We start from the raw sequence: 111,969 nt of genomic DNA on the forward strand, positions 1-111,969 counted from the left end.
GGATAATAATAATAATATTATTATATTAAATTCAGAGACATAAAGTTCATTGAATGTAGTTCACCACGGGCGTGTGGGAAATGGCGTGTGGGAAATGGCCAAAAGATCGCTACATTTGCAGATAGATGGATTCCGGGCGGGAGGGTATAACAAAACACCACACAAAACAATCTTATAGTCCCTACGGTGAGTACTCTTATCAGACACGGGAAATGGAACGAAACAAATGGTGAAGGAACAATTCTCTCCCCATGTTGTGGCAGATATCTTATCAATCCCTCTCAATGGCTTGGCAGGAGAAGATATAAGGTACTGGTTTTTTGATCCAAAAGGACACTACTCTGTAAGGGATGGCTATAAAATGGCTATTGGGCTTTATGACTCTCCTGCTACTTGTTCGAAAATTCGATTAAAGGATTGATGGAAATTTTTGTGGTCGCTATCAGTCCCACCGAAAGTCCGCATATTCTGGTGGCGGGCCTTACATCATATTCTTCCTACTACAAAGAATCTGCAGGTCCACCATGTTCCTACAATCGAGGTATGTGCACTTTGTGGAGCCTCGAGTGAGTCGACAAGCCATGCTCTATTCTCATGCCAGGCGGTTAGACATTGCTGGAAAGGAACTAATGTTCTGGACTCTGCTATAAGGAGTTTGTATGTTGGATATTTTTGATATTGCTCTTTGTCTGAGGGATAATTTCAAGCGAGAGGAGTTTGAACTCTTTACCATACGAACTTATGCTATTTGGATGGATAGAAATCGAATTATTCATAGTTCCGATGCAAGGACAAGCTTGATTAATGTTGATTGGTGTGATGGCTTGCTATGTGCATATCATGCAGCTAGAGCTTCGAAGACATCATATGCCAATATGCCTACACAACAACAATCACCAAAGGTATGAAAGGCACCTCCAGTTGATCACCTGCGCCTGGATGTGGACGCGGCTTACAACCTTAATTCGAATAGTTTTGCGATCGGGGGGATTGTGCGGAATCATGAAGGTCAGCCGGTGTTAGCATTTGGAAAGCAGATACTCAAACCACCATCTGTCACATCTGCAGAACTCCTTGCCATTGAAGAAGGAATCCAAATGACACAAAATCATCACTTAAGGATACATCAGCTTACTTCAGATTCTTTACTGGGAGTGCAAGCAGTCACTTGCCCAAAAGAGGATCTCGGTTATAATGGAACCATTGTCACAAACATCAGACACTTATTGAAATGTCAGTCTCAGGTTCAATTGGAGCATATTATGCGAACGGCTAATATTGTGGCACACTCTTTAGCTTCTTTTGCTTGTTCCTCCTCTTCATCTTTTGTGTGGAAAATTGGGGAGTTTCCTAGTTGGCTAGTTAAACTTGTAATTACAGACCTCATTACTTCATGAATAAAATTACAAGTTTTGAGTCAAAAAAAAAAAATTAAAGTTCACAGGTCGACTCGTCGTCTTTATTTGATTGATTGATTGATCCATACATTATGGAAGCGATCTGTACATAATTAGTATATAATTTTAAATTTTGAAGAAAAAAAAAGTGAAGACTTTCTTTCAGGGTAAATGAAATGGATTTTATATTTTATTATTTTTATATTGATATAACAAAAATTATTATTATTGTTTAATTAATTATAGTATAAAATGGATAAAAATATTACGACAAAAACTTGTGTGAGATGATTTCACGAATCGTATTTTATAAGACAAATTTCTTATTTGAGTCATCCATGAAAAAATATTACTTTTTATTGTGAATATCGGTAAGGTTGATCCGTCTCGTAGATAAAAATTTGTGAGATCGTTTCACAAAGAGACATGCTTACCTACAAATTGGTTTGGGTATCGGATTCGGTGCCACCCGACAACCCGGCTCCATCACCGACTTCTCACTTTGGTACGGCTGTTATATAGTATATATATTAATATCAGTGGCCCTTTGAGTCGATAGCTGCCATGCGCGTCGCCGCGTCGGTATGTATTTCTGTGTGATCTCAATTCTTCTTCTTCTTCTTCTTTTTCAATCTGGAGGTTGATACTTTATTATATATATAATTATATTTGAGGTGAATTTACTTACCTTGTCTTTGAATTTTTGTATTTAGGATTCTGGGATATTAATTGTTTGTGGTTTTCCTCGTGTCTTTCATCTTCATTTCGGGGCAATGAGGTGATGTTCTTAGATTTCGTATTTTTCGGGTGATATCTTCCGTTAGATCATATGTCTATGAGAAACCGCAGTAAAGTATCGGCTTTTAGTCTCCTGCTTCTGGCATTTGTAATTTCTGCCGTTGATTATGCGCCGTCGGAGAAGATTTTCTTGAACTGTGGAGGTGCCTCCTGACTCTACCGATTTAGATGGCAGAAAATGGACATCCGATATTGGCTCAAAGTTTGTCTTGTCCACCAGTAACTCTTTAACTGCCTATGCTGCCACCCAAAAACCCTCTGTACCCCAAGTACCTTACATGTCAGCTCGAATTTTCCCTCCGATTTCACCTACAGTTTCCCGGTTGCATCTGGGCGTAAGTTCATTCGTTTGTATTTCTATCCAGCTTCTTATAATGGATTAGATGCTTCCCATGGAGTTTTCTCTGTCACTTCTGGGCCGTATACTCTTTTGAACAACTTCAATGCTTCTCAAACAACCGAGGCTCTTAATTATGATTATATGATGAAGGAATTCTCTCTTAATGCTCCTTCTGAATGGTTGAATATAACATTCACACCATCCCAGAACGCTTCCAACTCATATGCATTCGTGAATGGCGTTGAGATTGTTTCGCATCCAGATATGTATAGTACAGATGGGACCGAAACTGTTGTCGGGCAATCCACTGGGTTTAATATTGGCAACAGCACAGCACTTGAGAATCTTTATCGGCTGAATGTGGGTGGAAACGACATTTCACCTTCTCATGATACTGGTCTCCAGAGGTCATGGCATGATGATTCTAATTACATATTCAGCGCGGCTCGTGGAGTTACAGAGGTACCTGATCCAAATGTAACGGTTAGCTATCCTTCAGGATCGCCTAGCTATATTGCCCCGCTTGATTTATACACCACTTTGAGGTCGATGGGTCCAAATGCATCTGTTAATAAGAATTACAATCTGACATGGACTTTCAGCATTGACTCTGGCTTCTCTTATCTGGTTAGACTCCACTTCTGCGAGGTATCAGAACTTGTTAACAAAGTAAACCAGAGAGTTTTCAGTATCTTTATGAATAATCAGACTGCAGAGAAGGAGGCAGATGTGATTGGTTGGGCAGGAAGCAATGGCGTCCCTGTTCACAGGGACTATGTGGTGTTTGTCCCCACTGGGCCACCTCAACAGTATCTCTGGCTTGATCTACACCCTTACACTCCCTCAAAGCCCCAACGATATGATGCTATATTGAATGGACTAGAAATTTTCAAAATAAATGGTTCCAATGGGAATCTTGCTGGTCCTAATCCAGCTCCCCTTCCACAGCCTCTAATTGACACCAGCCAATCATCGGGCTCTGCTCAATTGAAAAATCTCAAAGCCGTTATTGGGGGAGCAGTTGGAGGTGGACTTGTTGCACTTCTTGCTGCTGGTTTGATCGTTTACATTGTTTCCTACCGACGTCAGATGAGCAAAAAGGATCCCAGCACTGGTGATGGCTGGCTTCCTTTGTCTTTGTATGGAAATTCACATTCCTCTGGTTCTGCCAAAACAACTACCACGGGAAGCTGTTCATCCTCATACCCTTCGAACCTTTGTCGCCATTTTTCATTTGCCGAGATCAAAGCTGCCACTAATGACTTTGATGAGGCTCTTCTCCTCGGTGTTGGAGGCTTTGGCAAAGTTTATCGCGGTGAGATTGACAGCGGAGCAAAAGTTGCAATTAAGCGCGGGAACCCACTTTCTGGACAGGGAATGCATGAATTCCAAACTGAGATTGAAACGCTCTCAAAACTTCGCCATCTCCACCTTGTATCTCTGATAGGGTATTGCGAAGAGAATTGTGAAATGGTACTTGTATATGATTACATGGTTTATGGAACTCTGCGGGAGCATCTTTACAGAACTCAGAATCCCCCATTGCCGTGGAAGCAGAGGCTCGAGATTTGTATTGGTGCTGCACGTGGTTTGCATTATCTTCACACTGGTGCGAAGCACACCATTATCCACCGCGATGTCAAGACAACAAACATCCTCTTGGACGAGAAGTGGGTTGCCAAGGTTTCGGATTTTGGCCTGTCAAAAACAGGCCCATCTCTGGATCATACCCACGTCAGCACAGTGGTGAAGGGTAGTTTTGGTTATCTGGATCCAGAATATTTCAGACGGCAACAACTGACTGACAAATCCGATGTGTACTCATTTGGAGTTGTACTTTTTGAAATCTTATGTGCTAGGCCGGCGTTAAACCCAACACTGTCAAAAGAACAAGTTAGCTTGGCCGAGTGGGCGCTGCATTGCCATAAGACGGGCGTGCTTGACGAAATCATTGATACGTATCTCAAGGGGAAGATTGCACCAGAATGCCTTAAAAAAGTAGCAGAGACAGCAGTTAAGTGTGTGTCTGATGTTGGAAGTGATAGGCCTTCGATGGGTGATGTGCTGTGGAACCTTGAGTTTGCTCTGCAACTTCAGGAGAGTGCAGAGGAAAGTGGCAGTGGTTTTGGTCTCGGAGACACACAATTTTTTGAAGTTAAGAAAGATCCAGATTTGCCTCCTCTGGGTTTTGATGATTCAAATGGCAGTAGCGGCGGACGAGGATTGTCAACAAGCATTGGCGGCCACAGCCTCGCCAGCCAGGACTCAGATGGGTTGACTCCAAGTGCCGTCTTTTCACAGATAATGAATCCAGAAGGGCGGTAACACGGATACTTATTAGGCTCACACATTATATATGAATCCTTTCTAGCTAGTAATGGCCAATGGTGCATTGATATGTTATTTCTACGAACCAACGGAAATAATACTTCTTATGTATCTTATATTTCTTCTCAAACCGTCGACCTTCTATCATATAAGTTTGTAACCATTCCTGGCTAGTTTCAAAGATGAAAATCAGTAATTTCATTTATTTTGATCTGTTTTTCTTGGTGTATAGTATTCCTACGAGTCTCTGCACACTCTCTGTTTCATCTAATATATAAGAAAATTATCTTGAAAATATGGTCCTGCTACTGTTTGCGCCAAACACCTCTTTCCGGAGCATTCATTCATTATTGCTGAATAACGAGCTCTCAAATTATTTTAAGCTTGGCCATGAATTTAGCTTCAAATATATTATTACGCGAAGTTGCCGGTAGTTTCCATTCTAGCGGGTTCCCAAGATTTGCCTTCCGTTCTATTCTATTATATGTTTTTGCATTTTTCTTGTTCCTCCATCGATTAATTTTTTTAGTATTATTGATATATTAACAAGGATGACAATGAGACGAAACATGTTTGTCATCCTTGTCTTTGAATTATGGCAAAAACTTATGTGAGACGGTCTCACGGGTTGTATTTTGTGAGACGGATCTTTATTTGGATAATCAATGAAAATGTATTACCTTTTATACTAAGAGTATTACTTTTTAATGTGAATATGGGTCGGGTTGATCCGTCTCACAGATTGTGATCAGTGAGACGGTCTCACATGAGACTTACTCTTGAATTTTATCTCCGTCCTATGACCGATTCTATCGAGAATCCATTTTGATACCGCGGGATTAAAATCTTAATCTGTTCTTTAAATATTCGTTGAGTTACTCCTGAATGTCTTCAACTTTAATTAAACAATATTGATACATAAAACAATGACATATTATATATAAATAATAATATTACGTAAACAATAAACATATAACAACATTAATAATTCATAATTTAATAAAAAAATCAAACATCATCCTATCAAAAATTTTCACGGTTAATATCATAAGTTGGATTTAGAAGTATATTAGTTGTTAAAGATCGGGCCACTGCTCAAAAGATCTTTGATCTCGACGTATCTTATATAAACATTAATAGAATGTAACGTGACTGATTTTTCATAAGAGCATTACCGATATTAAATTTTGAGAAAGTAGCCGTCAAGATCGGGCAACGACTTAATGGTTTTGAGCGATGTTTGCAACATAGAGAGTAGTTTAGACTATACTCTTTATGAATTGTTTATGAATTTTTCCAATCAATTTTTCATAACAAGGCTTCAATGAGATGGTTAGCAAGAAATAAGAGACGTCGTACTGTTTTTCCTTCACTGAGATTTGTCACATTAGGTTTTTCGTGGTAATGTTTTAATGAGACGCGTCCATCGGCAAAAGAAAATACAAAGAGAAATATATATTGTTGCTCTTTTTCCTTCGCTCGAGTTTTTCCCACTAAGTTTTATTATCAATGTTTTAACGAAACAACACCTGACTCTCCGTGAAGTTTCATGCAACAATCTTTACAAATTAAATATTCAACGAAATAGTTGTTGCGTAGATAATCATCTAAGGTAGACTATTATGATATGATTTTAAATGTAGATAGATTTTCTATTAAAATTGATATTTCAATCTTTCTATCTACTGATTTGTAATCTACTATTGTATCTTATAAATAAAATTCTCAGTTATGAATAAAATAGTTCAAAGTTTATTCTTTGAACTCACATTCTCTCGTCTACTTCGTTTCTTATTAAATTTATAACACATATAAATATAATATATAAATATACTAATAAGAATTTGTAGGGTTTAAATGACGATGAACCCCAATTAGTTGAAGTGATTATCTACATTTAGATAAATAGGTCTCTTGTGATACGGTTTCACGGATATATATCTGTAACATAAGTCAACTCAATCCAATTTAAAGTAAAAAGTAATATTTTTGATACAAAAATAATATTTTTTCCTGAATCGTATAGAGTAAAAGATCTATCTCACAAAATTGGCTTGTAACACAGTCTCATGATAGCTTCTTACAAATACAATACACTAAAGTTTACCCTGATGGACATCAGTTGGTTCATTTAAAATGTCATCCAAATCTAGAATCCAATAAATTCCTAGTATCAAGATCTGTGCCTGAAACAATTTTTCAATATTTCAATAAAAAATGAAAAAGAGAAGCTGATGCCTCGAGACCACATATCTTGAGTGTTCTTCGATCACAGCAACTGAAGAGACTGCTATAATTTCGTCTCTGGTGATCTACATGTTGGAGGTGCATGTGAAACAGATCATTTCTAGAACTAGCATAGCTCTCCCACTGTTTCTTTCCCTTTCAGACGCGAGGATCATTCTTCTCAGTACCTCACGAAAGGGAAATTCGTTCACCTTGCCTTGTGGATTATTCACATCACCTAAACTTTTTAAAGCAAATCACTCTATGACTTCTATTGATTCACGTTACAGTCATTCAAGAATGAATCTTGTTGGTTTAGGAACTTTTTCCAAAATCTTTTGTATTTGGGAATGCCAAGTTCAAGCCACGGTTTCATGTTTCCATCAAAATGCAACATTGTTGCAGAATTGACAGCCTCCAAATCGATGCCATGGTTGCGTCCTAGACCAGATAACATCCCACTATCATCAAGAGCATAAACTAAACCTTGGAAGGTGAGCAGGCTAGCACTTAATGCAGCAGTTTCGGATGTTCCCTCTTCTCTGCTCATCTGCACTTTTCAACATCAAAAAGAAAGGATCAATCAGAAATTGGATGTGGGCTAGTAAAACTGTTTCCATGTTTGCCAAGTGATCCCGTTTTTTTCTTTTTAAGTGATCAATCTATGACATGACAAATCGTAGATAAGTGGATCAACAAAAAAATTACTCGATAATCCTAATCAACAACACAAATGTCAAAAGATTTGTTTTTATTCTTGCATAGCATTATACAAAACAGCAATCACATTTTGGAAGTGTATGCACCACCCAAAAACACCTTATAGGGTCTACACTAGGTAAACATTCCCGTTAATGGATCAAATTTGATTTGATTGTTAATATTCCTACTATGATACGGCTGACTGTTAGCATAACCAAATTGGCAATGGATGCCTAAGTACAAAACTGCCAGGGTAGGGGGAGCAGAATACATAGTGTATGAGACAAGTGACGTTATGTGAACAGAAGCAGTAAAAGTTGCATCCGATGGAATGCGGATAAAAACAAATAGGCAAGTGGTAAAAGTTAAATGAAGAAGTTGGATTATCTTGTCACTTTACACATTCATGATTTACGCGCTTCAACTTCTCTAGGATTAAAAATGAAGAAATCTTCACTTTTAATTGAACAACACCTCACAATTTCCTGTGAACATTACTAGTATAGTAACATAATTGTTCGAACTCGGAGAGTATTCTAAAATGTTAAACTAAAGTTAACAGTCATCCATTTGTCCTCATGACGATGCCTGAAATAAGACTGCAATGCTTGATACACACTATTCATTTGACACGATCATATGACAAACGGACCTGTGAGAGACTAGGATATCCCATCTTTCACCTTTCTACAGTTGTATCCATACACGTACACAATTTGATGAAAAGTTGAGAAAAGAATAATATCTAAAGAAAAATTCAAACAAAAGAGTTGTCACGCACCTCTTGCACCAACCTCTGAAATGTTTCTGAAATATTATGTGCCCTCCACCTAGATAAATCAATTACATTTACCCCAGATGTCCAAGCACAAGAGTTTTCATAAATAGTGTTCCTGGAGAAATAATTTTTCAGCTGAGCCAACTTCACTGCACAGAATTGCACAGCACCATTCACTTTTTCCCCCATGTTAATGTTCCAGAGGGCTGACAAGTCACTCTGAACAACTATGTCATCTTCCAAAACCACAACTTTCTCCAGAGTACGAAATATTTTAGGAAGGAGATAGTGAGAATGTGAAAACATGGATATGTATTCTGTTCTAGATAGTGAGAAAGACAGTTCATCAACCCTACGAAATGAAACTCGAAATTCTTCAGGCAATGACAGATGCAATGGTGCCACCTTATGGTCAAACAACGCAATGTCTTCAATGTTCAGCACCTGAACTGAGGCTTCTTTATACTTGTTTCCGAAATACCAAAACTTCATAGCAAAGTAATTTTCCCTGTCAGTGAGCAGATGAAAAATCTGTTTCTCACTTTCCTGCAAAGACAAAATCCTCATGAATAACAAAACCTGTTTAGACGAAGAAAAAAGTTTGGAGTTAAAACAGAGATGATGAAGTAAATGAAGAAACATAAACAGGCCATACTTTCGCATGCATCACGGTTGAGTTGATAACAACTGATGATGCAAGTATATTCGTGGAGAACACAATGTAGTGGTATAAATCCGGATTTAGAAATTTCTCAACCAGCGCAGGCTCAGTATCAAATGAAGATCTAAAACTCTCAACAGTTAATCGCATTGACAGACAATGGAGACTCTTCGGCATGGTTTGAGTCGCAAGTTGGTAGAGGAAGGCACTCTGCTTCGTGTGAAAATCAGATTCATCCTCTGTCATATCAACTAGCTGTCTAAATTTCTTATCAACATTGTTACAATCAACAGGACACGATTTTGCTTTTGCAATCACAGACTTCATTTTGGAAATCTTCTTCCCATTCCTGATGAAATAATCAAAGTTGTGTGTTAGTCTTCCAAGTTCTTCATGAGTGGTAGAATATTAAGGCAAATAAGGAGGAAGAATACATTTGTGTATGTCATATTCATTATTTATACACACGTATATATAATATATACAGACTTTTAGTCCTATGTTAGGAAAGTAAACTAATCAAATCCCTGCCATCAAGGTAAATCATATCTACATATTTATTATTTCTATATACAATCTATAACACTCTCCCTCAAGTTGGGCCATAGATATTGATTACGCCCAGCTTGTTACAAATATAATTGACCCGAACTCCATTTAGAGCTTTTGTGAAGGTAACTCCCAACTGTTCTCCAGTATTCACGTTTCCAGTAGTGATCACATCTACTGAATATTTTCACAAACGAAATAACAATCAATTTCAACATGCTTAGTTCGCTCATGAAATAAAGTATTGGAAACGAGATGTAGAGCTACTTGGTTAGCACACCACAATTTGGTTGATATTGAAGTTTTAAGACCTACTTCAGTCAGAAGCTGATATATCAACATTATCTCACACACAAGTTGCCATAACTCTATATTTTGATTATGCACTCGATCGTGAGATCACATTTTGCTTCTTACTTTTCCATGAAACTAGATTCCTCCCAACAAAGACACAATAACCAGATATGGATTTTCGATCATCCTTGGGTTCCGCCCAGTCAAAATCTGAAAAACACTCAACCTTAGTATGACCATGATTATATAAGATACCTCGTCCAGGAGCTCGTTTCAAATAGCACAAAATTTGTTCAATAGCTGCCCGATGATTAATTGTCGGAGAAGCCATATATTGACTCACAATCCTGATTGAATATGTGATATGGACGAGTCACAATGAGATAAATTAACTTTCCAACTAATCTTCTATAACTCTAAGGATTCTCAAATAATTCACAATCTTTGGTGAGTTCTAGATCAGGAATCATTGGAGTACTACATGGTTTAGCCTCCAATTTTCCCTTTGTCGGACAATAAATCAAGTACATTTTTTTTACATTCTTAATTCTTGTTATCACAACACCCAATAAGTATTTTAAAATCCCTATATTCTTTGTATGAAACTGACTGTGAAGAAAGGATTTACGACATGAAATACCTGTAATATCATTTATAGTAATGACAATATCGTCCACATATACAACCAACAAAATGATGCCCACTGCAGATTGTTTGTAGAACACAAAATAATAAGCCTTAGTTTTCTTCATTCCAAAATGCTCAATTGCCTCGCTAAATTTGCCAAACCAGGCCCGAGGGCTTTCCGAACCATATAAAGATTTTCGAAGGTGACACACTTTCCCACACACATTCCAAACAACACGATGCAAGATAAACTAATGAGCACAATCCCATAGATCTAAGAAACAATACGAACTTCGGGTAAAGCATAACAACTACAGAATGTAGCCCACGATGATAAGCTAGGTAGAGAAAATGTCAACTCACACCATAGCTTGTCTTCATTGGACATGATACCACAATACTTCAATTTTCAAACACTTGAAATAAATGTCATAAATGGCACATTTTCACCCATAAATCAAGAGACAATTGCAACAACACCCTCAACAACAAGCTTTTACCAGATAAAAGAAAAGATCTTCAATCTTGATTCAAAGCTCAAAAGGCATAAATTTGAGCTCCTGCTTGGCTTGAATTACAATTCAAGGTCGGGCACGACTTGATACAATCTAGCCCAAATCGAGCTTCTTCGAGCTCTATCTTTCCATTCAAAACCATGACCGTAGTAACTCACTGGGAGTTCAAAGGCTAGTTGAACTAACAAATTACTGTAATTACACCAAAACATAGAGGAAAAGACATCGGTATAAAGCTGTTGAGTCCGCTCCACCATGATGATTCATTTCCTCATTGCAGCTCCAGAAAACCAGGAATAATACATATCAAACTCCACAAAACATAGAAAACGAAAAAAATTCTCAGGCCACAAAGATAGAACGCATAACCTTCATCCCTATTTTCTTTTGATTTTTGACCTTATTTAACTTTTTCTTTGCAAAGTAACCTTCACTTTAAAATTTCCCCGTCATTTAGTCAAAATTACTTTTATTCAATGGCCTCCTATTTTTCTCCGCCACCTTGGTCCAATAATCCATGGCTGCTAACTCACACCCCCAAAGTCCAATACTAGCTCTGCTACATCGCACCACCCTCCATCGCTGACTCTACGGCTGAGAAATCGGAACCGTTGGTCTAAGAATCCACGACTTCACACACACATAAAGCCACTACCATCCTCAAGCCTACCACGTTGCACTACCCTCAACCGCAACGGGTCCCCTAACTCCTTGTTCCCTGCTCTCCACCACTCGGTTCTCCACAACTACATCGACAACTTCCCACCAAAAACTACCACTCAAATTCTTTTGTGCCTTCTCTTACGTTTCCATTGGATACCCCCACTGCACAACCATCGAGCCATTGACATGCAGGCCACTCAACAGTGACTGCTGCCGAGGGCAATGATCCAGTTCAAGAACACAGTGAAAACTGAAACGGGCTCTCTTCTTCTTCCCGTTCTTTCATTTTCAGTTTTTGCACTTCTTCGCGGAACTGGGAGCAATGGTTCTTTTCCACCGCTACTCCCCTATTACATTGCTTTCTCATTTAGATTGTGCAAAATGGCAAAGAAAAGTTCTTTCCGTAGCTAAAGTGTCACTGCAATTTGTTCGAAGGGAAAAATGTTGACCGGGAGAATATGAATATTTTTATAAAACTAAGAATAGAAATGTCTATTAGTCTACCTAATAAGAGTAAAAAAGTATATTAAATCATTTAGATATGTGAAGGTTAAATATCCCTTTTGTTTTAATTGAAAGATTAATTTCCTGAATTTTCCCATTAAATTTTAAGATATTATAATAAAATACAAATACGCTAAGGATCTCAAGAGGTGGAATAAAAGAAATTAGGCCCAAGTTTGACTTTGAACCGAATTTCACTCGAGCTGGTTGGAAAATTCTCACGAGCCACCGAGATATGTTTGCACCTTTAGTCCAGCCCTTCTTATTATGCAATAATATTAGGTGAAATAAACTAAGTCTATGGAGGTAAGAACTTCCCTCAAGTCCTTTCAGATGCAAACAGATGTTATTATGAAAATTTCTAGTAGTGATCAAACTTGTCCAGAACCCTTCAGAATTTCACATATAGTCCTTGATCTTCACAATAGAAAAGACGCGGAAAAAAAGATAGGTGAAGATTATGTCAGAAAAAAAGATTGATCGATCAATAAATTTAAAGCTAAAGTTATGAACAAATGATATATGAAGACGGTAATGAGAAGGCCACAACAACGAAAATACCTGAAACATTTACTTAATTTTGTTTAAAATCAATCCGTAAAATTTGAACATACCCAGGGGGAAGATCTTTATCTGTCGTAGTTTCGCTAAGCACACGCTCGAAATCCTGAATATTTTGCTTCATTTCATGAGACAATTTTTCAAATGCTGGAAGTTTTGCAATACTTGGATAGTAAGCACGGGCAACAAAAAGTAGGTCTTTCATCCTCTTCACCACAGTATCTTCCATTTTTTCCTTATGTTCTCGACGCCATAAACAATAACTCCCAAATGTAAATTCACATATCAGATCGCTTTCATCAGCACTTCTTCTATGCTCCCCGGTATAGTTTTTAACAACAGGTCCAATATTCTACAGCACATTACAAACATTTGTGTCTGACAATCAACACAAATTTTGAATTCCAAAACAAAAATTAGGAAGTTTTAACAATGTATCATACAATTACTGGCTGTGCTTGTATTGGTGAATCGGCTGTCATGGAAAAACCTGTGTAGATTTTCAAGAAAGAAAGATGAAAAAATGAAACCTAAACCATGCGAGAGAGAGAGAGAGAGAGAGAGAGAGAGAGAGAGATTCTTTTGAAATTATTTACCATTTTCATCCCCACCTCTCTTGGAGATGTTCCCCAATTCCTGAAAAAAGGAGGGTAAGAAACAAAGATGTTTGAAATAAGTGCAACAAGGTGCCTTCACCAGCCTATCTTTTTTTTTTAATGTAGAGATTTTTCAGTCGAGATTGGATACAAAACAAAGATAGGTGAATTGGACGGGGTCAATGCCGTTCTCAGATGGAAAATGAAATAAGCAGAATGTAACATTCAAGTAGTTGTCTTAACCATCAAAGCATATCCAACAGACCTTGGGTAAATTATGGGTCAATCTTTCATAAACGTCCTCTACATGTTTAGATAGGGGGACCTACAAACAGAAACAAAAACAAATAAGAGGGACTAACTTAAGATGTGTCCCAGAACGGATCATAGATTGGGGCAGGTGAATGAAAAAAAGTAGAATAGATTTTAGCCCACTCTGTAGAGCCACGGCATGAAGAAAATACAATTCTTCAACAAACATGCACACAAGTGTGTGCCAAGTTAGGAAGGTTGACAACATTCTTATATACCTCTGATTTTTCTCTTTCACTGGCATCATTGCGTTGATCAATAAATCTCAATGGATTCTAATTGCATCCGAAGATTGAATAAAAAACAAAGAAAGAAAAGTAGAGTATCAATCGACAATCATCGATCTCCATTTATTCGGATTGAAAGCAACCATAAACGCAAAAGAGACCTCTAAAACTATCATTGATATAAAAATTCTTACAGGTTGTGAATTCCGCTGTTGAGTGGCGTCTCCTGAAAAATGGTCGTGAGAAATCAGTAGATGAACTCTAGAACAACAGTAAATGCACGTCCACTCATGAGCGGACACACGCAAACAGAATCTCATATGCATTCAAAACAGATCTAATCCATACAGTATCCGGAAAATCAAAAAAAAAAAACAGCACACCAATGGAGTGCGAACCGTTGTGGAGGCCGAGCAAAAAGACAAGCGGGACGAGCATTGACAGTACGACGAGTCCAACCACCGGAATCACCAGATTTTTCCATCTTCTCTTCGCCGAACCTCCGACCACGCCCTTCATCTCTCAAACTCCTCGCCCTCCACCTTTTTCGCCTCTTCAAATGCACAATCTCAGCAAGGAATTCCCATTCAATGCCAACAATCACTTCGTCTTCGAAACAATTATACCGAAAATTCACAAACTTCCACCAATCCCACTCCTGTTTGGAGATGCGATCTCTTTTTAATTTTTTGGATGCACAAATGTACACAGGCTAGTTCATTTTTCGCCCCTTTTCCTTCATATTATTGGTCCGAGTTTTTTTTTAAAAAAAAACGCCGTGATCGTATTTAGTATTTAAATTTGCTATTTTAAATAATTTATTTCGTATTAGAAGTTATCGTAAGATGAGAAATGAACATTAATTTAATCTCATCATAAAGAGTATGTTTCTTGTGAGACGGTTTCACAAATTTTTATGTATGAGACGGGTCAACTTTACCGATATTCACAATAAAAAGTAATACTCTTAGCATAAAAAGTATTATTTTTTATGGACGATCCAAATAAGAGATCTGTCTCACACAAGTTTTTGTTTGACATAAAATAGCTAACGTTACAGTAACGGGTATTTATGGACACACGATGCATGCATATTTGTACATTAAATTTTACTATAAAACTCAATGTTACCTGTACTAAAATTTATAAAAGAGTAATTATATTCATGCAGTTTTTTAAATAAATTTGATATATATTTGAAATGATAAAACAATCATCCGGGATAAAATAAAAAATCATTGATCTTGAAGGAAAAAAAAAAACTCTTTTTGGTGACCATGAATAGGCATGCTTATCGGTTACTCGGGCTAGTTCCGACCGATGCCTGTACCGGTAGATTCCAGATCTGTTTATGGTGTAAAAAAAGAAATGCAAAAACTTGTGTGAGACGGTCTCACGGGTCGTATTTGTGAGACGTATATCTTATTTGGGTCACCCATAAAAATATTATTTTTTATGTTAAGAGTATTACTTTTTATTGTGAATATGGATAAGATTGACTCGTCTTATAGATTATGATTCGTGAGACGGTCTCACATTAAACTCACTCATAAAGAAAAGCCACAAAATGGATGGTAATATGTCTAGAAGTGGAGCAACTGGGATCTCATGATTCATGAACTAATACAAGACACGAGCCAATTTGAGTGCTTCCAAAATCTTGAGGCGCATAGGCAGGGGCGGAGCCAGGGTTCATACGTACCTGGGGCTAACTTCGTCCTGTATTAGACACTAATAGGTTCGGTTAAAATCGAACCGAAGTTTCTAAAATCGAATTAACCGAACTTTTTTTCGACAAACCAACCCGACCGAACTTTACTACGAAAATCTAACAAACCAAATCGAAAAAATCGATTATTTCGGTTAGTAACACGATTAATCGAAATTTTAGATTTTTTTTTTTAAAATAATCATGTTTTAAATAAAAAAAGTACAATATAAAAATTAGATTAATTAAATTTTTTTAAAAATAATCATGTTTTAAATAAAAAAGTACAATATAAGATTTTTAGGATAAAAATTCAAACTCCAAAATTCATATACATCATAAGATAATATTATTGCAACTCGAATAATCACAACTAAATATTCAATATAATTTTTGAGTTGTCGAATTTTTATCTCAAAGTTGAATAATTTTATAACATACGACAATAAACCTACCAATTACACTAATGAATTATGATTTGTGGTCATTGTTTTATTTTTAATTTTTAAACGTGAGACTTAAAAAATAATTAAAAAAAGAATACGAATAAAAAATTTGTTTTATTTTTAATATTGACAAAAAAAATTAAAAATTTTAAATACTAATTTTTTTGTTTAAAAATGTTGGTGGAGCTGGAGCTCACCCTAGCCCAAGGGTGGCTCCGCCCCTGCGCATAGGTCATAACTGCAAATGTTTGTGGAGACAAATTTTCATTGCCAGCTCATCTGTGCACCCCCAGTGTATCCATATAAAAAAAATGACATCCTAAATCTTAATGAATATTTATCTTTACTATAAAAAAAAAAATTAAAACTGCACAAATTAACAAGAATAAAGGGTCTATGCAAAACATGCAGTATTCCAAAAACAAATGTACGTACAAACAATTTTCATTATCGGTGTTTTCTAATGTTTCTGAAAAACGGATGCATTAATCAACACTGTTTGATCAAACAGATTATAGAACTTCAATTGAATACTCGATTTTCTTCGTAGATGAACGTTACTATTGTCATTCGAGTTGATTACTTGGGATGAAGAAACTTTATGTGTCAAGCAATCGAGGAGCTTCATGAGTTCTCTAAAAGTAATTTCAGTAAAGTTGCCGATACAACTATACATTATCTTTGTGAAGATTCAGAAAAAGATAAAATAATATTAGTGTTGTACATAAAATCAGGATTTCTAGCTTGAAAATTTTCCGACTCTTCGGTGTAGATTTAAAGATATCTTGACGACGCATAACAACTGCAGCAGGTTCAACATATTCGACTATAAATTATAGATGAAGCTGTGTGCAACATATGATTGTGACGGCTTGTCCTAAATTTATAGGCTTGATAAAAATCAATATAAATAAAATGTAATGAAGCATTTAAGTACTGATTGGCATCCAATAAGTGGCATTCAGGCGCTTGCAATGTTGATTGGCATTGAGATACGAGTTTTCATGGATCAATTTATTTCAAATAGTGTATTTTGACATTATTCATGAGAATTTTCGATCACATGTCTATGCAAATTGATAACATTATATAGAGGATTGTAGGTCAATCTAAAAACATTTAATTATAAAATTTCTGAATACACATTTAGCATTCATGAGAGTTTATATCATTTGTTTTTTTTATAAAACTTGTGATTTTCTCTGATCAATACAAGAAAATTTGTATCTTGAAAGAAGATGAACAATTATCGAAACACCATAGCAGGACATATTCTTCTTAAGGACATAATATTTGATGACGACCAGGTCAATCGGCTAAGAGCTTAGTGGACGATTGCACCGGGTCGGGTTTATGAACTGGATATGGTTGCCCCTTCGGGGTTCTTACGTGTGTAATGTCACATCAACACTCTCAATAAAAAAATAACTATTAAAAAAAAATCAAAAGATGCAAAATTAAACTTGAAATTTGATATATATCTCTAAAATCGCAAAGTGACGGAGATCAGGCACTTGGTCCAATGGTCTCACCTGGAATTCCGAGTGTATATACTCGAGTTCGAGTTTTCTCCACCTCTAGATTAAGATTAAAAAAATCGTAAAATAACAAATGTAGAAGATCAAAAATTATTTCAGTATTGTGTAAATTCAACTATATTATTTTGGTTTTGTAAACAAATTAATTAATACATTTCTATATAAATTTTAGCATTCCAAATCAAATAATAAAAAATATATAATTATTATATTGATTGAAAACGGCATACATTATGTTGTGTATATTTGGATTTTCACCATGTTTTTAAAAAACGTGCTCTTTGACATTCGAACATGTCAATTTCGTAAGGGGCAACTTTATCTGATGTGGGTTGTACCCTATCGTTAATATATATATATATATATATATATATATATATATATATATATATATATATATAACAATGATATCCTGCACACCTCTTCCCTGCACACCTATGGGCGTCTGCCTACGTGGCACACCCACAACCACACAAAATTTTTTGTTTTGTTTTTTTAAAAAAAAGGCTGACCAATCATGTACCGTCACGTAGGCGGTGCTCATGATACCCTGCACACCTGGTGTGCTGGGTAACAAATTCCTATATATATATACATATATATATATATATATATATATATATATATATATATATATATATATATACACAGTTTTGATATATATATATATATATATATATACACAGTTTTGATATCCTGCACACCTACCGTGCATACCTTTGTGAGCACCGATGAGGTGTCACTCACTCATTGGATGTGATGAGATATAGAAAAATTGCGCATCCAATGGGTGAGTGACACCTCATCGGTGCTCACAAAGGTGTGCACGATAGGTGTGCAGGATATCAAAACTATATATATATATATATATCCTAATAGACTCGAACTTGAGTCGTTACTTTAGAAATATATATATCCTAATAGACTCGAACTTGAGTCGTTACTTTAGAAATATATATATCCTAATAGACTCGAACTTGAGTCGTTACTTTAGAAATTCCGATGAGACCATTAGCCCAAACCCTCGGTCTCTACCGTTAAAACTTTACTATCCATGTACTATTGATTTTATCATTCACTTTATATGTCAATGTCAGGTAAAATTTATATAATATTTGTGTATTAAATAATTATATATATCTTTCCGTAAAATTAAAACTTTATTTAATCAATTTTTATGTGGTGCTATTTCCATAATATTTCTTTTATCATTTCAATTTCAATATTACGAGTATATATCTTGTAACACGATTTCATTGATATTTTTTTTTTTATAAAAGAGACAATCATGCTCATATTTACAATAAAAATAATATTTTTGATATTAAAATAAATTTTTTTATAGATTATTCAAATAAGAGACTATGACACGTGAGACGGTTGGAAGTTATGTGTGTGTATATTATAGATGTTATATAAATTTAACGGTGTGTTTTATGCAGGCCAAAGTAGAAGTTGTAATCGTGACCACAAAGAAAGGAATCTTCAAGGTGGCCCATTAGAAATCGATTTGGGCCTTCAGTTCGTATGGATGGGGCCCTGAACTATCACACGAAGCCTCCCCTGCCACTGATAAGCCAGGCTATCTGAGGCACAGGCTTCGTTCGATTTCGGATTCTTCCACCATCCAAACTGAAAATATGTTTGTGATTGTTGTTTTTTTGGTGGAGAAATCTCATCCATAATAAGTGTTGCTGATTATTGTGAATTTTTCTGTGTTATATTATAAGCCAGGAGCATTTGGGTATTGTGGTTGGCGAACTGGTGAGTGTTCTTCTGGGTCAGAATTTGAATGTGTATGGTAGTTGATTGTTGAGATTGAGATTTACTAAGCCGAGCTGAATTGGAGGATGGAATCGTCGTGTATATTATGTGGCGGAGTCTCGACTGTACTTTACAAGTCTCCTGGTAACGGCTGGCGTCCCGAAGAATCATTTTCTCTGTACAATCGAGTATTGATAGGCTCTCGAATTCCACATCGTATACGGGCTACTGCAAGTACGAAGAGGAGAAGCGGTGGGAAGAAAGGAGAAGAGAAAGTTGGAATTATTCCTAAAAAGAAGCTGGGGCAACCGCGGCAACCTGGTGATCAGAGAAGCTTGCTTACCGTGCATCAAAATGGAGACCCTGTTGGAAGGAAAGATGTGGGGGAAGGCGTGATGAAATGGATACGCCAGGGGATGAAGTCCATGGCTTTAGATATTGCGAAGGCGGAGATGCAGGGGGATTTATCCGAGTTCAAGCAGAGAATGGGTCCGGGACTGACTTTTGTGATCGAGGCTCAGCCTTACCTGAACTCCGTTCCGATGCCTCCTGGCCTTGAAGCCAACTGCCTCAAGACTTGCACTCATTATCCAACTCTCTTCGACCATTTCCAGAGGGAGCTCAGAGATGTTCTCCAAGACCTCCAGACCCAATCGCTTATCGTTGACTGGCGTGAAACCGAGTCCTGGAAGCTGCTAAAGGAACTCGCTAATTCAGGTTCTCTCTCTCTCCCGAGTTGGCCAATTGGCAATCCTGCTCCTCTTGATTTTCAGAGTTTATTTTGCAGCTCAGCATAGAGCCATAGCGAGGAAGACTCCACTGTCCCTCCACGGTGTTCTCGGAATGGACCTCAACAAGGTCAAAGCCATTCAGCGCAGAATCGACGAATTAACCAAACATATGTCTGAACTACTACGTGTGGAAAGGGACTCCGAATTGGAGTTTACTCAGGAGGAACTGAATGCCGTTCCTACACCTGATGAGAGCAGCAGTTCACCAAAACCAACCGAATTTTTGGTCAGCCATGCCCAGGTCGAGCAAGAAATGTGTGATACGATATGCAACTTGAATGCAGTCAGCACAGCTACAGGTCAAATGACTTCTTTGCTGGCCTTATGCGTCAGCGTTCTCTTTACTTAAATTAACTGTGTCTACTCGTGTTTACAGGATTGGGAGGAATGCATTTGGTTTTGTTCAAAGCTGACGGAAGCCACAGATTGCCACCCACTAATCTTTCTCCTGGAGACATGGTTTGCGTGAGAATATGTGATAGTAGGGGAGCTGGTGCAACTTCTTGCCTTCAAGGCTTTGTAAATAATCTGGGAGAGGATGGATGCAGCATCAGTGTGGCTCTTGAATCCCGTCATGGGGATCCCACCTTTTCCAAGCTTTTTGGCAAGAATATTAGGATAGATCGCATACAAGGATTAGCTGATACACTCACATATGAGGTACTGTATGACCTCCCTCCCCCAAAACCAATGAAAGTATAAATAAATTGTGATCCATCATGGCCATAGAGATATACAAATCTACACCATTGTTCTGTGGCTTTCCCCTTTTCTTTCTTGCGTTTACTAAATGAAGTAGCTAGAGATGAGGCCGCATCATAGCCACATTTCAAAAATTATTTACTAATCATGTCAAGATCAAAACAATGTTTACCTGGATAATGTCGTAGATGATCCGGATCTGTGCAAATGAAATGAATATCCGATCAAAGTGGTATCAGCCCTGGATATGAAAATTTAGATCGACTTTCACTTTATATTTTCTGTGAGTTTTCATAAGTTTTTATGTGTTTATCCCTTCATCTCTTTCTATTGGCACAATATATATTTTTTCTTCTTATTTCTATGTTTTATGTGCAGCGTAATTGTGAAGCTTTGATGATGCTTCAGAAAAAAGGTTTACATAAAAAAAATCCATCAATAACTGTTGCAGCTACAGTTTTTGGTGATAAAGAAGATGCTGCGTGGCTTGAAGATAATAAATTGGTGGATTGGGCTGAAATAGAATTGGGAGAATTATTAGACATTGAGCGTTATGATGCGTCACAGCAAAGAGCAATTGCATTGGGTTTAAACAAGAAGCGTCCTATGTTGATAATTCAAGGGCCTCCGGGAACTGGAAAGACTGTCGTGCTTAAGGAACTAATTTCACTTGTTGTTGAACAGGGGGAAAGAGTGCTTGTTACGGCAACTACAAATGCAGCAGTGGACAACATGGTAGAGAAACTGTCTGATATTGGAGCTAATATAGTGCGTGTAGGTAATCCGGTACGAATATCCCCTGCAGTAGCTTCAAAATCTTTGGTGGAAATAGTCAACACCAAACTTGCAGATTTTAAATCAGAATTCGAGAGGAAGAAATCAGACTTGAGGAAGGATCTCAGCCATTGCTTAAGAGATGATTCTTTAGCTGCTGGTATACGGCAGCTATTGAAACAGTTGGGGAAGTCAATGAAGAAGAAGGAAAGGGAAACAGTGAGAGAAGTTCTATCTAGTGCTCAAGTCGTGCTTGCGACGAACATTGGAGCAGCTGACCCATTAATTAGATTGCTCAACTCTTTTGACCTGGTTGTCATAGATGAAGCAGGTCAAGCCATCGAGCCTTCTTGCTGGATACCAATATTGCTGGGAAAGCGCTGCATACTAGCTGGGGACAAATGCCAACTTGCCCCTGTTATCCTATCTAGAAAAGCCCTGGAAGGTGGTCTTGGGGTATCTCTGTTAGAGAGAGCAGAAACTTTGCATGATGGGGTTTTTTCAACTCAGTTAATGACACAGTACAGGATGAATGACGCAATTGCGAGCTGGGCTTCAAAGGAGATGTACGATGGAACACTGGAGTCCTCTTCAAGTGTCACTTCTCATCTCCTTTCTGATTCTCCGTTTGTAAAGGTAAAGTACAGTTTCTTGGTTCTTCATTATGTGGCAACCTAAATCTGTTCCTTGGGCTGTGTCGAAATATGCTTTGTCTGCAACCCCAGAGCAATAAAAAGTATACAATATTGTCGTGTTAAAAGATTGGCCTAGCCCTTAGGTTTAGAGTAGTGAGTGGTGGATGCACAAAATATATGCAACCAAAGCCAAAATCCCTGTCCTGTCAACACAGATTTGTTTAAAATGGGTTCTCTTTCCAAAATAAGCATATGTTTAGGACATGCAAGATTCCCATGTTCAGTGATCTCCAAAGAGTACTTTGAGAGATTTAGGAAGCCAGATTTAATCCTTATAATTTAAGAATGGAAAGAATTTAAATGGCTCTTCGACTTAAATAGTGAATGTGACAAACTCTATGTTGTGATGGCAGTATAGTACTTGGAGAAGTTCTTGAAATGAACAAACGAAAATTATTGAGATTCTGGATTTCTGCCCTCCCAAATCCTAAAAATAATTGCGTCTGAAGTGGGCCGTAATTGAATACTTACTTTATATTTAGAAGATACAAAATGAATTCATTCAAGCTCTATTTGGATTGAAGAGTTTCATTTAATTGATTTGAAATTAAATGACTCCAATAAATGAGGATTTGAAATATCTTGGTTTTGTTAAAAAAATGCTTTAAAATTGAAGAGAATGAATTTGAAATACATGGATTCGAAAATTAGCCAAACAATTTGAGCGGTTTGTATTAAGGATTTGAAATTCAAATCTTCAATTCAAATGCAGCACTGAAGGGATCTTTCTGAGTTCATGAACACAATAAAGCAAGACTCTTACCGCAACTGTGCTCATTATTATCTGTACCCCATTCCAGGCACTTATCTGTGAAGTAACTGAATTAGCTTTCTTTTATCTTGGTACTTCGCAGCCAACGTGGATAACACAGTGCCCATTGCTATTGCTCGACACACGATTGCCATATGGAAGCTTGTCCATTGGCTGTGAAGAGCAGTTAGATCCAGCTGGCACAGGCTCTTTCTATAATGAAGGGGAAGCAGATATCGTCGTGCAACATGTCTATTCTTTGATTTATGCTGGTATCTCATTTACACCTTTTTTTTCTTCATGTAATCTCCTCCAATTCTGATAACCACAATGAGTTGGGGGAAAAATGGGAATCAGAAATATGACTTCCATATAGTTATGGAAATAAAGTTTCATGCGCACCCTTGACGCATTGCACATCATCAATAAATTATATTATAGAAGAGTGATTTGAGGCGAAAGAGATGGAAAAGTAAGAGGATGTGTGCATTCTATACATCTGGTTTTAAGCATTTTCATTATACGCAGGAGTAAGACCATCATCCATAGTTGTGCAGTCTCCCTATGTTGCACAAGTGCAATTACTAAGAGACAGGCTAGAGGAGTTTCCCATTACCACGGGCGTTGAAGTTGCAACAATTGATAGCTTTCAAGGTCGTGAAGCAGATGCTGTTATTATATCAATGGTAAGCTTTAATAATACCTCTACCTCAGTCCTCATAAAAGATTGAAATACTCTTTGTAGCATGCATGATCCGTGCTTGGCTGTTTTTCTTGAGTCCGTGCAGGTTCGCTCAAACAATTTAGGAGCTGTCGGATTTTTAGGAGACAGTAGACGCATAAATGTGGCAATAACACGTGCACGCAAACATGTTGCGATTGTGTGTGATAGCTCCACGATATGCCATAACCCCTTTTTGGCGCGGTTGCTACGACATATACGATATTATGGTCGGGTGAAGCATGCGGATCCAGGTGGTTATGGGGGAACTGGATTTAGTATGACCCCAATGTTGCCTTCATTGAGTTAGTGTGGTGTGGGTAAATTGAAATTTGTATTTCAGATAGCAATTGCAGGTGGGGTAGTCGGGACAAATGTCTAGTAAATATTTAGCATTTCATGAAATGTATTCGAAAATATATTAAGATTCTCAAATTGTTTGGATACAGGATTTTTTATTTAAAAAAAAAAAAGAAATATACAGGAGGTATTGGAGCAACCCAAATTTTTGAAAAGCCTTTACTGCGGATTTTTTACTTAAACCATAGGTCTTTTGGATGGCTTTTCAAACATAAAAAAAAAATCTCCAATTTGTTTTAAATATATATATATATATATATATATCTATATCTGAAAATTTTGGTATTTGGGTCTAAATTTTCTTTTTTAAAGGTAAAAAAATCGTATGCTTTTATTCAGATGCAAAACCATTTTATGTTCTGAGTGCAATACACGTTTATTAAATATTTTTTTCAAAAATAAATCTTCTATATTTTGAGTAGGATGTGAACAAATCGAATACGAATAAAATTTTGAGGCTTGAATTAGATATATTCGATCTCGAGTTCGAGTCGATCCTCAAAAATTTTAATATTATTTGATTGAATTGAGTTCGGTTAAAATATAGAGTTCAAATTCGACTCCAAATATTCGAATATATTGTCAAATTACTCGAAAATAAATGCTCGAAATATATTTAATTAACATATACTTATATTATACTAATAAAATATTAAAATTCGAGCATTTTAAGCAAACAAACAATCGAAAAGAATGATTTGAAGTCGAGTTTAGTCGAATTCGATAATTTTAAATATTTGTAAGATCTATAAGTCGTCAACTAACTCGATTCGATTAGATAACTAGGTTTAATTTATGTATATTGAAAAAATATTTTTGTGGACATAGTTTTGTTAACTGAGATACATAAGTTGGGCAATTCAAAATGGGAACTCCTAATTATTGCACAACCATATATTTGTTTCAATTTTCTTTTAATCGGTGACAATGATTAATATATCAATGGGAATTAAACTTGTATCTAATAGATATATATATTAATAGAATTCGTCTATTAATTTTTTAAACGGGATAACTGGTAAAGAAGAATACCAGGTTGGTACAAAAAAAATTATAATTTATTCATTTCAGGTATATCAACAAGATTGCGAGAAATTGAAAATAAGAATATGTATCTCCCTGGCCACAATACAGGTTGATATATCACAAAATTATCTTATGATATGGATGAAACCAAAATTTTATCCTAATTATATAAAAGCATGGTATGACTTTGGAGCCCTGCATTAGTTTATACTACATAACCCAGAAGTTTCAGCACCAAAAAAATGGATCCAAGAAGCTATTCATGAAACATTGACAAATAATCATTATTTGTCAAGATGGATATTCTGGAGCTTTACTATTTTACTGCAGCACCAGAACCAGTCAGAAAAGGCTCGCATTAAACCTTTAACTTCATCAAGATGAGAAGACCAGACACAAACATTCATAAGTTCATGAAGGATCTTTCGGATAATGAAACATCTCTGGTTTAATCACTAACTGAAGATGATTAGTCCACTAGACGAGGATGAAAATTATGTGTTTGTCTCATAGAAATGGACAAATCAATTTTTCACTTAAGTTATATAAAATTTTGTAAATTAATCTTTTCTGTTAAATAAAGTGACACGAAAAATTTTAATCTTTGCAAAATAAATATTTTGTGGAACAGTAAGTTGCTGGGATAAAGGAACTTGTTGGAAATTATGTAATATGGCTCATGTGGGAAGATGATGGCTCAGGATGCTCAAACTAGAAAGAGCATGAATTTGAAAGATTTTCGGCCTAAATCTGACCGAAAACATATTACGGAGACAAGTCCAAGTCGTGAAACTTCATACAAATCACGTTTTTTTCAAGGACTATATAAAAACAAAAGATTCATCGACAAAGGTAAAGAAAACATGTGTTCAACCACTTCATTAGTGGAAGATGAACCACTCAATTACTACAACATGACAATCCACTAACGAGTAGTACACCAACTAAAAAATGATGTCGACCACAGCTTGCAAAGCAATTAACAAGTTTGAAGTTCGAATTTCAAATCCACAAAGATTCTATATATATCAGGATAGAAGAAAGATGGAGATATCGTTCGATCTCTTTATTTTTCTTTCAAAATAAAATTTGTAATATTTTCAGCTCATGTATGTTGTGATTCAAGCTACAACTTTCCTCATTTTTACAAGAGATTATTATGTATTAATACATAATATATTTGAATAAAAAAACCAATACTTATTGCCTATCTCATATGTTATTTTCAAAATTTAACTTCTTTAATATACACAGTGAGATAGGGAACAAGCTATCTGTTGAAGGAACCAACTGTTGCGAGTACGTGGTTAGACTATGAAAAGCAGTTTGTAAAACTAGGTGAATATAATCCGACGACATTCTGATAAAAGAGGTAAACAATTTAATTTATTTAATGGAAGAATGATGATCTAATAACAAAAATTGGTATGTAGACTAGAAATCTTGCGAAACTATATGTCTTTAAGCTATATGTCTTAGAACATGCTCGATATATATCACAATACCACATACCAAAAGCTCAAAGATATTATTGGAAATTTTAAATAATTAAGGAGCTCAAACAAACTTTTAAGGGATAAATGACTTAGGATAAAATGAGTTTTAGGTTTGGGGAGTTATTGACAATTTGCTCAATTGATAATTAATATTTTTTCGTACGCGATGTGTACATATTATATATTAAATAATTTTTTGTGACAAATTTGGATAATATATTAAAATTTAAAACTATGAAAATAGTTTTGTTTAATAAATCTATATGTTATAGATGATATGATAATTTAAAATTCAAAAAAATGATAAAAATAAATTTTTTTTATCAAGATAAGTTAGATACAAATGATATGCATATTAACTAAAATAAGTTTTAAATATTTTATTAAATAATAAAATATAATTTTTATAATTTGAGAACATATTATAAATACAAAATTAGTTTTTATAAACTTTTCAACATAATATACATGAATTAAATTTCTCCCAAACAAGATTCTCGTAAATTCTTTGTAATTTTAATTTATATATCAAAATTATAATATAATTTTTATTTTTTTTATAATTATATTTTAATTTTTATTTAAATATAAATCAAATAAATTATAAAAAATATATTACGAGGCAAGCAGTGTAGGCGTGTAGCAGCGCACTAGTTGCCTCCTGAGCGGCGTGGTTGGAATTAACTGTATTTTCAGACAAACGCATATATATATATATTTTGTGAGTAAGAGAAATTTTTGGGAAAACTATTGGTTGATTGATCAACGGCGAGTTGCCCATGAGCAAGCCCAAGGAGGGCACTCTGCAAGACATCTGCCATGCCTCTTCGACTCCTCCTCAGCCCAAGGTATGCCAATTAGGGTTCCCTTTCGTTGCACGTTAGATTTTCGGTATATTGAGGCAAAGCCTGATTCTTGTTTGCATTTTCTACATGTAATGTGTGGGTAGACACTAGACACGCTGCTGTCGTTCAATGATATAATCTTTTCCTCTGTCTGCTGCCTTCGCTAGCCCTTTTTTTAATTATTTTTTAAACCTACTGAAACCTACACAAGAATGAGGAAATTCAGAATGATTGCTCGAATGACGAGTTTGTTATGGTGTTTGATAAGTTAGCCGGGATACTGTCACCTCTACTTTCTAATGTTGGTTCAATCTTCTGATTGATTAATGTTAGATTTATAAGGAACGCTGTCCGCTTTTCTATATTATTGTTTTCTGGTACGATTTTAAGCCCGAACCGCACTGTCCAGGATTTATTTTTTCTCTCCGAAACCCGTATCATTGAATAGACCTAATGTTCTTCAAATCTTTGGAAGGAGCCTAGCAGCTAAACAGTAATAAAGTCTCTCTGTGCAAGAACTGAATGTTGTTATGCTTAAATGCATTGTTCTGTACCATGCAATATGCATTCTGGTAGAAAATTATTCTCTTTTGAAGATTTGAATGCTGGGATTATTGTTATTCAGTTGTCATTTGATGACTTTTTTCCTGGCACTGCCCACCTTCCTATGATCCTATTTCTACCTCCAGTTGTTTTAAATTGAATGGCTAAATAGAAGAGAGCGAGATCACCAAATAGTTTGTGTTCATCCTATTAATAAGTGAAATGATGCTGAAGAAATAAATTTACTTATGAACATATCGATTCACATTTCTAAAGATTAACGAGTGTCCATTATTGTGTTGGAGCCTGAGATCACAACAGGCTCATAATTTAGTAGAAATGTGGGTAAAGGCAGATAGATTACTGTATTTTAAGACCCATGTCAACTTTTGATTTTTTCTTGATGATGCTGATAATTGGTTTATTGGAGAATGTGCAGATTTCGAATGTGCCTTACAAATGATCTATTTTCTTTTCCATTCTTTTGGGGAAATCAAATGGATATCATTTGCCTCAGATCTCAATTTGTAATTATTTATGGTCTTTGCTGTTGCTGGTGTATTGTAGTACAACTGTTGATGCTTTTTATGTCCTTTATTCATAAGATGGTAAGAAATGTGTTGAATTGATTTGCATATGCATCTTATAATTGAAGCTGGTATGAGCTCAAATGCCCGTATTAAAATGCCTCATCCTACCCTTTCTTTTATATCATATATCACTCAACCTTATTCTGGATTGATCTCCCAGTTGCTTAAAAAAAAAAGGCAACATGCCAAGACACTCTCCTGTTTCCAGTGATCACAGGTTATTGCATTATTGTCAGTCCCATCTAATCCTATTGATCTATTCAGCACTCTTGTACATTTGTTTTTTTTTCTCTAGGCGGCGTCTCAAATTCAGAAAGGATTTGACAGTTTTTCAGATAGAAGTCAAAATGTTGACTACAGGGGGAAATCCGGGAAGTGCAACATGTGCTCTGCCCCTTGCTCATCTTGTTTTCATATGAATCAAATTGACACGAAGTCAACGGAAGAGTCTGCTGGAGAAACATGTACAGAAAACATTGTAGCTGACAACGAAATGAGCACTGTGGACACGACGATCTCAAATTCTGATTCCTCTGAAAATGCTGTATGTAAAGCATTCTCAAGGACTTCTGATGCATCTGCGTCTAATGAAATGGTGGTGCATTCAAAATTTGAGTCTCAAAAAAGTTCAGATGATTGTTTGTCATGTGACAGTGGCACTAATGAAGCCGCCCAAGTGTTCATTTTTCACAACAGAAAAGTAGACAACACAAATCTACCCTGCCCTTCAGTATTCACCAGTCGTGCACCTGTTCAAGGGTATGGATATACAATTGATTGTCAGGCCCTCTCCGAACGTGGAAATAATAAATCTGAATTCGAACATTCTACAGAAAATCATAGTAGGCCAAGCAAAATTATTGGAGAATTTTATCATAAATTGCCCTCTGGTGGTTTGCCAATGGGATTATCTTCACGGCATCCAGGTTTTTCTGAGACTCTAGATTCAAAAAGCACGGATCATGGCATTGACTTACTGATGGTAAAGGATGCTTCCACTTCAAAATATTCATTATGTGATAGAAACTCGAGGGACATGGAAAAAGATAAATGTTCTGCCCCACACGGTGCACTTTCAGAGGTCTCTAGCGAGCGCCTGAATTCTTTACTGACCGGAGACGTGGTGACTGATATTTGCAGTGATCTGCCTGCTAATGCTCTTAATTCTTTCAAGAAGAATGTGGATGCGGGGGTAGATACCCATCTTGTTGATGATACTGATGACTCTGATATGGTGGAGCAGGATGTAAGAATGTATTCTTGCTTATTTAGTAGGGGATTTTGCTATCATGGTTTAATAAACCTATCAAAAATTATTTCATGTGTCACATTCATTTTATTCTCACTCCCATTTTCAATGTTTCTCATTTAAATTTGTTTAAAGGCCTGAAGCAGCTTGAGCATAACCTCTGTCCTTTTTGACTTTGAATAGAGCAGTGTACTAATGTTAAACACCCTAGTTACCGTTATTGCCACTTGTTTATATGTTTTGATGAATAATATTATCTTTTTCTTGACATTGTCATACTTGACTCCGCGGGGTTAGGATAATAAGTGATACCTACATGAGATATTATCATCATTATATTTCTTGAATAATTCCACTACTACAACATGATTTTGCTTTATTATTATTTGTATTTTGAAATTAAATTTTTTATTGGCAATTAAGGTTTGATGAACACTTGGATAAGTGTGACTATGCTTGTGACTAGTGTTACCCTCAATTGATGCATGATCCGATAAATACATTTTTGGAATTATCGCAATGAGTATACTTATATAAATATTTGCATTATCGAACTCTAGATTCGGAAAGAATACCTAAAATTGTTTACGAGCAAGTTTCTTCATCTTCTATGATTGTTTTTTTTTCCAAAATCATATTATATGACTGTTGGAGAACAATAATTTTCCGGGTTAAGATAATGATCAAAACATTGGGTTACTATACAATTTAAAAGACTGGAGTACACTGTTATTACTAGCTATAGATTTTGATAAAATGTCAAGCATTCTATTTTACAATTGGTAATAGAGGTAAGGTTACACGTTTGATTATCAAGGAGTTCAATTATTGAGATGAACATTTTTGGAGAGTAACAAATATCTTTGCTAGGATAGCAATCGAAACGTGGTTCTTTGGCTGCTATACAGTTTAAAAATATTTGAGTTTTGTTATTACCATTAACTATAACTTTTTGAAAAGCGGTAATTGTTCGATTCTATGATGGTTTTCCATTTAAGATCTCATTTGGTTACCAAATTGAACTCTTCATTAAAGTTTTTTTTTTTGTTGAACTAGGTTAAAGTATGTGACATCTGTGGAGATGCAGGTCGGGAAGATTTGCTTGTTATATGTTGTAGGTGTATTGATGGTGCAGAACATACGTAAGCTTTAAAAATTCTCTATCGTCTTTTTGTCGATGCTACATTATATTAGAATGCATGTGAAATAAGTACCACCTAATCGTCCGATCTCAGTTATTGTATGCGAGAAATGATGGCTAAAGTCCCTGAAGGTGACTGGCTGTGTGAAGAATGCAAATCCAGGGAGCAGACGAGAGGTCAGAGACGAGATAAAATTGGAAGGGTAGATGGTAACGAGAAAAATTACTCCTCTGGTCGATCAATTAGCGAACATGTAAATAGTGTTGATGTGGAGGGAAATAGAAGTAGAAGCAATATGAAAATTCCAGACAAAAGGCAAAGAGACGACATTGATGCTGAAGTTTCTTCTATCATGAAGAAGCCGGCTGTTGAATCGATGGTTAGATTGCCAAAGTCCTCATGGTCCGACAAGGCAGCTACCCTTTCTCGTGAAAATTCCTTAAAGAACCTGAACAAGGAAAGAGTGCAATCTTCTCATGATGGTCCGTCTTCTGATGCTGTCCCAGTTAACGATAATCCAAAGTTAGCACGGTCTGCTTCGGATCTGCGAGTACATAATTTTAAAGGTTATATGCTATTTAGCACGTTGTTTATCTAACATTGACATTCCTGGAGTTTCCTTTTATTTCATTAGTTTGTGTAAAGAAGTAGGTTTTGCTTCGATAAATAGTTTTTGTTTCGACATCACTCACCATCAGGATCAATCTTTTCAATTATGCAGGTGTGTTCTCTAGGTCTAATTCATTTACTTTTATAAATTCAAAGCCAAAGGTCAAGCTCGTAGATCAAGTTCTTTGGCGGCAGAAATCAGTAAAGAATGTTTCCCTTCATCAACTTAAGAATGGCGGTATCCGACCCATGGACAAATCTAAGTTGTTCAAAGGAAAAAATTCAATTGGTTTTGAATCAAAAACAAAAATGCTATCTCCTAGAGTGTCTCACATCCAGGATATTAAAAATTCAAAACAGCGGAACACATTTGAACGGCAGAGCTCTTTCAAATCAAAACATGCACCAACTAATTCAATTATAGATACTTCAATGGGTCACGTCTCGAGAAGTGACACTCCAACTAATCACCTTGAGACAAGGTCTGTGCAACCTGATGGTAAATCAGCTGCATTATCGAGATCATATAGCCTTTCATCTCGAAAGAGTTCTGATTTACCCAGTTCTTTAGGTATGATTTGATCAAATGATGCAAGTTGATACCTCATACTGGTTTTGCCTTCTCAACATTTTTTGTGTTACTTTGGATCGTTTGTATTGGACAGGTGAATTTAAGAGGCCGGCGTTGTATGGGCGTAATGCGCGCGGGGTTTTATCTACCAAGATAGTTAATAACATCGATAAAAATTCTAATCAAAGTAACTCAAAGGCAGATACATCCTCATGCTCAGGTGTTTCTGAAAGATCATCTTTCAATGCTGATGAAGACCAACATGATGGATTGTCTCGGCCCAGAGAGTCCTCTAATTCTGTTGAAGCATTTAGAGAACAATCTGGAAGTTGCTCTAGGCCGTCATATGTGAGCTCTTCATGGGACAAAAACAATAACCTGAAAACTGCTATCCAGGCTGCAGTGTTGAGAAAGCCTGGAGTATACCAAAAGTATAGGCCTGATGATGCATCAATGACAAACACGGGTTGCGATATAGCTTCTAAAGATCGTTTATCAAGTTCTGCTGTAAGGAGAATTGAGTCTTCTGCTGCAGGGGTTGCTGATAAGTATACACCGTCACAAAATTTGTCCACGGAAACTCTTGGATGGGAACAACTCAACAATGCAAAGCATTTTCCATCAGAACCTGTAAAAGCTTCTTCTGGAGGAGATGACACCCAGATATTGTTGGAAAGAAACCCTTCTTCGTGGGATATGTTAAATAATGATGCTGCAGCGATGGCATTATTTTCGAAATCCTTGGCCATCCCTAAACATGAATATATATGGCAGTAAGATCTTAGTTTTCTCCAAAAAAATTTCCAATTGACTTCGTCTACATTCTAGTTTTGTGCTCTCAGACATTAATCTCCAAATGCAGAGGAAGTTTTGATATTTACCGAAGTGGTAAAATGTTTGTCTCCTGGGATGGAATCCAAGCCCACTTCTCTATAAGTACATCACCTAAAGCTGTGGATGCAGTAAATAACTTTAAAAACAGAATTCTTCTGTATGAAGTGCCTCGTTTGAGCACGTGGCCTATTCAGTTTCAGGAACGTGGGGTTGTTGAGGATAACATAGCCCTTTTCTTTTTTGCTAAAGATCTTGAGAGGTGCTTTCTTATTTTTTTCTCACTTCATTGATTGGTATATTTTTATATTCATGTGATGGTTCTTGCAATCGATTTTCTACTGTTTGAAAGTGGCCATGTCATCCTACAGTTACAACAAGATCTACAAAGTTTGGCTGGAGAATATAATGAAGAATGACCTCGCTCTCAAAGGGAATGTAAATGGTGTTGAGCTCCTAATATTTCCTTCCAATCAGCTTCCAGAAAATTCCCAGCGTAATTTGAGCTTTGTTTAATCTTGTAATCAGATTAATTTTCCCCTTATTTCAGAAAGTGGATAAATGATGTCTCCATTTCTGATTGAAGAGTTTGTCATTGTTATTGATCATAAAGGGGAACCTTTTCATGTTTTGTGCGGTTATACCGAAAACCAACCTTACAGGTTCATGCTATTGAGAAAGCACGTGCCCATTTTAGAATATCTACTAGAGATATCAAACTGTATTTGATGTCAATTAAAATCAGGCATGTCATGCTGTCTGGCTTCAAGAAACAAAAGTAGCTTTTCTGTGTTCCTGTGTATAAGCAAATGAACTTTGACGAGGTTGTAAATTCCAGAATTCTTGCATCCAAGATAGGATATAATATTCTTGATATCATCTACCTGCAGGGTGGAATATGTTATTCTTCTTATGGGGTGTGTTCAGAGGAAAGGTGGAAAGTCACTTGGAAGATGTGCCTGAGAATAGGTGTTCACTTAGTCCTCGTGCTAGAGATTTGCCTGCATGTGGTGCTCTATCCCCTGATCCTAAGCTGCGTGCTTCCGTAGAGTTTTGTGGTTTATCGTCGTATGGAGCGAGCGACGGAGATAGTGATGCCAAAGTATGTTCTGTTGATTGTTTGGAAGGTGGACCAAATTCCAGTTCCTCTACTGCTGCAAGAAGTTTTAGTGCAAAACAATGTCGAGAACTCAGGGATACTTATCCGGTATTTGTCTTTTCTGTTTATGTATGCAGAAATTTCTTCAATCACATATAGGTTTTTTGAATTGCTTGTTTGTTTTCGTAGCCTTAATGAAGCGAGTACGGGACAGTTTTTATGGTTTGCTTTGATATTGTATTCTTGTTGAATTCTTGCAATGATAATAGTTCTTGTATTGACTATTTTCATATTTTGCCTCACAGATGAATCTTCATGTTGCTTCTGGCTCCCATGAAGTGGAGAATCAACACCATGAAGCCTGTAATGAGACAGTCATACCAGAGCATTCAGAAAATGCGGGAAGACAGTTCTTCCCTATGGAGCAATCCAGGACTTGGGAAGCACGTTCGTCAGAACAAAACGTGCTTCATGATAGATTACCAGACCTGGAGCTTGCTTTAGGGGCCGCCGAAAGAAAACAAAAGACTCGAGCCATGCAACCAGAGGAGTATATTCTCGATGAAGCAGCACTCAAAGAAGAGGATGATGTACCGTCAGCTCTGTCCCTTTCACTTTCATATAGACTTGCCAAGGAAGAATGAGCTAGAGTCCCTGCTCGAAATATAGGGCAGCATAGGGATCACGCCAATGTCTCAAATTCCATTTCTTGCGATTTAGGATACAAGTAAAGCATGCCAGAAAAAGAAAGTCATTGGAACCCATCTGGGTGTTGAAGGTACATGCGTACTTGAATCAGGCGTCGTGATTTTCCGATGGATTCTTGAAATAATACATCTATGCCTATAAAATGCCAAATCCCACCAATCCTCCCGATGGCTGCGAGTAGCATATATGTAAATATTATCCTCATTTGGACTATCGTGGAGTAAAATCTTTCCACTTTAAATTATTGGTCGGTTCACGGCTGAGTCGTCCCGCCCGACAAGGGATAAAATAAGATATTTGCATTAATATTTTAAAATCAACGCATCAATATTTCTACAAGAATAAACATACAGAATCTTTGAAAAACATGGAACTGTGAGCCGACAGTAGATGGTGGTGTAATACGCAAGCAAGGTCTCTCTCACACCAGAAAAAATCATCGAGTTTTAATCTATTATTTTTATACAATATTTTCGTGCAAGAGATGATTAATGATTAGTTTGGAGATCGAATTTGCAAGCTGTCTCACACATGAATTAATTAATTTCTCGTTTCAGTTCCGAACAAAAAGATCTACCTAAAGCACTGTATTATAATGTTAGAGATGAAATTATAATTCATTCGATTAATTTTATTATATTGAAATGATATATTAAATTTTACATACACATCTTATTTATATACACATTAATAATATACAATAGACTGAATTTTAAATGAAATAATTATTGAGTGAAATTGAAATTCAATTCATCACTATTAACCTTAAATACTATATAAACATGTAAGATGTAGATTTGAATTTTATGGTCTTACTTATCTAAACAACAAAAATACATTTGAATAAATTTAAAGCTTATCAATCCAAATACAATCTTAGCAATCTTTTGTATTTTATATCCAAAAGAACCCTAAACGATTAGTCTGCATATACAATTCGACCTATGTTATTCCTAATTCAATTTATATTGCTCACACTTCATTTGATGTTTAAATCACCCATATAATTATTATCTAACATGTTTAATATAAAATAATTGATTTAATAATTAATTATATATCTATATATGTGTATGTATTTATATTTCATGAGATATCACTATTTTTAACACAGACATGCTATTTATGTGATTTCTAAGTATGTTTTAAAATAGATAAAATTTCCCTTTATTATTTTATCAAGATTAACAACCCCTGAGCATTCCAAAAAAATTCAAATGCGCCAATCGTGCCAATTTTCCAAATTCTCCTTTTCTCATATAATAAATAAATAAATATATAAAATATTTTTGAGAATATATAAAATATATATATTAGGATTATCTTATTTTAATATTTTTGAGGATGACGTCATAAAATTTCATAACTTTATAGCCGAAGAAGAAATATTCACAGGTCTCCTGCCTCTGACAGCGTCTTCCTTTTTTCTTTTCCAAAAACAGATAATTAAACAAAAAATCGTCAGGGGCAATCCTGTAAATTCAACGATGAAATCATCGTGCTTGAAAGCGGAGATGGAAGAACCGGAGAAATGAATGAGAACTCATTTCTTCTGTAAAAAGTTGTTCACTTTGATTAACTTCCATTCTTTCTCTCTCTTTTTTCTGCTATTTGGATCCATGTATTCATATAGGACAATGTCCGCATTTCAGCGAAGACCCATCTTCATTTGAAGCCGATTCAAGCGCCTCTTTTCTGCAACATCTTCTACTTTTTTCATTATACAGACCATGTCTTCCAAATCCAAGTAAGTCTTATCTTGTTTTTATGTGATGTTACATGTGTGGATCTGACTTGGGTCTGTTTCTTTTTCAGTTTATCTAGTCTAATTATCTTCAGGTGTTGTGGCGATGCATGGTCGTATTGTATTTCTCCTGTTTCTTGAATTTGACGACCAGAGTTTTTTAAGTGTCCATTGGAATTGATGATCAATCTTTTATTTAGTTAAGTCTATTTGGACTGGTTATGTCGTGTTGATTCATCCAGCAATGTCCTGGATCCTCACCTTTTGTGGATTGCGATTTCGTTGCAGCTTTGTCCTCATTGCTTTGTCATATACTTCATCTGAATTCTTTACGTCATCAGTTAATATCTTTGCCAGAATTCTTTCTCTGGGTTCGCTTGGTTCCAGTGCCTTTTTACAGATGCATTTGTAGATTTGGCAGTGAAGAATGACATGATTTTTGAGGTGGTTTTTTGCTTGTACAGATCTACGTTATCGGAAACTCCAAACAGTAAGGTATCACTAGCTTCCCCTCGGATCAGCAGGTCAACGAGCAAAGGAGTGGCTAAATCTGATGCCGATTCGGCGTCTCCTCTACAGAATGCTCGCCTTTCAGTTGATCGTTCTCCAAGATCTATTACATCCAAGCCTCCAATAGAACGGCGGTCTACCAAGCTTGGTGTTGGTGTAAATCCCCTTGATGTAAGTTTTAGTAGCTTATTATTTAATTATTTGTTTGAAAATAATATTGTTGCTAGTTATAAGTGAATTACATCAACATAAATCATTTGCAGAGGTAAGGCATGGTGTGTTCTTATCTTATGCTAATTTTTTACATTCAGAAGAAGACAAGTAGGTTGTCGAAGCCATCAGAACTTCAATCAGAATTAAGCCTAGCTCAGGAGGATCTTAAGAAGGCCAAGGAGTCGATAGGTTTACTCGAGAAAGAGAAGGAATTTTTTTTAGATGAATTGAAAGAATCCCACAAATTGACCGATGAAGCGAATGAGAAGCTTAGGGAAGCTTTTTTGGCTCAAAAGAGAGCGGAAGAAAATTCTGAGATCGAAAAGTTTCGAGCACTTGAGATGGAGCAGGCAGGTATTGAAGCGGCTCAGAAGAAGGAAGATGAATGGCAGGAAGTGCTTGAAGCTATTAGAAATCGGCATGCCTTGGATGTGGCTGCCCTTCTATCTGCATCTGAAGAACTACATAAAGTGAAGAAAGAACTCGATATGGCAGGTGATGCAAAAAACAAGGCACTTGGGCATGCTGAAGATGCAACAAAAATAGCAGAGATTCACGCAGATAAAGTTGAAGCTCTTTCAGCCGAGTTGGTCCACTTGAAATCTTTGCTCGACTCAAAGCCCAAAATGGAGGACAACGAGAATGATAAATTCGTGACAGAATTGAGTCTGGAGGTGGATTCTCTGAGACAAGAACTCAGGAAGGTGAAAATCTTTGAGGAGAAATTGGAAGAGAGGGAGACTGCCTTAGAGCATCTTAGTGTTGATCTGGAGGCTGCAAAAATGGCTGAATCTTATGCGCATAATTTGGTGGAGGAGTTGCACTACAGAGTCGAGGAATTGTCTGCTCAGGCGGAGCAAGCAAAGAGATTAGAGAGATCTGCCTCGGAATCTCTGGAATTTGTCATGAAACAACTTGAAGTAAGTAATGATTCTCTGCAAGATTCTCAGACTGAAATCTCTTCACTTAGAGAGAAGGTGGGCTTATTGGAATTCTCTATTAGAAGGCAGAAACTGGATCTTGAGGAATCAGAACGTCGGCTTGAACTGGTTAAACAAGAAGCTTCGGTGATGACAAAGAAGGTTGAATCTATACAATTTGAGCTTGAATCTTTAAAAGAAGAGAAAATCCAGGCCTTGAGCAATGAGAAACTCGCAGCTGATAGTGTCCAGACTCTATTGGAAGAAAAGCATGAGCTGATTAATGAGTTGGAGAATTCCAGAGACGAAGATGAGAAAACCAAGAAGGCATTGGAAAGTTTAGCATCGGCTTTACATGAAGTTTCTGCAGAAGCTAGATATGCCAAAGAAAAACTGTTGTCTGTTGAAGTCGAGCGGGAAAACTATGGAACTGAAATAGAACATCTAAAGATGGCCCTTAAAGCAACAAATGAGAAGTGTGAAAGCATGCTAAATGATGCAAAACAAGAGATTGATATTCTAAAAAATGTGATCGAACAGTCCAAGAGTGATCACCAGAAATTGACTGCTGAGTGGGAGCAGAAGGAGCTTCATTTGACGAACAGTGTGAAGAAATCTGTAGAAGACAACTCTTCAATGAAAGGTGAAATAAACAGGCTAGTTAATTTGCTAAAAATGGCTGAGGTAGAAGCTTGTGCGGTAAAGGAGGAAGAAGAGCATTGGAAAGATACTTTCAAGGAAGCTGAATCCGAGATAATTTCCCTGAAGGATGTCCTTGGTCTGACGAAGGATGAGAGCATGAGATTGAAAGAGGTTTTGATGGACAGGGAAAATGAAATACAGAATATTCTGCAGAAGAACGAGGAACTACGAAATAGAGAAGCTGCTTCAGTGAAAAAGGCTGAGGAGTTATCTAAGTTACTTGAAGAAGCTTTGGCCAAGGAGCAAATTTCGGAAAATGGTGAGCTGACAGACAGTGAAAAAGATTATGACATGCTTCCGAAAGTAGTGGAATTTTTTGAACAAAATGGCACAGGAAATCTGAAGAAGCCAAATAAGAATTCAAATGACGAAGCTTCTGTCACAGAGAATTTGAACGGGAAACACATGGAAGATGACATGTCTGAAGAAGTCGATATTCAGATGTGGGAAAACTGCAAGATTGATGAAAAAGACCTTTCTCCCGAGGGAGAAACGGAACTTGAAGCCTTTGAGGATGAACCAGACTCAAAAGCTGATGGGTATGATCAAGTCAATGGTCTATCCTCTTTATCAGAAAACCTTGACAATGGCGGAAGCTCGCCATCAAAGCAGCAGAACCAAAAGAAGAAGAAGCCGTTGTTTCAAAAGTTTGGAGGTCTACTGAAGAAGAGGAGCCCTTCCAGCCACAAGTAGCATACCAGCCAACCATGGCTGGATTCTACATCACCACCGGAATGTATAATCTAATTTTTATTTCGATTTTTACCATATCTTGTGCCAGAGGTGTTCTAAATATGAGAAAGGTGTGAAGATTGCTTCATTATACAAACACTGTTTCGGCACAAACAGTGAATGCATGTGAGATTATTTTGTAACCTTGGGTTGTCGTGCCATTTTCTTTAAATTTTAGTTTAATATATGTTTTCCAACAAAATTACACAAATATATTCGATAACTTCTTTTTACATGTTTTCATAAACATACTGTCGTGCCATTATATTGATTTATAACTTTGCTGTGCGTTCTGTGGGTGACAACTGTTGCACAACCAGGTTTCATAGAAGTTTTTCTCCTTTTTGATTGATGGAACAAATATCGAGTAAAATTATACTTGATATCATTTATTTGTTAGGTTTATGCTCGTGTTGGGGACAAGTTAGATTTAAAAAATATAACAGTCCAAGCCAATTTGACTCAGTGCCACCATACTCCATAGTGTCACAAATGTGAGAGACTCGGGAGAGTAAAGAAATATATAGAACAAATTTCTTTCTTTCTTTTTTCATGAAAATTTGAACACTTGCCAGGGGCGTAACCTAGGCTCTATAAAATTTAAAATTTATTTTTATGATTCAAATTGAGTCCCAATAAAATTCTTAGGGCACCCACATTGGTGCATTAATGGGTGATTATTAGCGTCCATTAATGTTCATGCACCAATATGGGTGTAGAAGTTATTAATTTTGGGTGACATGGCAGCCAAAAAATTCATTAGAATGAACGGCATTATTTCGCAAATAGCGACGGTTTTTCGTAAACAGTCGCAACTTGAAAAGCGTCGTTACTTGCGACTGTTTTTTAATGAAAGTCGCTACTTGCGATGGTTTTTTAACAACCGTCGCTATTTACGACGGTTTTTCAAAAACCATTGCTAATTAAAGCATGTTCGGAAGAAAATCTCCCGAACGGAATCACCAACGGCTCTTTTCAAACGGCAAAATTATTCACCAACGGCTTACTAAATAAAATAATAATAAAAAATCACTATAAATACAAATCAATTTCTACAAATTTATTCATTCATCCAACACATTTCTACTCATCAACCATACTCAATATATATTCTCTACCATTCTCAAACTTCTATTTGTAGGTTCAATATTTATTTCTTTAATCCTTATTTGTATACAATGTCTCATTCTTCGAGCAGCTCCAGCTCCAGCTCCAGCCCAACAAGCGAAGACGAAGTACAAGTTGAAGTTAATGACGAAATTTATGATCCGGGAGAAGAAATGATGTTATGCATGTTCGAACTAAGCAGAAAAGTACATGAATCTTCTGAAAGTAGTAACGATATTTGACGAAGAAGAAGGTTCATCCAAAGAAATCGTGAAGTCGGTCACTTGCGGCTCGTCAATGATTATTTTTCCGCCAGCCCAGTGTATCAAGATCATATATTTCGAAGAAGATTTCGTATGCGAAGAGAGTTTTTCCTTCACATTGTGAATGCACTTGAGGCCAATTCAATGTATTTTCAACTGAGGAACGATGCTGCTAGAAGGAAAGGATTGTCACTACTACAAAAATGCACAGCTGCTATACGTCAATTGGCTTATGGAGTCCCTGCCGACCATCTTGATGAGTACCTACGTATGGGGAAATCAACTGCCATCAAGTGTCTTTTCAAATTCTGCCAAAATGTGGTTGAAATATTTGGTGATCGATACCTGAGAAGGCCGAATGCTGATGATATTCAACGTCTTCTTCAAATGCACGAAGAGAAACACAAATTCCCTGGCATGTTGGGTAGCCTTGATTGTATGCACTGACAGTGGAAAAATTGTGCAGTTGCTTGGAAAGGGCAATTTACCAGAGGCCATGGATCGCCGACAATCGTACTTGAAGCAGTCGCATCTCAAGATCTGTAGATATGGCACGCATTCTTCGGGGTCGCGGGTTCACGTAATGATATTAACGTGTTGTACGAATCTCCCATATTCAACAATATCTTGCAAGGAAATGCCCCGGAGATCAATTTTACAGTTAATGGCACTCATTATACGAAGGGTTACTATCTAACGGATGAAATATATCCGGAATGGGCTACTTTCGTTAAGGCTTTTCTTTGTCCGGAAGATCTTAAAAGGAGATTGTTTAAGGAAAGACAAGAGTCTGCATGAAAAGATGTTGAACGGGCATTTGGAGTGCTCCAATCTAGATGTGCGATTGTTAGAGGTCCAGCTCGTTATTGGTACAGAAAAAAATTAAAATATAATAATTTAACATGCATTATTTTGCACAACATGATTGTTGAGGATGAGGGGTGGAACGCGACAAATTGGTCTAACGACGAAGGTGACGAACCCGCACAACCTGTCCAGGGCTCAAACCAAGGATTTCATGATTATCTCCGTAGAAATTCCGAACTACGTGACTCTCAAGTACATCACCAACTTCGTGCCGACTTAGTTGAGCATATTTGGACAGAGTACAACAACAATTAGTGAAGTCAGTTTATTACAAATTTCAAAATGTTTGATTTATATGTTGTTTTTCATTATATTCAACTGTTGTTTCTTATGTGTACGCTTTCAGTCAAATTTGTCATAAAGTTTTAAATTTACATGAATGAAACTCGTAAAATAATCAATAAAACTATTAAACAGTTGTTTTTTCATTTTTTAATTAATAATTTAAATAAAAAAGTTCAACTTTTTCTTCATTTCTTAATAATATTTTAATGAATATTGGAATTAAGTTATTTTAAAATGATAATACTATTTATTTTTAGTAATATTTGTTGTAAAATTTTAAAAATATTAGAAAGATATCGAAATAATTAAAAATAAAAAAATGAGTAAGTGGACAGTGAGACTCATAAATAATGAAAGTTGATATTAAATGAATGGGAGTGTGTGTTAATAATGGGAAAATGTTAATGTAATGAATATGTGGCTCGTGGACTCCATAATTTTTGAGGAGATGAAGAGTTATTAATATGGATTAATGAGAACGGATGCGGATGCCCACGTTATCACCGTTCCGACCAGATTCATAAGAAATAATATTTATTATTTTCACTTTGAATCGATGTCACGAAAATTTATTTAAGAATCAAGATTCAAGAAAGCCCTGGAGCAAGCAAACTTGAGTCGGAAGAAAAAGATAGACTTGGAGAGCTGCAGGGCGAAGCAAGAATGATCTGGGTTGCGCTGATATGCGGCATAATTCTTTTACTTTTGCTGAAGCCCTTCTTTTATGAAGAGGATAGTCTATTGGATCTCGACACTTCCAACGCCAGTGCCCTCTTCTCCGTCGCCAAAAGGTTCACCTTTTATTTCCTTCTGTTTTCTATGTTCTATTACGTGGAAACTACCCTTTATGATATCTGTGTTCCATAGGTTGGAAAAGCTGTATCGTGGAAGCAGAGTCTACCTTGGGCTCCAAATTCCAGACCCTGATTCCGCTTCTCGTCGGAATATTGATCTTGTTCTTGTCACGGATGAGTAATCGACCTTTCTTTTTTATCTTCCACCCAATCCCCCCCACCCCACCCCCCAAATGCTTTTTTATATATTGTTTCTTCTATTGCTATGTTGAGAAAATCTGTTTTAACGTTCGCTGCTTGTAGTTTTTATTCGATTTTTGAAAAGTGCTGAAAATTTGAAGGGTTGATGATTAACAGTCACGTTTTTATGGGTTCTGTGTTGCTTTGCTTGTAATGATCTGCAGAGAGGCGGTGGTGATTTCAGTAAAGAATGTATCGGGATTTATCTCCGTGGATAAGGATGGCAATTGGGTTTGCACCTCTGGTAAACACCATAAAACCGAGCTTATTCCAAACCCTGTAAGTCACTTCTTGTGTCTAGTTAAGAAATACTTAGTAGAATCCATTTGGTAGCAGAACCCTTTTACTAAGTGGTGAATCCAGAGTGAAACTTAAATTGGTTTTCTCGTATTAATATATTTCTTTTTTCAAAAAATATATGTGCTGCTATCTTTTGCTGGGTGCCCATTTACTCTTCTTTTATGATTTATCTTTGAGACCTTATATTGATATCTTATGTTACTGCAACTTAGGTAGCTGAGAGCAAACAATTAGTTTCTATCTTAGAAGAATATCTTGAACAAAGGGGAGTTGCTCTTCCTGAAGATTATCTATGTTTTAAAGTCGTTTGCCCAAATCCAAATTTCCGGTAAGGATTCTATCTTTTCCTCCTTTTGCAGTGTTTGCAGTATTAGAGTCAATGTTTTTAGTTTGTTCTCCTCTGCCTCCTTCACGTAGACTGGAGTTGGATTATTCTTGGATGTTTGATATGATGTATCCATGTGGTGTGTTTCCGTTCATATTTATGCAATATCACAGTGAAAAAGATGTCTGATTGCTCTGCACCTTTGTTATATTGTATATATTTTTATGCATACTTTTGGAATAGTTGGTTGAAGCAAAGCTTCAGTGCATAGATATTAGGCACCATTTTAAATCGTATAGACATATTTATTCAATGCTTATGAACTTATCTCAGCCGACGTCAATACAGTAATTAATTATTGAGAATGCCTAGATGATCGTAGTTTCATAGTCCAGAGTATTTTATAGGAACTTGAGTTTGTGACTATTTATTGAACTGTATTATTACATTGGAATGCTCGTGCACGTTACTGATGATACACATGGAAAGGCCTGGTGAAAATGACTTCGGGCTTTGCATGTTTTTAGCTATGCCAAAGCAATAGGTCTAAGTGAAACTGTTTCTACCTATCTTTCAACTCTATGAATTTATCCTTGGTTATTATTGACCATTTTCCTTTATTTCCCTTGTTTACCAATCTTTATATTCTTCTTGCAGTTCCATCCATTCAGAGAGTTTTCCTCCCGAGATTATTACTTATGATCAGTGGACACAACTCAAACCCGAGAAAAAAGATGCGAGCTCTGGATGGCTAAAAGGTGCATTTCTGGGAGGAAAGAAGAAAAACCAAGAGTCGTTTAGTGAGAAGATTAACTCGGTGCTCAGCACTGCTCCGGTTTTGGATAGGTCCGTGGCAGTATGATCTGTGTTATATACTTCCTAATTATCGACCAGAATGTAAGATGAGGAAGAAGCATTTGCTGGTTTCAGGAAAATGCTAGTGGCTAACCAATTAGTCAGTGCCAAAGAAGTTAATTTATCGTGTTCATATCATGGAGCCTTTTGAAAAAACATCAAGGATCATGTCGAGTTTAGTTGTGCACCTTCACTTCTAAATATCCTGAAAGAAAATGCTAGTTAATTTATTAGAGGTTATTGATTTCAAAGATAAAGATCGCCTGAAGAATGATCTAGATGGGAGCTATAGTAATTTAAGCACGAGGAATGCTTTTGTGCTATGCTACTGTGTTTGCAATCACATATTTCTAACACTTTCCTCGATATTCTATGGTTATTGTTCGTTCTGGATTAAATCCTAACACTAGTCTACCTGTTTTTATTTCTGTGTGAACATTTTAATTTGTTAAATTCACTATGTCTAGTTGTGTTTTGATATCATTGATTGTAAAAGTCACTCCAATGAAATTCAGATTAGAGCTTAAAGGGAACAAATATATTCTTGGTGAGTTTCTTGAATTCAAAGGAAAACGAGATGATATTCATGCAATGAGAGAGATCAAGAGATCTAAAGTCAGTCACCTTACTATCCAGAAGATAAGCATGTTCGGTTTTGGTAAGAAATGAATTATTCAAGTATTCAAGTACTTTACTGCGAAAGTGATCTTATTCATGCTTGTGGTTTAACAATTCATTTTGCAACTGATGCAGCCCATTCAACGCTCCAACTTTTGTATGCACCTCGTGATTATCGTAGCGATGGACCTTCTTCGTCGTCACAGTGGAAAGAATTAACTGTCAGTTCAAGCATAGAAGTTGTATTTCAACCCCAGAACTCCACTAAAGTGCGCAAGTATAAGTTGTCTAAAGTTACTTCCATGTCACTCAGTGCCTGACTATAATCAGTAAACAGTTTTCAAGCTACAATCACTGTGTATAAATACGCTTACCTTGATATCCATGCTAGATAGAAATGGGAGAGTTGATGATTTTACCAGTTGCCACATTGTTCATGTGGTGAGAGGATCTATTTAATATCTATTTCGTTTTCTTGAATGGATAGAATTTATATAATTTTTAAAAATTATTCATTTGATCATCCCAGTTATGTCCCTGGATGAAGTTGCTTGCTAATGGTATCCAGTTTTTTCATGAGATATATTTAGTATAAAATTCGTTTTCTAAACTTCCATACCATAAATTTCGCCTGACATATGTATGATAGTGATTTAGCAATTAAGCACATTATATTGACGTTTATATATCATTATGTATTTACCTCAGATTTTATAGTAATTTGAGTTTAAAAAAATGTTATATTATCTTTATTTTTTAAATATATTATCAATTTTTTTCCCATCGAGTCAAGTGTTTGCTTGCTTAATTAGAAAGGATGACATATCTTAGGAAACCATGAATGAAATATAAATTCGTTATAAAAAAATTTTAAGTTGGTTTTTTGTGAGATGGTTTCACGAATCTTTATTTGTGAGACGAGTCAAACCTATCGATATTCACAATAAAAAGTAATACTCTTAGCATAAAAAGTAATATTTTTTTTTATGGTTGACTCAGATAAAATATTCTTTTAACAAAATACGATATATGAGATCATCTTGTATAAGTTTTTGCCAATAATTTTACGGACAATAAAGTAAATATGTAAACGTTTCCTTGAGTTAGGAAGCTCTATGGGTTGTTAAGAAATTCCCCACTTTCCTTTGTTTTTTTTAAAAAAACAAAAAAAAATTCCTTACTTATTATTTTTTGACATCTTACTTTATATCAAATGCTTATTTAACACCTAATGCAATAATCATTATATATAATCTAAAACTAATAAATCCTACTACTACTTTTTTTATTTATCTATAACTGAAATTTTTAAATAATCATGTATAAAATAAAAACTATTATAAAAAGTTTTTATCATAATATTAGATTTTTTTACAAATTTATATAGTATAGAAAATTTATTATTTATTTTCGCATTATTTATAACAAATATAAAACTCAGTTAGATTATCTAGATGGTCAAGATATATTATGAAAAAATTAGATATTGTTTAATTAATAATTTAATTTTATAATACTAAATTAATTTGCCTATTTAATCGGTTACATATAAAATTATAATTATAATTATTATAATAACATAATAGAAAAGTAAAGAGAATCTCTGGTCAGAGGGAGAGAGTCGTCTCAGTTCTCTGACGAACACGCAAAGCTCTGTTTCGGCTCTTGCGTTGCATCTATCCGGTACGATTTCGAATGCCGTATGATCGCTACTCCGTGTTCCTTTCCTGATTTCCTGCTTAATTTTTTAAGCTTTTGTTTTGAATTTGTTTGATTGCCTGATCACTTGCCTAGCGGCTTCTTAATTTACCCGTCAACTGTGTCTTTTACGTTGTTTGACATACGTTGATTTGTAGTTTGGTATTAGATATTTGTGGGGATCTTTTTTTTTTTAGATATATGCGATTAGTGTCTTTCGCAGAAATTATATCGATTATTTAAGCCTTGGTTGTATTCAACTTGCGAAAAGACTTCAGTTTTACATTTGCGGTGACCATTATGAGCTAGTGTGGCGGCTTCAGGGTCTTTATCTGTTTAATTTGAGATATTGAATTTGTCAATGCAAGATCTTTTTAGGGTTTTCGCCTTTGGTTTTCTATTAACTTTTTTTTAAAACAGGTTTTCTACTTTTGTAGCATAACGGTTGAAAGCATTCAGTTCTTCGTTGGTTTTTACTGAAAAGATGAGCGACAATTTGATGGATAAAGTCAATGCCTTTGGCGAGCGCTTGAAGATTGGAGGCAGCGACTTGGGGCTGAAGCTTAGTGCTGGTGTGAGCACCGTGGGTTCCAAGATGAAGGAACTTTTCCAAGGCTCAAACCAGGCAGACAAGCTTGTAGAGGAAGCCACAGCTGAAACTTTGGAAGGGCCTGATTGGGCTACAAATCTTGAACTCTGTGACATGATCAACCACGACAGGATTAACAGTATTGAATTGATACGTGGAATAAAGAAAAGAATCACGTTAAAGATCCCGATGATTCAGTATTTGGCTCTGGTTTTGCTTGAAACTATTGTGAAGAATTGCGAGAAAGCCTTCTCTGAGGTTGCAGCTGAGAGGGTTCTGGATGAGATTGTGAAGTTGATTGATGACCCTCAGACTGTGGTTAATAACAGGAACAAGGCCCTTATGCTGATTGAGTCATGGGGGGAATCCTCAAATGAGCTTCGCTACTTGCCTGTTTATGAAGAGACGTACAAGGTAACACTGAAGTTGAAATGGGAGTGAGCGATGGAAAAATACCTCCCCCATTTTTTTATGTGTAAATTTTTTCGTACCCATATAATTAATATTTGGATTTGTTTTCTGTTTGTCAATTATCACAACCTTTTAACAGTTTCCTTAATGATTGATGCATGATGTAATTATTCATGCATGCAAGTACAATAAGACAACTTAACCAAGTCATCTGATCCCTACCAAGTCATCTGATCCCTTTTATATCATTCATGGATTGGATGAATTATTGTTGCTGGAAGTTTTCTCATTTATTGTGTATGTACCACTTTTCTTTATGAAACCATGCTTAGTTACCTTGTTTATGTCAGCTACTACTATTCAGATGACGCTGTCACTGGAATTTATCTCTTGAAAATATGTTTTGATGTATTAGACCATACTTCTTCCCATTTCAGAGTTTGAAATCAAGAGGAATACGTTTTCCTGGTCGCGATGATGAGAGCCTGGCTCCTATATTTACTCCTCCAAGATCTGTATCGGCTTCAGAATCAAATGCTGCTCTGTCACAACAACATGATGTTATCCCTGCACGAAGCTTTTCAGCTGAGCAAACAAAGGAAGCCTTCGATGTAGCTAGGAATAGTATAGAGCTGCTAGGCACTGTCTTATCATCTTCACCACAACAAGATGCTCTGCAGGTTTGCTTTGGTTTTTTGAAGTCTAATTTTACATGTGAAGTTATCTTATTCTTATGGGTGCATTAAAGCTCATTTTCTTATTTTTTACTGCCCTTTTTCTCTCATCAATTCAAATTAATTTTTGAGAATGCGATCCGAACTCGTTTCTTTGCTAAGTTCTCTACATTCACCATTCAGCCACGGAAAAATTGGTGAATCACATCCTTGCTTGTTCTGTTACCTTACTATTCATTTAGAAAAAAATCATATTGAATGCCATCAGAATCGAGATTCTAAATCATCAGGCTACTTCTTCTGAAGTTTGTGGGATTTGATCTTAATTTTTGTCGTGTTATATGAGTCATAGTTGCCTTTTGCCATTGATGAAAGGAACAGTTTGTTGACCTTATTCAGTAAGATCTCTCTTACCATAAATAAGAATTATATTTGAGAAAATTAGAGAGGTTTATTTAGTGCATCCAATTAAAAATGTCAATGTCAGGTCCAAGAAAGAGGTTTACATTCTTCCTTACCCAAGTTTTTGTTTTCCGTCATTTTGACCTAGGAAGTAATTGCGTTTATATTTCAGGCTATTTTCATGTTTGTGAAATTTTAAGGTTTTTAGTTGCAATCCAAATTCTCTGCTGTTCTTTTCATGCCGGAACGCACTACAATGGAATTTGTCAAATTTGAGGGGGGACGTTGGGCTTGTGAGATAGAAGAGTAAATAGTGTGCAAACTGACTGAGGCACCGATCGTTTCCGATGATTGGCCGAATAATTTCATATTTTCCATTCGACACTTTCTCTCTTTGTTCTTTATTATTTTTTGGAGAAATGTTGGGATTGCTCAACAAGTCGATTTATTTTATTTTTCCAACAATTTTAGTTTTCCAATGCTGCCTTAGTTTGAAGGCTCACTTTGGTTTTCCTCGTGCTTTAAATTTGTTGCAGGATGATTTGACCATAACACTTCTACACCAGTGTCGCGAGTCACAATACACTGTTCAGAGCATAATAGAGTCGTCCGGGGATAATGAGGCCCTCCTTTTTGAAGCACTGAACGTGAATGACGAGATTCAAAAAGTTCTATCCAAGTATGAGGACATGAAAAAACCTTTGGTGGTTCCACAGGAACCCGAACCTGCTATGATACCTGTTGCTGTAGAGCCTGACGACTCACCCCGTGTGGGAGGCGGCAAAGAAGAATCCTTGGTCCGAAAATCATCCGGGATACGGTCTGGAAGCCATGGAGGAGCTAACAACGATGAAATGATGAATGATCTGGATGAGATGATATTTGGTAAGAAATCCGGTGGCACTTCGGAAACAGCGCATGATATAAAGAGAAAGCAGACGCCGAAAGATGATTTGATTACCTTTTGAGTACTATGCTTCATGTACTTATATTCACCCCCCGACTGTCTCGATTTCTGGACTCAAACATACTCGAGAAAAAGAAACGCAATTGCGTTGTTCCTATCATTTTGAAATTTGGATACTGGTACATTCATGCTCGTGGCAGATATATATATATATTATATATATATATAATAGTACTTACCTGTTGTTTCACGGGTATACGTTAATCGGCTCTTTGTTCGTGGAATGGGGGAGGCAGTATTCATTGTCGGAGATTTGATACAATTATATTTGATCGAGGTTTTATATTTTAGTTTATTAAGGTCAAGGACGTGCAACGCATTATTATTATTATTTGTGTATAATAATTTGGTGTTTTCTTAGTTGTTTGTGACATGCCAAGTTGTCGTGTGGAATGCGGTGATGGCCCCTTCCTCGCAGTTGCAACCCACGAATCACCCACTTATGTCGATTCCATTTCAATTTTTTATCCTTATATTTCCAATTTCTCAGCTGGCATTGATAAGAAATTTAAGCATGAAAACCAAATATTTTTCTTTGAAATAAAAGTTTTGTCGATATGGCTCGATATTCACCTATGATATTTTAAGATTGGAATCGTGTAAAAAGTAAGGATTTGTAATTACTTATTATTATTATTATTACTATTTTTTCATAATGTGAGAACTTAATGTCGTCATCTTTCGATGTGTACTGGATAATTTATCGGATTAACGCAATAATTTGCAAATCAAGAGAAAATTCTATACGACAGGCTTGAATACATCACGAACTCGCACACCGAGGAGCTATTTATTTATTTATTTATTGCAAACGTGACTGGTGTTCATACTTCTTTTGAAGATGTAATTGAGCAATGAAACAGTGGAGAATTTTCCAGATATGGTTAAAGAATTTTACTCATAGTAAAATGTAGTGATCCCATACAAATGGGATTTTCAGTAAAACTAATGACGTGGTTTTTTGACTCGATCGTATCCAAGTAATAAGGAAAAGAAGATGGTGGAGATATTGAGTAAATCTTGTCCGAAAATATTTCCGTGTATAAAAATTTGAGCTCATTCGGTGAATTTTTCGTTCCCAGCCTGTCAACTACGTTACGGACGCGCATTCAGCCATATGATGTATAAGTATTGCATGCTAGGCATAGTAGCACATATGTACATATTTTGTATACAGAGAGAGTTAGAGAGACAGGAAATACAGCTACTTCGTTCTCAAATAGAGGGGAGTACAGAGAGAGGAGAAATGGAGAGATGGGGGCAGTAGAATTCAGCTTCGCTCCGGCTCCTTTACATTTTGAGTTGTATTTAAAGAAAATCTCAGGTATATATGATTTCATCATTTTCAAGTATTTACCATTTGTAAATACAAGCTTGGTTTAGCAAATCTCTCACGCAATTGTATTTGTTCAATTTATATCACGGCCTGTTCAATGGTTTTAGGTAAATTCATAAAGAAAAATTCAAGTACTTTATAAGATGTTAATGGCTTTTTCGAAAGCTTTTTAAAAGATCTGGTGATTGTGGTACGAGATTGTTTGATAATGTATGCGGATCATGAGTATCTTGATTGCTTTAAATGAGTCCATTTAAAGTTTTAAACTTGGTCAATGGTATTGAATGATTATCTGTTCTGGTTTGAATTGTTGGTGTGCCTGCAATTTAACATGTCAGCTTGAACTTTGATACGCCTTTAACTATGGCTATTGAACTTTATTGCAGATCTGTTTGTATTAATTCTTCAGGTTTAAACGGCACATTCTTGATTTAATCTTGGAAATTAATGGCATCCAAGTCATTTAAGGCCAGCAGGTCGAATCTATCGACGTCATCTGACTTGCTCGATTCACAGAACGGCAAACCGCCATTGCCTCCACATGTTACTTTTGCTCGGAGAACCTCATCTGGTCGATATACTAGCTACTCAAGGGATGATCTTGATAGTGAACTTAGTAGCAGTGATTTTATTAATTACACGGTACACATGCCGCCAACACCAGACAACCAGCCTAGTAATCCTGCCTCACAGAAAATTGAAGAACAATATGTCTCTAGTTCACTCTTCACCGGTGGATATAACAGCATTACACGGGCTCATTTGATGGATAAGGTCATCGAAGCTGAACCAAACCATCCCCAAATGGATGGCTCGAAAGGCTCTTCCTGTGCAGTTAAAGGATGTGATGGCAAGGTGATGAGTGATGAAAGGGGAAACGATATTCTCCCATGTGAGTGTGATTTCAAGATATGCCGGGATTGTTACATAGATGCCCTCAAAATGGGAGAGGGGGTTTGCCCGGGTTGTAAGGAGCAGTATAAGACGACAGATTTGGATGAGGCTATGGATAACTGGCAAACATTACCACAACTGCCACCGCCAGTGTCGAAATTGGAGAGAAGGTTGTCGTTGATGAAATCAAGAAAGTCCGCACTCGTGAGGAGCCAGACGGCGGATTTTGATCATAACCGGTGGTTATTTGAAACCAAGGGAACATATGGATATGGAAATGCTTATTGGCCGAAGGAGGGAGGCCTTGACAATGAGAAGGATTGTGATATTGTCGAGCCTCTGAACAAACCATGGAGGCCTCTTACCCGTAAACTAAAGGTTCCAGCCGGCATCATCAGCCCATACCGGTACATCTTCTTGACCTATATTTTCCTTTAGAAGTAGGAAAATAATCTTGTTTGATGATGAGTTTTTGCTCTTCCATACACTAGTTATGCACAGAGCATGTGATTAACTGAACTTTTTGCTTCCCATAATTATGTACACTTGTGCAGCCTTCTAGTTGTTGTTCGAATGATCGTTCTTGGGCTTTTTCTGACATGGAGAATCCGCCATCCAAACAATGACGCAGTTTGGCTGTGGGGAATGTCAGTAGTTTGTGAGATATGGTTTGCTTTTTCTTGGATTCTTGACCAATTACCAAAGCTCTGTCCTATAAATCGAGCTACTGATCTTAACGTCCTGAAGGAAAAATTCGAAACACCGAGTCCCGGCAATCCAACTGGGAAGTCTGATCTTCCAGGCATAGATATCTTTATCTCTACTGCAGATCCAGAGAAAGAACCTCCTCTTGTCACTGCCAACACCATTTTGTCTGTACTGGCAGCTGATTATCCGGTTGAAAAGCTAGCATGCTATGCCTCTGATGATGGCGGGGCACTTTTGACCTTTGAGGCTATGGCGGAAGCTGCAAGTTTTGCAAATATATGGGTCCCATTTTGTCGAAAGCATAGCATTGAGCCTAGGAATCCAGAATCGTACTTCAATTTGAAGAAAGATCCTTACAAGAACAAGGTTCTTAAGGACTTTGTCAAAGAGCGGAGACGAGTAAAGCGTGAGTATGACGAGTTCAAGGTTCGAATAAATAGCCTGCCGGACTCTATTCGTCGTCGATCGGATGCCTATCATGCCAGAGAGGAGATTAAAGCCATGAAGGAACAGAGACAGAAGAAAGAAGACGAACCTTTAGATGCTGTCAAGATCAAGAAAGCTACGTGGATGGCGGATGGAACACACTGGCCTGGCACTTGGTTGAATGCTTCAGTTGATCACTCAAAGGGTGATCATGCCGGAATAATACAGGTAAATCTTCAACTTGGTTTTTTATAGAAGATACAATTAAACTGGTCATGCTCAAGTATCAAGAAGTGGATACAATACAACCCACTTCTCATTGTGCTGCAGGTGATGTTGAAGCCTCCCAGTGAAGACCCACTCAGTGGTTCAGCCGAAGATCGCGGTTTTATAGACCTAACTGATGTTGATATTCGTCTACCGTTGCTTGTTTATGTGTCTCGCGAAAAGCGTCCTGGCTATGATCACAATAAGAAAGCAGGTGCCATGAATGCTTTGGTCCGGGCTTCCGCAATCATGTCTAATGGTGCATTTATTCTTAATCTTGACTGTGACCACTATATTTATAACTCCCAAGCTATGAGGGAAGGAATGTGTTTCATGATGGACAGGGGTGGCGATCGTATCTGTTATGTTCAGTTTCCACAGAGATTCGAGGGTATTGACCCATCTGATCGGTATGCTAACAGAAATACTGTCTTTTTTGATGGCAACATGAGGGCTCTTGATGGGCTACAGGGTCCAGTTTATGTTGGAACTGGGTGTCTTTTCCGGCGGATTGCCCTCTATGGGTTTGACCCACCTCGGTCCAAAGAACACAGTGCAACCTTCTGCAGCTGTTGCTTCAGCCACCGAAAAAGGAAAAGGCATGCTGCAATTGCTAATACACCAGAGGAGAACAAGGCTCTGAGAATGGGCGATTCTGATGACGAAGAAATGATTAATCATTCTCTTGCTCCGAAAATGTTTGGTAACTCGATCTTATTAATTGATTCAATTCCTGTGGCGGAGTTCCAAGGTCGACCTCTTGCTGATCATCCAGCTGTCAAGAATGGACGACCATCTGGAGCTCTCACCATACCTCGAGATCTTCTTGATGCATCGACTGTTGCAGAAGCAATAAGTGTCATATCTTGCTGGTACGAGAATAAGACTGAATGGGGACAGCGTGTTGGATGGATTTATGGGTCTGTTACAGAAGATGTTGTCACTGGTTATCGGATGCACAACCGGGGATGGAAATCAGTTTACTGCGTCACAAAACGGGATGCCTTCCGTGGAACCGCTCCTATCAACCTCACAGATAGGCTCCATCAGGTTCTTCGTTGGGCAACGGGTTCAGTTGAGATATTCTTCTCCCGCAACAATGCCTTATTAGCAAGTTCAAGAATGAAGGTCCTTCAAAGAATCGCATACTTCAACGTTGGAATATATCCCTTCACCTCCATTTTCTTGATCGTTTACTGCTTTCTTCCAGCTCTGTCACTCTTCACTGGCCAGTTCATCGTCCAAACCTTGAACGTAACATTCTTAGCATACCTCCTGATCATCACTGTCACACTCTGTAGTCTTGCAGTACTAGAGGTCAAGTGGGCTGGAATCGAACTCGAAGAATGGTGGAGGAACGAGCAGTTTTGGCTGATCGGTGGGACTAGTGCCCACTTAGCTGCCGTGTTTCAAGGCCTCCTAAAAATAGTTGCAGGAGTCGAGATATCATTCACATTGACATCAAAATCAGGAGGCGATGATAGCGATGATGAGTTTACTGATCTTTATGTCGTAAAATGGACTTCGCTTATGATCCCTCCAATAGTGATCATAATGGTGAATCTGATAGCTGTAGCTGTTGGTATCAGCCGGACGATATACAGTGTAATACCGCAATGGAGCCGTTTACTTGGTGGGGTGTTCTTTAGCTTTTGGGTTTTGGCTCATCTATATCCCTTCGCAAAAGGGTTGATGGGAAGAAGAGGAAGGACTCCAACTATCGTTTTTGTTTGGTCAGGGCTCATTGCTATCATCATATCGCTTCTATGGGTGGCAATTAATCCGCCGGCTGGGGCAAACCAGATTGGGGGCTCATTTCAGTTTTCTTAACATATTAATCATTCATTCTGCAGTCTGAGTTCCAAGGAGATTGAGTAGACAAAAACATTGGGGGCTTTTCTTTTCTTTTGTCTGCTTAGGTAGAGCGGCTGCTGCATGTATTCATTTCATTTATTGGTTTTATTCTGTAAAGTTTCCATTAAAAAGAAAAAGAAAGAAATCATACATGTCAATTTCCGAAATTTACTAGATTTCAGACTACCACCCTCATGGATTTTAATTACCAAGATTCAATCCAATTATTATATGTAAAGGATTAGCCACACATGAAATTTTTTGAGAGGGGGCAAGAAAAGCTCATAGAGTAAACTGTCCTTTCACCGGTTCTGTTCACCCTGTACGTGCAGGCAGTGCCTGCACGGGCAACGTGGAGTGATCCGAGCCCCACCTCCATGTAAAAAAAAAAAAAAATTGACTCGGAAAAATCCGAGCCGTTGGATCAACCCTTGCGGACAGTGCCCGTAGGGGTAGGATCGAATGAACCCCTTTCACCATATCCTCCTTTCGTTTGCTTTTCAGATTAAGATCTTTTAGTAAGAGCTATCATTTCAATGTTTTCTGCTGCCGTATAACTAACACATGTAAAAAAAAGTAATATAAGTGATTCTGGTCATTTTTGTGTATATCATTAAATAGTTGACATTGGATACCAATTACAGCTTTGGTCATTTCAACTACAGAAATATTTCGTCTTTTACTCAATAATATTTAACTGTTCTTGTTATACAGTAAATAAATAAATGACGGGAATATGGCATGCAATGAGGATGCAACAACCAAGAGAGCTTCAAAATCTAACAAAGTTCATGAAATGTTAACCAAGAAAAATATAGCTAATGTGAAAATGTGAAACAAACATATATCGTAACAACATAACATATCAATGCCGATTGTTTAAACGTACATCAGAAATCGAATTATACTTGAAAAACTCACAGTTGAGGGAACAACCGTCATATACCAGGAAACGAGCCACCCAACGACTCCTCATAAATCCATACTGCTTCAAGTCTTTGAATAATTGAAGCCACAGGCCATTGAAAACTTTAATTCCATGCTACGAGTCAGCGGTTGGAGTAGGATTAGCGACTTCTGATGATCTGACAGTTTCTTCTTCAATGCTTTCCATGTCTATCGTCATATCTTCATGAACCTCAGCTTCCTCTACCTCGGTCATTATTTCATCTTTGTCTTCTTCAGCGGGTTTGACACCATTTTCTGCTGAATTTGTCTGAGGCAGGGTCCTTCCACATTCTTCATGAGCTCCATTTGAACTTTGTTCGGTCGAAGGAGGATTACCATCAGTAGAGATTGTCAACATAGATGTGACCAACAAATTCTGTTGAAATAAAAAACAGAAAACCTGAATTTTTAACAAAACTAGCATCATGGTGTAGGTATATCAGGAGTAAACCAAAATTTGGCCATACAATACTGATGATGCATTTTCTTTATTGCTCATCAATAGTGGCAGGAAGCAAATCGTAAAGGTAAACCATAAATAGAATCATATCATGACATGGGAGTGTAAAACAATGCCAAGTGGGGTGAAAGAAATCCACAAAAAAATGTAGGATTTGTCCAGCTAAACTGAAGCTCGGGCGTTAAAAAAAAGACTCCATTTGATTTCACATAAGATGGGGAAAAAGGAAATGAGCGGGATTCAAATTTTGTTTCTGAATTTAGGGTGTTTGGTTTTAGGAAAGTAAAGGTGGTCCAACGCAGTCAGTTGTAGGAGTTCCACAATTGTTGGTAGCATTAGAATTTTACGCGAGTTCGTGGCCATCTTTTAGGGAACATGATACGTCAAAAACACAGTGAAAATGGAAATAAGTTTTTCATGAAAAAATTTCTGGAAAATATTTATTTCCTCATTTTTCTTTTATCCGATTGCCAAGGAACCAAATGGAACCAAACTCTCTATTGTCTTCTGTACGAATGAGAATATAGGAAAATCAACCTTTTGAACTAACGACAACTTCGAAGAACATCAAACACCAAGCGATTTGGCTTTTTTGTGCATAAAGATTAAATAACACGCATCAAGTCTCAGGGAATTAAACAATAGAAGAGCTGCTTCAGTATAAAGTTTAACCACCAGAAGAGATTCATATCACTTTTCGAATTCAACTGGTGTCATTTTTATTGGTGGCTGCGGCCATGGTGTCAGTAAAAGTTAATGAAATACCTTTTCTAGAGCCAATGTGAGCTTTGCGAGCCTGGGATATATACTTCTTGCAGACAATAGGATCTGTTTAATCAGGATTACAACTACGTTACAGATGCATAGATTAGAAAATATAATTGAAAGAAGGTAAAACAATGAGACCTTGATCCAGGGCCAGAAAAAAGCTACGACAAGGAAAACAACCGAAACTTCCAGGGAAAAAAAACTAGTAATGAAGTCATCGACAAGCTCACCTCACAAAGCCTTTGCAAAGTAAATGGAGGACCTTCATCAAAGCTACCAAGAGCTGCACAGGATGACACAATAGGTGAGCTCGACGCTGGTATTAATATCCTAAATCAACTCGAGAAAGATCTATTATTCAAACTGTTAAGTGAGCATCGACTCAGAAAACAACTTTTCAGACCCAATTAGAAATTAAGGATGTCTCATGTTGCCAATCATGAATCTTGGCTCATGTTAGAGTAGTAGCCCTGGAATTTTTTTCCTCGCCCATAAATATACATATACCGCTTACTTCAACGTCATGCAAAATAAATAACAAGAAAATTTGGCCTCTCATTCTTAGAAGATTTAGGATGTCTCAAATCGCTAATCTTGAATCTTGGCTCATATGAGTAATAGATCCTGATATTTTCTCACCCATAAATATACACATACCACTTACTTCAACATCATGCAGCAATAAATAACAATAAATTTTGGCCTTTCACCCTTTCAGTGAAGATAGAGAAAAAATTAAAGAGACCGAATAGAGAATAAAAAGGCAAACACAGAGTTGCTTAGAGTGCATATTACACCAAGCGTTGTCGCTTAGTAGTATTTGGGGCAAAGGCAATGGATGACTCAGACCCGACATCATATCACAATAAATAAATAAAATAAAGAAGGTGCGCCACCGGGAAGTACCATCGTCCAACCTTTTCACCAACACCTGGAAGGTTTCTCCTAATAAGGAAAACTGTTGATCTATAGTCATCTTTGCCTCTGGATATTCTGACAGGATCTTCAAATGAAAATTAAAAGAATTATTGTCAATATTTAAAAAATGGATATTTTGGTCACAGAAAAATCATATCAAACCAGCAAGTAGAGCAAAATATGTATTTTAACCCCAGTCATGGAGATTGAAGGTCTACTCAGATATAATAAATGAAACATAAAATGTAGTAACACACTATTGACAACCTGTCATATCTCCCAATACCTGTTTAAGATAGTAAGATAGAATATTCTTTAACTTTTTCCAATCTTGCCTGAGATGAAACAATAGAATGACAATTAATCCGTAATAAATTCAAATATTTGGAACAGATTCCTCTACAGCAATACAAATAACATGTATATAACTTATGAAGTGGATCAGAATTCCTGGTTGTGTTATAGGTAGCAATTATAGAAATGCTCAGGGGTCATAGTTGTTCATAAATATTTTTTTAATAAATATTCACTTAGTTTTGGAGTTCTATAGTTAAAAAGTTTGTGTCAAAATTAATGCTAGAATTCTTTATATTTGGTTCCACTGGAAATACTCAAATGCTAAAGAAAATAATGAATATCATGCACCGATGACTAATAATTAATCAAAATTTGCGACAACAATACACGATTATTTCTCAGCAACAGTAAAATGCAAAAGAAATGTAGGATCCCGTCTCTATAATAAGATTTATTAATATTACAAACATACAAACAAACATATTACGAGTCTAAGACATGAAACGCAAATCTAGGAAGGAACACTTCGATAACCGAAAAGCATACCAAAACCTCCCAGTGGATGCACTTGTTTCTAATGCACATCTTACTTCTTCCGCCGAAAATCGAAGGGATTCTATGCCTCTGTTATCTCAAATCACAAGGAATTAAACACAAGAATAGATAAATACTTGAAAAACAGAACTTCAATAGGGAAACTAAAACTATTACACGTGATTCGACAAGTCGGAGACAGAACGGTCGCAATTCTGTTCCGCGTCATGGTCGGCTGTAACAGCCAAGTTCTCAGGGTTCTCATTTGCAGCCACCTCCATTTACAACACCTCTATCTGCAGAATGCGTTCATTCACTTATAATCAATCATCAAACGACAAAAAGTAAATCAAAAAAACAATTTATTCGAATTGTTTACAGCTCCCGATTTAATCGAAACTCGTATCGAAACAGGCATTGAAAACCCTAGATTAACAGGCAAATAATCACAAAATCCAACTGAAATAGTAAACTCACCAGAGAGAAGAAAAATTCTGGGAATAGAACTTCGAATCCAACGGTAAATGAGAGAGAGCGAGCGACTCTTCGTAAACAGTAGAATTAGAGAATTAGTCCTTAACTCACAACAGTGGGAGAAAACTGTTTTGGCAACTTGGAGTATGTTTATACTTGGCATTCGATTTCACTTTTTCAGCCAATTGATTCTGATATATATATATATATATATTCAACTTTTCATCCTATCAATTATTATTGAATATACCATTTAAATAAAAATTTGATGACTAATATCTCAATATATAGTATTCATTTTCGTATTTATCAATGAGATATTAGTTAATTATTTTATACACGCATCGCGTGTATAAAATTTTTATCATTATCGATGGATTAAAATGAAATTTGACCAATTATGGAGAGACTCAATTGATATCTGAATTGTTGAAATAAAATAAAAATGTGTCTTGAAATTAAAACAAAAGTAGGTGGTTACTATCATATATATGAAAATGAAATCTTTTATAATATTTTTGTAGGACGGATCTCTTTATAAAATCACAAATAATAGAGTATTATAAGCCACAAATTCACAATCTATTAGCAATAAAATTTGTATTCCGTTTTATAAATAAATTTTATACTTGAAATAAACGTGAGTAGTACAAATTAGAATTAAATAACATAGATTATATTTTTTTTATTGACGTCACGTATGAATATGGATAAATACTTATTAGGTATAATCTTACGTAATTAATACTCTAATGTTACGTTTATTTGAAATTATTAATTGGATTTAGCGTATTTTCAGTGGTTTATTTGAGTAATGCTAAATAACCGTTGGTTCTTATAAATGGAAAGAAAATGTTGGATATAGAACGATCGAATATATGGTGCTTGAGTTGTTGTACGGTTTAAAATATTTGAGTTGCACAATTTATCACTAGCTATAGCTTTGGTATAGCGATAATCGCTCGCTCCTACAGAAAATAGAAAAATCCTGGAGTAGGTCTCTTCTGAGACGGTATCACGAATCTTTATCTATGAGACGGGTCAACCCTACAAATATTCACAATAACAAGTAAATATTTTTAGCATAAAAAGTAATAATTTTTCATGGATAACCCAAATAAGAGATCTGTCTCACAAAATACGATCTGTGAGACCATCTCACACAAATTTTTGCCAAAATCTTGATATGGTATTCATTTACAATCTTTTGATGTGTATAAATGAAAAGAAAATGACAAAATTGTGATTATTCATTTTAGAATCAATCTAATCAATTCATTCTAATTTTGATATGTATTCACCACATACTTATATGAGTATAATAATACGACACTCACTTATTAGATGTATAATTTTTTATATTTCATCATATTTAATATGATAGTATCGGGTATCGCGCACACAAGAGACTTCACAACCCTAGCCCAGATAACGTAACTTTGAAAACAGCCCACGGCCCAACCTCATCCGAGCACATTTACTTTTACCAAGATACCCAAAACAGCCCATGGCCCAACCTGCACATTTACTTTTGCCGAGATACCCCGAAATTAACAACGAATCTGCAGAGCTGTACGGGGTAATTTTGTCAAACGATATATCAACGGCTTTCTTCTCAATATAGCCGTTACAATTCTCTTTCCTAAACAAAAAAAATTTTGCGGACTTCGCAAGCTGCTAGCAAACCCTAATTCGCAAAATTTAATTGTATATAAACCCCTCCGCTTCTTGTACTAGACTACCAATCAGTCAATCGCTTTACAATCTCTTTTGCTCGATCTAATCGAATTATTGGGGGGACGGCGCTTTGGCCACCGCACTCTCTTTTAACGATCTCTATCTCCTGATTACTGGGTTTCTTTTAATTGTTTGTTTAATTCAAATTTTAGGTTGAAATTTGATTTAGCTATTTGTTTCAGTTTTTCTTTTCTCGTGAAAATTTTGTTTGCAGCGTGTTTGGTTTCTTGATTTCTGTGGATATCACGCAAATTCTCACACACTCGCACAAAGCACACCTCGATCTGTATTTCTGTTTCTGTGCTATATTTTCCTGCCTGTTGTGTTGTTTTTCCATAGTGATGGATGCAGGTATGATCAACTCTTCGGCATCATCGAACAAGACTCAATCGAGATACCCGCTTCAAGAACAGCTTCTACAAAAAAGAAACTCGAGGGAAAACGTATGTAACTGTTGCTTTGCCTATATTTCTCGTTATTCTTACCAGACGGATATACTTTTATCTGTCGTGAATGTTTAGGCGCATCTACTGCTTTAAAATGTTTTTTATATTTGGTCAGATTATAGATTAATAAGCCCGCCTTTTTATTGACAAGAGTTGACGGAATTGATTATGCAAATCCTGAGTTTTGGAAAGTCATTATTTGGGTGCAATACCTGCCAACGGATGGAGTTATTAATTAAACAATGTTGGTTTTTTATTTTCTTTGAGGAATGTATCAGCTTAGGGTTCTTAAATTGTCTGGTTGATCCTCCAATGTGTGTAGACTAGCATTTTTCTGAGATTATTTGTGCTATATGTATGTATCGTAGTTTCCAGAGAGAAAACCGTTTGTGCATCTCATTAACTGAATACATGTTTTGCAACAGTTGGATCGATTCATACCTAATAGATCAGCAATGGATTTCGATTATGCACATTTCATGCTTACAGAAGGAAGGAAAGGTAAGGAAAATCCATCCGTTAGCTCTTCTCCGTCCAGGGAGGCCTACAGGAAGCATCTTGCAGAAACATTCAACATGAACAGGACAAGGATATTGGCATTTAAGAACAAACCGCCAACACCGGTGGAGGCTATTCCAAACGAGTTTTCATCGACTGCTCACCAAGCCAAACCTGCCAAACCCCGCCGACACATACCCCAGGTTGGTTGGTTTTTTCTTCTAGTGTTCTTGTATTACATAGGAGCTTCTAACTTACCGCCCTCACCGGGTCTTGATGCAGACTTCTGAGAGGACATTAGATGCCCCTGATCTTGTGGATGATTACTATTTGAATTTGTTGGATTGGGGAAGTTCCAATGTTCTTTCTATTGCTCTTGGAAGCACTGTATATTTGTGGGATGCCTCTGATGGAAACACATCAGAACTTGTCACCATAGATGGAGAAAGTGGCCCAGTTACCAGTGTCAAATGGGCTCCTGATGGAAGGCATATTGCTGTTGGTCTGAATAACTCCGAAGTTCAGCTTTGGGATTCCACAGCTAACAGACTTGTAAGCGCCTTTTATGATTCATATCTCTTGGTTGACATTTCTTCATGTTTCTTTTGATTCACCAGTCAAACAATATTCATTATCTGATACTGATCCTGCAGCTAAGAACATTAAAAGGAGGCCATGGATCACGAGTTGGTGCTTTGGACTGGAACAATCACATTTTAACCACTGGAGGAATGGATGGACAGATCATTAACAATGACGTCAGAGTGCGCTCACACATAGTTGAAACTTATAGAGGGCATCATCAAGAAGTTTGTGGTCTTAAATGGTCAGCCTCTGGGCAGCAGTTGGCCAGTGGTGGAAACGATAATCTCCTGCACATATGGGACAGGTCCGTGGCTTCATCAAATGCTCCAACGCAGTGGCTGCACAGGCTGGAGGAGCATACTGCTGCTGTAAAAGCACTCGCATGGTGTCCTTTCCAAGGGAATTTATTGGCCACTGGCGGAGGTGGAGGTGACAGGTGCATAAAGTTCTGGAACACTCACACTGGCGCTTGCTTGAACTCCGTAGACACAGGTTCACAAGTATGTGCTCTTCTGTGGAACAAGAATGAGCGAGAGTTGCTTAGTTCACATGGTTTCACTCAAAATCAGCTCACTCTCTGGAAATACCCTTCCATGGTGAAGATAACAGAGCTCACTGGTCATACATCTAGAGTTCTCTTCATGTCCCAGGTAGTTAAACTGATCTTGATTAGGTACTTGAATACTTATTTTCTTGATAAAACCTTGTTTGTATTCACTATATTCTATGTGTGATGCAGAGTCCGGATGGCTGCACAGTGGCGTCTGCAGCAGGTGATGAAACTCTTAGGTTTTGGAATGTTTTTGGGACACCTGAAGTGTTGAGTAAGCCGGCACCCAAGACAAATGTAGAGCCATTTGCACACTTGAACCGCATTAGATGATGGATGATTCAGTTGGTAATTGGCGTGACTGCCGCTGTAATTGAACTGAATTACTTACTTTTTTTTTTAATGTAAATTTGTAGGAGTATTATAATTCCTAAATTTTGTAGGCATGGCAAGTCACACTCCTTCGTGACAAATATAGAGATAATAAACTTGTATCAAGTTAGTTTTAAAGTCGTGAAAATGTCACAATAATGTAATTATTAAATAACAATGTTTGACTTGACACAACATGTAGTTATTACCTCCCATTCTCACCAATTTCGTGGGTTCATCGTTTACTCGGGTGGAAGTGGAAAATGTTGACGTTATTATAATATTTTCTTGGCAAATCTTGTAGGAATATTCTTCCTGGAAAGCATTTACTATATTATATGATTATTTTATATATAATTTTCACATAATAACAACTTACTTTATCAAATAACAACTATGTTATACACAACATTGAAGATATTATTAATTATCAAGAACATAAAAAGTCAAATTTCAACCGTCTACGCATACACCCGCTAACGACTCCGTTAATCTGACGGCGGTTGGTATTCCGTAGGAGCATACAAAAGAAACCCATCGTAATCCTCGTCATCTCTCAGTCAAACCCCTTCTCTCTCTCTCTCTCTCTCTCCCCAGAACTCCCAGAGAATTTTTGATTGTATGGCATCTAATTTGCAGAGCCGAGGATTGGCGAGCTTCGGTAAACAATTTGTCAGCCGGGTCCGTTCCCGAGATTCCACCGTAATCAGGTTTGCTTCTGTCTGTGAATGTATGTAGCTACTGTGGTGTTAGTTCTATCTGTAGCTGCTTTTATATAGACTGTATTGTTTAACATGAATGTTGATTACTTTTGGGGACTGGATGTGTTACTGACCGGACGGACGTTAGCCTTTTTGCTTTGTTTATCGGTGATCGGAATTTCATTTCGTTATTTGGAGTTTGTTTCGATTTTTTATCCCTTTTCGAGATTGAAGGCCTTAGATTGTTATGTTTTCAAGGATCTGTACGACCGGATCACTTGATCTTGCGCTCGACCAAGCCTTATCTTCTCACAATTTCATGTGTATACTTTGTTGGATGGGTTTTTATTTTATTTTATTAAATTTTAATAATTTTTTTCAAGATATTGTAACTGCTGTATATCAGTTAAAATATAAATGGATTTAAAGAAGATGCTTCTTGGTTAATCGATTAGATAGGTGGTTTGTTTTTATATAACGTGACAAGTTTAGAGTACGTTGCTTGCACGGATTCGAGAAAATGTTGATAAGGTGCTATCAGGGATAGGATGAGACTTGAGAGGATAAAAGATGGGGACATTGTGCATTAGCTGAAACATGTGGAGTGTGGACCTCTCGTCCTCTCCACATCAAGGAAATGGATTTTTATGGTTCATCTGATTCACAAAGGTTATTTTCTCGGATATTTAGACATACATGTTTGGTAAGTTGGTGAACTAAGATAAATTTGTCCGATTAAAAAATAATTTTTTTTGCGGTGAACATGGTTTTTGTATTTATGTTTGGCTTGAGTAATTTGATAAAGTTTGGTTGTTAGGCAGTCTATTTTTGGGTTCAGAACTGTTTTTGTCCCATTCTTGAAACACCCCATCTTCATGTCATAACCAGTTCACCTACCTTTCATACGCACGTCTGCTACTCAACCACTTACCTTTTAAATCACACACAAAAAACATACTTCGTAATGTGGAAAGTATGTGATGCATGTTGAATATGGACAATCTTATTTTTTATTAGTACCCTGTGCTATACTAAGAAACGAACTAAATTCGGCTTACCCTGTTTTATTAACACTATCATATGAAGCTCAATTCTCATTTCTTCAGCGTCTTCCATGTATTGTAATATGTGTTGAATTGATCTCATTAATGATAACCTAGGAGAGGTGTGCACGTTTCAACCTACGACAAGAACCCAGACGAGGATCAGGCTCTCTCTTCTTTGGTTCCAGACAACGTCATCCCACCACAAACTCAACAATATTGGGCTCCTCACCCTAAGACTGGGGTTTTCGGCCCTGCAAAAGATGGACCAGCCTTGGCAGATGAGGATGGTGGTTCAAATGGCAGCGCGTATTCGGTGCTGGAGCAAAAGGCCTTCTTCCGTCCTCTCGAGGACTTGGACAAGCCACACCACCCTTGACACCGATGGAAGAAGTACCATTCCACCCGGCCTAATAAGTATTTGCACGTGTGTTAATTTTGTACCGTACAACTCTAACGCTATGTACAAAGAATTTAGTAGCATAATATCAACTCGTTTCACCATTTGAATATGTAATACGGGAGTGGGAAAGTTCAACACTTTCCAAGCCATTTAATGGGCTTAAAAATGGTTTTCCCCCTCCCATAGTTAGATGTAATTACAAAAACTTTTGCGTGAGTCTATTTTGTGATATGAATCTTCTATTTGAGTCACTCATAAAAATATATTATTTTTTATGTCAAAAATATTATTTATTATTATAAATATATGCAGATTTGATTCATTCACATATCCGTCTCACGAGAGACCTAAATATTGTTATTATTATTAAAGAATTTCTCAGAAAGTTTTCTCGGGCTTGGCTTTCTCATATATATAGTGTTCGCAAATATTTAAAAAAAAATAATCATGAATGTTTCTTTTATAAAATTGCACAACTTTATAAAGTAAAATTTATAATCACTTTTTATCAAGCATTTATTAATGCTACTTAAATAAACACAACTACTACATAAGATGTTTGCGTCGAAACTTGAGCCATTTTATATTCTTGATCTGAATTGAGATGATATTGTTTGTAACGTCCAATTAACATAAGATGTCTGCATCAAAACTTGCGCCATTTTATATTCTTGATTTAAATAGAGATGATATTGTTCGTAACGTCCATTCCGATTAGAGCAAAGAAAGGGTTTTGAAAAAAGACTGTGTTCGACCATACTCATACGAGTAATATCCCAAATCATTGACGAGTTGATAGTATCAACTCCATGCAAACGAGTATGGTGGGTAGGACCGAACGAATCTAAAAAAATATCATTTTATATAATGTTTGACACAATTGTAATATGTTAATTTGCCATGTGTTAATAAATACTAGTATATCGATACACATGTTGTGTACTTGTACAATATTTTTATAATTCATTTGATTTATATTTAAATGAGAATCAAAATGTAATTATAAGAAATAACGAAGAATTACACTAAAATTTTGTTAGAAAACAATGTTGGTGAATTTGTCCATGTACATATTTTGGTGTTCTTGGCTGTCTCTATCATTTTCTCGACTTTAATAAAATAGAATAGACGAGCTGGGTGGGATGAAGATATTGGGGAACCCACATCAGTTAATTACGAAAACCAAGGAGGCTGCAAACGGAAAGACACTATATGAAGTCAATAAATTCAATGACCAATAAATTGAACACTCTGCATCATATGCTAGCATAATGCCCTGTGCCCTGTTCACCTCATTAACCATGCCTTCGTTCAAGAACCAACAACGCAGAATTCAGTATTTCTCTGGCTTGTCTATCTGGTGAGCAACCTGATGATTCCATTTCACTATATATCTTAGGAACCTGAAATGCCAACAAAGAAACACTTTCTTTAAAGCTCCAGTAAACCCATTACAGCTTCTATGAAACCAACAACCTATCTTTGCTCTCTGCCTGGAGTTTAAGAAGAACCAAACCAAATCGCGTGATGAAAAAAACTTAACTTTTGACTAAACAAACTCCGATGAAAAAACTTAACTTTTGACTAAACAAACTCCATTTTCCTTTCACCAGACTCAATCATACAACATAATGAATCTACCTCCAAGTGCCACAGGCTTGTAATTAAAGCTCGAACTCATTTCTTTGAGCTGTGCCAGGAGACATAATAAACTGTCTGATATATCATAAAATTGTCGGGGGAGGAGGGGTACAATTCATGACAAAATGTGCAAATATTGAGAATGGGTAAGAAAATTGGTCAGAAGAGGAATATTGATAGTGGCATATAGGTGACACCAGTTCTGTGCTTATGGAGTGAGTGTTATATGATGTCTGCCAAAGGCATCCTCAATTGAACTCGCCTCATTCCATGTCACAATAATTCTAGCTGATAAAAGCAGGATGAGTCTGGAACCAAGGTAGCATAAGGAACACAAATTATACATGCAAATCCAATCATGGAAATCTGACTGATGTAATAGAGCTGCTCCTACTCATTCATAGTGGCTTACAAAATCAATAGCTATAGACATGCACAAGCTCGCGACTATGACAAATGGCATGATCAATGACTCTTAGTTTCAGACAGATATCAAAAACCTGATCAAACTTCCTGGCCCTCAGAAATGCCTTCATAAGTGTACAATAGGTAACTACATCTGGACTGATGCCCTGCACAAAAATTAGCTTGTTGACTAAAAAAATGCTTGTACAGTGTTACGGGAAAAATTACGTCACTGAACTTTGTCTTACACTCTCTCTAATGTAGAGATAGACTGATTGTGCTTCCATTTGTCGTCCAGCAATAGCAAAAGCATTAATCAAGACATTCAGCATTATTAGGTTTGGTTCCATTCCCTCAGCTTCCATCAGCTGCAGAACTTTAACCGTTTGCTCACAGAATCCCTGTATTTAAGGGAATAGATGGTAAGACGAGCTAACATCTTAATATTTCGAATAGCTAAGCTGAATTTTATCCATCCTGACTATACTCGAGTCACTTGACTTATGGGTCCATTCAAGAATACTTCTGATTCCTTGTGTATTTTGTTCTTTGAAATTAAAACCACTCAATGTTATGACCATATAAAAGTTGGTGAACATTGGTGATATACAAATAAATGAATAGGAAAGAATTGGAGCAAAGCAACCAATCAAACGGATGAAGAATAAAGACGTAGCCTAAAGTAAATGTATTGTTTTCAAATGGTGAGACACCTAAACATATGAACCGGTGACAAATAGATCGCAGATAGACAGACGCACTCAGTTTGCAGGTCATGGAGGGATATAATAATACAAACTAAAAGAAGATATACAACCTGCTGCGCATAAGCATTTGCCAAAACACAAAATATGCTCGGTGATAGTTGAACACCTTCCAATTTCAGAGCATTTATACACCCCTCGACATTTTGAAACTTCCCATACTGCCCATAAATATCAACCATAATAGCATAAATGGCACCACTCCTTTGATGTCCTCTGCCTCTCATATCCTCGAAAATATTTCTTACATCATCCCACTTCCCCTGCTCCCCTAAGCGAGAGATTATAATAATAAATATCTTTGGATCGGGATACATCCCTTGCTCATGCATCTGATGAAGCAAATCGAGGGCACTGGATAGATCCCCAAATTTGCAATGCCACCTTATCAACGAATTCCATGTTATGATATCTGGTTTTATATGTTCTTGTCGCATTTTCTCAAAAACTTCCAAAGCTTCTCCTAATTCACCGTACTTCCCAAAAGTATCAATTACACTATTGTATATTCTTCTATCCAACACCATTCCCATTGCTTGTATGTCTACCAAAATCCCCATTGCTTTCTTCCACATCCCATTATCCCTATAAAGTCCGATAATCTTGCTATACACAAACGAATTGGGATGATATCCCTTTCTCTTCATCTCAGCTATCAGTAGCCAAGTATCACTGAGACGCCCTGCATTAACGTGATAGTCAATAAGAATTTCGAAGGTTTTTCGGTTTCTTTCCAAACCCATATCATCCATAGCAATTAAAACCTTATCAGCCAGCTTTAAGAGGCCTTTCCTCAAACAACTCGAGAGCAAAGCGTTGAACAACCTCACTCTTGGTCTGCACCCAGAGAAAGTCATTTCTTGGAAAATGATATCAGCTTCTAAAGTTCTCCCAATACTTCCGAGGGCAGTTATCAAGAAGCTGTAAGCCGCAGAATTGGGGCGAAACCCGATGGCCTCCATTTGAGATAGCAATGTCATGGCGTCGTCTACCTCCCCTTCTTGGCACATGAGGCAAATTGTATCGTTATATATATCGCAAGAAAGCTCCTGCCCATCACCAAGCGAACTGAGGGGGTGCTCAGAACTCGTACTCAGAGAAGAGCAAATTGACTTCGGAAAACATTTTCGCACATGGTGTTGAGGAATTAGATACGAAATTAGAGCAATGGTGTTTGATAGCTTTCTGTGGGAGTTGGAAGGAAAGGAAAAACCGAGGTAAGAATTATGAAAAACTAGAAGCAGCATGTTAATGGTTCTACGCTGGCAGATGTAAATCTGTTTGGATCAAAGGGAAGCAGTTCTTGGTCCTGTCCGAGGGCGACAAGATTTCCATCACTCTTCCCATGTATCACGACGCAGTTCCGGAGTACCAATTACTGTGACCGTAATTGAGTGTGTTATGTATTACTTATTTTTATAACCCGAAAATTAAAACAAATATTTATTCATTAGAACATGACATATCACAAAACTCATGTAAAATGATTTACAGATCAAGTTTATAAAAAAAAAAAAAAAATAGGTTTTTTGTGAGACACATGTCAATCTTGTCGATATTCATAATAAAAAGTAATACTTTTTAATATAAAAAATAATATTTTTTAATGAATGACCCAAATAAAAGATCATCTCACAAAATACGATCCATTAAACCGTCTCACACAAGTGTTTATCATAAAAAAAAATATTTTATTTATATCAACCATAAAAAAATATTACTTTATAAACCAAGGTATAGTTTGATACATGTAATATGAGAGAGATTGATAAATAATCCTTCTTATCCCATGTTTGGTACCTTTTTAGAAAGCCCGTGATAATATAATGGGCCCGTGATAAAATATCTCTTTTATGAGATGTGATAATTTTAATATAATGATAAAAATACCACAAATGACTTAATTGTCTTCAATACATACAAATCCTGAACTCTATTGTTATCTCATTTCACTTGTAGATAGAAATTAAAATCAAATAAATGTTTTTATATATTATATAATATGATAATTATATAAATCAACTTGAAATATTTATATAAATGATTTGTATAAATCTTAATAAAATTACTAGTATCACTCGATTAAATTTAAAAATTTATGTTTGACTTGACTCAAAAAATTAATGGTTCAATTATCATATTATATAATATATACAATTAGGTAAAAAAATCATGCAACCACTGTCGACACATGAACATATAAGAAATATGAACTCAAGCAACAACTTTGAAATTATAAAATTTATTATGATAAAGTTAATTTTATCATTACAATCTAATATAAATTTATTCACTCTTATTAAAATCATATCAAACATTAAATATAATATCCTACATCTTATTTATCATTAACTTATCTTTATATTATATATCACATGTTTATCCTCAATGTGTACCAAACTATGCCCAAAAGGATATCTAATCATTAGAATTCAAAATAAAAATTAGACCATTTCATCTTATAATAAATTATATCGGGTTAACTTTTTTTAAGGAAATACTCATTTAAATGCTAACTATGAATCACAATATGTGAATAAGAAATTTGTCGGAGTAATATTTTTTATTTTGTTGAAATAACTGTCTTAAAGGAGGAAAAAGAAAAAGAAAATAAAATAAAGTAGCGTGAGTTAAAAATGATGAATGGGTCTCATATGAGACCATCTCACGGATCATAATCTGTGAGACGGGTCAACCCTATCCATATTCACAATAAAAAGTAGGAAAAAACTTGTGTGAGACGGTCTCACGGTTCGTATTCGTGAGACGATCTCTTATTTGGGTTATCCATGAAAAAGTGTTATTTTTTATGCTAAAACTATCACTTTTTATTGTGATATGGGTAGGGTTGACCCGTCGAGACGGTCTCACATGAGACTCACTCTAAAAAGTAATACTCTTAGCATAAAAAATAATATTTTTTCATGGGTGACCCTAAATAAGATATCCGTCCCACAAATACGATCCGTGAAACCGTCTCACACAAGTTTTTGTCAAAAATGATTTACAACCGTAGAATATTTATTGTGATTCTTATGTTATAGCTTGATTATCTTTGCTATGTTAATAAAAATATGTCATGAAGATAAAAGTTTGATGTTATGGTCTATTTTTTCATTTGTTTTCAAAGATTTCTCATTTCAAAATTATAGTTTAGGTTTTCTTTATTTTTGGAAAAAAAACTTGTGTGAGACGGTATCACAGATCGTATTTAATGAGACAAATCTCTTATTTGAGTCATCCATGAACAATATTACTTTTTACGCTAAGAGTATTAATTTTTATTGTGAATATCGATAGGGTTGACCCGTCTCACATATAAAGATTCGTAAGACCGTCTCACAAGAGACATGCTCTTGTTTTTTATAATTATGTTATGATAACGTTTAAATATAATCAATTCAAATTCTAACATATAATAATTTCAAGTGGCGGTTGATCATTCATTACTTTTTTATGATATTATTTATATTTGAATATAAATAAAATTAATTATAAAAAATACGTGATTTTATGAACTAATATTAATAATATTCACATCAGAGTATAAACAAATACGTGCATTAAAATAAGAACCGATCACTATTAATTTACTTAGTTGCAGATTCTTCGTCATAAAAAAATAATAATAATAATAACAAACAGTGTTTATAGTCATAATTTTGAAATAATAGATATTAATCTATAATAATTTATTTAAAATACAAAATCAAACATACATACGTATGCCCTTAAAAGTGGGCTCCCATGAGGCCCGTATAAAGTAATGGGCCGTCAATGAAGATTGAAACCAACAAATCTTTTCGGCCCAACGACCTCTAAAACGGCATACATAAACCCGTATTACCTTCAAACCCTAAGAACCGAGCAGTGAGACTGAAGGACTGCCTCACCCCGCCCCCTGCGCCAGTATCGCCACCACTTTGGCCGTAGTAAGTCAGTCTAAACATTCGTATATTTCAGTGCTATCTTTAGTGAATATTATATTCGTGTTTAATTTATTGCGCAATTCGGAATGGCTTTTAATTACTGAGGTTTTCTATTTTTGTTCCCGGATTTGTGTATCAATCGTTTTAATAATCTTTCCAGTTGGCTACTTCGTCAATATTCAGCAAGTGGTTTGCTTGGTTATAGAATTTTTTTTTTCAAGGTAACGTTTTATTGTTGATGTTATTGGAATTGTTTTGTTGTGTGTTTGGTGATTTTTTTTGACTGGTATCATTTTACCGAATGTGTTATTCATATGTTTCGTCGGTACAAGAAAACGTGAAATGTTAGTAGCTGCGGGGTTTATGGATTTTGTATTGAGATCAATTTTTGGTTGATCTTCGGTTGGGTTCATATACAGACTGTCTGCAGATGAAGTTGATGACCGATTTATTGTATTCATTTACTTTTCTCGTAAACTCTGATTTACTTGGCTCATAGATGGTGTTTGTCCAACCTTCCAACTGTCTACTTCAGTAGAGTTGAAATTTACCATGTATGCTTGCTATAGGTAGACCATGGTTAAGCACAACAACGTCGTGCCGAATGGGCATTTCAGAAAGCATTGGCAGAACTATGTTAGAACCTGGTTCAACCAGCCTGCCCGCAAGACCAGGAGAAGAAATGGTAATCATCTTCTTGACGTCATCTGTTTTTGTTTGGAAAAATGAGGTTGCTGTTTTACCCCACCCCATTCTTGAACCAAATTTTGAATGCTAACGGCACAATACTTCTTTGTGTCACTTTCTGCATGTGTGTTAATTCTGCTCCTTTTGTACCTTACCAATAGGAAGCTTTACTAATAAAACTGCTGGTTTGATTTGTTTTTTGCGTATTCTTTCAGCGTGGTTTAATCTTGTTTTATGCATCTTCTTTCAGCAAGGCAGAAGAAAGCTGTGAAGATTTTCCCCAGGCCTATTGCAGGCCCCCTTCGCCCAATTGTTCATGGACAGACACTGAAGTATAACATGAAAGTCAGATCCGGTAGAGGCTTTTCTCTCGAGGAGCTCAAGGTAGCTTCGTTTCGTAAATCCATATTAGTGCTTGGTTTCTACGTTATTTTGGTTAATAGAAAATGTGTTTTTGATCTGACTGATATTGATTGCTTGTAATAACCAAACCACTATGTATGAGTTTTTCCATGCTGTTCTATTCTTCTAGTGACAATATCTATTTGACGCCGTGGTTTGAAGTTATTGCTGTTTGATTTCATGATTTTTTCTATTTCTGTTTCCATTCTGGTGAGTTGAGCTTGATTTGTTGGGACCATTCTAACTGTGTCGCTCGTGACACCAATTTATCAGGCGTCCCTCATCTTGTGACTATTTTAATTCCAACTGATGATTTGATCTCTGTTGGATTTTTCTTAACCAGGCTGCTGGCATTCCGAAGAAGTTTGCCCCTACTGTTGGTATCTCTGTGGATCATCGTCGCCGAAATCGATCCTTGGAGGGTTTCCAGACTAACGTTCAGAGGCTGAAGACATACAAGGCCAAGCTTGTTGTCTTCCCAAGACGCACTCGCAAATTCAAGGTAAATAATAATGATATTTTGAAGATCATTAAAAATAATTTCCTGTTACCTCAGATCTCTCAAACATGGTTGATCTCCACCACAGGCTGGTGATTCTACTCCCGAGGAGTTGGCCACAGCCACACAAGTGGCAGGTCAATACATGCCAATTGCACGTGAAAAACCCACTGTGGAGCTCGTTAAAGTGACAGCAGATATGAAATCATTCAAGGCATACGACAAATTGCGCCTGGAGCGTACTAATGAACGTCATGTTGGCGTTAGGGCAAAGAGAGCGGCCGAAGCTGAGAAAGAAGAGAAGAAATAGTAAGTTCTGGTGACCTCAATATCTGGATCTGTTTTGTTTCTGTATTCGAATCTGAATCAAAGACTTCAGGATTTTGTTCAAATTGTTGGTTCCAACTGACAGGCGCTTGAATTTTCTTTTTCTCGAGACATTGTCTTTATATTGTTCTATTACATGTCCAAGGCTCTAATTAGTGAATTTCTCGAATTTGATTTTTTTCCCATTATCCAGTCTCTTTTCATTTGCATTAATCCAAGTACAGGAATCTTTGGGGATGAAACTTGAAATTTTGGGAAGATGCATCTAAAATTTTAATTATATCCACTGCTATCTGACCATAAAGTATGCACTATATATGGTCGATTCGAAGGTGGTTGGGTGGAAATTTAGGGCTGTAAACGAATCGAATCGAATTTTAAGAATTTTTCAGTATTCGAGCTCGAATCCAAATAAACATATTCGAAACTCGAATTTTTATTATTTTTGATTCAAAGTCGATTCGAAATGAGGCTCGAGTTCAAATTCGATTCGAACTTTTTAAATACTAAATCGAATAATTCGAATCACTACTAGAAATGGTGGACTTCAATACATGAATAATATATATATATACACATAATAATATTTTATTTAATTTTTAAATATAATGTTAAGGTTCGCGAACAATCGAATAATATAATTTTAGTTCGAATTCGAGGCGAACTCGAACATGTTATTCGAACTGGCTCGAAAAATTCGTGAATGTGTTCGGTTCGTTTACACAAGTAGGTGGAATGCAATATCCTTGTTAGATTTTTGTAATATAAGTGGGTAAGATATGTGGCGAAATGGTGGCGAAAACGTGTAATGTTTAATTGTAAGTGCGTTTCTCAAATTCAAATGTTAGCTCAGTTATCCTACACGCGGCGTTATGCTGCTGGTGAGAATCTGGACCGACCTTGTTCTCGAATGCCAGATGGGAATTTATTCATTTTCGATGTCTCTATCGCACGTAATATTTAGGATAATATTTATTTATACGAAATGTCCGAATAATTAATTATTCACGTTATTTGACTATTGCCACCATTTCTTATTTGACAAGGATGATATTTAATAGCTTATTTTTCAAAAATTAAGACCTACCAAATTACAAATTATTAAAATAAATTATATGATATAAGAATTAATACTGCATATTCGACCATAAGGTGACACTAATTAGCTATGGAATGGTATATTAACATGTGGGAAGCTGATGCTTGACGTTGTCTGATATATTTTAATTATTCATTATTATTGTATTGCTGTTCGTCCAATTATTATTTGATTTAACTAATATATATTATTTATCGATAATTCGACGAAATTAACGATCGTAATGGTCAAGTATTATGTACCATGATTATACATCATGTCTTGACCTAACAAAGAAGCACGTGCTGCCTTCACCCAAACGATTCACATGGTCATGATTTATCTCATCTCAATTATTGTTTTTCTTTAAAAAAATCAATATAATTATATTAGTTTAATTTTTTATTTTATAGCAATTTTATATACATTAAATTGGGGGTTTTTTTAGCCATGTTAAATTATTATTAAAATAATAATCCTTTTAAATTCATTTTAAATACATTTTGAAGAGGTTATTTTTTTAAAAAAAAATTGATCAAAATTTATTTTACAAATTTCTTTCATTAAATTTTTGTAGTAATTTATATACATTAAATTTGTATATATGAATGAACTTAGTAATTGGTTGTAATTATATTACTTAAAAAAGCAAATTAATACTATAGGTTTGAACAGGATGCTTATCTAGTTATCTATCCATGGAGGATTCTATTCGAATATTTGTTTATTAATATTATTAAATAATTCTTTAACTATATGTTACTGTTATTTCTCGTACATTCTTAATCCCATGAAACTCGGTTTCAGAGATTGCCCATAATGGCTGCGAATTTGGGATCGTTGAGGCAGAGTTTTGCGGACAGAAGCAGGGAGAGATTGCTTTCTAGGAAGTACTACTCCGACGTTGGTTTGGATGCTCCTTTCATTCGCCGGGAGGGTTGTTTGTATCGGATTCATCGAATCACGCGGGAAAGATTTTCGACGTGGTGGGACGATGTCAAGGGGACTGCGATCAGAGCGTATGAAATGGGTCGTTCCGATCCTAGGAAAGTGGTGTTCGCAGGCGAAGATGGGGGCCGCTTTGTCTCTCGTGTCTGTACTTATTTTTTTCAAGGAGCCCTTGAGTTATATTAGCCAATACTCCATCTGGGCTATCCTCACTGTTGTTGTGGTTTTTGAATTCAGCATCGGTACGTTGTGATTTCCCTCGAATATCCTGTATTGGTTTGTGTTTTTTCATCGGATGGTTTGTTCGAAATTATGGGTTTGGTCTATTAACAAGAAATCTATGTTCGATGTGATGCAAATTGTACGCAAGGGATTCACATTTAGATTAATTTGCCACCTTTTGCAGAGGCGTTAATATGTGGTATTTATGTGCAGGGGCTACACTTAATAAAGGATTTAATCGTGCGTTGGGGACCATATCTGCTGGGGCACTATCTCTGGGGATTGCTGAATTATCTGAGATGGCAGGAGAATTCCAAGAAGTGGTGATAGTAGTCAGCATTTTTATCGCAGGTATGATATTTTCATCTTTTATGTGCGTGTGTGTGTTGAATTCAACTTGACTATAACTATTTGTGATCTTTTTTTCTTGAAATTACATGTAAACTGAAATTATGCTTTGTGCGTGTCGGGTGATAGGATTTCTAGCTAGTTATTTGAAGCAGCACCCTGCTATGAAGCAGTACGAGTACGGCTTCCGAGTGTTCTTGCTGACATTTTGTATCGTCTTGGTGTCGGGAACTTCTCATTTTGTTCGTACAGCAGTTTCTAGATTGCTCCTAATTGCTGTTGGGGCCGGTGTTTGTTTGCTCATAAATGTCTGCATTTACCCCATCTGGGCTGGTGAAGACTTGCATAAATTGGTTGTCGCAAATTTTAAGGGCGTTGCAAGCTCTTTAGAAGGTGACGATCTATTCTTTTCGCTTTTCCTGTATTGGGTAGCATCAAATTCCCTTTGCATGCCAAAATGACATTTTGAGCTGATTCATCGACCCCTCTGTTTAGGCTGTATCAATATGTATTTGCAGTGTGTCGAGTATGCTAGAATACCGTCCAAGATTCTTCTCTACCAGGCTTCTGATGATCCTCTGTACAAGGGATATAGAGCTGTAGTAGAATCCACTAGCCAAGAGGAGTCCCTGGTAATACTAATTTTCCAGCATTTCATGCTAGGACAAAATTTATTTGCCAAGAAGTTCGCTTTTTATAATAATATTTCATTCTGCAGTTGGGTTTTGCTGTATGGGAACCGCCTCATGGCCGTTACAAAATGTTCAATTATCCTTGGAGTGAATATATTAAAGTTAGTGGTTCTCTAAGACATTGCGCATTCATGGTTATGGCCTTGCATGGATGTATACTTTCAGAAATACAGGTATTTCTAGACAACGTTCATAATTTTACATTAATATTTTGGACTCGTTAACTTTCTTTTACATTAAATTCGAAAAATAATAGTTATTTTTCTTCTAATCCAGATTGCTTTAACTTCACGATTTTTCAGGCATCGTCTGAACTAAGGCAGGTCTTCAAGAACGAGATTCAGAGAGTCGGGGCAGAAGGAGCTAAAGTGTTGCGACTGCTCGGTGAAAAAGTGGAAAAGATGGAAAAACTAAATCCTGGAAACATGCTGCAGGAAGTTCACGATGCTGCGGAGGATCTTCAGATAATGATTGATAAAAAATCTTATCTTTTGGTCAATGCAGAGGGCTGGGACAGTGAGAAGCGACCCGGAAAATTTGTAGATCCAGAACAGCTTCGAGAGCTCAAAGATAACGAGAACAAACCACCTGTGATAAATTCCCTCAGCGACTCCACGACAAATCTTAAATCACTCCCATCTTTACGCCCCTATGATCCCCAGAATCCGAACATGAGTATCAACATATCTTTTTCACAAGGGGGTTCTGGAGAAGATGTGCTTAAACATCAGACTATGTGGCCTTCACGCCTCTCAATAATTGACGACAATCTTCTGAACGAGCGAGAAATAAGGACATATGAAAGTGCCAGTGCTTTGTCACTTTCCACATTTACTTCATTATTGATTGAATTTGTTGCCAGGCTTCAGAATATCGTGAATTCATTCGAAGAACTCAGTGAGAAGGCAAAATTTAAGGAGCCTGTAAAATCGACTGAGACTACGGTGGATGCTGGTTTATGGAGGCAGTTGAAAAAATGTATGTGCCTCTGTGATTAGTTCCCCGCTCCACTCCGGGAGTACAGTCGACAATTGAGCTCTCCCTGAAAGATTTTTGTAAAGTTTGATGCTTTGGGTCTTGATAAAGGATTTTCCTAATTCGTGCACATGACTAGATCACCTTAAAAGAATTTGACGAAGGATGGATAAAGCTCGCTGTGAACTAAAAGTGTACGAGCACATTCTGTAACGAGCTCATATAAACAGAGCGCGCTATGCTCGCTCTGTTGAACCCGACCATCCTATTGAAATATAGAAAGGAAATAAAGGGAGACGCATCAGTTCATTATACAAGCAACAACGTTTTGTTGCCTTTGAACTGTTCATTTTACAGTTTTGGTCTCGTAACTTGTATGTTATTGATCATTCATGATTTAATAAATGTAACTCGTATTTTGTTCAAATTTAGTCTTTTTTAACCGGAGTGCGGACGTGGCACCTGACACATGAACAATTTATGATGTCGTGTCAATGTCTTTCGATGTCACGTGAACATTTTTTTTCATGACGTCGTGTCAGCATTCCGATGAAAAATGATTAAAATCGAACAAAAACTACAAGTTAATGTAACTATGAATTGACTCATAATACTATCAATTTAGGGCCGAACTTTTTATGAGGCCAAGGAAGCCACCGTCTTAAGGCTCGTTTTTTGAGAGGGTCCAAGATCTATATTTTGAGTTGATGACCTGCTGATTTTTTTTTCTTACAATATTAAATAAAAAGAAGAGTAATTTGAATGTTTTTTTGTTTATAATTGATCAAACTCGATATTTTCTTCAAGTTCGGTTTGAACAATTTAAATAATATCAAGAGGCATTTGGACATTTGTTGAGTTTGGAGAAGTTAACGAGTTAATATTTAACTAGCTTGATGAATTATTATACAGAGCTTCAATAACAAAAATGAATGATTTGTTCTCAAATACTTATATTGTCTATAAGATTTTGTTAACCATCCTGATAATATTTACATAAGCAGAAAAAAGTTTATCAAAGTTAAAGTTAATAAACACTAATTTTTGATCAATAATATCATAAAATAGATTAAATGAGCTAGCTATGTTGTTGATTAACAAAGAAATACTCCGAAAAGTGGATTATACAAATTTGATATATTTTTTCCTCTAAACTAGCTATTAAGACGATTATTATTTATGTAAATATTTCAAATATTTATTGACTTGTTTTTTATTTAATATATTGTTTTTTTTATGTATTTATGTATTATGGATTGTATTTATTATTTGTTAACTAAATTTTAGCATTATTTACACCAACAAGAGAATCTATTTTTAAATTTTCACTTCAAACTCCATCAAACACATTTACGGCTCATACTACCAAAAATGAAAAGTACACATATTATATAACAAAAAATATAATTTCTCAGTCAAGTAACTTACACTTACGCCTCGGCTGTCCCTTAACCTCTCCATTCATCAGTATTTTGCCATTTATTGGACGCCAAATCTCGTCACACTCAAACTGTATAAATAGATTAATCTGACAAACACTGAAAGTGTAAAGGGTAATAAAACGATACATTTTCTGCCGAACTTACAGTAAAGATTACACAAAATGTCGAAACAACATGCGGTGGGAAAAAAATGGGAAAAGCTATATATATATTTTCTTATGTGCTAGTATGTCCTAGGAAACAATTCATTTCTCTTCGAATTCCACATCAATGATATCTGGTTGAGACTTGGAGGAGGTTGTGGTACCTCGCCCACCTCTTTTAGAAGAGCCACCTTGTGGTTGCCAAACAATATTTCCACAGCTCGCGCATTGAATTGTTTGGCTTTTATATCCAACAAATTGTTTCCTGCAAGCCGGGCATGCTCCCTGCTCGAATACATCAATAGAAATGTAAATAAAACTTGAGCAGCATGTCCAAGCTGCATAATGATTCGAGCATGCATCAAATAGAAACAGCTGACTCACAGGACACATGCATTAATTTTCTAGCAAAGAAGTGAATATCTGAGTCAGGGTGATGAAAAATTCAAAGCAAAATGAAATTAAGAAATCACTGTAGTTTAGAAAGTTCCATCGGAGCTGCAGAGACCACACGAGAGCGATTAAATTTAACAAAAAAATGAGCAAAATGCAGTTGCACTTCCAAGGTACTTTCTATTTCTACAATTTTACTTCTTTCGAAATAAAAATCATTCATTAAAATAGCAAAAAAGGTATAAAAAAAAACCCCAACATCCGCAGAAAGCAGTAGGAAACCACATCTACAACCCACAGAATTTTGACAATTATATGAAAGGAGTACTGGATCAACACCCGTAATAAAGCATAGAGAGAACAACAAAAAAACTTCAAAAACCCAGTTTTACCTTAATAACAAGATTGTTGGCCATAGCCCCAATTAGCAGAGGACCAGCAAACGGCAGTACCCATGTCGCGAATATTAAAACACGGAAGAGCCATCCTGAGAGAGCAAACCATACAAAGAAAAGTGTCTGTGCACATAGGAATATTTACAATTAGAACTATGAGATCCAAAAGTAGGATTATACATATCTAGTTGACATAACATCCTGAAGAAGAAACCAAACATTTCATTGAATCAGCACATAGGCCATGTACAGCAAGAACAGTAATAATGCAAATAGAGATAACCCTCTCCGAAATTCAAAGGGATAGAAATTTTGGAGCTTCATGCCATTAACATGCAATACCATCGTTCATAAATGATAAATGTCAGCAAAATTCTTAAAATGACGAAAGTCATGGCCACAAACTACCGTTTACTAACTTCCATGAGTTGTAACATATGGACACCCAGCGAAATGTTTCACGTCTATATGTGCATGACTTTGATATGCACACACACACACACACACACACACATGTATATATATATCAACTTCTTTAGGCCAACAGAAATATATTTAACCAAATTCTCGCATATAGGAGGCCACATTTTCACTTCATCATCCCAAACGTCCAATTAGAGTAAAACAATCAAATCACAGATTAACAGAAACTAGAAACTGCTTGCAATTGACATTTAACTAGACATTCACCAACAATAGTCAACACAAGAAATTAGACTAAACAAAAGTTTCAAAGATAACTCACAGCAAAACCCCTTCCTAATGGCGTATCGAGCAAATCATTCAACTGTCTCCTGTACTGTAAGAACACACACCACAAAAAATATGATATTAGCAAGAAATCAATATCCAATTAGGTAAACAAGAAGTTACTAATTGAACTGGAAAGTTTAACAGACCCTAGGCCAATTTGTGCGGAAATTCAGAGAAAAACCCCGCCATCGCTGCGTAATCTCCAACTCGCGGTCAAGCTCGAGAGCTTTATCGGACGCAGCCTGCGCCACGGCGGAAAGCCTCCGAGAGACCGCGTATCTCCGGTCAATCCGCTCCGCCGTTTTCTTTGTCTCAAAGACAAACAGCTCGAAACCATCGTTAGCCCTCCGCCACGCGTCCCTCAAAGCCTCCCCGGAGGCCACGCGCTTCGCGAATCCATCTAAATCGCTACGCCTGAAGGCCCGTATGCTCGCCACGTGGTGGATAACGACGAAATGTTTATCTGGGTTTCTGATGAAAAGGGTTTTTCGAGTCTTGGTGGGCAGTAGAGGATGCCACTGCAAGTGCAGACTCGAAGCCATGGCCACGAGAATTGGAGCTCAAGTTAAAAGGAGGCAACCTGTTTTGGCCTAAACTGCAACTTATGTAGCTTCAGGAATCGAGATGACTGTTTAAACAAATCACTGTTTTCCCCCTAGATTTTATTCTGTATTCCGATTGGCCCTTCAACTTTACATTATTCAAATTACGGAGCTGCGATGAATTCAGCCAACTTGAACCAGGCAGCCACGTATTATCAAAATTTAAAAATAATATAAAATAAAAAGAACCAGGCAACCACAATTTTGAATGAACTTAATTTGAGGAAAATATTTTTTTTATTATTTATGTATATCAATACATATTATAATGGGAGGAGAAATACTATCCAATACGCAATCAAAAGATTTATCACCCAAAAATCGAAGAATTTCCCTTGTTTTGTTTTATTATTTTATTATAATTATCTTGAGAAATTGAAATGTATGGTAAATAGTAGGAGGAATGAGGAGGTGAAAAGTAGATAGATAAAAATAAATCATTGTTATTGTTTGGTGAGTAGGTCTCATGTGAGACCGTCTCACGGATCATAATCTGTGAGACGGGTCAACCCTACATATATTCACAATAAAAGTTAATACTCTTATCATAAAAAGTAATGCATTTTCATGAGTGACCCAAATAAGAGATCCGTCTCACAAATACGACCCGTAAGACTGTGTCACATAAGTTTTTGTCTTGTTTGGTGCGGATGACAAGTACATCGTGTTCTTATTTCATCCGATATGTAACCTAAATTTAAAAAAAATTGAGCTAGAAAAAACGTTGTTTGGTCGTCAAATAATAAATTAATTAATTATACATCATTGATTCATCCAACATTTTAACTTAAATTCCACAGTTTTGAGTTATGAAGTTAGCATCCTAGGCATGATTAATAATCAACCATGTAGAAGCACTGCTTTTCTGGGGACAATATGCAAATTTCTAATAACCTCAACACAACACAGCTCTGGTCTCAGGTACAGATAGATTATCATCGTCCGAACACATCAAACATTATAAGTTGAAGTCCAAAAAGTGGGCATGACATGCAAAATATATGACAAATTCGGAAATGAAGAAGAATCAAGCAACCCACAACATTTTTTCCGAAGTTCTTTTGCCATTCAGCACCTGTGGATACTAGTCACTCAATGTGATGTCCAATATCCTGAGTTTGATGGTACAGTTTCCATCTGACGGATAAGTAGATTAGCACCCGAACTCGAATGGAACAGACCCAACTTGTCCAAGATTCTTTCGACCAGTACCCCAGCAACGTATGAAATACCCGAGACCATAAATCCCAAAAGAACATATGTCACAACCGATTTTAGGTAAGGCCTGGGGGGTCTTCTAACATAAGCTCTTCCGACGGCTAATCCACAAATGCACAAAAGCGAAGCAGCCGCTACCAAGATGAGCTTGAATTCTTTGTTATCACTCTTTCGGAATGAGAAACCATAAGCCACAGGAGCCACTAAACCAAAGATGATGTATGACAGTATAGAAACTGTTGCATGCATTACGAAATTTTCCTTTTGGCCAAGAAGTTCTTTGTAGCGATCTCTTCGCTCGATTACTGGACTAACATGATTGAGGGCTTGCTCTGTGCACTCACTCCTTAGTTCCCAAAGCTGTAACGTTTATGCATGCATGATCGCATGAGAAATTTCATCATCATATCCAAGAAGAAGAAAAGGATGTAATCTTAGTATTTACATTCAAATAACATGCTACATCTATGAGTTTCGTAAATTATGATATATCTAAAGATCGTTACTTAACAGAGTCGAAAAGTAAGATTGCTTACATTTTGACAAATGACAAAAAATCCTCCCATCAAACTGGCTATTCCCAGAGCAACAATTTTCACTGTTGTCAAAGAAGAAAGAAGTGAACAAAAAAGTGGCAGAATGAGGACTGTCATTCAGCAGTACAATTCATCTTCTAGCTGGTTTGACGTGGAGACAGGTATCACAAAGATGATGACAAATACTATGCTTCTAACATCTTACTTAATAATAATTCATAGATAATGTATGTTTTCATATCAAATCAAGACAAGTGTTCATATCAACTCGGATGCTAAAAAAGACAGCAAACAATATGATAATGCATATTATCGTTAGCCAAGTAAGAAAATTTACAGCATACTTACACGTGGCAGCACCACCACCAGCAGCAGATGATACAACACCTAAGCTAGTAATTGACTCAGCTAATCCACCATATACTATGCTTTTAATCACTTCAATTTCAGACTCATTTCTCACTTCAGTTCCTTCAGCATCAGCAACAGTAACTTGAGGTGCTGAATGCAATGCACTGTTTGTTTCTTCTGGGTAGACTATATTTTGCCCAGTTTGAGATGAACCCACTGGCCGTGCATCTATAGTTATCACGGTGTCCTTTCCTGTATCATATTTTTGTGATGATAAACTTGAAAAATAAGAACGAAATTATATGCTTGGATTATTTTTGGCATCCACATGTTTTTAAATTCTAAGTAACGTGTCAACTGGTCTACCTTGTACAGTGGAAACACCGTTTACAGATGGAATGCCATCAATTTTCAATGACTCTCCGGCGTGGACTTCAAATTTGGTTTTGGTGACAGTATGCTGAGACACTTCAGCGGGATAAACTTGACCTGTCAGTCCAAAGGAACATATGTAACATATCCATGGATTTCTAAGACCAAGATGATTAAGAAACGTGGAACTAACTGAATGGAAATTCATGCACGAATCAAAAAAACTATCTAAGTTTGATAATCGTGTAATTGATATTTTCATCAAATAATTGTGAGTAGAGAACTGATTTACGCCAATTCAAGAAATTATGAAACAAATAAAAAGGACTACAGTTATAAAAAGACTGATACCATCATCGTCACTTTGAAAATTGGTTTTTTCATTTTCAACGACAGATTCAGTAACAATTGTGGCTTCAACGTCATGATCCTCATGAGGAACAGCTAATGAAATGTCCAGTCTGCCATCGACATCGTTAAGTACAGAAACTGGTGTTGCCATGATTTGGATAACTTCTCCATCATTACCTGCACCAATGGATGTGCACAAGTTGCGGGAGTTAAAAAAATATAGTTGCAACTTCATAATTTATTATCATGCTAGAAAAAATATGATGTTAACAAATAGAAATGCAGAACATAAATATTATCAAAGTAAAGAGTGGTTCATGAACATCAAATATACGTTCTTAACAGATAATGCATAAACAAGAATGCAGAGTCCAAAATTTCAAAATTACCAGTTTAGCTATCTATGACAACATTAAAAAAATGCATTTCATGGTACCATGGGAAATAGATACCCAAATGAAAGTTAGAATGGCCATTTACATAGTTTTACCACACTGTAAAAAAGTCACCACCGAAAGAAATCAAACTTTCTAACTTTGCTTATCTGTATTTTCTGGTTGGATATTTGACCTTCCTTTGGTTTCTCAAAGGTCATAAATTCTACATTTGATGAAATTACCAAATTCATCCCACCTTTTGACGATGAGATGTCATCCTCAGATGATTCTCCATTAGTGAAATGAGGCCCACTAGGAGGTGTTTTTGTTGATAGATTGGTCCCATGATTCATTTGGGCTTTTTTGCCAAACTTAGATTCCTGCAACTGATCACTGGTAGCTCGAAGTGTTCTATTGTTGCCTCTGTTGCATGCACCACAGAATAAATACCGATAGTATTGTACTACAGGGAGTGGGAAGGCTATTCAGACTCCATGCTCTTTCCAGAAAAAAACATTTAGCATGTCACAAAAAGGATTTGACAGGAGAATGCTTATTTGTGTATCATTTCTCCGGGTAATACACAACTGGACAACTTTTTCTAGTTAAGTGGAAAATTCCAGGGTCCTTTTTCACAGAACAGCAATTACTTTAAAATCGATAACTGTAATGAATGGAATATTTGGATTGAGAAGTTTAAAAAATCAAAATTTCCACCTAAAGGTACTAAGGCTGATAGAATATGGATATGCCGATGCAATGACAGGGGAAAATGGGGGAAAAGAATATAAGGGTGACAAAATTGGGGGGCATCAAAAATTTGACATTCTATGGACTATATTCAGACTATTAACATGAAAAGTTAAAGCATGGTGTTTTTACCTATCTTCTCGGCTGTTTTGTCAACTGCGTCAGCCGATACTTTGTGATCAATGATGTTGGAAGAAGGAACAAGTCCCTTATCACCTTTTTCTCACATCTTCGCGAGACTTACTTCCTGCATGTGACTGAAACCATAAGTTCTTCTCCCCCTTAAGGACTTTTATCACAGAAAGTGTAAAAATGTAACCAGGCAACCAAACTAAATATATTCAAAAACTTTTGAAAGGGTTATTATCTTTTTTGACACGATATAGTATACATAAGGTATTTATCAAATTAAACTCAATTTTGGTACCATATGATCATGAGTAAGAAGGATTAATGGATACAATAAAGGACTCTACCTCGTGCAACTGCTGTTCCTGGCTTATTGAATGTTAGCATGGAGATAAACCAATTCTTCTTGGTACTTGAAACTTGTTCATCCTTGATGTTAACTTTCACCTTTTTTCCTTCAAATATCCGAAACAACTTAAATCCATTTCCTTTACATATAATGGAAGACATCATGACTTGTATATTTAAGAAACAGGTTGTAAAAATGTTTTACATAGCAAGTTGTACTACACCAACATGTAACAACAGAATGAAAGATCCATTCATTTTGACAATTATTCCATATTATCATTTTGTATGTATGCATATTGGTGAAACATATATACTTCAATGACACTTGAGTGAATCAAATGAGCATGAACCTTTTGGTATATATTTATTTCAGATTTCACCAATGTAGCTAGAAGCATTGGCGTGATATAATCAGTCTGAAAAATACTTACCGGTTGGAAAGAAAAAGCTGAAGCATGACATGCATCTGAATAAATCAGGCTCTCTGTCATGATCAGTGTCATTTGTTGCTAGTAACGGAGTACTATCATCGCCAATATAATCAGTTTCATGTACCACAGGTACTAGACACCTGAAATGAGTCAGCATCTAACTTGGAGTCAGCTACAGCTTCTAATTTGTTACGCTTAATGTCTTGTGCGGAAAGTCGAACCCCGCGTTTTCTTTTGCGAAGAATAACCCTTCGTGTGATACAAGAATTACAATTAGGACAGAATAAATCATGTGTTGTTTGCTTATGTAATACTTGTTCCACATCTATTTCCGTTACTTCAAGTTCATCCCCAGGTACCACGTAAACCTCTTCACATTCTATTTCTCCAGAAGACTTAAGATCCCAGTTAGACAAGCCACCACCCTCCCGAATTCCATTATGCTGATGATCTGAATAAGAGAAGTTATCATCATTGAGATGTCCACCAGATCCTCCGTTTACTGTAGACATGGAATTATGCAGCGCATCAAATTCTCGAGACAAGATGTCCAGTTCGTTGTGTCCATTGCTTTCTTCAATTTGCTGATCTCCAGAGTTCGGAGGAGTAATATCATTGCCTGGGGAAATATGTGAATTAAACCTCCGCCAGCTAAACTCCAAAAACAAGGATAGAACAAAGAAACAAATCATTATAAAAAAGATATGATCTAGTAAACTGTAAGCATGGGCATTTGCACATTAATTTAAGATGATTAATAATTTGAGGACCAGAAAGAATGGAGAGAGAGAAGAAATATTTTCTTCATGAGTCGTCAATGAGGGCTTCTTGGAAGGTAGAGGGATGATGATGAAACAGCCAAGTTATGAGATAAAATTACAGAGAACTATGATTCATACATATGCATCCCAAGCTATTCTCAGAAGCACGATCATGTCTTCTGTTGCCCTTCCTTTGAACATCAAAAGAAAACTAAATATCTACTTTACAATGAAACTGTTATCATCAATATATGTATATCCAGAGAGATGTAAGAGAAAATATCTACCAAAAACTTATGTGGATTCCTGGGGTGCTTGCGAATATAATTTTTAGCATTGTGAGGATCAAATTTTTCAGAACACCGCATGAAAACAGAAAGTTCGTCTCTATACTGTTGTCGATTTCCTGAGATCGGCCCTTCCAAGAACATTAAAAGTTAAACGTTCTGCAATTTTCAACGATTTTAAAGGTTTCTTTCCATTGTAGTATCTACTAACCTCCAAATTCATTATTTAAAGTTTTGTCATTCATCAGCTTATGCAATTGCCCTTTATGATTCTGACTATGGTCAACACATGAACTTCCATTCCCATAGATCCATGAGCAGATTCGACACTTCCATATTCCTTCAGCAACAAAAGAGAAAGGTAATGCAATTGTAACAATTGCAAATGACACCTAAACTAACGCATGCTTTAATGGTATAGCAATGTTCGATGCTGTCACGCTCGTCGACAAGGATTTATTGGTTGCAAGATATTTTAGCACTGACGTGAAAATGGAAACAGGATGATATGCATAGAAACAGCTGAGATTATGTCTTAGGATCCTGTGCTGCATGAATTTTCCAATAGATCAATGGCAGAGTAAGAGTATTTCCGAGAAAACTAGTATTCTAAGTGAAATAACTCCTCAAACTTGTTAGTCACTTCATATTTTATAGTAGAGCAAACGTGGAACATGTAACACTGCCTGCGGCAGCGGCATTGATTTCATTCACCAAGTAATATTTGGTACGTGCACCTTAATCTAGCATGTGATATGAACAGATATATATTAAAAACAACGACTGGATGGTAGCCGTTCACAGGTCGGTCCTTCCACTGTGTAGACTCTCAATAAGTTCATCATTGTTTGACCACATGTCCAAAATCAGTGCTGAAACCCAAATACTAACTAACCTTCAAGATGGAATAGCCCCTCCGGCTTATTAGATAAAACCCAAAATCATAGAGCCAAGTGGGACATGTATATTACATGTATGAACTTCGAAGATAAAATCCCCAAACTTCTAAAGTGGGCATATCGTTCATTAACGCAACTTATATAGTGACAACTTCAAGATCTAACTACCACCTGATTTTAACTTAAAGTGGAATCAATTCCTCTATGTACAATTTTAAAACTCTCAGAAAAATTATCCCACTTCACCACAAGATATTCCGCTAAAAGGGGTGGATTGAGTGTTCAGATCTGTTTCATTATGGAGAACACTGCGTACTCAAGATACAATTGCATTCAGGAATAATAATTTATGGAAAGGAATATAAAGCCTTTTCAAAGTAAAGTTCATTACCTCTACCATGAAAAAATTTGGGAAGGGATCGACAAGATTTAAGAGGCAAATCTTCATCAATAATATTTAATAGAAAGAACTTTTCATAAGTTTAAGGAATTAAGGGAAGAAACACGAAAAGGGCCATTTTTTTTAAAAAAAAAAAACTCACTTAACAGACATGTAGGGCTAAAAGTGGAGCTGGAGTGGGGTTAAAAAACCAATAAAATTTCATAGTACTGTTAAACTTAATCGTATTCCAAAGATGTTACTCAGAAAGCGATACAACATAACAATCACAGAATCCATGGAGAATAAAAGCTTGAAAGGTGGCAAAAAAAAACCCGTAATAGTTGACTGTACTCGTCGATTATTTACCTTCATCTTCCTCAAAGAAAACAAGAGTGTCCGATTTTTGCAGCCCATTTGAGTCTTCTTCTTCATTTCCAACAACCACATCAAGTTCATCTTTTCCCTCCCCGTTTCCAAGAGTGGACTCGAAATCTTTAGTCCCATTCGCAGTCACGGTTGGCTGAATCTCATGTTCATTACTCTCGGAAGTCCCATTGTTATTTTCAGTCTCAACAATGGCACTTTCAGTGCTCCCGGTTTCATTTACAGGTTTTGACTTTCTTACTTCAAGACTAGCCTCTTCTTCTTGTTCTTCCTCCACCTCTTCTTGCTCCCATTTTTGCTCTTCTTTTTCCATCTCTCACAGAAAGAAAGCCAAAAGAAACAGCTTTTGATGGGGATTAGCTATGCCCAATAACCAAGATGAAATTTTTATCTTCAAACAACTGCACAGAAAAGGATGGGAGGCTTATCCACGGGTAGATGGTCTGGTCTCTTCCTGGTTCTTATATATTTGCTGGAAGCAATAAATGCTAACCTTGCATCAGCTAACAAGCTTGCCAACCAATACTTACTAAAAAAATAGTAGGAATATTATATTATTTTAGAAATGTAGATAGATCATCTCTCACCTGAATCATGTTTGCATGTCACATTTAGCTCCTTTATCTTCATTTTCTTGAAATAGTTACAGTATAAATCAACTTTCTGATTTTTTTTTATGAATTATCGCGATAAATTTTTTTTTTGGGATAATTCGTTTGATCGTCAACCTGCTCTCTTGCACATTATCTGTAAAACGAAGTCTAATTACTCCCTACCCTGAATGGCATTAAACTTCAGGTCAACTATTATCATTCATACTGTTTTGAAAAAAGATATTATTGGACCTGAATCATTTTTTTGAATAAAAAAATCAATTGCTAGCTCATGCATGCGACTACCAATATTGAGATTCAACATGTTTGCATAATCTTTTGTTGATTCAAATTTTTTAATAATTAAATTTACAAAATAAATATATTGTCTTTATTTTTTAAAATTTTTTGCCACCTTCTTACAAGCTATGAAAAACAAATATTTAATATCACACATCATCTTAAACCAGTCCATTTTCAAATTTCTGGTTTCAATTTACACAAGCATTCATTGGCATGCAGTATTATTGAATTAGCCACCCTAGTGAAAAGGGTGGGGGGCAATATTAAATTATGGGAATTATTATAATTTATTATATAGCCAACAAAGTTGGCTAATCTGCCAGCGGGACACGTGTGACGTACAATGGAAGTAAAAAAAAAAATTATAAAAGTAGGGTTTTTTAAAAAATGATGATACGTGAGGCAATGTCAACTCTATCTTATCTATATTTATAATAAAAAATAATATATTTGATATAAAAAATAATATTTTTCATGGGTGATCAGTAGAAGATTTATCTCACAAAATTGATCTATGAAACCGTCTCAGAACAATTTTTGTAAAAATATAATAATGTGATAGTAAATGAACATTGTGACTTAGTGGTGTGAAAGCTAATTGATGTTGTTAGGAGTTGATATTTACTGAATTTATTATTGTAATTTATAACTTGTACAATGGCCTCATATGATGGTTGACTTAAAAAAAAAAAACAGAAAATCTTAGTTATTTTATTTATTTTTGTCTTTTTTGTGTTCATTTAAATTATATTTTGTATTAAAAAGACTGAGCGGCCCATTCCATTACTTTCATGGATTGATTATCGATCTTGGTACATTGCCCCACTTGAGGTACAATTTAATTAATATCAATTAGATCTCAACAAACTCCTGAGCACATTTAATTTTTACACAAAAACTAATAAAAATTATTATACAGTCTCACGAATCAATTTTGTGAAATTAATATCTTATTTGAGATACTCGTAAAAAATTGTGTATTTTTATATCAAAAATATTATTTATTATTGTATATATGAACACATTTGATATATCTCATGGATGAATGCATATATGTGAGATAGTCTCACAAAAAACTTATTATTAATTTTATTGTTGGGACAAAAATTAAATATAGGGGTTTCCACCTACCCCATAAATGCCCATAAGTAACATAAATCGTTGCTCGATGAGTATCTAAATCCTACATATTCTTTTTTCTAAATAAATCAATCAATGGGATTTATTGAGTGGTTTTATATCGTATGTGTAAGTATTGGTACGTAGTAAAAATTTATGTGAAACGATCTTATGTATCGTATTTTATAAGACGTGTCTTTTATTTTGGTCATACATGAAAAAATATTACCTTTATGTTAAGAGTATTACTGTTTATTGTGAATATCGATATAATTGACAGTCTCACAGATAAAAATTCGTGAGACCGTCTCACAAGAAACTTACTCTGCTACGTTATAGAGTTTGAGATCGTTACATAGATTATTTTGGTATGATCTTTGATAAATAAGTTTAAATGTTTAATCATCATTTAAATATAAAAAATTATATTTAAAATAATACTCGAAAAATAAACATATATTAAACGTAAGCAAATTAACATATATTAGATAAACGCAAAATAGTACAAGTCAATAGAATAGATAATTAATTCGGAGCTGTCCTACTCATTGAATCCAATTTAATTATCTGCTGATTATTTTTTATATATGCGTATATAATTAATTCGGATACATCAAATCTTGTCTTCCCATTTATCACATTAATTACAAGAAGAAAAGATCCGATAGAAGATCTTTATTAAAATTTCATCTTTTGTTTGACATTTTGTCATATGATCTCCTAAAATTGTAACGTTTATCCAACACTTGAGAAAAGATAGTTAAATAATACACACAAGCATATATAGATACACATACATACATACATACGATACAATACAATACTTGCTCATTCACATATACACACACAAACGCACAACCAACCCCAACGGCCCCAAAGTAAAATACGGAAGCAACTCGAGCAGATGATACATTTGAAGAATTCACCATCCACTCATTCAGGGAATGGTGGCAGGGACGAAAGAAAGAGTCCTACCCAAGTGCAACCACACTAGCAGGAAATGCAAGAAAAAATATTAATTAAAGCCATATACATAGGGTGTGTGTGTGTGCCTCAACATCCATTAGAACACACATCGATGTAATGAGCATATTTTTACGTTACCAGGACATTTTTGTGGCCCCGGTTGTCTATTGTTTAAAACTTGGAACATGTCGAATTTCTGTAAAAGATTGTAACAGTCAACCTGTTCACTGTTTCTAGACATAATATTGCTTAAAGAAGAATCGTTTACGTCTATAAGACTATCAACGACAAGCCACAACCCCTGTTCACCGTCCTTTAAGACTATCATGTAAAGGAATGTACCTGCGGATGATCAATCAAGTTCCAGTTTTTTCAGTGCCAGCCATCCGAGCTGCACTTCTGGAAAGCAGTACATCTTTCATTTCTCTGTAAACTTTAAGTTCTTCGAGTGCATCAGATGTCTTCCGAGGTTTAAAAAAATCAGAAACAGTTCCAACTTCTTTCTCTGGTTCGACTTCAGAGGCGTAAGTTGTATAATGGCTTGAATCTTGGCGCAGGGGAGGGGCCATTTTAAGCATGTGAACAAGGGCACCAACAGCTGCATCATGAGATTTCTTGACTGTCGAAGATGACTGGGTAGTAACTTCTGAAACATTGGCACCATCAAGATTTTGACTGTATGATAAAGAAATGGATTCAGCTCCACAAGTAGCCAACGCATAATGTTAGCAAGAAACCACATACCTCGACCTTAAAGCAAGTAAATGCACAAAATTCCTTTTTCAAACATAATTGCACAGATCTTCAGATAAACACAACTAGCACACCAGTTACATAAAGGTGATAGTATTTAAAGAGAGCGTACATGAACACAGACTAGAACTGTAGAATAGTAAACAACAGACACGAGTGATGCATTTTCTTTTATATCAATAACACTCCAAATTATGCATGCTAGAAGGGGTTTGGATAATAACTTCCCTTTTTTATGGATCAAAGTTTTCTCTTATATACTCACCGGCTCTCTAATAACTGGTGAACAGAGTTATGATAATGAATCCTGATGAACTCCATTGCATGAAAATTTCAAAAGAGAGGACTGACAGACAAATGCAGAACTAGAACCCATTTTTGGTTCCATACAACAGAAATGAAAAATGAAATATAAAAATCGAGTTACAAATAACCAAAAATGATGAATGCCTTCAACATCTAAATCAAATATGCATTTAACATCAAACTCAACAAAATATGCATGCTAGAAGGGGTTTGGATAATAACTTCCCTTTTTTATGGATCAAAGTTTTCTCTTATATACTCACCGGCTCTCTAATAACTGGTGAACAGAGTTATGATAATGAATCCTGATGAACTCCATTGCATGAAAATTTCAAAAGAGAGGACTGACAGACAAATGCAGAACTAGAACCCATTTTTGGTTCCATACAACAGAAATGAAAAATGAAATATAAAATTCGAGTTACAAATAACCAAAAATGATGAATGCCTTCAACATCTAAATCAAATATGCATTTAACATCAAACTCAACAAAATAATCATATATTGCTTGGTAGAATCTTAGATTACAAAAATGCAATTGGCGGGCCTTTAGTTTATACAAGCATGCAAGTGGAGGCGGAAGAAGTTAAGAAAAGACAAGCTCATGCGTTCTCTCTGCTTTGCATATTCAGCTTAAGGTTCTTGCGATTATGAGCATACTGTCAGATGCAACATGTTCACTGGTTAACCATGAAATGCTAGTTAAACCGCATTTTGATGCATTACAAATAGCAATCCAAATTACCTAGTGTGGAAATCAGTTGAATCCACATCATCCACGATAAAAGGACAGGAAAAATCACAATCGCCAAAGTCATCCTGGAAAGATAATCTGCTGGAGCTTCTTGAGAATCCAAAGCGTGGCGAACTATTTGAGGACTGCAAACTTGAAAACCTTCCAGAATCCTCTTTCGCATCTCTTGATATCTAAAGAACACAAGCAAAAGTAAATCAGTAAGACTAACTCGCCGAAAACAATGAAAACTAGTAACCACGAGCTGAAATTCATTGAAAGATGCACCTTTTGACCAAGGTTTATCGGCCCGCAACACAACTCTCCAGCTCTGAGTGAATCTTGTTTCTTTATTGACCTAATTCCAGATGGAGACCCATGGGGTGAAGGATCACATTTTGCGTTTCTAGGAGATAGAGGCGGGAGAGAATGCCTGCTTGAATCAGATAAATTTGGAGAAAGGTATCTTGGACTTCTGCCCATCATTGGATGTGGAATACTCACAGGAGCTGTTTCTGAACGCATACGACTATGCATGGGATTTCCCACAGAAAAATATGCAGGGGGAGATGGGGAAGGAGATGATGAGAAAGGAGGAGAAAGTAAGTCATCAGATGTAGATTTGTGATAAGTAGGGATTCTCTGTGTTTGCGTTCTATTGCTTTGTATGTCGGTAAGAGAAGTTGAATATTCATATGGGGAGCGATATAATGGTGGAGATCCACCGAATGCTTGGAACTGTTGAGAATAACCATCCCTGTGGAGACCACTTGCCCAGCTGTGCGGTCGTTGCAATGGTGATGCAGAAGTTGATTCTCTAGCTCTTATTGGGAAAGATGTGGCACGAGCACTCTTCGGAGACGATGTAGAAGGAAATGCCCTCATAGGGGGAGTAAGGGGGCTGCCTACGTAGTCAGTAATTATTTCTGGGGGACATGATATGACGGAATCCAGATTGAAATCAGATAAATCTTCACGATATATCACAGATACGGAAAGGCGGCCTTGTTGGGCATCAACCGGAGTAAAATTATATTTCTTCATCGATTGCTCCTCCTCTCTTGAAAAAGGGGAACAAAATGAGTAGACTTTATAATTGATATCAAAATGGCTATTCCGTTTCACAGAACATAGTTTTCGGAATGCCTTATACGCAGGAAGGATCCTCAACATAGAATAAACTGTGCGCAACAGTACAATCGATTTCTTGTATGTTTTCTTGTAAGAAGCATCAACAATTTGAGGAGATGTTGACCTAAGAGACTCATATTGAACAATCCACCTCTCTACAACTGTCTCCATTGTCATCTCCGGAGCCAAAGTTGTGAGGGAATCATGATCTGATAAAGAGTTTTGTGTTTCTGTAACAAGTATAACATCAATTATCATAGGTTCCATCAAACTCCTATTCCAAAAACTCAAACTTTCCATAGCAGCTGGACGATCTCCTAATGCTAAGTTGAACCATCTGTCGCTCTTTCTGACTTCTGTACTCCGACTAGGGGGCCTACTGGCAGGAACCCTTGAATCCAGTACAACATGCAAACTTTTCAAAAGAAACTGATTAAGTATTTGTTCAAACCTTCCATGTTCCCCACGAGGATAACTCTGCAAATCCATTTGTCTGTATAAACCAGATCTTAGATCCTGGTTTCCATCGTTATATATATGATTTCACTATGCATCCAATCTTTCCCAATATTAATAATCCTATCAATTCCTAACCATTACTGTAAAATATTCCTGGGTTTTCAACGAAGTTTTCTTTTTCCTCTTTTCTCCACAATTTTTCAAACACAAGACGGAAAAATCCGACAACCATGAGCTCCCTCATACAAGCTGTTACGCGTATATACACATGCCTGAGAAATAAAATAGATCCCCAAAATTTAATAGAGGGAAATGCAGAATAAAGGAACCGGTAGTAGCCCAATCATTAAAGATCAGCTACAGTGGTATAAAATAGACAACATGACAATTTCGAATTCGTGCAACAGAAATCACAGCAAACGGTGCAACACGCCAGATTCAAGATTGCAGATTTAAAAATATGCAAGCCAAAATAACCGAATCAGAGGAAAGAAAAGGTAAATACATGAACAAAAACATGACCGGAGTTCAAGAATACTGCATATAATTGGAAAAAAAAATTCAAGCCCGTGAAAATTGACCCCCGTAATTTCGTGTCCAACCTACAGCTTAACCATAAATAAATCGAACGAGTAAAATTGAAAAAGCAACCAAAATAGTACAAAAATAACTATAAATTCAAAATTATTTAAATTAACAAAGAACACCAACTTGAAAGAGAATTCGAGAACAGTTTCTGCAAGAAATGGATGCGAGAGAGATTACAAAAGAGAAATATAAAGGAAAGGGATATTAAGAAAGATCGAAGCAAAGAGATTGCGTAGAGTGCACAGACTCAAGGGGAAGACAAAGCAATTAACTATGTGGTCTATGATTTAATTAATGTTAATTAAATCAGATTCATTACATACAGTGAGGCGAAATTGGTCTCAACCAGTGATGATAATATATTAATTTCCCAAATTTGGAATTTGAAATTATATAGATAAAAATATGTTGTTTTTAGTATTTATAATTACAATTTTAATGTTGATTTAATTACTTAATTTGATTTTGAAGTAACCGATCATAAATGAGTAGTTCTCTTGTGAGACAATCTCACGAATCTTTATCTATGAGACGGATCAACCCTACCGATATTCACAATAAAATGTAATACTTTTTCATTGAAGACTCAAATAAAAGATCCGTCTCACAAAATATGACCCATGAGACCGTCTCACATAAATTTTTATCATAAAAAATTTAGCCTCAAATTTCAAGAACCTTGCACATTCTTGAACTCCTCTCTTCGTCGAGAAAAATGACAGTAAAATTAACGTGAATGCAAATTTTAGTTGTAATATTCAAATTATCTATAAGAAAATTCTTTAAATAAAAAAGTCGATAAATTTTTAGTACGTTATTATGGGATACAAATATTTTCTAGACACAAATGTATGATTTGTTTTAAAGAAGCAATTAAAAATTATTAATCATATGCCTACCATTTTTTATTTGGAAATTAATTTTTAGTCACAAATTCAGAATATAGGAAGTTCCGTGGCGGCCACAACAAATTGACAGGTAATGAACATAAGCATTTCTCTATTTTCTAAGAAAAATGAGTAATATATGCATTTAAATCTTTATATCTTGTTCTCAATTTTATTGCAGATTACATATCATATTTTTTAATTTTGTAAAAATGAGTAATGCCATAAATATAATGTTCTCGGTATCACCATACTAATGTTTATACAAAACACAAATACAAGTTAGTATACAAGATATGAAACGATGATTGAAAAAAAATATGAAGAAATTGGGTTCAAATGTAAAATCCCAGTACGCATCTATTTTCTCACTTCTTGCCTTTGCGTTGTTTTGGGACTAGAGGTTTCTTTTTCACTTTTTTATTTGGCTTTCCTGCTGCAGATTTTCCAATCTTCCGTGTCACACCCTGAATACAGACTTCTATCAATAAGAGAGGTTCACATGTATTAAATATGCATAGAGGAGGTGAACATACTGATGTTTTCTTAGCTCTTTTGGTTTTTCCAACTGGCTGATCCTCTGCAGCGTCGATTTCATCAGTTTGAGCGATAGCTTTGGGCAGATTGTCTACCTCATCTTCTGAATCAAATGAGAAGCCATCCAGTGTCCCTAAACATGTAAAATACATCGAATCAGAATTTAAAGATGAAAGCTAATTAAAAATGCCATGGCGTGTCCATGCTAAACAATCCAACTCAAAGACCCCTGACCTTCAACCATGGTTTCAGCCTCATAAACATTAGATTGTGGTTTCAGCTGGATAAAGTCATTCATAATGGCCTCTATCTGATCACAAATTGCAGGAATATTAGTTCACACATAGGAACTTATTTCATGTGATCTACGTTTTCGTTCCATTAAATAATGATATTTTCTTTTATGATACTGGTGGAGGTTACAGTCGTGGGAAAGCATTATTGACAAACCTTTGCTTCTGACTGACTAAAGCTCACCTGAAATGGACAAGTTACGTAACAAATCAGGGAGAGAAAAAAGAAGTGGTGGGGAAGGACAAAAGAACTCATGATTGATGGAAATACCACACAGAACGTCCTCGATGGAACTATGTTTGTCTTGTATATAGTTCCTGAAATATCATTGTAACAAAAACATCAAACAAAAGTACCAGCCGGATAGCTACACTGACCAGAATATATGTTGCATTAAATTTAATCTAATATGCTGGAAAACAGTTACCGTATCAGTATTTTATTTCAGTGACGACTGATAATATAACTAAAGCCAACACAGATGAGGTTTTCTACCGAATGCCCAGCGAGATTAGAATTTGGTAAATACAAGATCAAGTTCATGCCAATTCAAACTGTGAATCAAAGGTGACAGAAGAGAAATATTGCAGAACAATGAGAAGACAGTTCATGCCTTTCAAATCCAAGAACATTTCGTGATTATTGGAGAGGTCATCTGAAATCACCACCCGTCCAACAGCACCCACGTCACCGCTTAAATCTATGGAATCACCTTCACATTCGACAAGTGCCTACAAAATAAAACAAGTAAATCATGTTCAGTATATTCAACGATATGATATACTATCCTAAAATAAAAGGTAAAGGTAGTAAGCCTATAACTCCAACTCCTCAACGATGCAAATATCATGTTTCATTCAGCACCTTCACAGGAAAATGAACAAGAAGAGCACAAAGTGTCTGTAAATCCAAAATTCAAAATAAAAATTTAAAATAAAATTTGGTCCCAGCTGCAGCAATTTGATAGAAAAGTAAAAAAAGTGAAGGTTCTTCGAATTGCATACGCAGCCATCAACCTTGATGGGAAAAAAATTTGAGGTGTAGTCCACAACTATGGGTAGTAAATATTGATGACAATTCTTTGTGATTGGTCGGCTGACCTTTAAGCGTTGAACTTTCTCTGAAAGCAACAATGGCAACCTTGAAGAAGATATCTGCATTGGCAGATAAACAGTTCTTTATTTTATTTAGAATATTGTAAATGACAGACAGGACATTAAAGCTTACCTGAGGTCCAGGATTTTTGCTAGAGACATCTTCCCTCACAACATTGTTCTTGGCATCATTCTCTGGATAATATGAACAAGGATATAAGAGAAAAACCTTTCGGCGGTAAAAGAAAGGAACAATATCGGTCAAGTCTTCAAACATGTACCAACAATTCAGACCTTAAATCATGATCATTTCAAACCATCTGACTACATACACGTGCAGCAATATTACCTTCAATTTTGTCGCTATATACATTCCTCTCCTTGGAGATTTTTTCCTCCTCTTTTACCATCTTTTTTATGGGAGATTTCACACTGGAGGCTTGATTTATTGGAGATTCCCCATCTTGCTCAAGGAGATCATAGTCCATATCTTTTTCACTTTCTTTCTCTAAGCCATCCCTTCTAGCTGGACTGGCATTTGGAGTTGGCTCAGAATCTGAGGACAACGCCCATATCGAATGATTTTTTACCTGTTCAAGAAAATATTTGCATTAAGCATTCCTGAAAACCAACTTTAAGCAACATTCAGTTCTCCAGTCTTCAATACAATACTGTGGAAAACATAACTAATCCACTGTCAGACAGCACAGATAGAAAATCTGCAACCTACACGAAAATGATCATGAGATGTGCAAATAAGGATGAGCCTATCGCAGCAATAATTCCAGAGCATAATTAATTTTTTTTTTTTAAAGATAAGGAGCCGAAGAATAATTATAGTAAACAATAAAGAAAGAAAAAAAGAAAGAAAAGAGAGCTCCTTACGTGAGGCTGTCCATGTTTTTTTGGCGTTCTCTTGGCACCATTCCTAGGTGCCTTAGTTCCTGCATAGTGACAGTTCAAACAACTCACACTTCAATCCATAATGCAATGAAAAACTCATTCTAATCAGCCTTTTCCCTTCGTTATACTGACAAATGTTTGTAGCTATAAATGTGGGTGACTCACCATCTTGGGAAAGGAAGGGTGAGGGAAGTAAATCAAGAGATTTGGGGAGGGGTAGAATTTCAAATTTAGAAAAGCTACACATTTAATATTTTTTTAGTTTTTGCAGGGTGCCCCTCCCCCTCCTTCACTCTGCCCGGTCCACCCCTGTTAGTAAAACACCACGTAAAAAAAAAACCTTCTTTCTCATGGTCATCATTTTTCTTCCTCTTTCTCTCTGGTGTCTGCTTCATATTCTTGGTTTTCTCAGGAGACTTCCCTTTGACAGGCTTACTAACCGTAGACTCTCTTCCATCACCATTATCATCGATATCTGAAATGCGTGAGGCTTGTTTCTTAAACAATTTACTTAGATTGATACTGTCGTCCTCTTCACCGCTTGAAACGCTGTGCTCCGAAGGTGTTACGGACCCAGATGACAATTCTATAGCAGACTTCGTTGGCGGCTATTCATCAAGACATAAAAAGTCTAACTATTAGCACCCACAACAGGAATTCAAAAATTCACCCCCTATTTTAATAATGTAATATTTGTCAACTCTTTGGAGTACTCAAAAACCAAACAAAACCTAGGCATTACAGAAACCAGAATAATAATAAAACCGCCCATTAAACATGATGTGACTGGTTCATTAACTTCACATCAACTCATAGATGAAACACAAAACAGGAGCTGTACCAAAATTAGCGGAAAACTACGAAGAGACATTTCGGCAAAAGAACTAAGAAGCGATAATGATCCTAATCTAAATCCACTTGCCTGTTACACTAAGGTTGCTTGATTATGGAACAGATTAAGTATACACAAGAGAGAAAATTACCTGGAAAGAGCGCAGCCAGTCCGGCGAATCTTCCCTCGAGTTGCCCATCGGAAGCAAACGGTAACGATTAAAGAAGACCTCTTCCCCCTGAGACAAATTAATAATCTTTTTCCGAATTTTTAAACATTATTTTTTAGTTTTACTTTATTATTCTTTGCTTTGTTATTGAAATAACTTCTATAAAAATCTAAAAAATTATTATCTGTGGGATAGCTTGAACTTATCAATAATCATATTAAAAAATAATTATCTAAGCATATAATGGTACACATGATAGGATAAATATGTGATATATGATATAAAGATAAGTTAATGATAAATAAGATGTAGGATATTATATTTAATGTTGGTATGATTTTAATAAGAGTGATTAAATTTATATATTATATTGTAATGACAAAATTAACCTTATCATAATAAATTTTATAATTTCAATTTGTTGTTTGAGTTCATATTTTTATATGTTCATATGCCGATAGTACTTGCATGATTTATTTATTTTATCTAATTTTATATATTATATAATATGATAATTGAGTCCTTGATTTTGTGAGTCAAGTCAATATCAATTTTAAGGTTAATCGAGTGATACTACTAATTTTATTGAGATTTATAAAAATTATTTATATAATTATCTCGAATTCATTTATATAATTATCATATTATATAATATATAAAAATAAATAAAATATTTATTTGATTTTAATTTCTATCTACTAGAATATATTTATAAAAAATCATTTATAAATTGAGGGTAATTAAGTCATTTGTAGTGTATTTTATCATTAAATTAAAATTATCACACCTTCTATTAGGGATATTTTATCCTTCTAAAAAATTATTTATCAAGGGACCATGATATTATCATGAGATTTTTAAAAAGGTACCAAACATGGGATAAGGATGATTATTTATCAATCTCTTTCTTATCCAATGTACCAAACTATGTCTTAGTATAAAAAAAAAAATTTTCATTGATGACTTAAATAAGATATTCGACCTACGAAATTGATATGTTCACAAGAATTTTTTTGCTTGAAACTAATAAGTGATTATAAAATATTTTTATAAAAAAGTTTTTTACGAAAGTATTATAAAATATTTTAAATTTTTTTTAGAACAAATATGTGTTTGGACAAAATTTTACAATTAAAAATAATATATTTTCATTTCAATCATAAGCTTTATTTCTAAAAATAACATCAAAAATATCTCATAATTATTCTTTAAAACTATATTTAGATGACACTTTATAAAGATTATTTTTCAAAAAAAAAAATTACAAAAATTTTATCAAACAAATAATTTAATTTTTTCACTCGAATTTTGAAATAACAAATTTTATAATCAAACAGGGAAGCTCTTCCTAGGATGATAAAACATATTAAAGAATAATATAACATTTTAATTTTATACATTTTAGATGTGTTTCATATATTATTATAATTTTTTTCACGCATTGAGTGTGTAATAAACAAAAAATTAAAATTATGCATTGTATATGTACAATGTATTTTTTTCTTTAGGTACTTTTATTATAAAAAAATTGGAAATTAAATTTAGAACTTTGAAAACAAATTTAAATTTTATGGTTTTTAATAAGTTTGCTTAAAAAATTAATTAAATTTTAAAACTTATCAATACTCTAAATGTGTAAAAAAAAAAAAAACTAATTTAAAAGAAATAATAAAAGTAAATAGGAGTGTTTGAAGAATGAATTCATTCAAATAGGAGCATCTGAGATACATTGAAAATGATACCATAATATATTATAGATTTGAACAATAAATAGTAAGATAAACCAACAATTTTTAAATACCTTCACAAATTACATTTTTTGGATAAAGTTGGGTGATTTAAATAATAATAAATATTTACAATTTACTTTATGATAAATTAAAATGTATCCAAACTTGCATAAATTTTAGAATTACCAACTAAAATCAAATCATTTCAAAGGTACCTGTCCTGACATGGTCTTGGTGTTGAAACAAAATTTAATCAAATGTACATGTGACAAATTTTATTCATTAAATTAAATATAATTGAACAATAAAAGTAACCATGAAAAAACAAACTCACCTCATAAATTAACTGCGTTCAACTAATTTGTTCTATTATATGTTAAGAAAACTACTGTGAAAACAATCAATTACTACAACTAACTCAACTATAAATTATCATACAACATAAAATCATTAATACAAGCGCCAGTTCGGAGACAACCATTGACAGAGACAGGAAATGTTAGACTCGTGAAGAACACTGCATTCATTTGAACTGTCGGTTTTGCTTACATCGGACCTCAGTATAGGTTTGTTTTACTGTTGTCTGTAACACAAGACCCTAGTATCTACCAAAGGAGCATGAAGTTAAAAAAGAAAGTGTTGTTACTCCCGAGGGCGAGCAAGCCAGAGAGAACTGAGGGCTCGAAGTCTGGAGAAGTAGTCGTTTATGGCAAGGAGAGCACGAGCAGATTGGCGAGTTGTAAGTATACGATGCATTTGTTGGAGTGTCTGCTGCCGTAAATTATCAGCCTGTAACATAAAGAAGATATACTTGGTAACATCACATGTAAGGTAAAATGGAGTAGAGTGGCAACTGTCAATTAACATACCTCACATAGCTAGCCTAGCAGCCACAACTTAAAAAGACACTACGATAAATGGTACATAAGACAATCCACACCAACGTGGGAGTGAAACTAACATTGCCCATTGTTAATTGTCCCACATCGGTTGGATAAATAACATTTGAGAGCTAGCTTTTGGGGTTGAGTTAGGTCCAAGTTCCAATCTTAACATGGTATCAGAGCCCGGGTTTCACCGTTATGTGTTGGACTGCCTACAATTAGGCCACCCGTTCTGCCCATAATTGGGTCATTTGTAAACTCCATGCTCCAGATGTTCATTCCTGGGCGTGAGAGGGGTGTGTTAATTGTCCCACATCGGTTGGATAAATAACCTTTGAGTGGTATATATGGGATTGGACAATCCTCCCCCCTTGAGCTAGCTTTTGGGGTTGAGTTAGGTCCAAGTTCCAATCTTAACACCCAAAAACGCTCATGAAACAAGAAAAATGATCACCTGGCGAATGAAGCCCTCGAGAGTTCCCAACTTTCCCATAGCCATTGCCATTTGACCCATGTAGTTAGCCACATTGCCGGATGAACCTGAGGGGCCAAGAGAACCAGCTAATGTCTCAGCCAAGGACTGCTGCAATGCTTCCATGCCTTGTGACAAAGAATCTTCAGCCTGCTGAGAAGACTGTTGTAAATTGTTGATGGCCAATAACTGCTGCTCAGTCAATGGCTCTAACTGATTTATAAGAAGCTGCAACCAACAAATTCGAATTCGTACTTATATATAGAGAACTTTATTGCCAGGTTCCTGCTCATGTTGCCCTTTAACATCTTGTCCATTGACATAGCAACATATACTAGTTTCTTTTATTCTTCAATGACATTGTTTCAGAGGTGTGAAAAATGACATAACGCCCACAATTTTTGCCCAATTCGGATGTTAGAGAAGTTGCAGAGAACAGACATACAAAGAACTCACACATTACCTTAAGAAGTTCAGATGAACGAAATCCGCCGAGCCAAAGGAAGCATCTTTCAGCTGGAGTCTTCCACATGCCGGACAAGATGTGGAAGACATCAGCTTTCGCAGCATCCCCTTTGATCCGGAAAATATCTTCATAATGTGCTGCAATGCCTTCCACAATTATGCGAAGTTCACCATCACCCGCATGTGAATTAACAGCACCTCTTAGCTCATTAATTCGACGGTTGTTCTCCTCCAGCCACCGTGCATATTCAACATCGAAAGCTAAGGCACCTGGTAATATGGAGTCCAACTATAATGACACAAAGGCTCCAAATAACTCAAATTGACATGCAATATTAGAAGTTATTATTTGGCAACAAAAACATTCAACTTCAATACAGGATAAAAAGAGAATTGTTGCCTCACCACAATGCTGTTCTTTTGTTGAAAGGAACGAATGGAAAAAAACATGTTGTATCAATGGAGAGTTCTGAGAATATTTCATTCTTATCAAAATGGAACAAAAACTTGTTTGAATTCTTGGAACGGAACGGAAATGCGAACGGAACAAGTTTGGTCAAATGAATAAATGGATAGGGCCCTATGACCTCAATTAATTATCCGAAAGGAAAATGAATCATGTAACTTTAAATAAGTTCCCCATCTAATTATACGTAAAAATATATTAGTAATTGATACGAGGACTTCTCCCCATGTGGGTTTTTATAATTTTTTTAATGAATCTTCTGTAATATCCTGGACATATTTTATTCATACCCTTTTAGAGGAGTTTAAAAATTCTACTACTACAAAGAATTGAGACACCATAATCTTTCCTGTGTCCTTAATTTGAGGAATTAAAATTTACAATGTTAGCTCCTTCAGGCATCTTAAATCTGATTCAGTTAAGGTATATTAAATTTTCTTAAACAAGCATATTACTCAGAGAAACTCACTCAAGCGAGTTCTTAGTAGATAACGTAAAGCAGGTTCAAAAGCAAAAATAAATGATAATTTAGCTTTACCAAGAAAAGAATGTAAGCTACATGTTCCGATCTACATGTGGGATCATTAAAATGTTATTTTGTGTGAACTACAAGTTCTGATCTACATGTGAGATCATTAACATTTTATTTTGTGTTCCACTCCATATCCTTCATAAAATGCTCATCGAAGTTTGTATCTGCGGTCCCACAAGGTTAAATATTATTTCCAGCCAGCAGGCAGCAGCTGACCTCCTTAATTCTTAAATAACAGCTTCAGTCAAATTGGCACGGGTCAACAGCAGTTAGGCCAACCCATTGTTTGATTTCTTAATAAGAAAACTCGTGATTACAAGTAATGATCAAGAATGGACCCTAGAGCAGGAAACAATCCTAACAACTGAATATTTCCTCTCTCCCTAGCATAAGTAGCTACCCACGCATAAATTTCTGAATGCTTACAGATAACTTACTCTACCCATTTCATTCCCTTTGTCCCCACAAAAACAACAACCCTCTCTCCCCTTTGTTGATCCTCCTAATTTTAATTTTTAGTACAGGAGCAGACAACGCTCATCATTACACCAACTACAAGTTATGCCAAGAAATTAGTTCAAAGAATGAGGAAAAGAACTTGAAGCGAAATGCTCGGTTAGCCACTTCCCTTTAGTTTTGAAATTGGCGGTGATTTGCCATCACTTCTCTGCCTCATCCACAATGTAATCAAATCCAGTAGCACTTTCCACACAATAAGATCTAGGTCCGTTTTAAATTCCCTCCTTTCATTTTGCCTCTATCATCATGTCTCTATATTTCAATGCACAATTTCCAGAATAATTCAAAAATTAAACAAGAAAGTATAGCCATAACATAGTATTCTTTGTTCTCTTATTCAGCAAAACATGAATTTTACAGTAGAAAACGTTTTCTCCTAACTTCCAACAAGAAAATCTATGAAATAAGAATCAGAAGCTCAAATCAAGATTATCATACCATTTCCACCACTTGCTTGAGATTGATCTCCTGAACTTGAAATAAATATCCCCTTCAGAAAAAAAAAAATCTGCATTCACTAATTTGAAAAACAGTGTAGAAATCTGCATGAAAATTTTGTAAGATTTATGTAAAAGTAGCACAAAACCTGCTGCCTAGCCCTTTGAAGTTCTTGCTCAAGTTGTGTCAATTTCATTCTGCTGCTCTCTAGCTGTTGAACATATGCCTAAATGCCATGTAAAAAAATGAGGAACAAATGATGTAAAACATAATTAAAATGGGACCAGAAAATAAACCCAAGATACTTAAAATGAGCCCCATAGATCATAAGGAAAAACAACATTCATGTATCTAATATGTAGTAGTTGTACATTAAGCACTCCTAAAAACTAATTTTACATAAAAAAAATTGTGCTAATAAAAGCACCCTTATTCAAATTATAATAATTTCAATCGTGAATAACTTTATTTACAATCGCAATTTTTGTATTGAATAAAAAGTCTAAGATTAGATATATTTAATTTATTTTCTCGCAATACTTTCAGCTTGATTAATATAAATAATACTAGCATCTAACATGATGATTTACTATACTGGTTCCGATGCATTATTTAATCCCATTTCATCTTTCCATTACTTAATCAATGTTATTAGAAACTATAGCAAGATACATTTACTAAGTCATAAACTATGTCAAATAAAATCAAAATAATTATGTATTATTGCAAAAGAAATAATTCATTATGCGAGCAGGATGTGTGTACTTTATTCATTAACATTTGATATGAAGTATCAACAATGGTAAAAATATAAAATATCTCTGACGAAAAACAATGGCAGATAAATGGCGCACTAATGAGATACCTACTTTTTTTCTCAAACGGCTTTTTCTTGCAGCTTCACGATTTTGAGCGAGCCTACGTAGAGTCTGCAAAGGGTAATAGAGGTCATGAATCTAGATTAAAAGTAAATATGCATGTACATGAAGTTAAGGTCTACAAAACCTTTTGATCTCTGGACTTATCACTGCCATCAGAACCTACTAACACCTGTGACGGATTGTTTTGAAACTGCATAAGAAAACAAATACCAACGACCAATTAAATGCAAACATATTATGAGGAGGCAATAAGAATTTAAGCACAAATTAATGCTGCATATTCACAAGACACTTCAAATTGAACGTATTACATGTAAGCTACAGAGAGAGAGAGAATTTCTACATCACATCCCATATATGCATCAGTGAAAGTAGAAAGAAAGGACACTGCATGTTATTTGCCTAAGTATCAAGGACATTACCCTCAAATTCCGATCTTCCGTATCAGCATCAGTTGAGGAATCAGTCCTAGGACTGACATCCGCCATTTGGACACTCCACAATCTCCTAGATCGATGCTTCAATGTGAGTCAGTCAAGTACATTTCAATCTTTAGAAATTGACCAGAACCCAATGTCACGGAATATGGAAGCAAACTTCCAAAAGAACCTGTAAAGAAAAACAAAGTATTTCAATACTAAATAAGTAAAATTTGTTTAAGGTTCACACTTCTAGAAGATGTCGGAGATAATGAAACATATATGTTTCATGATGAAGCTCGATTTCAAAGGTCATACCAAGTTAGGACCTGTTTGGTAGATATTTAGTCCTCAACTGTAGGTTTCATTGTTAAATACTTTCTTGTGTCAAAACAAAAGAACATCAGACCAACTCCTCACGATAATAACGGAAGACCGCGGAAAAACTGTTTCATCTGAATTCAACAAGTTAAAGATCATAAATTTTCTTTAATCAATTTAAAGAATATGAAACATTAACAGTGTAGGGTTCAATTTTCATGCGATTCAGTATCAAGTAAATTCCCCCTCGTGGTAACACTTTCACTCATCCATAAATATACTTAAGTTTAGTAAATATAGATCCTCATAAAACAAGAGAAAAAGGAAATGGTCTTGGCATATATAATCAAACATGAAAACCTATGGACAACCAATATCAAATCTCGCGATCTCACCTACAGCCTACGGATATATTTTTCCTCTGCATCACCTCTTTCATCACCAAGCAATTAGATAAGTTCCTCTGATGGTGGTCCAGGTTTTTTTCCCCTCCCGATTATAAAACTTATCCCCAATCGTCTCACTGACTTACCTTGACCACATGATATTGAGGTCATATTACTTTCCTCAACAGAATCCCAAATCCAAACATTCCACTAATGTCTTGATTAAACCCATGTAGTCGCTTTTGAATTATCATCCTTTTAGTTTCACATATTTTATATTAGTTACCACTTACCATTTACCAAGAAAATGGACCTGTATTTATTTACCCCACTGAAGATCATTAGATAATCCCCAATTAATTTCTTTCGTGAAACATGCAATAACAAGATACAGTAGCCCAACAAAAACACTTGCTAAAGATAACTCTCGAGACATTTCCAACTTAACATCCACACCTTGGAAGGTACCTCATATAAAATTTTTTCAGCCACAGCTTATCCACAGTATGGTGAGGTCTCTAACATGTACATAATCAAGCACAAATTGCTTAAATTTAATAACTCACAGCTGAGTCCTCTCGGAACCGCAGGAGGGCTGTGGTTCATTTTTTTTTATTCTGCAAATACATCGGCACGAAATATTTTTCTAAACCAACTAACAAAACCAGTTACGGTTTTTGTCCCTTTCCAAGCGACCATCTTTTCACCGTTTCACAACTGTGCGCCGATATTTTTTAAGAAAACATAGCGCATAAAAGGATTAAAAAACGAAACTAAAAGATCTCAAGTAATACCACCGATTCCATCACAGAGAAGTGAAGCTTAGTTCATATTCAGCTCTTTTTCTTACAAAAAGTCCCCTTGATCCCCAACCAATAGCACGAAAAGCATCAGAAAACAAGAAACCGATTCGCAGCGATATTCCTGATACAAAACAAAAACTACCCAGAAAGCTCAAGATTCAAAATTGACCTATTTTTCTAACGAGCCCCTCCAAAATTCCAATTCTTGCATCTGGGTTTTGTCCCAGGAACAATAGGAATAATAAAAAAAAAAAGCAATCCGCCGATCGTGACTTGGTCAATTGCTTTTTCTCCATTTCTAATTTCACTTTATGCTGGAAGTTTCGATGAGGTATCCCCTCCTCTTTCACATGAAAAAGGCCAAAAATTATACGAAAAACAGCAGCGATTCTCACTTGGAGGAAGTACATAGAGATTACCTGATGCCTGAGAAAAGCTTGCGACTACTGAGGAGTGAGCGATGCAGATGGAGAAATGAAAGTAGGAATTATTGTTCATTTTTGTCTGTAATAATTAAATAAGAATAATATTACTATTAATAATAAGGTTGCATTAGAAAGCGCACTTTGCTAGTGAAGTCCTTTTTTAAAAAATAAAATTTCCATCGTAAAAAGTTTTATGTATCACTTTCATTGAATGCTACAATATCCCAAAAAAAAATAAAACAATAATTAAATATATTTTATTTGAAAAATGATTTTTGTTATAACAAGTCTTGAACCGAATATTTTGACTTAAATTTGAAAATTTGATATCAGATGACTTAAAATTTGGAAATTTGATATCAGAAGAAATGAACTATAAGTCAGCGATTTAATCAATATTTTTGTACGTGTGATTTTTAAGAAATAACATATATTTTTTTTCGAAAATGAATTTTTTCGTTTAATAATATCAATGATAATAATAATTTATATCACGATTTACATGCTACTGTGCGTTGTTAAGGCTTGATCATTATTTTTTTAATTAAAAATTACAGTTTACTATTACTGGACATAATTTTTCATGCTATTTCAAATATATATAATCATCTCTTATTTGTTTTTTGAGTAGGTATATTCTCAGACGATCTCACGAATCTTTATCTGTGAGACGGGTCAATTCTACTGATATTCACAATAAAAAATAATATTTTTAGCACAAGAAGTAATACTTTTTCATGGATGATCCAAATAAAAGATTTGTCTCACAAACTACGATTCGTGAAACCGTCTTACATAAATTTTTACCTTATTTTTTTGAATTGGCATACATAACAGGTGTGTTCGATCTACATCACTACATGT

At 35.8% G+C, this 111,969-nt stretch overlaps 19 protein-coding genes and 1 pseudogene across 37 annotated transcripts; 12 read left to right on the forward strand and 8 right to left on the reverse strand.

The window, feature by feature from the left end:
* Positions 1 to 1,956: 1,956 nt before the first annotated feature.
* Positions 1,957 to 5,080, forward strand: LOC140804867 (receptor-like protein kinase FERONIA; annotated as a pseudogene).
* Positions 5,081 to 6,865: 1,785 nt separating this feature from the next.
* Positions 6,866 to 14,803, reverse strand: LOC140804372 (probable galacturonosyltransferase 7). 5 transcript variants are annotated; one of them, XM_073160350.1, is made up of 10 exons: positions 14,477 to 14,803; positions 14,273 to 14,304; positions 14,070 to 14,126; positions 13,805 to 13,864; positions 13,540 to 13,579; positions 13,387 to 13,433; positions 12,997 to 13,295; positions 9,225 to 9,579; positions 8,573 to 9,115; positions 6,866 to 7,639 (listed from the first exon to the last, which is right to left on the reverse strand). In XM_073160350.1, exons 1-10 carry the CDS (start codon positions 14,595 to 14,597, stop codon positions 7,361 to 7,363), a joined length of 1,833 nt encoding a protein of 610 aa, XP_073016451.1. In that variant the 5' UTR covers positions 14,598 to 14,803; the 3' UTR covers positions 6,866 to 7,360. The 5 variants fall into 5 exon arrangements, with proteins under 5 accessions (XP_073016451.1, XP_073016450.1, XP_073016454.1 ...); XM_073160349.1 differs by having other exon boundaries at positions 14,462 to 14,803; XM_073160354.1 differs by having other exon boundaries at positions 7,461 to 7,644; positions 14,462 to 14,803.
* A 4,475-nt stretch (positions 14,804 to 19,278) lies between these two features.
* LOC140804309 (DNA polymerase alpha-associated DNA helicase A-like) lies at positions 19,279 to 24,419 on the forward strand. Its single transcript, XM_073160227.1, has 7 exons — positions 19,279 to 20,251; positions 20,322 to 20,624; positions 20,702 to 20,985; positions 21,406 to 22,437; positions 23,351 to 23,519; positions 23,776 to 23,933; positions 24,036 to 24,419. The coding sequence occupies exons 1-7, from the start codon at positions 19,621 to 19,623 to the stop codon at positions 24,276 to 24,278; spliced, it is 2,820 nt and encodes a 939-aa protein (XP_073016328.1). The 5' UTR covers positions 19,279 to 19,620; the 3' UTR covers positions 24,279 to 24,419.
* Positions 24,420 to 27,504: 3,085 nt separating this feature from the next.
* Positions 27,505 to 35,167, forward strand: LOC140804269 (ASI1-immunoprecipitated protein 2-like). Of its 2 annotated transcripts, XM_073160160.1 has the most exons (11): positions 27,505 to 27,698; positions 29,124 to 29,754; positions 29,908 to 30,074; positions 31,134 to 31,219; positions 31,313 to 31,785; positions 31,941 to 32,399; positions 32,494 to 33,172; positions 33,262 to 33,492; positions 33,602 to 33,726; positions 34,121 to 34,437; positions 34,635 to 35,167. In XM_073160160.1, exons 1-11 carry the CDS (start codon positions 27,630 to 27,632, stop codon positions 34,971 to 34,973), a joined length of 3,576 nt encoding a protein of 1,191 aa, XP_073016261.1. In that variant the 5' UTR covers positions 27,505 to 27,629; the 3' UTR covers positions 34,974 to 35,167. The 2 variants fall into 2 exon arrangements, with proteins under 2 accessions (XP_073016261.1, XP_073016260.1); XM_073160159.1 differs by having other exon boundaries at positions 29,124 to 30,074.
* A 1,292-nt stretch (positions 35,168 to 36,459) lies between these two features.
* Positions 36,460 to 40,093, forward strand: LOC140804335 (WEB family protein At5g16730, chloroplastic-like). Of its 2 annotated transcripts, none has more exons than XM_073160287.1 (3): positions 36,460 to 36,784; positions 37,246 to 37,462; positions 37,603 to 40,093. In XM_073160287.1, the coding sequence occupies exons 1-3, from the start codon at positions 36,768 to 36,770 to the stop codon at positions 39,817 to 39,819; spliced, it is 2,451 nt and encodes an 816-aa protein (XP_073016388.1). In that variant the 5' UTR covers positions 36,460 to 36,767; the 3' UTR covers positions 39,820 to 40,093. The 2 variants fall into 2 exon arrangements, with proteins under 2 accessions (XP_073016388.1, XP_073016389.1); XM_073160288.1 differs by having other exon boundaries at positions 37,606 to 40,093.
* A 1,228-nt stretch (positions 40,094 to 41,321) lies between these two features.
* LOC140804494 (uncharacterized) lies at positions 41,322 to 41,675 on the forward strand. The gene has a single exon (XM_073160532.1). It carries the CDS (start codon positions 41,322 to 41,324, stop codon positions 41,673 to 41,675), a length of 354 nt encoding a protein of 117 aa, XP_073016633.1.
* A 1,227-nt stretch (positions 41,676 to 42,902) lies between these two features.
* On the forward strand, positions 42,903 to 46,035 carry LOC140805192 (uncharacterized). The gene is made up of 7 exons (XM_073161422.1): positions 42,903 to 43,171; positions 43,248 to 43,352; positions 43,579 to 43,693; positions 43,927 to 44,042; positions 44,697 to 44,885; positions 45,410 to 45,552; positions 45,648 to 46,035. The coding sequence occupies exons 1-7, from the start codon at positions 43,044 to 43,046 to the stop codon at positions 45,830 to 45,832; spliced, it is 981 nt and encodes a 326-aa protein (XP_073017523.1). The 5' UTR covers positions 42,903 to 43,043; the 3' UTR covers positions 45,833 to 46,035.
* A 1,053-nt stretch (positions 46,036 to 47,088) lies between these two features.
* Positions 47,089 to 50,394, forward strand: LOC140804673 (TOM1-like protein 1). 3 transcript variants are annotated; one of them, XM_073160762.1, is made up of 4 exons: positions 47,089 to 47,195; positions 47,631 to 48,213; positions 48,648 to 48,890; positions 49,823 to 50,394. In XM_073160762.1, the coding sequence occupies exons 2-4, from the start codon at positions 47,695 to 47,697 to the stop codon at positions 50,252 to 50,254; spliced, it is 1,194 nt and encodes a 397-aa protein (XP_073016863.1). In that variant the 5' UTR covers positions 47,089 to 47,195; positions 47,631 to 47,694; the 3' UTR covers positions 50,255 to 50,394. The 3 variants fall into 3 exon arrangements, with proteins under 3 accessions (XP_073016863.1, XP_073016862.1, XP_073016864.1); XM_073160761.1 differs by having other exon boundaries at positions 47,090 to 47,195; positions 47,648 to 48,213; XM_073160763.1 differs by having other exon boundaries at positions 47,103 to 47,212; positions 47,648 to 48,213.
* A 1,018-nt stretch (positions 50,395 to 51,412) lies between these two features.
* On the forward strand, positions 51,413 to 55,905 carry LOC140804603 (cellulose synthase-like protein D3). Of its 2 annotated transcripts, none has more exons than XM_073160668.1 (4): positions 51,413 to 51,577; positions 51,976 to 52,890; positions 53,038 to 53,845; positions 53,948 to 55,905. In XM_073160668.1, the coding sequence occupies exons 2-4, from the start codon at positions 52,037 to 52,039 to the stop codon at positions 55,712 to 55,714; spliced, it is 3,429 nt and encodes a 1,142-aa protein (XP_073016769.1). In that variant the 5' UTR covers positions 51,413 to 51,577; positions 51,976 to 52,036; the 3' UTR covers positions 55,715 to 55,905. The 2 variants fall into 2 exon arrangements, with proteins under 2 accessions (XP_073016769.1, XP_073016770.1); XM_073160669.1 differs by having other exon boundaries at positions 51,999 to 52,890.
* Positions 55,906 to 56,514: 609 nt separating this feature from the next.
* LOC140804918 (uncharacterized) lies at positions 56,515 to 60,317 on the reverse strand. The gene is made up of 8 exons (XM_073161074.1): positions 60,141 to 60,317; positions 59,841 to 59,959; positions 59,676 to 59,753; positions 59,119 to 59,167; positions 58,821 to 58,917; positions 58,145 to 58,197; positions 57,912 to 57,974; positions 56,515 to 57,062 (listed from the first exon to the last, which is right to left on the reverse strand). The coding sequence occupies exons 2-8, from the start codon at positions 59,942 to 59,944 to the stop codon at positions 56,781 to 56,783; spliced, it is 726 nt and encodes a 241-aa protein (XP_073017175.1). The 5' UTR covers positions 59,945 to 59,959; positions 60,141 to 60,317; the 3' UTR covers positions 56,515 to 56,780.
* A 1,487-nt stretch (positions 60,318 to 61,804) lies between these two features.
* LOC140804985 (cell division cycle 20.2, cofactor of APC complex-like) lies at positions 61,805 to 64,497 on the forward strand. The gene is made up of 5 exons (XM_073161163.1): positions 61,805 to 62,317; positions 62,746 to 63,021; positions 63,101 to 63,370; positions 63,472 to 64,053; positions 64,143 to 64,497. Exons 1-5 carry the CDS (start codon positions 62,216 to 62,218, stop codon positions 64,284 to 64,286), a joined length of 1,374 nt encoding a protein of 457 aa, XP_073017264.1. The 5' UTR covers positions 61,805 to 62,215; the 3' UTR covers positions 64,287 to 64,497.
* Positions 64,498 to 64,841: 344 nt separating this feature from the next.
* LOC140805062 (late embryogenesis abundant protein At5g17165-like) lies at positions 64,842 to 66,723 on the forward strand. The gene is made up of 2 exons (XM_073161247.1): positions 64,842 to 65,035; positions 66,187 to 66,723. The coding sequence occupies exons 1-2, from the start codon at positions 64,947 to 64,949 to the stop codon at positions 66,446 to 66,448; spliced, it is 351 nt and encodes a 116-aa protein (XP_073017348.1). The 5' UTR covers positions 64,842 to 64,946; the 3' UTR covers positions 66,449 to 66,723.
* A 746-nt stretch (positions 66,724 to 67,469) lies between these two features.
* Positions 67,470 to 70,671, reverse strand: LOC140804849 (uncharacterized). 3 transcript variants are annotated; one of them, XR_012112215.1, is made up of 4 exons: positions 69,336 to 70,671; positions 68,767 to 68,919; positions 68,067 to 68,685; positions 67,470 to 68,030 (listed from the first exon to the last, which is right to left on the reverse strand). XR_012112215.1 is itself a non-coding variant. In XM_073161001.1 (4 exons), exons 1-4 carry the CDS (start codon positions 70,527 to 70,529, stop codon positions 67,768 to 67,770), a joined length of 1,527 nt encoding a protein of 508 aa, XP_073017102.1. In that variant the 5' UTR covers positions 70,530 to 70,671; the 3' UTR covers positions 67,470 to 67,767. The 3 variants fall into 3 exon arrangements, 1 of the variants encoding a protein (XP_073017102.1); XR_012112216.1 differs by having other exon boundaries at positions 67,470 to 68,009; positions 68,046 to 68,685; XM_073161001.1 differs by having other exon boundaries at positions 67,470 to 67,875; positions 68,614 to 68,685.
* Positions 70,672 to 73,097: 2,426 nt separating this feature from the next.
* On the forward strand, positions 73,098 to 75,314 carry LOC140805036 (large ribosomal subunit protein eL13z). 2 transcript variants are annotated; one of them, XM_073161219.1, is made up of 5 exons: positions 73,098 to 73,214; positions 73,781 to 73,896; positions 74,149 to 74,282; positions 74,644 to 74,802; positions 74,888 to 75,314. In XM_073161219.1, the coding sequence occupies exons 2-5, from the start codon at positions 73,788 to 73,790 to the stop codon at positions 75,107 to 75,109; spliced, it is 624 nt and encodes a 207-aa protein (XP_073017320.1). In that variant the 5' UTR covers positions 73,098 to 73,214; positions 73,781 to 73,787; the 3' UTR covers positions 75,110 to 75,314. The 2 variants fall into 2 exon arrangements, with proteins under 2 accessions (XP_073017320.1, XP_073017321.1); XM_073161220.1 differs by lacking the exon at positions 73,098 to 73,214 and adding an exon at positions 73,408 to 73,432.
* A 1,581-nt stretch (positions 75,315 to 76,895) lies between these two features.
* Positions 76,896 to 79,519, forward strand: LOC140805100 (aluminum-activated malate transporter 4-like). The gene is given in 7 exon segments (XM_073161290.1): positions 76,896 to 77,266; positions 77,268 to 77,394; positions 77,588 to 77,725; positions 77,852 to 78,115; positions 78,218 to 78,354; positions 78,441 to 78,587; positions 78,717 to 79,519. Coding segments are annotated over 7 exon segments (1,752 nt in total). The 5' UTR covers positions 76,896 to 77,023; the 3' UTR covers positions 79,413 to 79,519.
* Positions 79,520 to 80,931: 1,412 nt separating this feature from the next.
* Positions 80,932 to 83,111, reverse strand: LOC140805067 (uncharacterized). The gene is made up of 4 exons (XM_073161252.1): positions 82,662 to 83,111; positions 82,508 to 82,561; positions 81,760 to 81,885; positions 80,932 to 81,259 (listed from the first exon to the last, which is right to left on the reverse strand). The coding sequence occupies exons 1-4, from the start codon at positions 83,055 to 83,057 to the stop codon at positions 81,077 to 81,079; spliced, it is 759 nt and encodes a 252-aa protein (XP_073017353.1). The 5' UTR covers positions 83,058 to 83,111; the 3' UTR covers positions 80,932 to 81,076.
* Positions 83,112 to 83,978: 867 nt separating this feature from the next.
* On the reverse strand, positions 83,979 to 91,221 carry LOC140804496 (membrane protein of ER body-like protein). The gene is made up of 13 exons (XM_073160533.1): positions 90,679 to 91,221; positions 89,243 to 89,371; positions 88,973 to 89,150; positions 88,883 to 88,935; positions 88,108 to 88,602; positions 87,549 to 87,689; positions 87,289 to 87,403; positions 86,579 to 86,745; positions 85,946 to 86,122; positions 85,589 to 85,711; positions 85,220 to 85,474; positions 84,872 to 84,933; positions 83,979 to 84,695 (listed from the first exon to the last, which is right to left on the reverse strand). Exons 1-13 carry the CDS (start codon positions 91,007 to 91,009, stop codon positions 84,210 to 84,212), a joined length of 2,712 nt encoding a protein of 903 aa, XP_073016634.1. The 5' UTR covers positions 91,010 to 91,221; the 3' UTR covers positions 83,979 to 84,209.
* Positions 91,222 to 93,772: 2,551 nt separating this feature from the next.
* Positions 93,773 to 97,924, reverse strand: LOC140804300 (autophagy-related protein 13a). 2 transcript variants are annotated; one of them, XM_073160208.1, is made up of 4 exons: positions 97,772 to 97,924; positions 95,759 to 97,332; positions 95,483 to 95,664; positions 93,773 to 94,352 (listed from the first exon to the last, which is right to left on the reverse strand). In XM_073160208.1, exons 2-4 carry the CDS (start codon positions 97,088 to 97,090, stop codon positions 94,034 to 94,036), a joined length of 1,833 nt encoding a protein of 610 aa, XP_073016309.1. In that variant the 5' UTR covers positions 97,091 to 97,332; positions 97,772 to 97,924; the 3' UTR covers positions 93,773 to 94,033. The 2 variants fall into 2 exon arrangements, with proteins under 2 accessions (XP_073016309.1, XP_073016308.1); XM_073160207.1 differs by having other exon boundaries at positions 95,759 to 97,922.
* Positions 97,925 to 98,761: 837 nt separating this feature from the next.
* Positions 98,762 to 102,490, reverse strand: LOC140805058 (uncharacterized). Of its 2 annotated transcripts, XM_073161243.1 has the most exons (12): positions 102,347 to 102,490; positions 101,704 to 101,971; positions 101,346 to 101,404; positions 100,810 to 101,050; positions 100,594 to 100,655; positions 100,467 to 100,520; positions 99,980 to 100,097; positions 99,637 to 99,683; positions 99,523 to 99,549; positions 99,307 to 99,382; positions 99,072 to 99,205; positions 98,762 to 99,002 (listed from the first exon to the last, which is right to left on the reverse strand). In XM_073161243.1, exons 1-12 carry the CDS (start codon positions 102,392 to 102,394, stop codon positions 98,904 to 98,906), a joined length of 1,233 nt encoding a protein of 410 aa, XP_073017344.1. In that variant the 5' UTR covers positions 102,395 to 102,490; the 3' UTR covers positions 98,762 to 98,903. The 2 variants fall into 2 exon arrangements, with proteins under 2 accessions (XP_073017344.1, XP_073017345.1); XM_073161244.1 differs by lacking the exons at positions 101,704 to 101,971; positions 102,347 to 102,490 and adding an exon at positions 101,529 to 101,676.
* Positions 102,491 to 104,342: 1,852 nt separating this feature from the next.
* Positions 104,343 to 111,212, reverse strand: LOC140804808 (transcription factor TGA2.2-like). Of its 5 annotated transcripts, XM_073160944.1 has the most exons (10): positions 111,100 to 111,181; positions 109,489 to 109,625; positions 109,174 to 109,360; positions 108,876 to 108,941; positions 108,740 to 108,799; positions 108,019 to 108,096; positions 107,871 to 107,922; positions 105,914 to 106,185; positions 105,433 to 105,678; positions 104,343 to 104,883 (listed from the first exon to the last, which is right to left on the reverse strand). In XM_073160944.1, exons 3-10 carry the CDS (start codon positions 109,237 to 109,239, stop codon positions 104,737 to 104,739), a joined length of 987 nt encoding a protein of 328 aa, XP_073017045.1. In that variant the 5' UTR covers positions 109,240 to 109,360; positions 109,489 to 109,625; positions 111,100 to 111,181; the 3' UTR covers positions 104,343 to 104,736. The 5 variants fall into 5 exon arrangements, with proteins under 5 accessions (XP_073017045.1, XP_073017044.1, XP_073017047.1 ...); XM_073160943.1 differs by lacking the exon at positions 109,489 to 109,625 and having other exon boundaries at positions 111,100 to 111,212; XM_073160946.1 differs by lacking the exons at positions 109,489 to 109,625; positions 111,100 to 111,181 and adding an exon at positions 110,850 to 111,076.
* Positions 111,213 to 111,969: the final 757 nt, after the last annotated feature.

The sequence above is a fragment of the Primulina eburnea genome, chromosome 11, assembly GCF_022965805.1.
Source record: "Primulina eburnea isolate SZY01 chromosome 11, ASM2296580v1, whole genome shotgun sequence".
Lineage (NCBI taxonomy): Eukaryota > Viridiplantae > Streptophyta > Magnoliopsida > Lamiales > Gesneriaceae > Primulina > Primulina eburnea.

Coding starts and splice junctions, on each gene's coding strand:
- LOC140804372 (XM_073160349.1), bottom strand. CDS start 14,597: ATGAAGGGCGTGGTCGGAGGTTCGGCGAAGAGAAGATGGAAAAATCTG. Junction 13,296..13,386: donor TACAAGCACAGCCAGTAATT/GTATGATACATT, acceptor AATGTGCTGTAG/AATATTGGACCTGTTGTTAA. Junction 7,640..8,572: donor TTCAGAGGTTGGTGCAAGAG/GTGCGTGACAAC, acceptor TGAAAAGTGCAG/ATGAGCAGAGAAGAGGGAAC.
- LOC140804309 (XM_073160227.1), top strand. CDS start 19,621: ATGGAATCGTCGTGTATATTATGTGGCGGAGTCTCGACTGTACTTTAC. Junction 20,252..20,321: donor AAAGGAACTCGCTAATTCAG/GTTCTCTCTCTC, acceptor TTTATTTTGCAG/CTCAGCATAGAGCCATAGCG. Junction 23,520..23,775: donor CTATTCTTTGATTTATGCTG/GTATCTCATTTA, acceptor CATTATACGCAG/GAGTAAGACCATCATCCATA.
- LOC140804269 (XM_073160159.1), top strand. CDS start 27,630: ATGAGCAAGCCCAAGGAGGGCACTCTGCAAGACATCTGCCATGCCTCT. Junction 30,075..31,133: donor CTGATATGGTGGAGCAGGAT/GTAAGAATGTAT, acceptor TTGTTGAACTAG/GTTAAAGTATGTGACATCTG. Junction 32,400..32,493: donor TGATTTACCCAGTTCTTTAG/GTATGATTTGAT, acceptor TGTATTGGACAG/GTGAATTTAAGAGGCCGGCG.
- LOC140804335 (XM_073160287.1), top strand. Junction 37,463..37,602: donor TTGGTGTAAATCCCCTTGAT/GTAAGTTTTAGT, acceptor TTTTACATTCAG/AAGAAGACAAGTAGGTTGTC.
- LOC140804494 (XM_073160532.1), top strand. CDS start 41,322: ATGCGAAGAGAGTTTTTCCTTCACATTGTGAATGCACTTGAGGCCAAT.
- LOC140805192 (XM_073161422.1), top strand. CDS start 43,044: ATGATCTGGGTTGCGCTGATATGCGGCATAATTCTTTTACTTTTGCTG. Junction 44,043..44,696: donor TGCCCAAATCCAAATTTCCG/GTAAGGATTCTA, acceptor TTCTTCTTGCAG/TTCCATCCATTCAGAGAGTT. Junction 45,553..45,647: donor GATAAGCATGTTCGGTTTTG/GTAAGAAATGAA, acceptor CAACTGATGCAG/CCCATTCAACGCTCCAACTT.
- LOC140804673 (XM_073160762.1), top strand. CDS start 47,695: ATGAGCGACAATTTGATGGATAAAGTCAATGCCTTTGGCGAGCGCTTG. Junction 48,214..48,647: donor TTTATGAAGAGACGTACAAG/GTAACACTGAAG, acceptor TTCCCATTTCAG/AGTTTGAAATCAAGAGGAAT. Junction 48,891..49,822: donor CACAACAAGATGCTCTGCAG/GTTTGCTTTGGT, acceptor AATTTGTTGCAG/GATGATTTGACCATAACACT.
- LOC140804603 (XM_073160668.1), top strand. CDS start 52,037: ATGGCATCCAAGTCATTTAAGGCCAGCAGGTCGAATCTATCGACGTCA. Junction 52,891..53,037: donor GGCATCATCAGCCCATACCG/GTACATCTTCTT, acceptor ACACTTGTGCAG/CCTTCTAGTTGTTGTTCGAA. Junction 53,846..53,947: donor ATCATGCCGGAATAATACAG/GTAAATCTTCAA, acceptor ATTGTGCTGCAG/GTGATGTTGAAGCCTCCCAG.
- LOC140804918 (XM_073161074.1), bottom strand. CDS start 59,944: ATGGAGGTGGCTGCAAATGAGAACCCTGAGAACTTGGCTGTTACAGCC. Junction 58,918..59,118: donor TATCTTACTATCTTAAACAG/GTATTGGGAGAT, acceptor TTTCATTTGAAG/ATCCTGTCAGAATATCCAGA. Junction 57,063..57,911: donor TCACATTGGCTCTAGAAAAG/GTATTTCATTAA, acceptor TTATTTCAACAG/AATTTGTTGGTCACATCTAT.
- LOC140804985 (XM_073161163.1), top strand. CDS start 62,216: ATGGATGCAGGTATGATCAACTCTTCGGCATCATCGAACAAGACTCAA. Junction 62,318..62,745: donor AAAGAAACTCGAGGGAAAAC/GTATGTAACTGT, acceptor GTTTTGCAACAG/TTGGATCGATTCATACCTAA. Junction 63,371..63,471: donor ATTCCACAGCTAACAGACTT/GTAAGCGCCTTT, acceptor CTGATCCTGCAG/CTAAGAACATTAAAAGGAGG.
- LOC140805062 (XM_073161247.1), top strand. CDS start 64,947: ATGGCATCTAATTTGCAGAGCCGAGGATTGGCGAGCTTCGGTAAACAA. Junction 65,036..66,186: donor CGAGATTCCACCGTAATCAG/GTTTGCTTCTGT, acceptor ATGATAACCTAG/GAGAGGTGTGCACGTTTCAA.
- LOC140804849 (XM_073161001.1), bottom strand. CDS start 70,529: ATGCTGCTTCTAGTTTTTCATAATTCTTACCTCGGTTTTTCCTTTCCT. Junction 68,920..69,335: donor CAAATGCTTATGCGCAGCAG/GTTGTATATCTT, acceptor CCTTAAATACAG/GGATTCTGTGAGCAAACGGT. Junction 67,876..68,613: donor GGGCCAGGAAGTTTGATCAG/GTTTTTGATATC, acceptor TTGGCATTTCAG/GTTCCTAAGATATATAGTGA.
- LOC140805036 (XM_073161219.1), top strand. CDS start 73,788: ATGGTTAAGCACAACAACGTCGTGCCGAATGGGCATTTCAGAAAGCAT. Junction 73,897..74,148: donor CAAGACCAGGAGAAGAAATG/GTAATCATCTTC, acceptor ATCTTCTTTCAG/CAAGGCAGAAGAAAGCTGTG. Junction 74,283..74,643: donor TTTCTCTCGAGGAGCTCAAG/GTAGCTTCGTTT, acceptor TTTCTTAACCAG/GCTGCTGGCATTCCGAAGAA.
- LOC140805067 (XM_073161252.1), bottom strand. CDS start 83,057: ATGGCTTCGAGTCTGCACTTGCAGTGGCATCCTCTACTGCCCACCAAG. Junction 81,886..82,507: donor CATTAGGAAGGGGTTTTGCT/GTGAGTTATCTT, acceptor CTATGTGCACAG/ACACTTTTCTTTGTATGGTT. Junction 81,260..81,759: donor CCAACAATCTTGTTATTAAG/GTAAAACTGGGT, acceptor GTATTCGAGCAG/GGAGCATGCCCGGCTTGCAG.
- LOC140804496 (XM_073160533.1), bottom strand. CDS start 91,009: ATGGAAAAAGAAGAGCAAAAATGGGAGCAAGAAGAGGTGGAGGAAGAA. Junction 88,603..88,882: donor GAATAGCTTGGGATGCATAT/GTATGAATCATA, acceptor ATATTTCCCCAG/GCAATGATATTACTCCTCCG. Junction 86,746..87,288: donor CGCGAAGATGTGAGAAAAAG/GTGATAAGGGAC, acceptor TGCATGCAACAG/AGGCAACAATAGAACACTTC.
- LOC140804300 (XM_073160208.1), bottom strand. CDS start 97,090: ATGGATTTGCAGAGTTATCCTCGTGGGGAACATGGAAGGTTTGAACAA. Junction 95,665..95,758: donor CGATAAACCTTGGTCAAAAG/GTGCATCTTTCA, acceptor TGTGTTCTTTAG/ATATCAAGAGATGCGAAAGA. Junction 94,353..95,482: donor TCAACTGATTTCCACACTAG/GTAATTTGGATT, acceptor TTTATCATACAG/TCAAAATCTTGATGGTGCCA.
- LOC140805058 (XM_073161243.1), bottom strand. CDS start 102,394: ATGGGCAACTCGAGGGAAGATTCGCCGGACTGGCTGCGCTCTTTCCAG. Junction 101,972..102,346: donor ACTGGCTGCGCTCTTTCCAG/GTAATTTTCTCT, acceptor CTTGATGAATAG/CCGCCAACGAAGTCTGCTAT. Junction 101,051..101,345: donor AAAAACATGGACAGCCTCAC/GTAAGGAGCTCT, acceptor TTTCTTGAACAG/GTAAAAAATCATTCGATATG.
- LOC140804808 (XM_073160943.1), bottom strand. CDS start 109,239: ATGGCGGATGTCAGTCCTAGGACTGATTCCTCAACTGATGCTGATACG. Junction 108,800..108,875: donor ATAAGTCCAGAGATCAAAAG/GTTTTGTAGACC, acceptor TACCCTTTGCAG/ACTCTACGTAGGCTCGCTCA. Junction 108,097..108,739: donor AAAGCCGTTTGAGAAAAAAA/GTAGGTATCTCA, acceptor CATGGCATTTAG/GCATATGTTCAACAGCTAGA.